Consider the following 144,179-nt stretch of genomic DNA (forward strand, 5'->3'; position numbering starts at 1 on the left):
TGTGTGTCAGTGTGTGTGCATGTGTGTGCAATCTGTGCATGTGTGCATGTGTATGCTTGCATGTGTGCATGTATGCACATGTGTTTGTGTGTCCATGTGTCTGTGCGTGTCCGTGTGTGTGTTTGTGTGTGCATGTGTGTGTTCTGGGTGGGGGATCATCATTAGAAGACATGCCCACTAACCTTATGCTCATGTCTTCTGCATTTGTAGGAAATCGGGAATAAATAAAGTAATGAGACGATTACTAGCCAACTTGAACCACCGTGGCAGAACAGGAGAAAGGCTTCCAGATTCTTTGTTAAGTGTGACACTGCCAAAATCAGCAGGCTGGCTTCCCCCAAAAACCCCCGGTTGACCCAGGCCTGCTCCCAGTCTTGTTCCTCTCTGCCCTTTCCCTGGACTGATTGGAGCCATTAAGAAACAAACCTCCTACAAATTAGCAGCAGAGAACCTTCTAGAGCAAAGAAGGGCCAGCAAATGCTGTGCGCTGTAACTCTGCCGAGGTCTGGATCTCCACCACCCGCGTTCTCGCCACTGTGGTCATCACTCTGTTGCTGTGGGCCGGGCCCTCCACTGCCTCTGTCTCTCCCAGTCTTTGTTCCTCTTTGTGGTGCCCTGGGAGGAGCTTGGCGGGGGCCCCTCATGGCACTTCATGGAAATGCAGGGTGCTGCTGAAGGTGGGGACTCTGGAGCACATGGATTGGAATCCCCAAGTCCCCACTGTGGCTCTGCCACTGCCTCTGTGCCCTCCATCTCTCTCAGCATCAGTCTACCCCTGGTGAGAATGCCTGCATCCTGGAGTTGTTCTGAGGCTCACATAAGCTACTTGGAACTCAAGTGAGGCAGTTCTGTCCCAGTGCTGGTTTGCCTGTTGGGCATCTCGGAGGGTGAGGTCCTGAGCCAGGTGGAACCTGGGAACCTCTTAGACCTTGCGTAGCATCTCAGGACATGAGTATCAGAGTTAAACCTGATTATTGAGATGAACAAATAGACCCAGTTTCTTTCCTCTGAATGTCTGTTGATTGATCCTCCACCTTGGAAAGGGTAATTTTATTTCAAGTAACAGCTTCATTCAGATCACGCCTAGCATCCTCATAGCCCTGTGACCAGAAGACGGAAGAATGACAAAGCCTCTCCCACCCACAGAACGTGTTTACACTTTCTTTTCCATTTCATACTCTGCCCTCTCAGTCATCCTAAATGTTTATTTAACGATGCTCCAAGACCTTTTAAGCTCCCTTGGTTGAATGTTTACTAAACACCCTGTCACTTCCACTTCTACTGATAATTTCCTGCTTGCTGCAGAGTGGCCCATGCTGACGCACGGTTTGGAAACTCTTAATAGAATGACTCAGGCTCAGTCCCTCCATGACGGGCTCCCCACAAGCATGTGGGCAGCCCATGAGGTCAGTGTGCTCTCTGGGGAATAGAAAATGAAGAAAATGAAGAGGGACCGTGATGTTGGGAAGTCACTTGAAATTCAGGAGCTTCTAAGAATTTTAGCCAAAACTTTCAGATAAATGGTGATGACTGTCAGAATCCCAGGCAACAGCAATGTGGGTCAACCCTCGGCTTGGCCCAAGGTCTTGCCCAGGGCTTCCTCATCATGGAGAGGGAGCGAGGGCATGACCAGATGCCAGGTGGTGGTTCAGCCTGGTTCCTGGCACTTGAGACAGAGAATGCCAGGGAGCATAGGCTGTCCCTTTCCAGGCCACAGGCTACATTTTCAACTGAACTCATCCTCTGTATGATCTCCTTTTGTTGCTGGGGGCCCTAGATAGACAGCTACACAAAGACGACTTCCAGGTATTGGACAGGACTGCTACGTGTGGTTGTGCAGGTTGCATACTGAGCAATCTAGGGGGTGACAGTCACTTGCAGTCTAAGTTATCCTGGGACACAGATTAGAAATAGACCCAGAAACAAGTTGGGTGGCTCAGTGTCATAGAACCAGAGCAAGACTGAAGGCAATATATACAAAGGTCATGAGCCTTCAAGCAGGAACGTTCACACTACACCAGCTCCCACCCTGCTCCACTCCATCCTGCCCCAGTGCAGCAATTCTGGAGTGGAAAGTTCAGACTCTTGGAGCACTAAGTCTGGAGTCTGTTATTCAGGGGTTTCTCCCCTTCAGTGCAAACGATCCAGTGGAAGTTATAAACCATGAATCCTGGGCTACATTAGGACTTGAAGTTCCTCTAATAAGGATAGCAAACAGCAAGAACAGAGTATTTCAGAGCAGAGGGGGAACAATGCCTGCTAGAGTGGTTAGGGAGCACTCTCAGAAGAGCTGGGTCTTTAGGTGCTGCCTGGAGAATGGGTTGGATTCAATGGGTGTAGGGGACAGGGGAGCAGCATTCGTGCATGTGGTGGATGGGGGTGAGGGCCAGAAGGACAGGGAGATGTGAGCACTGGCCTGGACTGGGAATGGACAGGGCTCAGGCAGTGTGCTCACCAAGGCTGTTTTCATACCAAGGGATGGGAGACACATTGAGGTAGTCCAGTGGGGCCAGATTTGAGAAGCTTTGATTGGGCTTGGGGGAGTTGGAATCTATTCTGCTGAAAAGCCACAGAAGCCTTTGTTTTCAGAGACAGGGTCTTGAAAATAAAGATTTGTGCCCAGACTGGATGCAGTGGTACAATCATAACTCACTGTAGTCTTGAACTCAGGGCTCAAGCGATTCTCCAGCCTTAGCCTCCCAAGTAGTTGGAACTATAGACACATGCCACCGTGTCTGGCTAATTTTTTTATTTTTTGTAGAGGCGAAGTCTCATTATATTGTCCAGGCTGTTCTTGATCTGTTCTCAAGCAATCCTCTTGCCTCGATCTCCCAAAGTGCTGGGAACATGAGCTGTCTTGCCTGGCCCTTCTGAATGAGATGCAGTTATGAACTGAGTTGTAGGGGAGTTGTAGGGGAGAACTAGCAATTCTCGGCTTTAGCCCCCTTATCTGCTCTTTCCTCCACCAAGCTCTTTTCCTTTTGGACCAGGATAGCTCCATCTTCAAGGACAGAGGTGGCTATAGCCCTCTGGGGGCACAGCCAAGTCTCCAGCAATGAACAGTGCTGGAGGTGAAAGAGGACAAATGACCTCTGCTGCCTCTCATTGCTGCTGGCTGGTTGCTTCAGAATGGCTGGCAAATCCTGGCCTTTCTTGTGCTCTGCAAAGGCCTTCCCTGACCACTGCACGGTGGGGAACCCAGGTAGGAAGAACCTAAGTGAACTCCAGGAGGAGGAGCCCAGGTAAACAAGGGCTGCTGCCACGCTGCCATCCCCCGGGGTGTCAGTGTCCAGGGGCATGGTCAGAAGTTGCCATTTGGGCCACATAGACCACAGAAATTAAGTATTAGAGGTGATGTTACATGAGATGGCTGCAGACATGTGTCACTTCAGCCTCAAAGACCTCTGCTAGTTTTTCTGGGCTCTTCTGGGAACTGACTGACCCTAGGGCTGCCTTCTGCTTTGAGCCTTGCTGTCAAGCTCTGATTCTCAATCTGAGAGCAGACTGATGATAGACAAGCATGATGAGCTGCTCCCATCAGCCTGTCAGGGAGCAAAGCCATCTGCTCTCTGTTAGGGCTCTGGAGGCTGAGCAGCAGATTGACAGGCTGACTTTCTAAGCCAATGGGAAAACCCCATTGATCTGTAACTTTCCTGGAAAACAATCGCTCATCACCAGATCAGCCTGGAGAACTCTTCAGGCTCCGCTGATCTTGGGTAGTGACTGTCATCTGGTGGACACAGATTCTGCAAAACCAGGGCAGAAAACGTGTTTCTACTCCAGCAGCTCCAATGACTTGGGAGGCTCATTCTAAAGCTAATGCAGGCCTGGTGCCGTGGCTCACAGCTATAATCCCAATAATTTGGGAGGCCAAGTTGGGAAGATGACTTGAGGCCATATATTAGTCTGCTCTCACACTTCTTTAAAGACATACCGGAGACTGGATAATTTATAAAGAAAACAGATTTAATCGGCTCATGGCTCTACAGGCCTTCCTAGGTAGGCCTCAGGAAACTTACAATCACAGTGGAAGGTGAAGGGGAATCAAGCACATATATTTATATGGCCAGCAGGAGATAGATGGGTGGGGGTGGGGGGGCAGGGAGAGAGAGAGAGAGAGAGATAGAGAGAGAGAGAGAGAGAGAGAAAGAAGCGGGAAGTGCTACACACTTCCAAACAAGCAGATTTCGTGAGAACGCTATTACGAGATTTGGATGGAGACACAGAGCCAAACCGTATCAGGCCAGGAGTTCCAGACCAGCCAGGGCAACATAGAAAAACCCTGTCTGTACAAAAAATAAAATAAAATAAATTAGCTGGGCATGGTGGTGCATACCTTTAGTCCCTGCTACTTGGGAGGCTGAGGCAGGAGGATCACTTGAGCCCAAGAGTTTGAGGCTACAGTGAGCTATGATCACACCAGTGTACTCCAGCCTTGTCTCTTAAACCTGACGAGGATCAGAACAATAGAGAGGCAGGCAAGCAGTGCCAATCACATTGTTTCATGTGCCTTTGCGTGCAGCAGGGGTCCTTGATGAAGCTGAGATGCAGTGCCATTTCAGGGCGAGGAAGGGAGCTCCAAGCTGCCAGAGTCTTATGATACCATCTATCAGGTGTGAGAGTGACTGAGCCCCTGTTGTGTGCAGAAGGTTCTAAAAGGGAGTCCTCTTGTCTCCTTGGCTTAGGAACCTCTAATCTTTTATGTTCCCTGGAGAATGGTATTTAAATTTCACCCTTGGTGAAACCCCACCAGATCATGGAGCAATTAGCAAATCTCCCTTTTTTCCACCCAAGGGGTTGAGTCACAGTTTGTATCAGTCATGGACTGTCAGAGCTGGAATGAATCTCGGATCACCTGCTGACTTACCCCCAGGGCCCTTACCTAAAGTCACTGAGGCCCAGGGATGGAGAGATGCGTTCAACGTCATGTCGCTGGTGAATGTGCAGCTAAACTTAGGACCCTTGTCTCCCGACTTCCTGCCCAGCCTTCTCTCCACTCCACCAACTGCCTTTCACTGTCTGGATGTTTCAGTCTCAATCAGGGCTGGTAGAGAGGTGGGGATTCCACCTCTGGCACTGGCAAAGACCTCCCCTGTACACACACACACATATGTGCACACACAATCATACACACAGCTAATTTTGATGGGAGATAGAAATGAAAACAGAAATTCTCTGGCAGAAACCCGGCTCCAGCCCTGGCCTATTAAATCAGAACATCTCCTAGTAGGGCCCGATTGCGTGTATGCTTTAAAAGCACCACTGGTGATTCTAAAGTGCAGCGAGCCTGGAGACCATGCTTGTGGGAAGGCTCTCCGAAGGCTACACAGAATGCAGTATTGATCTGGTGAGGGAAAGGGGCAATGGTGGCTTTTACAGCATGGCTCAAGAGGCAAGTCTCTGCTTTTCAATTCTTTTATGGGGGGACAGCAGATAATAGGGAAAGAGCAGGTGGGAGTAGGCCAGACGAGATGCCATGAGGATGCAAGCTTTCTGAGGACCAGAAGTCGCTCTAGGCCCAGTGCATTCTCAGCCTCTGTGACTGTTTATTTATTTATTCAATTTATTTTTTTTTGAGACAGGGTCTTGCTCTGTTGCCAGGCTGGAGCACAGTGGTGTGATCACTGCAGCCACAACCTCCTAGGGCTCAAGTGATCCTCTTGCCTCAGCCTCTCAGCATCTGTGACTATTTATTGAATGATTAGTGGTGCTGGAGCTGTGCCTGCTCTTCAGCCTGTTTTATGGATGATTCCCATTCAATCCCAATTGATTGAGGTGAATTCAACTGATGCCCGTGGAGCCTCTGCCAAATGCGGTACAGGTGTCCAGGCCCATGCCCACTCAGGGGAGCTGAGAGCCCTGGCTCAAATCCCCCCACTTTGGAAAGAAAAAGATCTTATACAGCCAGGGCTGTGGAAGATTAGAGAATCGGCTCCCAAAATGTGACAAAAGCAAACCCAAGTCTTAGCTGCTCCTCAAATGGTTTTCTTAGGAAGGAAACTTTCTTGTAGGTCTGATGTGGGTGCATGCGTGTGCATGTGTATGTGTCTGTGTGTGTGTATGTTTTTGGCAAAGTAGTATCTTAAGCAGTCTTGGAACTCTCATTCCCTTTTGTTGGCCTTGTACTGCTGATTAGTGTTTTCAGAGTGGTGATCTCATCATCGGAATCGCTCTGTGGAGCAAGAAGGTGACAGTGGCCAGAAATCAATCAACTGATCAATCAGTCAGTTCATTCAAGGCGACTCGCTCATATTTGCTTGAGGCAGAGAAAACAGGAAAGTACTTAAGTTCTCAGATAGTTGACTCATTGAAATGGAAGGAATTCACCACGAAAGAATGCAAGCCCCTGGGTTAGCGCAGCTTAGAAGGGAGGTAAGGAACACATCTAGACTTCACAATAACTGAGCTAAGAAATGTTAAGGAACTTTAGTAAAAATGATAAACCCCTTGGGCTCAGGGCAGTGGAAGGAGGGCTGACATGAAATTTGAGTACAGAGGAGTGAGAACGAAGTTCTGGGGGACCCCATGTCTATATCTGGGGTTAAAAAGTTTAGGCACAAGGGAGACTGAGAGCTGAAGAAGAAAATTGTCCTCTTTTTAAGAATTGTAATTAATTGCATTTTTAATTCAATAAATTGCATTTTTAAGAATTGTAAATAATTATGATTTTTAAAATAGGAAAAATTGCCCCTGCCTGAATTAACTACCTCCCTATGTGCCTAACTAGGTTAGTGTCTTTCCAAAAGGCCCAAAGTCCCACTGAGAGTCTGGGGAACCCCTTTGCAAGAACACCACTTTGGTGAGCCTTACAAATCTAGCCACAGGAAAGTCGTCTGGCCCAAGGTCGCAGGGTTCCTCTATGGGTGGATGCCTGCAAATGGTCTCGCCCTGCTTGGGAGCTGAAGCGCCTTCTCCCCATCAGACCTGCGGTATTCTCCCTGCAGGTGCGGGTCACACCTCTCCCTTCCATTTCGCAGCTGCCTGGCAGAGCACCAGCTCTGTGATGGCCATAATCAAATCGTCCCTGACATTTGTATAATCCCTTAATAGTTTACTAAGTGCTGATCCTGCACTATCTCTTTAGCTCCTCATAGCAGCCCTGAGCAAAAAGGCATGTGTTAATTATGCTGAGTCCTCAAACGTTTATGGAGATGTGGTTGCGTGTGTGCCAGGAACCCCCCCCCCCCAGACAGCATGATGAGTGATTTCTTTTGGGAACAAGGCAGTAAGCTCGAGGAGAGCAGGCCCTGATGGTTTGCTCCTGAGTATCTGCACAGCGCCCAGCATAGTGCCTGACATAGAGTAGGTGCTCAATGAATGCATGAGGGAAGGAGATCGGCCAGGCAAGTGTTTTTGTTTTCCTTGTTCAGATGAAGACCCAAGGACAGAGGTGTTCCTGGGGATGCAGGCTTGAGGGTCTTGCTTATGGGCAACCAGGACAGGGGGCCCAGGCCTTCCTGCCTTCATGCCCCAGTCCCTCCCCTCTCCTCCTGCTAGCAGCCCCTCAGAAGGATAAGCCTGGGTGGCGTGGCTACAGGAAGCACCACTGTCTCCTGGGAGCGGCTCCAGGGCAGTGGGACAGAGGCTGGTGTGTGCAGGGGCCAATGCAGAGTGTGCTCAGGTGGCTTCTGGGAACTCTGAGCCTATTCCCGGACCATCCTGGCTGAGGGAGCACATCCAGGCTAGGGCTTCCCGGAGGTAGTAGCTGTTTGGTTGGCCCAGAGTTGCCTGGACTTGCTTTCCCCTGATAAAGCAGCCTCAGTAGGGGTGGGGAAGGGGCTGGGCTGTCCACCCTACTGGCTCCCAGGGTTGGGGGCCACTAAGGAGAGAAGAGAGGAAGCGTCTTGGAAGCAGGCATCATCAGGGGACCATAAATTGACCGCGCATGAAGCTCTTTCCCATGGACATCCTTGTGGGGGCTCTTGGCCCCGGGGCTGGCTGCAGAGTTGCAGGGCCCAGCAGGCTGTCTGTGTGAAGCTCTGCAGAGCAGTCTTGCGGGGAGAGACTGTGGAGACTAATGGAGACGAGCCAGCAGATGGGTGGTGGGCCTGGCCCCAGCCGGGTTCCTTGCTGACACAACCCAGGCTGGAAGTGAGTGCTGGCTCCTCTGTGAGGGCAGTGTGGGCTTCTCTAAGGAAGGAGCTCTTGGGGTTCCTCTTGACTCACTCCAGGAGTAATGTCCAGGTGAGGACTGATTAGACAGGGAGTGGCAATTAAAGAAGGTCCAGGCACCCATCCCCTCCCGCTGGGATGGCTGGAGAAGACAGGCAGACAGGGCAGAGGATGGATGTGCTGAGCTGTGGGACAGACAACCAGTCCCTGGAGGGGCTACAGTGGGCCTCACCTGCACGGAAAAGAGCCATGCACCAGGAGGCAGAGGTAGAGGCAGAGGTTAGAATCCTCACTTTATTTATTTATTTATTTTTTGGGACAGGGTCTTGCTGTGTCACCCAGGCTGGAGTGCAGTGGTGCAATCACAGCTCACTACAGCCTCAACCTCCCAGGCTCAATTGATCCTCCTATCTCAACCTCCTGAGTAACGGGGACCACAGGTGCATGCCACCACACCTGGCTAATTTTAAAATTTTTAAGTATTTTTGAATAGAGGTGGGGTCTTGCTATGTTGCTGAGGCTGGTCTCGAACTTCTTGCCCCCAGGAATTCTCCCATCTTGGCCTCCCAAAGTGATGGGATTACAGTTGTGAGCCACTGTGCCTGGCAGAATCCTCACTCGTTAGCCAGGCATGGTGGTGCATGCCTGTAATTTTAGCTCCTCAGGAGACTAAGGCTGGAGGATTGCTTGCTACCAGGAGTTCAAGGCTGCAGTGAGCTATGATCACACCATTGCACTCCATCCTGGGTGACAGAGTGAGACCCCCCCTCTCTAAAAACATAGCATAAAAAATAAATGAAATCTTTGTCTCGTCACTCTTGGGCTGTTTAACATGAAGCAGGTTTCTGAATCCCTCTGTACTGCAGCTCTCCCACCCACGTGGAGGTTTCAGGAACTACCGTGACTTCCTACTTCATGGCCCTTTGGCTGTGAAGATCAAATGTGATAGTGCAAATACAAAGAACCTGACAAACTGAAAAATGTGGTGTGACCCTAAGTGTTTCTACCCAGAGCTGGCAGGCAGTGTGTGGGTCAGGGGTATTGCTCACTTTAGTACAGTCAAGGTCTGTGCTATCTGGGGCCTAGAATATGTCTTATGTCCTCTTAAGAGTTTTTCAGCACTTTGGGAGGCCGAGATGGGTGGATCACAAGGTCAGGAGATCAAGACCATCCTGGCTAACACGGTGAAACCCCGTCTCTATGAAAAAAATACAAAAAACTAGCCGGGCGAGGTGGCGGGCGCCTGTAGTCCCAGCTACTCGGGAGGCTGAGGCAGGAGAATGGTGTAAACCCGGGAGGCGGAGCTTGCAGTGAGCTGAGATCCAGCCACTGCACTCCAGCCTGGGCGACAGAGCGAGACTCCACTTCAAAAAAAAAAAAAAGAGTTTTTCCTGGTGATCACCTCCCTCCTCCCTCCCACATATCACACCCAACACCCTCATCTCTGTGGCTGCAGCTCTCCCCCAACCCCCATGCCACTCTGGGCTCCAGAGACAGTAGACCTGCCCCCACGAGTTCCTGGTGTATGACTTTAGAGTGCACTGACCCCTGCTGGCTTGGCTTCCTCTTCTCACAGTTAAGGACATTGATAATGCTGTCAGCTTGAGAGGATTTAAGTGAGATACTGTATGAGAAACTTACCATACAAAGGTAAGTTTTTAATCACTGCTCTTGACAATTACTCATCTTCAAAGCCAGCGTGATTGGCAGTGTGATCACTTCTTTGAGCCCCACTCCAGACTGTGGTGGAAGGTGATTTTCTCTCCCCGTCTATCTCTCGTGTTCCTTTCCCTTTATCCTAGGTGAGCCCAGGGGCACAGTATGATGACCTCGTGGTTTTAGAACTCAGAGTTAGGGCATGAGGTAGGGGGTTTCCCCTGGTTTCTGGGGCCCTCCAGCTCCTCGGGATTATCTTGCAATGCAGCCTCCAAGGTACGCACAGGAGCCCCAGCACTCAGCTGAGCTCAGTGGACTGACTCCTTAAAGAGGTCTGAATGACAGACACTTCCCAGAGAAAATGAGCCAAACCGGGAGGTTGCCCTTCTGCGACGTCCTGGGGTCTGAGAGAGTGAGCTTTTATGGAACTGTTTCCCGCTGTTCACTGACCTTTTTCCTAAAGGCCCCTAATGCTAAGGAAACTGTCCAAGGAAAACAAGGAACATTTCCATATGAGAAAGCCAGTGGTCTAAATTACGGATCTGTTTCTTGGAAACGATATGAACCTCTGGCAGGAGATATTCAGAGACAGGGAGGTATGCAGTGCTGTAAAAACACCTGTCGTTGTTGTGTCTATGGGTGATGATAGAGAAGTCTTGGGTATGAAATAATTAACCAAGCAGAGCATGTGTCCTAGCAGGAGGATGCAGAATTGCACAGCTCTTCCCACCTGCAGTGAAGGGGGATGGGCAGATTTTATAATAACAGATTGCACGTTTCTCTTTTGCCTTCCTGAAGAGACCTGTACACTAGTTCTGTGCTACCCAGAGTAGTAGCCACTAGCACATGTGGCTAATTTCATATAAGTTACCTGAATGAAATACATGAAAAAGTCCATTCCTCCAGCCGACAAGCCATGTTTCAAGTCCTCAGTGGACACATATAGCTAGCGTGGGGATGGCACAGAGGGTATTTACACCATTGCAGAAAGTTATTTTGGACAGCATTGCTTTCATCTGCCCCAAACATTCTTGTTTGCAAGTGGGAGAGAATGAGAAAAGTTATTTAAGAAATGCAAAGAGGAAGAACAGCTTCGTATTCAGCCCTTGACATTCAGAATTTGATTCTTCAGCAATAAGAGAGCTATGTACACCAGGCTATTGTCTTCAAAACCCATTTCCACATCTCTGTCCCTCCCCCTTTAACATTTCAGCATTGGAGCCTGGGTGACTCATCTCAAAGATTTCTTCCATAGCATAGAGGAGAGTCTCTTGGTTTGGCTGGAGCCCAGGAGAAAGAGGGAGTGAGGCAAGAGAAGCAAAGGACAAGTTGGAGCCCCTTTCAACCTAGGAAACATAAGGAGCAGGAAAGAGAGGGGCTTGGCTGGCAAGCGGCTGGGCCTGGGTCTGCTCTATTGTCCCTTCCAGGCTTAGGCTGGTGATATGGTTTGGCTGTGCCCCCACCCAAATCTCACCCAAGTGCTCTGATTGAATTACAGTTCCCATAATCCCGTGTGTCATGGGAGGGACCCGGCAGGAAGTGATGGGATCCTGGGGGCAGTTGCCCCATGCTTTTCTCATGATAGTGAATGACTTCTCACAAAATCTGATGGTTTTATAAGCATCTGTCATTTTCCCTGCTGGCACTTTTCTCTCCTGCCGGCTTGTGAAGAAGTACATGTTTGCTTCTCCTTTGGCCCTTCTGTTTCCTGAGACCTGCCTAGCCATGTGGAACTGTGAGTCAATTAAATATCTTTTCTTTATAAATTACCCAGTCTCAGGTATTTCCTTATAGCAGCATGAGAACACACTGGTGAGGGGCATGGGTGCAGGCAAAGTGAAGGACACATAGAAAGCAGAGTCTGCCACATACCAACCTGGGAATGGCCACATCAACCTGTGGCTCTAGGTGGGACCCTGGGAAGCCAGGGTCTTGCCTTCTCTAGCTGCCTTGGTCACCATGTTAGTTGGACATTGATCCGGCAGCCAGGGGCCTGTCAAGGTGTCCATCATGGCAGGTTAGAGGTGACCCATTGCAGAGGCTGGAACTTTCAGGGCAGTGAACTGGGTGGTGCATGGACGAAGACTAAGCATCCGTTGCTAGTGGCAGCCAGTTGAGGCCAAGGCAGTCTGAAGTGGACATGAGATTATCACCAAGACAACAAGAGCAGCCTGGGGGGAAACACACAGAGACCTCATATAGAGTGAGAACAAAGTAGGCTGGGTGCATTGGCTCATGCCTGTAATCTCAGCATTTCAGAAGGCTGAGGTGGGAGGATTGCTTGAGGCCAGGAGTTTGAGACCAGCCTGGGCAACAGAGCAAGATCCCAACTTTACAAAAATAATAATGCTAATAAAAATTATATAAAAAATAGAATGAGAGCAAAGCAAAAAATCTCCTTGGTGCTCAGAGAAACAGAGCCAGCTGAGTGGTCATGGTGATCGCATGGTAATCAAAATAGACTGGGTAATTAATAAAGACAAGAGGTTTAACCCAGTTGCTGGTACAGAATGATCTCCTGTGTCCTAGTGAGGAGGAACTGGCGCTCAGTGCCAGACCTGCTTGATGAGTCCCCGCGTCCTTCTTCGGTGGTTTTGTATGTGCCCTAAGAGTCTCTCTATTGCAAGTGACAGAAACTCCAACTCGAATTAGTAAAAAAAAAAAAAAAAGAGAGTTTACTCCTTCATGTAACTGAAAGTCCAATAATATATATATATATTTTCAGGTCCAGCTACAGCTAGATCCAGAGCTCAACTGATGTCATCAAGTCTCAGTTTGAGTGATTCTCTCAGCTCCACTGTTCTTCATCTTGACTTCATTCCAAAGTCATTCCACATTGGCGATATAGCTGCCAGCAGCTACACAAACCCAAAGGCAACAGCCCATGCCCTTCTCCCAGAAGTTCCATAAAGACTGACTGCTTTTCATTGGCTCTGATTGTGGCCGACGCATCCTTCATCCAATCACTGTGGCCAGGAGAATCCAGTGCTCTCATTGGTCAGGCATGGCTCCATGGCCACCTGAAGTCAGGAGTGGAGTTAACTCCACCTGCAACACATGGACTGATGGAGAAGGGAAAAAGATCTGGAAATCCAAAAAGCTTGGAGAGAAAATTGTATTTCGTTTCTATTACACAGTGCAGCAGATTTAATTATTCTTGAAAACATTTTTTGTCTTCAAAGGGACTCAAACTGAAGACCTCCTTTAAGTATGTTGTCGGCAGATACCTACCTCCAGCGGCTGGCTTGTGTTAGCCTCTTGGACAAGATGACGAATCTCAGAGTGGACTACAGCCCATGCTCTTTTCCAGAGCGTGTCAGAGGACAGGCTGTCACGAAGGGAGGCTTCGCAGTGCGGGTTTCCTGAGACCAGGGGAAATGTTGTGGCTGAAGGGGTCATTAATGTCTAACCTCGTGTGTTATTCTGGGTGCAGTTCTAATGCCCAGACCATTGGTGTCCCCTGGAATGTGCCCTTGGGTCACAGCAAACTTCAAGTTATTGTTAATGAGGTTGTGCATATTTGCATAAACTTTCAAGGTGAAATATTTCGGGGTTTTTCTTGTGGCTGGCGTTTGTTTTTCTTTCTCTATCTTTTCACTTACTATAATTGATTCAAACCCCTTAAGCCTGGAAAGGACATAGGAGCAAAGGGGGACCCCATAACTGGGAGGCATGCAATAATGGAGGCGTTGAGAGCAAGCCAGAGCTCTGGACAAAGATGGTCAGACAATGGTCCAGGTCCCTGTTATTATACTTCCCCAGGCTTCATTTGTGGGAGTGGTGGTGGGTTGAATATTGTACCCCCAGAATTCATATCTGCCTAGAACCTCAGAATGTGACCTGATTTGGAAATAGAGTCTTTGCAGCTATATTAGTTAAGATGAGATCATGCTAGATTAAGGGTGGGCCCTAAATCCAAAGGAGAGGGCACAGAGACACACACACAGGGGAAGAGGGCCTGTGAAGGTGGAGGCAGAGAACAGAGTGACGCAGCGACAAGCCAAGGGGCACCGAGGATGGCTAGAAGCCACCAGAGGCTGGAAGAGCAAGGGCAAAGTCTCCCCTGGAGCCTGCAGGGAGCCTGGTTCTGCCGACACCTTGACTTCCGAGTTGTAGCCTCCAGAACTGTGAGGGAATACACTGCTGTTGCTTTAAGCCATAGCATTTGTATTCGTTTGTTACAACAACCCTAGGAAACCAATCAGGGGCCCTTAAAGGAATCCAAGGCCTGAGGCAAAGCATGGGTCAGAGAATGGAAATGTGGACACAGAAGTCCCATTGGAAATGCCTTGACGGGACTTGTTTGAAGGATGAACTTCTATTCTTTATTAGGCCACTACATTGGCTCTGCAGTTTGCACTCCCAGGGGGAGAGAAGGGACTGGAAATCCTGTCTGTCTCTCTCCACTGAGCCAAGTGTGCTGGTGGTACAAAGCCTCATTCCTCTGGAGAAAAGGGTTTCCTTTTCTTGGCTTGAAGGTGCTAACTATCCTGTCTGTTCCTCAAGCTGTGTGCTGGGGGAGTGAGGCTGCGCAGAGGGGCTACCGCCATCTAGTTCACATGACGGGGCCAGACACAGTGATTCATGCCTGTAATCCCAGCACTTTGGGAGGCCGAGATGGGTGGATCACTTGTGGTCAGGAGTTCAGGACCAGCCTGGCCAACATGGTGAAACCCCGTCTCCACTAAAAATACAAAAGTTAGCCGGGTGTGGTGGCGTGTGCCTGTAATCCCAGCTACTCAGGAGGCCGAGGCAGGAGAATCACTTGAACCCAGGAGGTGGAGGTTGCAATGAGCTGACATCGTGCCACTACACTCCAGCCTGGGCACAGACAGAATGAGATCCTGTCTCAAAAAAAAAAAAAAAAAAAATTCACATGACAGTACCATAGAGACTAGTGGCCCTGATCTAGCTGTACACAGCCCTCACTCACATTGCCCAACCACAGAATCCCTCATTCTTTCCACAAGCACCCACACCCATTCCCCCACCCACACACACGCTTTCAATATTCAGTCTCTCTTCATTTTTCACTGGCTCCATATTTGCAAATTTGCCTAGTTGCTAAAATGTATCTCTACCCCCAAATCCATACTCAACGACATGCTCATGGTCATTTGCAGACATTTGCAGAGTGGCAAAAATTTGGGGTCTCCGAATGTGCATGTTTACAGCTGAGATCAAACAGGGCAATGCTCTGCCCTGCTCTCTTTTTTTGTTACTCTAAATAAGAGTCCTTTTCATAGTTTATGTAGTGCCATGTTTTTCGCATTTTTGTGCTTTTTGTTGGTGATTTTGTCATTTAAAATGGTCCCCAAGGGTAACACTGAAGTGCTATTAGTATTGCATAGCCCAGGAAGGATGTGATGTGCCTTCCAGAGAAAATATGTGCATTAGGTAAGCTCTGCTTAGGTATGTCACAGTGCAGGTGGCCATGAGTTCAGTGTACTAATGAATCAGCAACACATATCATAGGAAGTGTCCTTAAACAGAAACAGAAATAAAACTGTCAGAGGCATTCAAACTAGAGTGACTCCATCTTGAATAGGGGCTGGGTAAAATAAGGCTGATGCCTGCTGGGCTGCATTCCTGGGAGGTTAGGCATTCTTAGTCACAGGATGAAACAAGAGGTCAACAGGACTGATATCACAAGATACAGGTCACAAAGACCCTGCTGATAAAACAGGAGTCCGTAAAAAAGCCAATCAAAACCCATCAAAACCAAGATGGTGACAAAAGCGACCTCTGGTCATCCTCACTGCCTATTATATGCTAATTGTAATACATTAGCAGGCTGGATGCAACGGCTCACCTGTGTAATCCCAGCACTTTGGGAGGTTGAGGCAGGCAGATGGCTTGAGCCCAGGAGTTCAAGACTAGCTTGGACAACATGGAAAGACCCTGTCTCTACAAAAATTAGCTGGGTGTGGTAGCACATGCCTGCTGTCCCAGCTTTTAGGGAGGCTGAGATGGGAGGACAATTTGAGCCTGGGGGGCAGAGTTTGCAGTGAGCTGAAACTGCACCACTGCACTCTAACCTGGGTGACAGAGTGAGACCCTGTCTCAAATAATAATAAATAGTAATAATAATAATAATAATAATACATTAGCATGCTAAAAGTCGCTCTCACCAGTGGCATGACAGCTTACAAATGCCATGGCAAAGTCTGGAAGCTACCCTATGTGGTCTAAAAGGGTGAGGAACCCTCAGTTATGGGAACTCCTCTCCCATTCCTGGAAAACTCATGAATAATCCACCCCTTGTTTAGCGTATAATCAAAAAATAACCATAAGTTTACTTAGTCGAGCAGCCTCTGCCACTGCTCTGGCTGTGGAGTAGACATTCTTTTGTTTCTTTACTTCTCTAATAAACTTGCTTTTGTTTTACTCTGTGGACTGGCTCGAATTCTGTCTTGCATGAGATCCAAGAACCCTCTCTTGGGGTCTGGACTGGGACCTCTTTCTTGTAAAAAAAAAAAAACGAGGTTATGAATCAGTCAGCTGATGAAGATGTTGTGACCGGAGGCTCATAGGAGCATAACCCTCTATTTCCCCTAGGAGCAATGGTTCAGTATTCACCATTCCAGCATTCCCAGAAAGTTTATGGAACATCACTATCTCCAGTAATGAGAATTGCTTAAATTTTTTCACCCAGGCCTAGTGAGGAGAATGGTGATGAACGGATCGGTGTCCCTGCCCTCACCTGTCTCTCCCTATGTCACAAAATGAAGGATGTCCTGTAGAGAGGAGCTCTGGAAAACTCTAGGTCTACACCTGTGAAGATTACTTCTCCCCTTTAGCAAACATCTTTAGAACACCCATGACATTAGGGAGGGTTATGCCACTGTGGGGTAGGGTCTTCCCTGAGAATTGAGAGACCATGAGCTCCTTTTCTGCAGTGATTTATTCACTGGCTCCAAACAGTGTGAAAACAAAATAAAACAAATGAAAACACAAACAAAGAAACAGAAAACAATAAAAGCTAACCACTGCCTAATAACGGGCATCTCACAGGAAACAACAGTTGCTATTGGGCCAATTCAATGCCATCAATGTCGGTGGACATTTTGGGAGGAATGTCAGCATATAGGTAATAAAGCATTATGGATTAGACTAGGAAAAAAAAAGTAATAAAGCAGTCCATTCACTTCTCTCATAAATGTGTTTCTGTGTTACCTTCATCCTTTCAATCCTCATTAAAAACAAAACAGTGATAACAAAGAGAGAGAGAAAGACAAATGGTGTCCCTGTTCACTCTAGACTTCCCAGGTTCTGGGACTGGGAAGTCTAAGGGCTTCCCAGAACCAGTTAAAAAGTAGCTGTGCAAATTACCAGTCTTGAAAACACTGACACAGCTGAGCTGGTGTTAAGAAATACACAGTGAAACCTCATTCATTCACCCACCAGTAACTCAGAATTTAGGTAATTTGAAGAAGGTCAAGTCTGGTGTTTAACTTGGCAGTTACCTGAAGAAATTTAACCCAAAGACATTACTTACAATGCAAATTAATATTGGAAAATAATTTACTCAGAGGAAATGTTAAAAGTATGTAAGAGAACAAACTTTTAAAATTAGCCCCAGGCAACTAGGGGCCCATCAACACATATCTGTGGTACTTTAGTGCGTTTTCCCGCAAAGGATTCTGTATTTTCCCAAGTTAAAACTGATGTTTGCCACCGAATAACCTCGGGTGAATTGCATCCAACTCTCTTTGAGCTCTAGTTTTTTTTTTTTTCTAAAAATGTGTAAGTCACAAGGTCATCATGAAGGTCAAATGGCAATGTACTGGAAAGAGTGCCCTAAATTATAAGGGCCATGCAAATGGCGGTAGCCAGACCAGCTGACATTCCTCTTGCCTTGGCTCAGCTGTTCCCTTCCAGCTCTGTGCCCAAATTCTCCTCTTCTCTTTCTCCTTCCTTCCTTCCTTCCTTCCTTCCTTCCTTCCTTCCTTCCTTCCTTCCTTCCTTCCTTCTTTCCTTCCTTTCTTCTTTCTTTCTTCCTTTCTTTTCTTTCTCCCTCCTCCTCCTGCTCCTCCTCCCGCCACTGCTGCTGCTGCTGCTGTTGCAGCTGCTGCTGCTGCTGCTGCTGCTGCTTCTTCTTCTTCTTCTTCTTCTTCTTCTTCTTCTTCTTCTTCTTCTTCTTCTTCTTCTTCTTCTTCTTCTTCTTCTTCTTCTTCTTCTTTTTCTTCTTCTTCTTCTCTCTCCCTCTTTTTTTCTCTCTCTCTCCCCCTGTCTCTCTCTCTCTCTTTCTCTCCTTCTCTCTTTCTTTCTTTCTTTGATGGAGTTTCACTCTTGTTGCCCAGGCTGGAGTGCAATGTGGTGGTCCCGGCTCACTGCAACCTCCATCTTCTGGGTTCAAGCGATTCTCCTGTCTCAGCCTCCTGAGTAGCTGGGATTACAGGCATGCAAAACACGCCCAGCTAATTTTTGTAATTTTACTAGAGACGGGGTTTCACCATGTTGGCCAGGCTGGTCTCAAACTCCTGACCTCAGGTGATCCGCCCACCTCTGCCTCCCAAAGTGCTGGGATTACAGGCGTGAGCCACCGCACCTGGGCAAATTCTACTTTTCCCTTGAGAAAAGCAAAGAACATTTAACCGAGGAATGCAAGTCCTGTTAAATGATCAGATCCAGAGAGACATTGAAGTGAACCAGCCCTGGTGTCCTCCTTCACCCCCAGCTGCACGTTCATCTATTGAAGCTGCCTGCTGCTGCCACAAGTGTCTAGAAACTAACCAGTAACACTGCAGGGGACACGCTAACCCACACTGAGAGCTTCACAGTGTACAGCCAATCACTAATCAGTACTACTTCTATTAACCAATGAGAATTCTCGACAGATAACTTTCTACCAGCCACTCCCTGTCCCTTGTCTTTAAAAACCTGCTTGTAACAAAGGCCAAATAGAGCTCATATCCAAGGTTACTTGGGTCTGAGTCTTCCGGGCAGTTGTCCTAACTTTAGTTCAAGGACTAGCTTTAGCTCAAGGAAACTTTTTTTTTTGGGGGGAACAGAGCCTTGCTCTCTCTCCCAGGTTAGAGTGTAATGGTGCAATCTCAGCTCACTGCAACCTCTGCCTCCCAGGGTCAGACGATTCTCCTGGCCTCAGCCTCCTGAGTAAATGGGACACTACAGTTATGTGCTACCACTCCAGGCTAATTTTTGTAATTTTCGCAGAGACAGGGTATTACTATGTTGCCCAGGTTGGTCTTGAACTGGGCTGAAGCGATCCTCCCACCTCAGGCTCCCAAAGTGTTGGGATTATAGGCATAAGCCACTGTGCCTGGCCAAGGAAATGCTTTAAATCACATTTTGTCCCTCAGTTTCTTCCTTTTAGGTCAACACCCCCACCACTCAACTCATATCTTACTGCTTTTATGAAACCTTCCTTGATTCCTCCAACGGGATGATTCCTCTCTCAGTATCTTCCGTGGTATGTTGGTATGTTACTGTTACATATTCTGTCATGTGTCACGTTATATTCTATATGGCAGCCACTTTGTGTGAGAGTTTCATATTCTCTGCTTGTTTGTTGGCTTCTTGAAATTCAGTACTGTAACTTACGGATCCCACTCTCCCACCCATTACTTAGCTCAGTGTGTCCGTGAGAAACAACGCTTCTCTGAGTGCACAACACGCCTTCCAGGCCGCTCAACCCAGCCAGCCTCCTTGGCACAGGGACCAACTTTCAAGGGTTCTTTGGAAACTCGGGAACTCAATGCTGCCACCAGGGTCTCATTCGAGAGTGTTTCAGGAAGGCTAATAGAGCGTCAGGGTGCAGGTTGGAGCCAGAATGGGCTGATGACAATTGCAGGACAGTAGCCACCATGGATTTGGGTTAAGTGTCAGAATCATTGCAATAGAATACCTCAAGGAAGAACTTAACGTGATAATCTTCGAGAGAAAGGAATTGTCTAGAATTGGGTTTTTATAGTTGTAGCAGTTATCAGGAATTCTTGATTGACTGCAGGCATCACAGGTAACACCTGTTCTCCTCGATCCACCTCCACCCACATTTGTTTTGTGTTTGAGAGAGGAGTGAGGAAGTTATGGAGGGGGAAGCAATTCCTTTTACCCTCTCCCAGAAAAAGCAGAAGATGAGTGGGTGTTAAGGAGTCTCCTTCCCTTGAGCCTATGGAGTCAGGATGATCTTTATAGACAGGGGCCTGGAGGTTGATACTATTGCTAATAGAAACATTGCGAAAAGACTCTGATACTCTGTGTCCAGGCAGAGTTGCTTAAGGCTGGGGAGATAAATGCAGCCTACAGCAGGGTTGCTCCCTCTTCTACTGCCCTGCCAGGAACCAGGCTTCCAGGGAAAGGAAATGTTGGGAGCATTTGAAGACCACTGTAGCAGAGGCAACTGATAGGGCTGTAGTGAGGCTATTCCAAGAGACCTTCATGAGGGTAACATGAGCAGGTGGTGGTGTGAATGAGAGCCCAATGAAGAGGCAGAGGTTGCACAGATACAGACTGGATTGGGGGCATCTAAGAAGCTCCCTTTAGAGCTCCCAGAACCTGCAGGGCCACGTTGGGGCACAGAAGCTCTGTTTCTGCTTGGGTGGTAACTGTGGAGCTGACAAATGCCTGGGTGCCATCTGATTTCCAAAAGAAATTTGATGAGGCTCAGTGGCACAAGAAAAATACCACTTACTGCCAATAATTGGGACACTCGATTAGAATGTTTTATTTATTTTGATGATCAAAATTGAAAGGGAACAAAGGGTAGACAGTGAAAAGTCTGCACCTAATCCCTCCTTCCTAGACATTGTTTCCTCTCTACAGGCAATCAGGGTTACATTTTCTATGTATCTTTGGAGATATTCTATCCACGTAAAAGTATATGTATGTGGCTGGGTGTGGTGGCTCACACCTGTCATCCCAGTGCTTTGGAAGGTAGAGTGGGGAAGAATGCTTGAGGCCAGGAGCTCAAGACCAGCCTGGGAAACATAGTGAGACTCTGTCTCTACAAAAAAAATTTTTTTAAATTAGTTGGGCATGGTGGTGTGTGCCTGTAGTCCCAGCTACTCTGAGGCAAGAGGGTCACTTGAGCTCAGGAAGGCGAGGCTGCAGTTAGCTATGATCATACCACTGCACTCCAGCGTGAGTGAGGGTGCAAGAACCTGTCTCTAAGGACCAAAAATAGTATATTTACATTTAGATATTCTCTTCTCCCCTGACCTTTCTAGTACAGATGACAACATGGAATGCATGCTGTCCTGCACTTTGCTTTTTCACTTTACAATATATCCTTAACAGTCTGCATCAAATCCATCCATCCCAGACTATCCCATCCCTCCACTTTATTTTTTAATTTTTATTTATTTATTTTTGAGACAGAGTCTCACTCTGTCGCCAGGCTGGAGGGCAGTGGTGCGATCTCAGCTCACTGCAACCTCCACCTCCCTGGTTCAAGCAATTCTCCAGCCTCAGCCTCCCAAGTAGCTGGGCTACAGGCGTGTGCCACCACACCCAGCTAATTTTTGTATTTTTAGTAGAGATGGGGTTTCACCATGTTGGCCAAGATGATCTCGATCTCTTGACCTTGTGATCCACCCACTTTGGCCTCCCAAAGTGCTGGGATTACAGGCATAAGCCACCGTGCCTGGCCCACCACTTTATTCTTTACAGTTGCATAGTATTCCATTTTATGGATGTCCCATGACTTGTTTAAGCAGTATCCCCTATTAGTAAACATTTAGGTGTTTCCCCATACCTTGCTATTGTAAATAATGCTACCATGAACAACTTCGTATGTATATTATCCACATATATGTGAGAATGCATTTGTTTGGCAATTTCTTGCAAGTAGGATTGCTGGGTCAAAGGTGTGTACTGTTGCAGTTTGTATGAATATTGCCAAATTACACTTTAGAGAAGTTGCATTAATTAATCTTTACCTATCTTAAAGGTGAAAAACTGTAGATAATATAATTTTAAGTTAGCTTTTCTCTTATTATGAATAAGGTTGAGTACAATGGCCTATGTTGTAATCCATTTTTAACTTCATTTCTGTGAGCTGTCTTGTTTATGTCCTTTCCCATTTTTCTGTTGGTGTTTGATCTCTTAATTTTGCAGTGCTATTTGTATGCTAGGGAAATCTGAATTGCACATTTTTTCAATTTATTGTTTTCATAGGTCATTTTGAATAACTTAGTGCAACATAGTATTGACTGAGTTTAGATGCTTTGTTTACTTAAAAAGTATAAAATCATATATTGAAAAAGAATGCTGTGCAAATTAAAGGTTTACTATTACTGAATCTTCTGTCTTCAGATGCAGAGCATCCTAATGAATAAGAACTGAAATAGTCAGGAAACACTGAACACAGCCTTTGGTGCTGTGAGTAACACAAACAAGTATATTTGAAAATCTATCACTGAGTAAGTCAGAAGTGATGGAGGCCTGGCTCATGCCTGTAATCCCAGCACTTTGGAAGGCTGAGGCAGGAGGATCACTTAACTCCAGGAGTTCTAGACTAGCCTGGGCAACATAACAAGACCTCATCTTTACAAAAATAATTTTAAGAAAATTAGTGAGGTGTGGGGTGCCCACCTGTAGTCCTAGCTACTTGGGAAGCTAAAGTGGAAGGATGGCTTGGGCCCAGGAGTTTGAGGCTGCAGTTAGCTGTGACCACACTACTGCCCTTTAGCCTGAGCCAGTGAGACATTGTCTTTAAAAAAAAAAAAAAGTGATGGATCAATAAAATGATGGAAAGTGGAGAAAGGGTGTGGGCACATGTGTTTGGACAGAGTGAGGATGGGAGTGGGAACCCCTTTGCCTGCAGGAGAATGCTGCATGAAGCAGGCATGTTCAGGAGTCCTATGGGGAAAAAGAAAAGAGGCAGTGCAGCGACCTAAGAAGTGTGCAGGCCACCAGGCAAAGGCTTAGAGAGGTCAAGTCAGCAAGTACAAGCCCAGTGCTATCAAAGGAGTCAAGGCCTAGATGAGCTGGCCTTCTCACCAATAAACTCCCATAGCCTCTTCTGTGGCTAGGGTCATAAATACATCTGTGACTTCTCTTGCTATCCCATGTCCAACCCATTGCCCAGGGCACCTGAATGAGGCTTCCAGCACCCTTGAACGAGCACCAAAGACATAGGTCTAAGTCAGCCTAGAGGGAGGTGGTGCAACTTCAGGTCACCCCATCTCCCTCTTCAGTTCCTGCTTAGAGCTCCATTTTTCTGTTACAAATGCCAGAAAAGAGAGGAAAGAAAACCAAACAAATTTGTTTTCCCTTAACGAACAAGACTAGCTGGCGAAGCTCAGGCCTGCTGGGCATGGTGGGATAAGATACTGATAGAGTTATCAAGGAAACCAATGCCAAAGACAACGCCAAGATGCATTATCTATGGCAGCTGCAGTCAACCAGCAATTTTTGATAGCTATTAACATTGTAATACACTTTTTTGTTGATTAGATTGGTTAGGCCATTTGACCTATTCTAGCCCTGCAGAATTTCTGCAGCCAGACATAAAATGCTGGAAATCTGCTCTCTTGTAAGGTCTAGGCATGCATCCTTGCCAATTCCTTTCTGTATTTCCTAGGCTTCTTGTCCAGTTTTCACAAACTTGGATACACATAACAGATCGAATTCTAGCTTGGATGCATGGAGTATTGGAACAGTAAAAACCTCCAAGTGTGGTCTCAAGATCATTAACAAACAAGTTGTTTCCATAACATGATAGTAGCCCACTAATTGCCTCCTTATGCCATAAACTGTGCATATATGTTCTTTCTAAGTCTCTCAATTGTCCAAGGTAGGTATGACATTCTTTATATTTTTATAGATGAAGCAACCTGAACTCAGAAGGGTTAATTGCCTAAGGTCATACGGCTAGTATGCAATTAGCTAGAACTGGGATTTGAACCCAGTTCTGTGTAAACCCAAGGCCTGAACACTTACTACTTCCCCTTGCTACACTCTCCATTGCCATGGTGAGGCCAAGGTTTCTCTTCTAAACTACCAGATGTAGAGCTCCATAGCATCTCTGGATTGTGTCAACTCTCAAATCCCATAATACTAGGTATTGATCTAAATGATCAACACTGTTCTTAAGATTCTGATAACCGTACAGAAGTGAATAATTACCTGCTCAATGCAACTGGAGAGCAGTTACACACACACACACACACACACACACACACACACACACACTCTTATGATGAATTACTAGACCATGGATTAGAGATGATAAGGACATTTAAAGTACATGTAGTCACATGGTACAATAAGCCAAAATCACTGGGGAAGGCTTTCTGATGGAAAGAATTTATGTTTTAGATCTCATAAGGTGATTAGAATTTTGAGAGTACAAAAGAAAGAAGAGGCTGGCTTTGCCTTCTGGCCATGTGGTGGACTAGATATCCTAGAAAAACTCTCCACTCAATATGGCTAAATTTGCAGGATACAAAATTCATTTGAAATGCGTCATTGAGTTTGCAAAAAGGTGACAGTGTTTCCCAAGGGCTAAAAACGAAGAGAGTTCCTAGTGCTTTTGGTGGTCCTAGATGTCCAGAGCAAGGGTTGGCAATCATTTTCTTTGTAGGGCCAGATAGTAAATATTTTTGGCTTTACGAGCCCAGATGCTCTCTGTTCAAATGACTCATCTCTGCTTCTGTGGCATAAATGCAGCCACAGACAATGCATAAGCAAAAGGGCGTGGGAGGACTTGCCTAGCTGTGAGCTCAGTTTGGCCCATGAGTTATGCTTTGCTGATCTCTGGTCTAGGGTCTTGGGTTTTAATGCCTTTTATGGATCTTCTGATTTGGAGCCCACATAAGGTGAGAAGATTGAACTGAGACAACCCTCACATGCATAAAACAGGATTCCCAGGGCCAGTGTGGACTAGAGGAATGAGGCCCCTGGAAAGGGAAGACAGGTAGGGAAACTTGCTTTCTGAGGTTCGACTCCGGTGAAAAAAAGAAATTTGAATTTGTTACTATAGTTAGGCCTACTGCTATGGCTTGAATGTGTCCCCTCCAAAATTCAAATGTTGTCAATGTGATAGTGTTAAGCGATGGAACCTTTGAGAGGTGATTAAACAATTAGACCATGCGGGCTTCTGCCTCGTGAATGGGATCAAGGCTGTTTAAAATAAAAGCTTCATGTGGCATTTGGTTGACTAGTCCTCCAGCTCTTCTGCCATGTGAGGACAGTGTGCCAGCCTTCTGGAGGATGCAGCCTCACCAGACAATCAAACCAGCTGGCACCTGGATTTTGGACTTTCTAACCTCCAGAACTGTGAGGAATAATCATCTATTTGTTATACATCACCCAGTCTCAGATATTTGTTGTAGCAGCACAGACAAACCAAGACACTTACGCTCACACATGCTTGAGGTTTGGATGTGTACTAACTGCATTGTACAGGAAATTTCAAGCTATGAAATTAACTTAAAGAGGTTATTTAAGTGGTAGTGCCTCAGGGGACCTTAGCAAACATGAGTTCATAATCCAAAATCACATACCACAAAAGGTAATAAGCCACCAGGAGCAAGAGTCAGCATAAACAACAAATGGCAGAATTATTCTTTCAAGGATTGTGGGCATTGTAATGATTTGGTTACAAAAATGTTTAAAGAAATAAAAGGGAAAATGAAAAAGTTTAGAGGATATTTCAGGGAAGGGGAGGAAGAGATGCAAAGAGTCAATGATGGGGATGAGAACATGTTAAGGGGCAAGAATGAAGTAGTCCAAGATAGGAGCTATGTGATGGTATTAATAAATGAATGAACATTGATTAAACTCATAGTGCACACCAGCACTTGGCTAGGTAGTAATGGTAGAGATGGGTAAGAGTATAGGATAGCCCTCAAGGAAGTTCCAGTCTGGGAGAAGAATCAGATAATCAGGTAAATGAATAAATGCCGTAAACTGTAATGAGTTCTATAACTAAACGTAACAGAGGCAAAGGAAGAAGTTGCCCATTCTACTCAAGGAATTCAGGGCAGTTCCTTGGAGGATTTTATGCTTGAATCAAGTTTTGAAGGGTCTGGAGGAAAGTGAACTTTACAGTATGGGTTACAGGGAACTTGAATAGTTTTAAGAAGGGAAGTAAAATGATCAGACTTACAATTTAAAAAAAAAAATACGGATGGCTGCAGTACAGTGAGTAAAAAGGAGAATAAAACAATGGGAGACCAGATATGACATTGTTTCAATAGTCATGAAAAGAAGCCACGAAGCCCTCCTATAAGACAGAAGTGTAGGTGCGTTTGAGAGGTATTTTAGAATTTTGTTCATTTGGGGATTACAAAAAGTAACAATGCACATTTACTGGCTGTAGCTCTACTTCTAGTGCTGTGTGATGGCTAATTTTAGGTGTCAGTTTGACTGGATTAAGGAATACCTAGAGAGCTGGTAAAGCAGCACTTCTGAGTGTATCTGTGGGGTGTTTCCAGAGGAGGCTGGTGTGTGAGGTGGCGGACTGAGTGCTTATCAGCTGGGGGCCTCAAGAGCGCAAAAAAAGACAGAAAAAGATTTCCTCCCTCTCTCCTGGAACTGGACACTCTCCTCCTCCTGCTCTTGAACATCAGAACTCCAGGTTCTCCATGAGTTGCACCAGCAGTTCTGTGGCCTGTCAGGCCTTTGTTCTCAGACAGAGTGACACCATCAGCTTCTCTTGGCTCTGAAGCTTTAGATTTGGACTGAACCATGCTCCCAGCATCTCAGGGTCTCCAGCTTGCAGATGGTCTGTCATGGGACTTCTCAGCCTCCATAAATTCAAAAGCCAATTCTCCTAATAAATCCCCATTCATGTATGTATGTATGTATGTATGTATGTATGTATGTATGTATCTACCATCTCTTGATAGATCTATCATCTATTATTGATCTATCATCTATCTGTGTATTATCTATTGATCTATTACATATCCATCACTTATCTCTCTCCTATTGGTTCTGTCTCTCTGGAGAACCCTGACTAATACACTGTGTAACCTTGTACCTCCCCCTCCCAGGTGTTCCCAGGAGTCTCAGGGTTGTCTTGAAAATGCTCGTGAGTGAGGTCAGGAGATCGAGACCATCCTGGCTAACACGGTGAAACCCTGTCTCTACTAAAAATACAAAAAAAATAGCTGGGTGTGGTGGCGGGAACCTGTAGTCCCAGCTATTCGGGAGGCGGAAGCAGGAGAATGGGGTGAACCCGGGAGGCGGAGCTTGCACTGAGCGGAGATTGCGCCACTGTATTCCAGCCTGGGCGAGAAAGCGAGACTCCGTCTCAAAAAAAGAAAAACTTGGCCGGGCGCGGTGGCTCAAGCCTGTAATCCCAGCACTTTGGGAGGCCGAGATGGGCGGATCACGAGGTCAGGAGATCGAGACCATCCTGGCTAACATGGTGAAACCCCGTCTCTACTAAAAAATACAAAAAACTAGCCGGGCGAGGTGGCGGGTGCCTGTAGTCCCAGCTGCTCGGGAGGCTGAGGCAGGAGAATGGCGTCAACCCGGGAGGCGGAGCTTGCAGTGAGCTGAGATCGCCACTGCACTCCAGCCTGGGCGACAGAGCGAGACTCCGTCTCAAAAAAAAAAAAAAAAAAAAAAAAAAAAAGCTTGTGACTGGGTGCCCACCTCCCACCTTGTTCCCCCATGTCCTGCCGGGTAGTTCTACCACCCCCAGCTGTTGTGCTGCGGCCAAGACAGAGTGGAGGGTGAAAGTCTTTTCCTTCTCTTTGGTGTTAAGTGTGCTGAAGGAGTTCTGCTTGTTCCCTAATGATTACCAAGCTTACCAACCATCAAATGGTTCTTTGTGTTGTCCCTTATTGACTCCCTACCCTCCACGAGATCAGGAATCCAGTGGGGAAGAAGTCCAGTTGCCTGTGCCCCTCACTTCTGACAGCCCAGCTCATGGTGCTGGTTCCTTCTAACCTCAGGACAGCCTGTGGGACCCATAGCAGGGGTGAGAGGGAGGGACAGGTTTGGCTCTCCCAGGATGTTCCTTAGCTTCTGGCAAAGGTCTCACTAATTTGCTGGAAACACCTGCCCTGAGACCCAAGGGGGCCATCCGTGCAAAGGTGAGACCCAGAGCTGTGAGTCACCAATGGGAGATAGAATGGGGGCCAGGAGGAGGTGGGAAGATTTACAGGCGTAACAGGGAAGATCACGGAACAGATCAGGCAAGGCCTTCAGTGCTTCCCTATTGAGTCTGTTCTTCCCTGCAAACCAGTGTTTCTCCAAGAGTGGACTAGTATATATCAGCCTCTGAGTCATATGAGAGCTGGCTCAAAATTTCGATTTTAACACCTATCTGAATCAGGACCCCTGATGAGTGGGTTCGGGAGACTTGCATTTTTAACTGGTGATCCCTAGGTGGTAGTTGAAGAATCTACACACATTTCCATAATAATTAGGTCCATATGTCATCTCTTTAGGTAAAATGAAGGCCCCTGAGTGTAGGTGCTGCCTCTAAAGCCTCTCTTATCTCTCCTACAAGTGCAAGCACACAGTCCGTACAGGGTGTCTATTTATGGAAGCTGAGCAAAAGAGGAAATGCTGAAAACAGAATGATTGTGGTTAAAACTGCTCCTTCCAACAGTGAAACATTTAGATACTTATTCGTTTCTTTATTTCTTTTTTGAGACAGGGTCCCATTCTGTCTCTCAGGCTGGAGTGCAGTGGTGTGATCACAGCTCACGCAGCCTCAATCTCCTGGGTTCAAGCCCTCCTCTCACATCGACCTCCATGGTAGTTGGGACTATAGGTGCATGCCACCATCTATGGTTAATTTAAAAATAGTTTTTTGGATTGGGCACAATGACTCACGCCTGTAATCCCAGCAATGTGGGAGGCTGAGGCAAGTAGATCACCTGAGGTCAGACGTTGGAGACCAGCCTGGGCAACATGGCGAAACCCCTTCTCTACTAAAAATACAAAAATTAGAGAGGCGTGGTGGTGCATGCCTGTAATCCCAGCTACACAGGAGGCAAAGGCAGGAGGATTGGTTGAACCCGGGAGGTGGAGATTGCAGTGAGCTGAGATCATGCCATTACACTCCAGCCTGGGTGGCAAAGCAAAATTCCATCTAAAAAAAGAAAAATTTTTTTTTGTAGAGACGGTGATATAGTTTGGATATTTGTCCCTGCCTAAATCTCATGTTGAACTGTAATCTCCAGTGCTGGAGGTGGGGTCTGGTGGGAGGTGTTTGGGTCGTGGGGTTGGATCCCTCCTGGCTTGGCACTGTCTTCGTGATAGCAAGCTCTTTTGAGATCTGGTCGTTTAAAAGTGTGTGGCAGCTCACCTCACACCACTTTCTCTCACATGCTCCTGATTTTTTTTTTTTTTAAGTGGAGTCTTGCTCTGTAGCCCAGGCTGGAGTGCAGTGGCACGATCTCTGCTTACTGCAACCTCTGCCTCCCGGCTTCAAGCAATTCTCCTGCCTCAGCCTCTCGAGTAGCTGGGATTACAGGCACCTGCCAGCATGTCCAGCTAATTTTTGTAGTTTTAGTAGAGACAGGGTTTCACCATATAGGCCAGGCTGGTCTCGAACTCCTGACCTCGTGATCCATCCGCCTCGGTCTCCCAAAGTGTTGGGATTACAGGTGTGAGCCACCGTGCCCGGCCTGCTCCTGCTTTTGTCACGTAACATGCCTGCTCCCACTTCACCTTCTGCCACTAGCAAAAGCTTCCTGAGGTCTCCCGAGAAGCAGATGCTGGCACTATGTCTCCTGGGTAGCCTGCAGAACCCTGAGCCACTAGACCTTTTTTCTTATAAATTACCCACTCTCAGGTATTTCTCGATAGCAATTTAAGAACTGCCTAATATAGACGGGATTTCACTGTGTTGCCCAGGCTGATCTTGAACTCCTGGGCTCAAGCGATCCTCCCACCTCGGCCTCCCAAAGCACTGGGATTACAGGCATGAGACACCAAACCTAGCCTTTATTTCATTTATATTCTATAAATACTTAGTGCCATTTCCAGGCAGGCACTGTGCTGGGTGTTGAATCGCAAGAGACTTGCAGTGAGAGAGGCTGCGGCGCCTGGGGTGGAGAAGGGTGCCAAGGGTACCATGTGAGTGAGGTGGGGTGTGGCCAACGAGGCTTCACAGAAGAAAACGCCGTCTGTAGAGCAGTGAAAGTGAACAGCTCTGAGAGGTTTTCCTTGGGATGAATTATAATTTGTACATTGTTTTCTTTTCCCAGATGAAGAAAGACATCTCAATTCCCCTCTGAATCTCCAGCTTCAGGGCATGGCGGGCAATTTGAAGACTTCTGGAGTCAAGAGATAAAGGAAAGCATTAGTTCTATTGGGTCCCGTTTGATCTTTGTACCATCAACAAGGGGCTCAGAGCTTCCCTGCTTCCCTTTCACTCCTCAAGGTCGCCAGAAGGACGTGGGCTCTTTGATGTTCAAAGAAAGTCTGAATGCCTCGCCTGGTCTTCTGAGCCGGAGCGTGCTGTTGGCAGGCTCTTCTGAATCAAGTTGGGACAGAGGAGGATTCCTCATCTCTTTCTGAGGCAGATCCCACAGTCATTAGGAGCTGGATGAGCACGTTCTTTAATAGATTTCCTTTTTATTTTTCTGGGTCTCATCTGAAATTTCTGACCCTTGCATGTCTCCATTCTCTCAACCTTCTTTCTGACCAGAAAATTCCTTCTGTAATTTTGGCTACACAAGAGCAGCAAGGAATGCTTAGGGGGCAAACAGAGTACTTCGAGAACAGTCATGCTGATTCAGGCCAAGCTCCCAAGGCCATGCTGGGCATACCTCTCTGCAGCTTACAGCTTCAGGGAGCTGAGAGGAACAGAGGTCCTCAATCTCAGAAAGAAACAAAAGCAGATCAGGGAATCACCCCTCCCTTTTCCCTTAATGAAATATTTTAATTAGTTGTGAGACTGTGTGTAGGAAATGCCAGGGGTCTGCATCTCAGCTGTTGTCAGTAGAGGTCTTCTCTTGAGTGCTGGTGAGGACTGAGGACTAGTTGGCTTCAGGAGAGCTGCTTCAGCTGCCTTTTCCGCCAGACACACAGTGGGAGCAAGAAACAACTTTGGCTGGGCGTGGTGGCTCATGCCTGTAATATCAGCACTTTCGGAGGCCGAGCCAGGAGGATCAGGAGGTCAGGAGTTCAAGACCAGCCTGGCCAACATAGCGAAACCCCCATCTCTACTAAAAATACAAAAAATTACAGGGCGTGGTGGCTGGCGCCTGTAATCTCAGCTACTCGGGAGCCTGAGGCAGAAGAATCACTTGAACCTGAGAGGCGGAGGTTGTAGTAAGCCCAGATCACACCACTGCACTCCAACCTGGATGATAGCGTGAAACTCCATCTCAACAAAAAAGAAGGAAAGAAAGAAAGAGAAACAACTTTGCAGTTGTCCACACCGAGAGAAGCAAGAGGTAAAAGAGAGAGGGGGCCTGTGTTAGTTTGCCTCCTGTTACTCAGTGACTTGGAGGAATGGAGATTTAGATCAAGGATACATGTCCAAAAAGGGAACAAGATGTCACAGTATCCTCAAAAAGAGCCATGGAGCTGAGCTCAGAGATGTGGGAGCGTAGCTTGGGAACTTAAAGACACAACTCAAGTCACTAGGTTCTCTGACTCCCTCTGCCCCAGCCTCGGGATTTATTGGTCCCTTACAATTATGGTGATTCAGAATGTCTCAGTTTCTACTTCTGGCACTCAGGACACAACCTGCTGGTGATCTCATTCTCCATCCTTTGCATATGTTTTGTTCTGTTGCTATGATCTTTGGCTTACTCATGGAGTCTACCTACTTTTGGGCCTTCATGGTTGCTCTTCCTTCTGTGTGATTTTCAGTACTGTTTGGCTCCCACTCCCAAAATTAGCTGTTGACTCTTTTTTCCTGTATCTTCTGTTTAAGTTCAATAGAAAGAGAATTTGATTGGTTGGGGTGAATCATCACTAGGTTTTCTGCCCTTTGGCCATGTGGTACTTCATAGGTTGAACCTACAGGGTTGCCCCAACCTTGGGGCAGGAGCTCACCCTAACTCCAGCCAGCTTGGCCAGAGGCACCAACACACTGGTCAAAGTAGGACAGCACATAGAAGATTTGGGAAATGATCTGCTTAGTGCAGTGGGTTTTAGGGGATGACAGTTCTTTCACTTTGTAACTGTGTGACCTTGGGTAAGTTCTTTAATTTTTCTGAGCTTATTTCTTTGCCTGTAAAACTGTGGATGAAGACACTATCTTGCAGTGATGTGTGGATTAGAGGCAAATTATCTAAAATATCTAATAAACAGTGGGTGCTCAGGTACTTCATAAATACTTTTTATTATGATGTTGCTGCATTGGTCTGCCTGAGTCTGGATTTTACATGTTGCTCTGATATAATTTTGGTAGCAGGAACCCATATTTTGACTCAAATCCCATGATTCCAACAACACCGTCTTTGGTGGTAAAAATAAGAATCAAGTAAGTGCAGAGGGCATCACTAAGAAACACTGAGGATATAGTCCTGATTATGTTTTGAGGTCACCGCAAAGTCTGGCTGGAAATAAAAGTCAAGATTTGGGATGCTTCCTCTTCAGTCATTGAACAAGCATGACTCCAGTTAAATCTGAAATGAGACAGCAGTAAATGTTTCTTGGCTCATCTCTTTCAACAATTCATTTAAGAATATCTGCAGTACTTCTGAAGTAAGACTATTTGAGTAAGACTTTTAAGAAACAATGGTGACAATTTAGAGATACGTGAATGAGCTAAATGCATATTCACCTTGAGAAACCCTGATGTCTGGTTATCAATGATTTGCAATTAATGGACACAGCAGGAGTTGTAATCAATGCTGATCAGAGCCATCTGGAGAAGAGGCAGAACAAAACTAGGATATTCTTCCCCAGCTATGACCCCTGAGAGAGAAATTAGTGATTGCCCCCAGGCTTCTCGATCGATCACTTCCCTTGGCTCGCTTAGCATATGCTCCACTCTTCTACCTCCTTCTGGATTTCAGGATTAATTCCCAGCCACCAGACAGAGCTTCTAGCCAACTCTTCCATGTGAAGGATTCCGAGGTAAGCTACATACAGCAGAGCCAAGCCTTCTTAATATCAACGTGATTCTTCAGAGAGTCCTTTGTAGCCAGACAACTGATGTTGATCACTTATGAATGGCTTCTTTTGGATTTATTTCTTCAAGTATGCTTTCTACCCCTTCCTCTCTCTCCTTCTAGGATTCCCATGATATGTATGTTGGTACACTTGATGGTGTCCCACAGATATGAGACTCTGTTAATTTGTCTTCATTCTTTTCTCTTATTATTCCTCAGAGTGGATTCTCTCCACTGACTTATCTTCAAGTTAGCTGATTCTTTCTTCTGCCAGATCAAATCTGCTGTTGAACCCCTGTAATGAATTTTCCATTTCAGTTATGCCGTTATTTTACTTTTTGACGTCGGAAATTCTATTTGGTTCTTTCAAAAATTTCCATCTCTTTATTGATGATCTCTGAGATCAATGAGAATTGATCATTCTCATACTTTCTTTTAATTTTTATTTTTTTTGAGATGGAGTCTCGCTCTGTCACTCAGGCTGGAGTGCAGTGGTGCGATCTCCACTCATTGCAACCTCCACCTCCTAGGTTCACACCACTCTCCTGCCTCAGCCTCCTGAGTAGCTGGGACTACAGACACATGCCACTACGCCGGCTAATTTTTGTATTTTTAGTAGAAATGGGGTTTTACCATGTTAGCCAGGATGGTCTTGAACTCCTGACCTTGTGATCGGTCCGCCTCAGCTTCCCAAAGTGCTGGTCCTTTAATTCTTTAGACACTGTTTCCTTTAGTTCTTTGGACATATTTATAATGTCTGATTTAAAGCCTTGGACTTTTCTTTTTGAGATGGAGTCTTGCTCTGTCGCCTAGACTGGAGTACAGTTGCATAATCTCAGCTCACTGCAACTTCCACCTTCCAAGTTCAAGCTATTCTCGTGCTTAACCTCCCGAGTACCTGGGATTACACATGTGTGCCACTGTGACCGGCTAGTTTTTTTTTGTATTTTTAGTAGAGACAAGGTTTCATCATGTTGACCAGACTGGTCTCGAACTCCTGACCTCAAATGACCTGCCCGCTTCAGTTTCCCAAAATGCTGGGATTACAGCCGTGAGCCACTGCACCCAGCCTAAAGTCTTTGACTAATAAGTGCCATTTCTGATGTTCCTCAGGAACAGAACAGTTTCTTTCTTTCTCTCTTTTTGGAGACAGAGTCTCACTCTTGTCGCCCAGGCTGGAGTGCAGTGGTATGATCTCGGCTCACTGTAAACTCCTCCTCCCGGGTTCAAGCAATTCTCCTGTCTCAGCTTCCCGAGCAGTAGGGATTACAGGCGTACCACCACGCCCGGCTAATTTTTGTATTTTTAGTGGAGACAGGGTTTCACCATGTTGGCCAGGCTGATCTCGAACTCCTGACCTCACATGATCCACCCGCCTCAGCCTCCCAAAGTGCTGGGATGACAGGTGTGAGCCACTGCGCCCAGCCAGGAACAGTTTTCTATTGACTGCTTTCTTTCCTTTGTGTATGGGTCATATTTTCGTATTTATTTGCATCTTTTGTACTTTGTTATTGAGAACTGGGTATTTTAAATAATATAATGTGGTGACTGTGGAAATCAAACTCACTCCCCTTCTAACATTTAGCTGCTGCTGTTGTTTGTTATTGTTGTTCGTTTAGTGACTCTTTGGGTTAATTGTGTAAAGTCTATGTATTAGTCTTGGTTCTCTAGAGAAACAGAATCAATAGGGGACATTTGTTCTGCATGTACCCCAAAGGGAATACTTTACGAGTTAATTTCTGTTTCTCTGGTTCATTCATTCTCCCTAATAATCACTTACTAGAAGCTTCTGTATCCCATCGAGAGGTTGGGGGTAACTACTCTGTGTTTCTCTCCTGTACACGTTAATAAATTTGTATACCAGCCAGTGCAGTGCCTGTAATCCTAGCACGTTGGGAGGCTGAGGCAGTGGGATTGCTTGAGCCCAGGAGTTCGAGACCAGCTTGATAACACAGGAACACACTGTCTCTACAGATAATTTAAAAATTAGTTGGGTGTGGTGGCACATGCCTGAGGTGCCGGCTACTCGGGAAGCTGAGGTGGGAGGATTGCTTGAGCCCAGGAGTTTGAGGCTGCAGTGAGCTATAATCTCACTCACAGAGCAAGACTCTCTTTAAAAAAGAAAAAAGTTATATGCCTTCTTTCTTACTAATCTCCTTTTTGTCAGTTGATTTTTCATTGAAACTTCAGAGCACAAAGGGAAAGTTTTCCCTTGACCCTGTTGACCTAAAGGAAAACATCGAGACAAGCTTAGTATGTGTAGCAAATTTATTTGGGTGAGGTTTGAGGACTGCAACTCAGGAGTGTAGATTCAAGTTGCCCTGAATGTATGTTCCCATCAGCAGCAGTTATAAGTAGGTTTTTATAGGAAAAGAAGAGGCAGTTCCTAAGTCATTTACCAAGAATTTACATTAAAATAAAATAAGCTATTGGCTGGCCGTATATTGTTCTTTGTATCACAAATTTCAAGAATATGAAGATAATGGATGAGACAGCCAGTCAGGAACAAAATGCCTTTGAACAGTTGCTTCTGTCTGGCCACGAGTGCAGTAATGGGGGCTAGGGTATACCTGCAGTCCCTCTGGACTCGTCTTTCTGGGCCTGATATATTTTGCCAGCCTCGTATATTTTGGCAAAATATATTTTGTCAGCTCATACAGCTGTGAGCTGTTTTTCTTTTCTGAGCCCCTACAATACCAAAACAAGATAACAATATAAGAAAGAAAATTGTGGCCAACCTCACTTGGCAATATAGATGTAAAACTTCTAAGTAAAATGTATTAAAAAATATGTCTTAAATGACTTGTCTGTCCTAGGGTGCAGGGATGGATGAACATTTTCAAATCTCTTAGTGTAATTTACATGAACAGATGAAATAAGCAAAGTTATGTGCTCAGGCTGCAACACAAAAGACCACAGACTGGATGGCATCAGCAACAGAAATTTATTTCCTCACAGTTCTGGAGTCTGGAGGCTTAAGGGGAAGGTGTCAGCAGATTTGTCTTCTCTTAAGGACTCTCTTCTTGGCCTGCAAACGGCCGCCTTCTCACAGCCTCTTCACATAAGCATCCTTGTGTGCACGTACGCCCCCACTGTCCCCTGCAAATCCTGATTGCTTTTTCTTATAACGATACCATCCAGGGTGGGTTAAAACCCATCCTAATGACCTGCTTTCAATTCAGGCATCTCTTTAAAGGCCCCGTCTCCATGTACAGCCACATCCTGGAGTATCGGGAGTTAGGGCTTCACCCTGGGAATTTTGGGGGAACATAATTCAGTCCATATGAATATCTCGATAGATAAAAAAATCCTTGGTTAAATGCAATACTTAATTATTATTTAAAAGACAGATAAAAGTATTTTGTAAACTAGCAACAGAATGAACTTTCTTAACCTGATAAAGGATATCTGCCAGAAACTTACTGGGAAAATGCCTTTTAAAATTAGACAAGGATGCCAACTATAGCCACTTCGGTTTGTCACTAGTCTATGCTTACTGCAGGTCCAAGCCAGCAGAGAAGACAAGAAAAACACATTTTTCTTAAAAATATGACTAGCAAAGGAAGAAAAAAATAGTCCTTTTCCACTAAAAATATGATTTTCTAGATAGGAAACTCAGAATTTACAGATTATCAGAATTAATAAGAGAAGATTATTCTATATAAAATCAACTGCATCTCTGTATATCAGTAACAAACAGTAGGAAATTATCATTAAAAATTTATTTGAGGCTGGGTGTGTTGGCTCACACCTGTACTCTCAGCACTTGGGAGGCCAAGATGGGAAGACTGCTTGAGCCCAAGAGTTCAAAACCAGCCTGGGCTAGACAGTAAGATCCAATCTCTGCAAAAAAAAAAAATTTAAAAATTAAAATGAACCAGGCACGGTGTATACCTGTAGTTCCAACTAGTTGGGAGGTTGAGACAGGAAACTCTCTTGAGCCCAGGAGTTTGAAGATGCAGTGTGCAATTACTTTGCCATTGCATTCCAGCCTGAGTGACAAAGCAAGACCCTGTCTCTAAAAAAAAGAAATAAAGAAACATTTTTTTGATTAAAAATCAAAACACCTCAGCTGGATGCAGTGGCACCTGCCTGTCTGCCTGTAGTCCCAGCTACTCGGGAGGCTGAGGTAGGAGGATCACTTGAGCCTAGAAGTTCAAGGTCAGCCCAAGCAACATAGAGAGACGCTCATTTCTTAAAAAAATAAATAAATAAATAAATAAATAAATAAAATAAAAATCAGGCCAGGTGCGGTAGCTCATGCCTGTAATCCCAGCACTTTGGGAGGCTGAGGCAGGTGGATCATCTGAGGTCAGGAGTTTGAGACCAGCGTGGCCAACATGGTGAAACCCTGTCTCTACTAAAAATACAAAAATTAGCTAGGCACAGTGGCGGGCACCTGTAATCCCAGCTACTCAGGAGGCTGAGACAGGCGAATTGCTTGAACTGGGGAGGTGGAGGTTGCAGGGAGCTGAGATAATGCCATTGCACTCCAACCTGGGTGACGAGAGTGAAACTCCATCTGAAAAAAAAGAAAAAAAGGCATCACTTTGTACCCCATAAATACTTGTTATATGTGCTTGTAATTTGTCAGTTAAAAAGTCAACTAATTTGGCTGGGCACAGTGGCTCACGCCTGTAATCCTAGCACTTTGGGAGACAGAAGCAGGCAGATCACGAGGTCAGGAGATTGAGACCATCTTGGCCAACATGGTGAAACCTGATTTCTACTAAAAATACAAAAATTAGCTGGGCGTGGTGGTGGGCACCTGTAGTCCCAGCTACTCAGGAGGCTGAGGTAGAAGGATTGCTTGAACCAGGGAGTTGGAGGTTGCAGTGAGCTGAGATCGTGCCACAGCACTCCAGGCTGGTGACAGAGCAAGACTCCTTCCAAAAAAAAAAAAAAAAAAAAAAAAAAGTCAACTAATTTAAGAATCAGAGCCAAAAATAAGGTACCTTGGTATAACTCCAACAAAAAATAGCCAAGACTCATATGGAAAAAATTTTGAAATAACAAATCCTTCGATGGGGCTCCTAGAGAAATGAGGTAGATAATAACCCACTTTTTGAGACTTTCTAGATACGTGAGGCTGTGGTGCTGACGAGATGAATGGAACAGAGTCTGTCTTTACAGAACGCAGAATTACCTTCACATGTGAAAGAGTGAAGAAAGAAGGAGTGTGTGAATGAGGTGGTGCCAAGAGCACACTAGCACCTCTGGTGGGGATGAACTCCTACACTGCTTGCACCTCCTCACCCTCTGCAGCCAACAGGAGAAACCCTGGCTTCGGGCGCATTGCACGGGAAGTCATTTGGTGGAAGAGGGCTTTGTAACATTATCCAAGATCAGGAAGGGAAATGGATGCGCTGTCAGCATAACAATGTCCAAGTCACAGGGAAGATTGGAATTTGTGTGCAGACCTAATGAAAGCTTTTAGTGGGAATCTAAGCCTTGCAGTGAAAGGTGGCTTTGATTGCTTTTAGATATTTTGTTGGGGGGGGGGGGAAGAAAAGAAAGAAGGAAGGAAAGAAAGAAAGAGAAACAAGGAAAGAAAGAAAGAAGGAAAGAAAGAAGAAAGAAAGGAAGGAAGGAAGGAAGAAAAAGAAAGAAAGAAAGAAAAGAAAGAAAGAAAGAAGAAAGAAAAGAAAAGAAAGAGAAAAAGATCTAACTGTAATGCAGAGATGAGGTTTTTTCTAATGTGCTTCCTCCATCGAGCCTCTGCTATACTCAGGAATCAGTTCACCTCTCTTTTCTATGCAGGGGTGGAACTGGGCAGGTGGAGCTAATAACTTGGGACTTGCTCAATTTTGAGGAATGAGTAGCCTGAGAAACTGGAGAGGAACTTAAAAGAACATTAAGAAAAGAAGGTGGCCAGGCGCAGTGGCTCATGCCTGTAATCTCAGCATTTTGGGAGACCCAGGCAGGCAGATCACTTGAGGTCAGGAATTCGAGACCAGCCTGGCCAACATGGCGAAACCCCATCTCTACTGAAAATACAAAAAGTAGCTGGGTGTGGTGGCGGGTACCTGTAATCCCAGCTACTCAGGAGGCTGAGGCATGAGAATTGCTGGGAGGTGGAGGTTGCAGTGAGCCGAGATCATGCCACTGCACTCCAGCCTGGGCAATAGAGTGAAACTCCATCTCAAAAACAAACAAACAAAAGAAAAGAAAAGAAGAAGGCATTTAGGGGAGTAAAAGAGAGAATACACCTATGGGGCAACCCAGACATTTGGGCAGTGACAGTGAAATCTTGCATCACTGCGTGGGACAGGAAGCTGGGCTGACTAGACTAGAGGGCACAACTCCAGATTTTTTCATCAGCCCTGAGTTGTGTGGTTATGGGTTTCCCACTGAAGTTGGCCTGTGTAGTAGCCAGCTTCAGGGCAGTACTATTCCCCTCACTTCCCAAGTGAATGGAGGGCACTGGACACCTTGTGAGAGTGGGCCAGGAGTGCAGCTGCAGACCAGTCCAACTGGAGAAAGAGGAGATGGGTCCCCTTGACTGTTGTCCTTGTCTGAAGGTTAGGCACAGGCCAAGTGACAGAGTGTCTATGTCTTGGGCTACAGTGCCATTGGTGGTGGAGTTCCCATGGAGGGAGGCTCAGGACCCTACCCTTTTTGTTGGGTGAAACAAAAAGGCCTTGGTCAAGCTGGGCATGGTGGCTCATGCCTGTAATCCCAGCACTTTGGGAGCCAAAGCAGATGGATCACCTGAGGTCAGGAGTTCGATACCAGCCTGGCAAACATAGTGAAACCCTCTCTCTACTAAAAATACAAAAGATTAGCTGGGTATGGTGGTGGGTGCCTGTAATCCCAGCTACTTTGGAGGCTGAGCCAGGAGAATCACTTGAACCCGGGAGGTAGAGGTTGCAGTGAGTCGAGATCGCACCGTTGCACTCCAGACTGGGCAACAAGAGCGAGGCTCTGTCTCAAAAATAAACAGAGAAACACAAACAAGCAAACAAAAAACAGAAAAGAAAGTAAAGACCTTGGTCACTCTGGAGGTTGGCGGGAACTTCCTTGGGGCAGGGGACAAAATGACCAGTTTGGAACTTGTTTTCTGACTATATGAAGGGACACTGAGTCCCACCTGTCCTTTCTGGCAGCTTTCATCAATGTGAAGCTCATCTAATCAGCCTGTTCTTGATGGCAGAGTTCTTGCATGGCTCTTACACAGGAATGGAGCAAAAGAGGAAGGATTTTCCCACCATGATGATGCTGTTCTAGCTCACCTGGAATGCCTCTTCTCTTCCTTTCCAGTCATCCAGAGCTCAACTCAAACCTCATCCTTTCCAGGTTACCCTGGACCACGGTGATCTCACCTTCCTCCCCAAAGTGCTTGGAGGTTTCTCGTCTGCATTATTCCTTTACCATTTCTGTAAATATGTATGCTGCCCGTGTCATGTCTTGTGTTGTTAATTGCACTTGTTATAAGTGTAGGTTTTCTGTTTTCATTAGATAGTACTTTTTTTCAGATCCTTTTATAGTCTTTATATTGTCCAAAGTATGTGTTTATAGTAGTTGCTTAATTAATACTGATTGAATATACTTGTGTGTAAATTTATAAATGAACAAATGAGGCTGGGCATGGTGGCTAACACCTGTAATCCCAGCACTTTGGGAGGCCAAGAAAGGTGGATCACCTGAGGTCAGGAGTTTGAGCCCAGCCTAGCCAACATAGTGAAACCCTGTCTCTACTAAAAATACAAAAAATTAGCCTGGCACAGTGGCAGGCACCTGTAATCCCAGCTACATGGGAGGTTGAGGCAGGCGAATCGCTTGAACCTGGGAGGCAGAGGTTGCAGTGAGCTGAGATGGCACCATTTCATTCCAGCCTGGGTGATAGAGTGAGACTCTGTCTCAAAATAAATAATTAAATAAATAAGTGAATGACTGAATAGCAAAAGGACTGAACACATCCTACCTTTGAGTGCTTCTTTGTGATGACTTGGTGTTAGAGGCAGGCAGAGATCATTACAACCTCGTGGATGAGATTTCTGCACCACCTTCCCTCTAGGGTTTGTTTTAGTAAAGAACTGTCATGTTGTTAACTCCAAATCCTTTCCAAATATACATGTTTCCTCAGACGACCAGGGTCCTCACGACCCCTGGTGTAGTTACTGAGCACAACTTTGTGTTTATTCACATCCTGTCTCCAAGTAGCCAGTAGTAAGATGCTGGTTAATAACTCTTACTGTATATTGCAAGGGTACTTAATCACTTCCACATGCCCCTCGACTTCACGTTATATTGTTTCAGCTGCTAATTTTTGAAATCCCCCAAACAAGACCTCTGCTCTGAAACATGTGCTTCAGAGCTGTTTCTTTCTGCCCTGTTCTTCTAGAAAACTTACATGTGGTTTATTTCAACAGCAGGAGTGACAGGGAAACATGTTCATAACTTTTCTCCCTCTTTTCCTCCTTTGAGTCTCTTTTCTGCCAAAGCTCTTGGCTGGGATCCAGAAATGGCACATTCAATAATACCCAGTGTGTTTGAGTAATATTTTATAATTACATTGTTGCTGGGAAAATGGTTGCCTTGAGAATAATTCCTTTGCATAAACAAAGTCTGGGACCCCTGTGCCCCTTCACACCCCCCTTGCTGTGGGGAGAGGGAGGCAAGAAAGAAGAAGGAAAGAAAGGAAGGAAAAAAAAGGAAGGAGAGAGGAATGTAACATTTTCCTGCTTGGCTTTAGAAAGGGAACACGTCAGAGAAGATTTATAAATTGGTGAAGGATGAGTACTAACAGCTTTTAGGAACCCTGCCAATTCTATGCTTGGAACTGATGTTCATCAGAAGGTAAACAGGAAAGCCGTGTCCAGGTGTCTAGGAGGTGGAGGGTGGACAGCACTGTGGACTGGAAACTGAGGATCTGGTCGACTCTCCTGCCCTCCCCATTCATATTCTCCCACCTGGCTCCTTCAGGCAGCTACTCTTTCCAGCCTCACCTGAAGCTGGTTTCTGGATTCAAGGGGGATGCATATTAGAAGGTCTAGAGGAAAGACTTCTGGTGGGTGAAGGGAAGGAGGGCTGTTGCTAACGGTGGCTTTAATTGAGAGGTCTTCTTAGCTGTAACCTCAAGAGCCTACATAGGGCAGGGCTGTCTCTGAAGCAGCTGTTTGCCAGGTTGGCTAGAAAACCTGGGGATGAGTATTCATGTGGGCTTCAGTTGCCACAACTTATGAGGACTTGACTGTACTTTATTAACTACAGCATTTTGGAAGGGGCTCTGTGCAGACCTTCCCTCCCAGTTGCTTCCATTCTAGATCTGAATTCTGGGTGTGAGGTGCTAGGATGCAGCTCCAACCCCAGGAAAATGTCATCACTCACAAGAAGAGACATCTATCTAGGATGGTCACTCAAAAGTAAACGCCCCACAGGGGCCACTGCAGAGCCTGGCAAGTAAGAGATCAAGGCATGTGGTCTGCAGCATCAGAGGTCACTTGCGGGTTACTCTTGCACTCTGGCTTGAATGGGTGACAGCAGCTTGTATGCTCATCGTCTTCCTGACATTTCCAAACAATTCAGGATAGATCATTAGAGTAGTTTCAGCCAAAAGGAGCTTTTAGTTAGAGTCCAAGATGTCATTTATTAAGGACGAAACAAGTAAAAATCACATTTCAAAGAACTAAACCCCCAGACCCTATTTTCAGATGCCAATCCTCCAAAATAACATAAAAAGTCAAACCCTCAAACAAAATGAAGTACCATGCACCAGTTCCAAGTCTCCTGGGACTCCCTGAGGCTCTACTGTACCCTCCTTTCCAACCTCTTTGTTCGTTCTGGCTGCTGTAACAAAATATCATACTGGGTGGCTTATAAACAACAGAAATGTATTTTTTACAGTTCTGGAGCCTGGGAAGCCCAAGATTAAGGCAATGGTAGACTTGATGAGTCTTCTCAGTGATGAGACCAGCCTTCTCAATGATGAGACCAGCCTTTTCAATGATGAGACCAGCCTTCTCAATGATGGCATCTTCTTGTGTCCTCACATGGTGGAAGACTCAAACAAGCTTCCTTGCCAGGTTGAGTATTTACTCTGTTCTTTGTGTATGTAACTTGCCACTGAGTCTGTGTATGGGTGGGAATGGTCTGGTTCCTGCTCGAGTTTGGGAATACTACTACATTTTAATGTGATTTACCTTCACTGATCTGAGCTGTTTCACATGATTGCTAGGGGAACAGGCATTAAGTGATTCTCAGTCACCTAGCTCCTTCTGGGGTGCATGGAAGAAATGACTTGTATTTATTGTGATAACGTGTTTACATTTAAATACAATTTGAAGCTATTTTCTCTCCACAGTCTTCTCTTGGGTCACAGCCATGGAACAAGCACTGTTGCCACTAATTTTTGAATTCTCAATTTCCATCATTTCTGCTCAGGGGAATCTTGGGTCTTCTTACAGGAGAACAGAGAACCTGACTAGCCCCCCTCCCAGGAGAGTGAGGGGAGGCTGGAGCTTCACTAATACAAGCCAGAGGGGAGATTTTGATTGATCCAATTTATAAAACACAAGGCTAGAGCTTTCAGCAGCTCCTTCTTGCATCCAGCCAAAAGCAAAGTCACCAAAACGTGCTTGTTGAGATTCTGCCTCATTTTAAGCCTTGGTAAAACGCATTTCTCTCTATGTCTTCTCTTTAATTCTCTCTTGTCACACCCTAACATCAGGAGCCTGCAGAGTCCCTTAGGGTGCTGAGGGAACAGAGACTTAAGACCACGTCACAGCAAGGGGCTTCTCAGGTGGCTAAAATGCCAACATGACTTAGTTTATATGAACTTGGGAGGCCCCCAATCAAACAAATCCACTCCCTTTCATTGACCTGCCTGGAATTTTCACCACAGAGATTACAAAACTGGGAGCAATTAGCTGGAGATATTAATAGGTTCTGTCATGTAAAGTATTTGTAACAAAGCCTTCGGTTGAATTCCAGACTGAGAAGTTTTACTCCTGGAGCCAAAGAAGGCTTTGTTCTGGTTGACATCATGAAACTATTTTTAGGGTCCAAGTCTGCTCTGGCAAGGGGACTGAGGATTCACTGTCCCCTCCTCCTGCCTCCAGACCTCTTGTGCCAATGCCACCGCCATCCCTTTTCTTTCCCAGAGCTGGGTGCGTGGCTGGACGTGACCAGGAAAGGATGAAGGTTTCAAGAGAATCAGCCCCCGGTGGGCTGCTGTCTCTGCGTGGCTTCGAGGGGTGGGACAAGGAACATCACCTGACCCAAACTAGGGTAGGCAAATTCTTTTCCAGCTCCTGGAGACTGTGGTTGGGAGTTTGGAAAGACTGAGGAAGGTCATGTGTCCTCTTCTGACATAGGAGACATTTCGTTCTGTATCAAAAAATGTTTCTATGATGTCCTGACTTCCTTATGGACTCCTACACTCTATGTTTGTTCAGGGTCTGATACAGGAGCACAGATCTGATTTGAAAGAGAAGGAAAGGTCCCCTGCATATGGCAGTACTCCCACTCCTCTCTATTTTGTATTTGTGGAGTTCTTTGTGCTTTTCCTATCAGTTTTATCCTTTGATTTAATGTGATCCTCTAACCAACCTATGCAGGATCTGGTATCCTGGTGATGGGGAAACCAAGGACCAGAGAAGATAAATCATTTTCACAAGGTGATTTAAAGGAATAACAATCCATGTTTCTCAACTCCTGTTGCATTTTTTTCCAGTAGGCTGAGCATGTTTCCCCAGCTGGAGGAGAGGGTTTCCAGGAAGAGCCTGTCCCAAGGAAGAATTTTTTTGCTTCGGCCTGGCATGACCTACCACAGAGGTAAGCTGAGCTGGGTCACATCCCTCAAGCATGCTGGGTGATCTTCCACTCTGTCACATGGCTGGGCAATGGTTCCCAGTGTGGGGCAGGCCACTTCCCATTTTCTCCCTTCATCATGGTAATCCTGGGCTAAATGTGAATCTCACAGGACAGAGTGGTACTTCCAAGTTGTACTGATGCCTGAGGGGCATGCAGATTTATAGGTACAAGGCCACCCCTAGGCCATGTGGTGCCTTTGCATGAATTAGCAAAAGGTGCCTCTTCCAAGTCAACAGGTTCACAGCAGGACACAGGACTTGGGAGAGGAGCCCTGATCAGCCCCACTTGGTCAGGAACCCACGTTCAGCCTCCACTTGGTCAGGTACCTTTATGCAGAGAATCTAGGAAAGAGAATAGAGCCTGGATCCTGGGCTTCCTCCTCCCTGATCATTACACAGGAGTCTGGGAAATTATCATCCACACAACGGATGGGTTCAGTTGCTTGGTGGGTGTCAACCCAATGACCACAACCAAGGAAGATTTAGCAAGGGGATGTTATTACTTGTAACAAGTAAGGAGAACCCCAGGTATGGTTCCCAAAGCAGTGTCTCTCCAGTTGAGGGCTGGGTCAGGTTTTATAAGCATAGGGTAATGAGGTGTGATCTGATTGGATCTTGCAATGAGGTGATGCCAGGAGGCCTGATCTGACTAGATCCTGCCATGGGGTGACACCAGAGTTCAATCTGATTGGATCCTGGATCCTGCCATGTTGGATTCACGCCTCAATTCAGTCCCCATTCCCCAACTCCAGGACTTAGGTTCCCCGGGTGGCTGCCTGCTTGGTTCATCTGGGCACGCTCAGGTTAGGGTCCATGGAACTGAAAAAAAAACCAGCTCGGAACTTCGTTACATAGAAGTTGAACCATATTGGTCTGGTCCAGCTACGAAATCACTGACGGGGGTGAAGTTTGGCTGAGTGGCTCCCCCATACAGTAGATCCTGACTGAGGAATTCATTCTCTCTCGTTTTCCAAACTTTAAGCCTTCTGAAGGAATGAGCAGCATTTCTGACCTCCTCTCAAGGACAGCCAGGACTCTGTGTTCCAAGAGCTGGACTTCCCTTGCCCCAGGGGAGAAACAAGTATAGGCTTGTTTGGGGGAGGAGCTGGTTTATCCAAGAACTGGAGGACTTTCAGGTTGAAGGAGAAGGGAGATCCAACCTGAGAAAGAGTGAGATGCCTGCACAGGAGGCTGAAGTGGTGCCGGGCTCTTTGTGAGTGGAGATCTGTGTGTACTCTGGCTCTGTACAGTGGGCTGGAGGTTGCAGGACCTTGGATAGGATGAATGTGGAGATGTCTGTGGCTTGAACAGGAACCACTACCTCCCTTCTTGGCTTGGAAGGAGGATACTTGAAGCCGCAGAGTCTTCCCATTGAGCATCAAAGTAATGAGTACAAGGTACTGAAGAAAGGCGGCCCTTCCCCAAGTTTCCTGAATTGCGTAAACCCCAGGATATTTTTTATGACCCAAAAGAAATTAAAAGTGACTTAAGAGGCTGAGCCAGGTTTAAGCTCACTTAGAAAAACAAAGAAATGGGTTGTTTCTTGTGCCCCAGATTTATGGACTAAATTCATACTGTTTATCAAGTTCCACCAAAGGCTTAAAATTCACATCCAGTCAGCCCATAACCCCTCCCCGGCTGTCACCCCAAGACACGCACGTGGAAGACAACTTCTTGTCTTCATCTGTGATTCTCCCAAACATAACATTGGTTGGACTTTCCGTTTGGAAAATATTTCTTCTTCAAGGCAGCCAATTTAAAACTAAATTGTAGTCTGGCTTCACCTATAAAATGTTTGTGGTAGAGGTGGGGTTGTAGGCAGGAAAGCTCACTGTGGAATCTGCTTATATGTCTTGAGACCCATCTTTCTTTTTTTTAAAAATGGAGTCCCTCTTTGTCATCCAGGCTGGAGTGCAGTGTGGTGTGATCTCGGCACACTGCAACCTCCGCCTCCTGGGTTCAAGCAATTCTCCTGCTTCAGGCTCCCTAGTAGCTGGGACTACGGGCGTGCACCACCACGCCTGGCTAATTTTTGTATTTTTAATAGGGATGGGCCGGTCTTGAACTCCTGACCTTAAGTGATCCACGTGTCTGGGTGATCCATCCTCCCAAAGTGCTGGGATTACAGACGTGAGCCACTGTGCCCGGTCTTGAGATCCATCTTGACTTCTGGGAAACCTGGTAATATCTCTGATCCCCAAAGACATAGATTTGTGTCATGGGGCTTCTCCAGGGTGTTGAGGAGCCCTGGAATCAGTGAGAAAAGTTAAAAGTTCTATAATATTGGAAAATGGAACTTGCCTAACTCTGAGTGTCTGAGGCGCAGAGCCTGGGAAGGTAGCCCGTCTGAGAACTGTGCTTCTAAATGTCCTTCTTGTCCCCAAGCCTTTCTCCCTAAGTCCCAGTCCTTCTGGGCAATTTGCAGCTGGGTCCTTCTATTCCCTCACATGTCAGCTGGAGGAGGGTGAGATTTCTGCCTCTCCTTTTTCTTGAGTACAGAGGAGGTTCTACGATGACCTCGATTCTCATCAGCTCTTAAGAGCACTTTAAATGAAAGGCACTGTAAGAGAAGAGCTTATTCTTTCTGCGAAGATAAAACCTGCATTCAATCCAGATTACTGCTGTCCTGCCTCTCTCCTTCCCCTGCTAAACCTGGAACTGATTCTGTGGGTGGTTTGATATTTGAAAGAGGGAGCAGTAATTTCAATTCTATGTCCTGATGTAAACTGTTACAATCATTTCTTCTTGGACTGAGCAAAACTCAAACCAGGGTGACTTTAGATTCAGTCCACCCATCATTATTATTCATTTTGAGCCTCTGATACAGAGAAAAAGGAGATTCCCTCTGCAGCCCCTTTTCTGTTTTTGCTCTAATCTCCCCCTTACCTCACCTGGAAAAGGTGGATGGTCAGCAGCAAATGTTGCCGGGCAAAGATTCACACCAACAGCTACCTCTGTGGAGTCCACAAGGCTGGCCGGGTCTCTCCAGCCCTCTCTCCACCAAAAGGCAGCTCGCCAAGCCCTGCACAGGGGGTCCTGTGGTTCTGACCTACTCTGTGCCCCTGTGGCTGGCTGTGCTCTTCACCCACATCACCCACACTCTAGAGATGAATGTCAGAGCTCCTCCTCTCTGCTCCATCTGCTCACCAGAGGCTGCGGCCTTCTCATTAGGTCTCGCTGATGGAATCTCATTTTCCTTTTCCAAAGCGCACTCTTGAGGACCCATCAGTCTGGAGTTTCTGGCTTTCTAGAGCTGCGTAGCCAGCTGGCTGTACCCACTTCCTTGGCTACCATCGCTTGCGGCTCAGGGAATTTGTCAGCCATGGCCCCTGGGGAAGGAGCTCCTGCCAAGCTCTGCTCTTTTTCAGTCTTCTCCTTGGCTCCCTCCCTCTTCCCTTAGCCCTGCACACTTTGTTTTCTCTCTTCTTCCATCCAGGCAAGGTTCCTGTTCTTTAGACAATGAGAGTCTTCATGAGAAACCAAAATCCAGAATAAGGAATAGGAGAAGGTCGCTCAAGGGTCAGGGCAGTGCACTGCAGGACCACAGTCAAGGGCATTGTCAGTGCTGGCTGATGTTTTGGCCAGAGGAGGCTGGACCATGGTAAAGAGTGCACAGAGGATGTGGTCAGCAGAGAGAAACATCGGCAAGAAAACTGGGACATGAAGAGCTTGCCATGGTCATTTTCAGGTGAAATACTGGTGTCGAAATTTCGCTCTAGACCGAGGAAGCAGTAATGGGGCAATAGTTTGTCTACTGAAAATCAAGCCTTGTGGATATTGATTTGCCTTAATCTCTTTCAGCTTCTGAAAGTAGTGGTAAATGATATAGGGGGCTGCTCCCCCAGCCTTGGTTCTGTCCACCAGGGTGGGGCACTCTATGGTACAGGAACCTCAGGGAAATTTATCTGGGCATTACCAATAAATGCCACCTATGTGTCTCCTCTTTCAGAAAGATTACTGGGAGAAAAAATCTGAAAATAACCCAGGAGATTCCAAGATTCAACTAATAACCAGGAATAGTAGCAAGGAAGAGACTAAGTGAAGGCATCTAAGAATCAACAGAACTGCCTGCAAAGACCGCTAATAAGTTCAGATTTTAAGAGTGATCCTGTAAAAGATGGAAGCTAAGGCCAGCTCATGTGGATGAGGTCAGGGAGACTCAGGGCCACAGTGAGCTGTGGATTGTGAAATGTGTCAAACAAGAAAATGGACTATTTGGAAAAAGGAAGTGACAACAGAATAAAGCCAATGCTGGGGAAAGATTGTGTAATTGCTGAAGAACCTAGCCTTTTTTGTCTTATGAGCCAAAAGAACTTTCAAGATCATGTTGTCAGTGGTAGAGTCGCTCCCCATATTTATTTTTCTCTTTTCTTGTTTACTAATAGAGCTCTCTTCCCCCTTGCCCCATTCCCAGCTTTAGGTGGATACATGACTGCTCAATTACAAACTGAATTTTCCCGCCTTTTTTCGCAGTTGGTGGCAACGTGGCAATGACACCGGCCAGTGGGATATGAGCAGAGTGATGTGTACATTTCTAGTTAAAGTAGAAATCCCTGGACCTTCCTTCTCCCTGTTTCTGCTGCCTTGGATCCAGAGGCAAAAGTCACATGTTGACCCCCTAGCCTGGCTCCCTGGACCTTTTTGAGTAGAGCTAACCCACCATCCCTGAACCACTTTTAATGGCAAAAATCACAGTTACTTTTGCACCAACCGAATACTTGAAAGTTTGGTGAAAAAGAGGCATAAACTTCTTATTTAAGCCACTGTACTTTGGCTTGTCTTTGTTACAACACTGTAGCCTGTAAACCTTAATCAGCACACAATCTAAAGGTCTCATTTTGCAGAACAGAGAAAGATACCCACAGGCGTTTAAAACTCTGATAAGTTATTGATGAAGTGGCACCAGAACCCATGTCAACTGTTGTGAGTATAATGACTCTTTCTATTCTACCTTCTGACTCAGAGAACACAGAGCCCATCAAATCCTAGTTACCATGTCTTTTCCACTAAAAAGAATAATCTTCAGCCTGGAAATGGTGGAACAAATATTGACCAGAAGGAAATGAAGCCAAAGGAAGGAAATAGAGTTTCATTTCGAATCAGTTGAGGACTCCAGATTGTTGTGGGTTTGATCAGAAGCTCAGGTAAATCATTGCCCTTTCTGAAAACTGCAGCCTGGGGAAAGGTCTTGCTTCTACAAGCCTTTGGTACATTTCTATTAGGGCCAGGTCCTTCCAGCTGTAAGGTTGAGTGTATTCCTCTGTGGCTCAGGGGCAGCCACAGCCTCAGGGGGCCAGCTGGAGACCGCTGGGAGGAAGACACCCCTTCCCCAAGCTTGTTCTCTGTCAATGAGTGTGCCACGGTGCCAATTATATGCCTAGATATTATTTATTTAGATCATCAGGGCTTTTCTGTCTTCCAGAACTCTTTTCCTTCATAAAGCTTTAGTTTGCATATGCAGAGAAAAGCTGATGATAGGAGATCCAGCAGGTTGGCCCCCAGTAAACTTCACCCGTGTCCAGTGTGCTTAGCTCAACCCAGTGGTCGGAACCTCTGATTTTTGTTTGCCTTGATGGCAGTACAAACAGACTGGACAGGGCGAGACTTGTGATGGTGATGACCTGCCCATCATGCTCAGTCCTTGACCTGGGATGTGACTCACAAAGCCAGTCATTCACCTTACACATTTCATGCATTCCACACCCTGACTCACCACAGGTTCAGAAGGTCACTGTATTAGCATTCTCCAGAAATGCAGAAGCAATGGTGTGTGTGTGGGGGTGTGTGTTTGTGTGTGGAGAGAGAGGAAAAAAAAAGAGAAGAGAGAGAGAGAGAGATTTCTTATAAAGAATCAGGCCAGGCACAGTGGCTCACGCCTGTAATCCCAGCACTTTGGGAGGGTGAAGTGGGTGGATCACCTGAGGTCAGGAATTTGAGACCAACCTGGCCAACATGGTGAAACTCCATTTCTGCTAAAAATACAAAAAATTAGCCAGCTGTGGTGGCAGGCACCTATAATCCCAGTTACTCGGGGGGCTGAGGCAGGAGAATTGCTTGAACCCAGGAGGCAGAGGTTGCAGTGAGCCAAGATTGTGCCATTGCACTCCAACCTGGGTGACGAGGTGAAACTCCATCTCAAAAAAAAAAAAAAAAAAATTTGGCTTACATGATTATGGAGGCTGGCAAGTCCCAAAATCTGCAGGAGGCCAGCTGGAGATCCAGGAGAGCTGATGGTTTAACTCCAGTAAGTCCTAAGGCCTGAGAACTAGAACAGCCAGTGGTGTAGTTCCAGTTCAAAGGCTGGTAGGCAGGAAGAATTCTCTCTTACTCAAGGGTCAGTAATTTTGTTCTATTCAGGTTTTCAACTGATTGAATAATGCCCCCATCACTCACATTAGGGAGAGCAATCTGCTTTACTCAGTCTCCTGATGTAAACATTAATCTCAAAACACCTTAGCAGAAACACCCAGAATAATGTTTGACCAAATATCAGGGGACCCTATGGCTCTATCAAGTGGACACGTAAAACTAACCACTACAGTGGATTGTCTGATTCTCTTGGGAGGGTGTCAGGAAAGGGCATGGGGTATGTGGAAGTGGGGGGTGGAAAAGTGCATAGTTTTTGAGTGTAACATCCACATTTTGTGCAAAACACTGAACATAAATTAGAATGTAAAATTAAGAGACTCAGAGGAATAGAGCTCTGTATTTTCAAATATGTGTGAATTAAACTCCTATTATTCTATCTAACTCTTTGTCTCAACAGATAGACAGACAGACAGACACACAATCCCCAAGATTTAAATGAAACAGATGGCTTTCCTATTCCATTAGGTCACCACAGATCCATTCCAGGTGTCCCTGCTCATATTTGGCATTTCCATCTTCAGGTCCATCAAAAGACAGACACATTTAAGACAAAAAGATGTCTTTCTCTTTCTGGAAATATATTTTCCATTCATTCTTTCAATCACTCACTCATTTAAACATATTATTTGAGTGCTTGCTCTATGCTGATAGGGAAGGTATTTTGTTCTTTCTCCCATTGTCTTTAAAAGAGTTTGGTGCTCTGGGAAGCATATAAAGTGTGGGAAGTGGGCCTGGAAGTGAGGAGAAGACAGAGAGAAGAGGAATAGTGGTGGCATGAATGAAACAGAGGAAGAGAATGAGAGATAAAATAAGACAATGTGGGGCTGGGTGCAATGGCTCACGCCTGTAATCCCAGCACTTTGGGAGGCTGAGGTGGGTAGACCACCTGAGGTCAGGAGTTCAAGACCAGCCTGGCCAACATGGTGAGACCCTGTCTCTACTAAAAATTCAAAAATTAGTCAGGTATGGTGGCAGGCACCTGTAATCCCAGCTACTTGGGAGGCTGAGGCAGGAGAATTGCTTGAACCCGGGAGGCAGAGGTTGCAGTGAGCTGAGATCATACCAGTGCACTCCAGCCTGGGTGACAGAACGAGACTCTGTCTCAAAAAAATAAAAATAAAAAAAATAAAGATAAGACAATGTGGTGGAGTTAAAACTTAGGAAGCACTGGGACTGTGGGAATGAAGACCTGATGTGAGAGGGAGGGACTGAGCAGAAAAGTGGGCTGAGAAGGTAGCTGAGATAATGGAAGAATTTTAGAGTCAGAGTTGAAAGACCTAGACCTAAGTCCTATTCCACTATCATCATTTGTGTTTTTTCATTCATTAATCCTTTCAACAAATATTTACTGAGCACAAACTATCTTTGTGGTATTGTGTAAAGCATAGAAATACTGAAATACCAGGACAGATGAAGTCCATCTCTTTCTATCATCACAGTGTGTAGGCAGAACTCTAAGGTGGTCCCCATTATCTCCACTCCCTGATGTTACAACCTGTGTAGTACCAGCTTCATGAATATAGGTGGGATCTCTGAATTGCTTTTAGTTGTAAGAATATGGGAGAGGTGATGGGATATCACTCCTGAGATTACTCTGGGAAGACTTGATCTGGCTCTCTTGGTGGCCTTGAAGGAGCAAACAGCCATGTGGTGAACAATCCAAGGAAAGGGTTGTGTGCTAATGAGATGAGAGCAGCCCTGAGCCAACAGCCAGCAAGAAGACAGGACCCTCAGTCCTGCAGAAACATGATGAATTCTGCCAACAACCTAAGGGAGCTTTCAAGTGGCTCTCTTCCCACTTACACCTTCAGATGAGAACACAATCCAGTCAACACACTGATTGCAGCATTATGAGATTGTGAACCAAAAATCCAGCTAAGCCATGATTGAATTCCTGACTCATGGAAACTGTGAGATAATAAACACCTGTTATTCAGGTCACTAAATTTGTGGTAATTTGTTATGCACTTTAGAAAACTATGTATTCGGCTGGGCGCGGTGGCTCAAGCCTGTAATCCCAGCACTTTGGGAGGCCGAGACGGGCGGATCACGAGGTCAGGAGATCGAGACCATCCTGGCTGACACGGTGAAACCCCGTCTCTACTTTAAAAATACAAAAAACTAGCCGGGTGGCGGCGCCTGTAAGCTACTCGGGAGTGGCGTGAACCTGGGAGGCGGAGCTTGCAGTGAGCTGAATCCGGCCACTGCACTCCAGCCTGGGTGGCAGAGCGAGACTCCGTCTCAAAAAAAAAAAAAAAAAAAAAAAAGAAAAAAACTATGTATTCATAGATTTTACAATTTAAATGAAAAAATGGAGTTCAACACAGTTCAATAAGTACTGGGGTAGATTGCATTCTTTGTCCTAATATTTCACGTCCTTTCTCTGTCCTTGTTCTTTGCAATGTGACTTTAGAGTTTGTCCTGCTAAAGGAATGGAGCATATTTTTCCTACCCTTTTACTTTGGTTTTAGCCAATGGAATGGTGCAGACATGACCATGTGCCTATTCCAAGCCTAGACTTTGCACACGTCTATTTGCCCTCTTCTGCCCCTACCATCACCATGAGAAGAACCCGCTGCAGTCAGCTGGCCTGAAGAGAGTGAGAGATGTGTGGAGCAGAGGCTGGTCCCAATGGCTCACCAACCTCAGTGAGAGGCAGAGTGGCCACCCAGCCACTGCATCCTGAAGTGAAGCCACCATCCGAGCCTGAACTAGACCTGTCATGTCCAGCTGACCTGCAGCCCATGAGAACCTGAGAATATGGTTTCAAGTCACTGGATTTTGAAGCAGTTTGGAATGCAGTATTTTTGTGCCCACAGCCAATTGTTACAATCACGTAAATAATTAATTACAATTGTGACACCTGTCATGAAGGAGAAATAAGAAGATATGAGAGTATAGAACTGAGTAACTCAACCTTTTTGTGGGGACAAAAGAAGGTTTTTCTGAAGAAATGACATTGAAGTTGAGACCCTGAGTAAGAATTTAACTAAGCAAAACGAGGTTGGAGTGAAAGAAAGAATATTCCAGGCAGAGGGAATAGCAGGTACAAGGTCTTGAGGCAGGAAGTGTTTAGCACATTTGAAGAGCTAAAGAAAGGCTAATGTGGCTGGAGCTCAGGGGGATGGGGGGAAGAGTTAGGTGTGATGAAGGTAAAGATAAAGACATAGACAGGGATTGACCATGAAGTGCTTGAGAGTCATGTTAAGTATTTTCTTCGTCTTCCACCTCCTCCTCCCTCTCTTCTTCTTCTAGAAATAATGGGGACCTCGCATGAGTTTTAACTTAAGAAATGAAATGGGCAGATTTTCAATTCTGAAACAACACTCAGCATGGTATGAGAATGGCACAAATATGGCAACAGTAGTGTTGGAAGACCAGAGAAGAGGCTGCCTTTTTGGCCCTGGGGAGGCATCACAGTGAGGGAGGCAACAGTCTCGTGTGGAGATGGAAAGACATATTTAGGAGAAAAAAATGATGGAATTTGGTAACTGCTGAGAGGAAGTTCAGAGAAGATGCAGTGTCAAAAGTGTCTGTCTCTCAGGTTTCTGGCATGAATCATTGGGTAGTTGGTGAATTTGATCATTAACATGGAGAGAATTGGAGGAAGAGCTTATCTGGAGTTTTTTTTTTTTTTTTTTTTTTGAGATGGAGTTTTTGTTCTTGTTGACCAGGCTGGGGTGCAATGGTGTGATCTTGGTTCTGAAACCTTTGGCTACTGGGTTCAAGCGATTCTCCTGCCTCAGCCTCCCAAGAGTAGCTGGAGGCATGTGCCACCACACTTGGCTAATTTTTGTATTTTTAGTAGAGATGGGGTTTCACCATGTTGGTCAGGTTGGTCTTGATCTCCTGGCCTCAGATGATCCGCCTACCTTGGCCTCCCAAAGTGCTGGGATTATAGGTGCCACTGCGCCCTGCCTGGGCTCAGTTTTTATGGCCTTGGGCAAGTGAAAGCTTCTGAGCTTCAGGTTTTTATCTGTGAAATGGGAAAAAACACCTCTACCTTAGTACTGTTAAGAAGACCAAATGAGATTGTGCATGTGAGGGAGCTTTGTAAATCAGAATGTACTGTTCAAGGTAGGATTTTATTACTGCAGAGAGTTAGGAGAGGTAGACGAGAGAAATAGATGATTGCTGAGCTGAGGGGTAAGAGAACACGCTGACCTGGAACCAAATCCATCTGGTCTGTCTGGGAGAAATCAGTGGAGAGAAAAAGAGCCAAACCTTGAGACCTCATCAGAGATGGTTTTTTTCTAACCAGCTGCAGACCCTGGGCCCTGGGTGGCCCTGCCCTTTGTAATTGCTTCAGGCTGGGTTCAGGGAACAGTTCCCACTCCTGACTACCACTATGGACACACTGTCTCCATTGTCCCAAATCAGGACAAGTCTTCTGTGCACCATGGGAAATCCTGAGGTGGACGTCTGGAGCTGGGAGGGCACAAGAGCTGAAGGACTGATGAAACTCTGCTGTTTAGAGTTATGCAGTTCTAACTTGCTTCAACCATCACAGTCTGGGCTGCTTGTTGCCCTCCACAAACTGCAGTTTCTTGTAAGGCAGATCCATACTCAATAAAGCATTCCTTGAGCTACTCCTGCCCATTTTCTGCCTGAGCACACCAGGGGCTCTGAGAGTGGGTAGCCATCGAGCTCTCTTGAGAGAGTTAACCCCTTCCAGTCACAAAGGGTTGTTTTTAGCTTTGTCCTGGAAGAGGATTTACATCCACGAAGTCACCTAATCATTTTGATGCTTCTCACCGCCTCCTCGATGCAGCCGATGTTTACTCATCTTCCTCCCAGTCCATCTCGCACATGGATTCCAGACGCTCTTCCAGAAGCTACTGCTTCCATCATGTCACCGCTCTACCTGCAGGTCCCTCCTGGTACTGCTGTCTTGTCCCTATCAGATGGGAAGGGCACTGGGCTTTGAGTTGGAGGCATCGACTTAGAATCACAGCTCTCCATGTGCCTGGGCGGTACCTTGGGCAAGCTAGGTCACCTCCAGGAGTCCCCTTCGCCTTATCTGCAGGAAACACAAGGATGCCTAAATCACCTGGTCATGGTGGAGGTACTCTACACAATGCGTCTGGCGCACAGTATCCTCATGAGAGAGGGAGCCCCTTATGTCAGCACGTTCAGGCTCTGAGCTTCTTGAGGTTCTGGAGAGCAGGGATCCAGGTTCTCACCTGTCAGAATGGCTGGCCGGTCCTGCAGGCTGTGGTCCCACATCCTGCTGTGAGGAGTCCCTTAAAGGAACAGAGCACCTCTAGCAGATCTGAGAAAGGGCTGAGTGAGCCCCCAAGTACAGGCGCAGTGAGAGGAGGGGATGGGACAGAGATGTATCTGGGGGCAGAGGGGGCTCACTGGGTGTTGGGGAGCTTAGAAGACAGTGTGAAATAAATAAATAAGGAGGAATTGGACGCTTCTCAAGAGCCATGGGAGTGCAAAGGGCAGCCTAAGTAGCTTCAAAGAGCAAGCAAAAACAGCACTAAGTTCTGGATAAGACAGCTTGGTACCTGCCCTGACCCTTTCCGAGTGAGGGTAGTCATAGCTCTGCAAAAAAAAGCCCTGTCTATTGTTTCCTGATTCCCTTTGGAGGGTCTGAGGGAGCCAGAATGTCCCCCAGAAGTGCCAAAACATAAGAGACGAATGGAGTTGGGGATGAGGAGTGGCTGGTTACACAGTCACAGCCTGTGAGAGAGAAGCTTCTGGATCTGCTCAGAACTTCTGAGCTAGCTCTGTCCTTCCACAAATATTATTTTTGAGCAGGAAAGCCTTGGGCAAACACTAGTTTCCAGTTCAAATTCTGCTGGAAGCAGGGGCTAAGGCTTTGGTCAGGATGTGCTAAGCTTCAAACAAGTATCAAGGTCAGGAACAAACTCTCGAAGTAGGATGGGCGAGTCCCACTAGATATGTGCCTGTCTGGGAAGATTCGTTCTTATTCGGCAGTAGTCATAGTCGAAATTGTGTGTGGGGCAATGTTTATCTCAGAAATTCCTAGGTCCCTGGACTCTCTCCCCTACACCTTCCCCTCTCCTGCCCAGCTCCCTATCCTACCCTCCTGGTTTTTCTCTGGGCTCACATCTGTCCTCAGCAAATTATTTGAAGCTCAGGCTCCCGGGGGTATAAACCACTGATAACAATTTACTGCATGAGACTTGATTTCAATGAGGGCCGGAGCCCTAGGTGAAAGAAATGAAGGCGGCAGCGGTGGTGCTTTAATCAGACTCTAATACGCAGGGCCCAGTCTTTTCAAAGGTGGCAAGGTGAGGTGCTGGAGGTGTTTTGGTCTCTGTGTGGTCACGCAGTTCTGTGTTGTTAGGTCTGGAAGAGAGTTACTGATTATTGTGTCTTGGGGTTCTCAAAGTTAGTAGAATCACCCAGTCAGCTTGAGTGGGCCAGAAATCCACACCATTACCATGGACGTTGGTCATTTGAAACAGATGGTCCAGGCAGCAGACTTTGAGGAAAGTGCTCATCTAGTCCCTCACAGGACAGGGAAGGAGCAAGGATGGGAGAAGCCCTCCCAGGGTGATCTCATGCCTCTCACTTCCACTCCAGTACAGCTCCCAGAGACCCTTGAAAGTTTCGATTCTGTGATTCCTGTTAAAAGGATGGCACTGAGGGGAGGACACAGCACAAGCCATCTGCTAGAAAGCCTGAGGAGAACAAGTGTGGGCCCCAGGTTGGTCACTACTGATCCCACCTATGGGGCACAGAAGGGACCACGTGCCCTCCCTTGGCACAATTGTGTGCTCTGATCACCTCGGGGGTCTGCCTCTCTGGGGCCCCTGACCTGGACCCACAAACACTTGGAAGGTGTCCTTAAACAGTGGGTTTCCTCTGCACAGCCCTTGCCATGAATCTTCCTCAAGGGCTTTGAGTCTTTCTTGCTTAGCAAGAGTTCTATTCTCAGTTGGGTACCAAATATGCCCCCAGCCTTCACATTCATGTCCAGGTCTGGAGGGCAATTCCTTCTTAGGTCAGAGGGCAATCAACCACTGAAAGACTGACACATCTTCCTATAATTTCACAAAATGGCAACCAGTCAAAGGTGGCATTAACTTATGACTTGAAACAAGGGCCTGGCCCGTTTGTGACTCTGGTTCCCTGTTCTTTGCATGACATCCCTCTGAAGGAAGACGCTGGTCAGGGAGAGAGAGGATGCTGACACTCCCACTTTAGGGGAAGGCTGTGCTTGGCAGTTGGTTAATTTTGTTTCCTCCTCATGATGTACATGATGTCAGGAAATCAGTGAATCTAACTCTTGCCTTCCTGTCCCTGTCCTGTCTCTGCAGTCTTATGCCTTCTTGTAGTGGAAGGCTCATGTTTCTGCAAGCAAGGGGCCTGGATTCATATGAAGAACTGCTCCTATGTCACATGCAAATGTTTTCTTATTTAATTCTTCAACAATCTTTTGAGAGAAGTGATATGATGTCCATTCTACAGACTAGGAGATTAAGGCTAGGGCAGTTCACCAACATTCCCAAGGTCACCTGGCAGGTAAGCAGTAGAGCCAGAATTTGAACCCAAGTCTGCAAACCTCAATGCTCATCTCCTTCAGATAAGACTGCAGCCTTGCAGTAGTTCTTGAGAATGAAATATCTCTGCATCATGGTTCCCTCTTTTGTGAGAAGAAAACGGTGATATGCCTATTTAATTTTTGCAGGTCAGTGAAGCTACCATCATCACTATTACTATTAGAGACACAGTCTCGCTGTGCCACCCAGGCTGGAGTGCAGAGGCGTGATCACAGCTCACTGCAATCTTGACCTCCAAGGCTCATGCGATTCTTCCACATAAGCCTCCCAAGTAGCTGTGACTACCAGCGCACCACTATGCCTAGCTAATTTTTTCTTTTTTTTTTTTTTTTTGTAGAGATGGCATCTCATTTTCTTACTCAGCCTGGTCTCAATTTCATGGCTTCAAGTGATTCTCCCACCTTGGCCTCCCAAGGTGCTGAGATTACAGGCATGATCTACTGCACTTGGCCCAGTGAAATTATTTAGATGGATAAGTTAAGAAAGAAAAGAGTGAAGAACAATCAAAAGAACCAAAAAAAAAAAAAAAAAAAAGAGTGGAGTGGAGGCAGAGATGCCCAATTCAGGGCACATAGTAAGTGCTTAATAAGTACAGGTGGGCTGGATGGATGAAACTCAAAGCAAATATGACCAAAGCCTACTAAACTGATGAGTGGGAATAGCTGGAGGGAGCTTTTCCAGAACACCTAGTTCAGGAACACTCCTCACAGCCTGAAAGAAGTACAATGTAGAATAAACAAAAGGAAGTACTGTTGTTTCCAAGGTAGTAAATTTAGAGAGCGCAAGAGTCAGTCCAGATTAAAAATATAAATCTCTGCGGAAACAAGTAAATTGTGCATGATGAATCCATAAAAAATAACCAGGGGCGACATCTCCTGCCTTTGAGGCCAAGGTCAAGTGGGCCCTCCCCAGAATACCCGTGGGCTGAGTGAGCAGCGTGCTAAATCTTGGGTTCTGAATCCGGTGTTAAGTTTAGAAGGTTTTCATCCCCTCCTTCTTCAGCTCTTTGGCATATTCATGCTCTGTATTATGGTTTTAGGGAGTTACCAGCTTGATAAACTACAGGAAACCCACATGCATTTTACATCCAATTTATAGAGCCCTGACTCTTAACAGTGCCTAAATAATCCACGGTGAAGGCTGCTCAATGGGCCATGTAATCCATTTGGAGATGGTGTGCCCCGCTTGGAGACTGGCTGTGTGTCTGGCTTCCTTTTCCAAGGTTTCTCTGTTTGTGCTAGGGAAGGGACAAGGGATGCAGTTTTGGTACCCTGCTTGCCTGCAATCAAAACATTGATTTCTTCCCAGACAACCCACCAAGAGAGAAGGGCCCTCTTCCTGAGGCCAGGCAGCTGTTTCTTTCGAGTTTCTTCAGCCTCTGGCTCTTGTCCTAGGGCCTTGGATCTGGCCCCAAAGGCACGGCAGGACTTGTGAGTGGTGCCAGGCTCTGAATCTGACCCCACATCCTCTTGGGAAGAACTGCAACCTTTGCTGGTTGTTCTACCAGTGTTCAGATTAACTGGAAGACTGTCATGAACGCTGGGGGCTCTTTTTAGAGCACCACCGACATGTATCCCATAATCATAATCCTGATTAATTTCCGCATTTGGCTCTGTGGTGACAGCTGGCCAGTGGGGGCGACACTTTCCCCATTTGGATTGCAGGTGTCCCTGGCACTCTCTCAGAACCTGGACTGATGTCCTGAGCTTCTCCCTCTTGCTAAAGTTGGGGCAGAGGATTTGAAGCGGCCACTCCCCACCCCCACCACACCACTGTCCTCTCTGCCTCCAGATGTGGCCTCTTCATCCCCTTCTTCTAGCCTCTTCAGACCCTGTCCTCTGGGCCTGATGCAGCATCCCCTCTTCAACCTGCCAGGAGATGGTCCGTTCCCCACAGACCTCCAGTTGTGAACATTCCTCTTCCATGTGCTGTACCTGATCAGCCAGTGTCTCTGCGGGAAATAGTTGGCACACTGGAACCCGGCGATTTGAGAAGGTGTTTAACACAAGGCCTTTTTACAAAGGTGTGGGAAAAGTATAGGCTGGCCACGAAGTATAGTGAAGAACGCGGGACCGGCACTGGGGAGCTCTTACCCCCCACTGGGCTTAAGGAACTAGGGCTGGGGACAGTATCAGAACCAGCCCAGCAGGACTCACAGCCAGCTTGTAGCTGTCCCCCATGGGAGGGGCGTAAGGAAGTAGATTTCCCCATCTTTCATGGGCTGAACTCAACAGGAAGCCAGAAGTTACGTGGGCTTGCTGTTGTGCACATGTCCAGTCTCCAGGGGCTCATGGCAGAGAGGAAGATAGAAATTCCATCTAGAGGGCAAAGCAGAAGAGATCCAGCAGAGCATGTGCATCAAACCGTGTACACTGGCTGGGCACGGTGTCTCACACCTGTAATCCCAGCACTTTGAGAGGCTGAGGTAGGAGAGTCGCTCGAGCCCAGGAATTTGAGACCAGCCTGGGAAACATAGTGAGGTCCTGTCTCTACAAAAAATAAGCAAAATTTAGCCAGGTGTGGTGATGTGCACTTGTAGTCCCAGCTACTCAGGAGGCTGAGGCAGGAGGATCTCTTGAGTTCAAGAAGTCAAGGCTGCAGTGAGCTGTGATTGTGCCACTGCACTCCAGCCTGGACAACAAAGTGAGACCCTGTCTCTAAATAAAATATAATAATTTTTTAAAAAGCTTACATTGTGTTTTCAGAGGAGGTTTTCAGAGGCCTTTCCTATTGTAGGTAACTCGCCTCCCCTCCACGAACGAGACAGGCTGTGGCGCAGTGCTGTGGTTCAGATGCTTGTGTCGTTTGGATGTTTGTCCCCTCACACCTCTGTTGAAATTTAATCCCCATGTTGAAGGTGGGGCCTAGTGCAAAGCATTTTGGTCAGGGGGCAGATCACTCATGAATAGATTAATCCCCTTCCTGGGGGATGAGTGCGTTTTTGTTCTAGTTCCTGCAAGAGCTGTTTGTTAGGAAGAACTGGGCCCCCTCTCCTCTCCTGCTTCCTCTCTTGCCCTGTGATCTCTGCATGTGCCAGCTCCCCTCCCCCTTCCACCAGGAGTGGAAGCAGCCTGAGGCCCTCCCCAGGTGCCCAGTCTTCCAGCCAGCATCATCATGAGCAAATAAACCTTCTGCCTTTTTGAATTACCCAACTTCAGTTATTTCTTTATAGCAACAAAAAGAAACAGAGAGCCTGCCCTGTGCGGCTCTCACTCCCCAGGGTTTGGGATAGCAAGATGTAAGTTTTGGTTGGCTCCATTGGTTGAAACAGCAATTTGAAACCAGGAAAGAGTCCTGAGTCCTTTCAGACTGAAACCCTACCCATGTAAAACCTGAACTGACTCAAGCAAGGCCATCTCAGAAGCATGCTCAGCATTAATCACAGGGCTCTCGGGATATTGTTAAGATAAAAATTTGAAATTTACTTCCAGTGATTCCAGAGGAGGAAAAAGAGATGGTGCCCCTTGCCTTGTCCTGTGCTGTCCTACTCCCCCCATGCACAGACACGCTGAGCTCAGGTGCCCAGGTCAACCTTTCCTGCTACCCTGCACAAGGAACAGAGTGAATGGCAGCACATCCTGGTTGGCGTCTCCAAGACTTGCAATGTTGGGAGGGTATGCAACCACTGGATAGAGGCCAGAAATAAGTGAGCATGACAAAGACCTCGTGTATGTGTGTGTGTGTGTGTGTGTGTGTGTGTGTGTGAGAGAGAGAGAGAGAGAAAGAGAGAGAGAGAGAGAACTAGGCAGGAGTTTTAGGCAGGGTAGAAGCAGGGAACACATGGAATCACATCCTCCTTGTGGTCAGGGAGAGCAACCCATTGTTGGTGGAGTGCCTGCTATCGAGTTGGCCTGGTAACAGGCTCCCGGAGATCGTGTGATTTCACATTTATTGCACAACAAACCCATGAGGCATGCAGTGTTACCGAGTCTGAAAAAAGAAGACTGGGGGAATCAGGGCAGTTAGGTCATTTGCTCAGTGTTAAACAGCAAACACAAGGAAAAGTATGGGTTCAGACCCTGCTCTCCTGACTCTACAAAGTCATTTACATTAGAGTTAATTTCACTCGGTCTGAGGAGAACACTCTGTTCCGTTCTGTATTCCTTTCTGTTTGGTTCCTCTACTGATGCATGTGCATGCATGCACATGTGTGTGTATGTGTGTGTGTGTGTCTGTGTATGTGTTGGGTGCACAGTGTCAGAAAAAAAGAGGACAAGAAAGTAAGCGTACTATTCCTAATTATTTCTTTGTCCTGACCATAAATGCTTGGCTAGAATTCTGAAAGAACCTTTCAGTAATATATGTTGTAAGAGAGAAGTGGTGGGTCTCACATGTGTTGTGAACCTGGCTTTATACACAGCATCACTGGCATAGATGAATCCCTGGTGGCCTTCTGAGTTTTCTGAAAACTTTCATAGGTCAATACCAGGTTGATTTTCACTTAGAACTCCTGACCTCAAGTGACCTGCCCACTTTGGCCTCCCAAAGTGCTGGGATTTTAACTTAGAAGAGGCAGAAAATGGGCACAGGGGAGGCAGAAAGGGATTCAGGTGGAATAAGAGGTCTGGGCCAGGGAGTATCTCTGCAGATGGCAAGATCTGGGAGATCCAAAATGCACAGCCTCTAAAGCAGGGGCTCCTGCACACTCCTCTGACTGTCCAACCTCTGTATGTCCAGGAGGTCAGTGCAGGGTTGGTAGGGGTCAAAGAAAAGCCCCTACTGGGAGAAGACTGGATGGGGATGAGTGTGGCAGAGTGGAAAGTGCTCTGGACTGGAAGTCAGACTTGATTTGATACTCCCAGCTCTGACACCACTGCAAAGTCCCGAGCCATGACCCTGAGAAGCTCTGTGGGTCTCAATTTTCTTCATGCTAAAATAAAAAGAGTTGTCTAATAAGGGGTCAGCAAACTATGGTCTTGGGGCCAAATCCAACACCTCACCCTGTTTTTGTAAATAAACTTTGATTGGAGTTGCTCAATGTTTTACATCTTGTCTGTGGCTACTTTCATACTACGATGGCAGAGTTGGTTTTCCCAGCAGAGGCCAGACCATCCATGAAACTTAAAATATTTACTCTCTGGCCCTTTGCAGAAAATCTTTGCCGACCTCTGGCCTACATGATTTCTAGGGCCCTCCTGGTTGTGGGATCTGAGATCAGGCATTATGCCTTATCAGGCTTCACATTTCACATGCTCCAGGAGAGTGGCAGAAGGAAAGTCTGTAGATGCCCTTAGACCTAACTTGGAGGCGGCCTTGCAGACAGTTTCCACATACCCCAGCTTCCCTCATGGCCCCTCTGTTTTGGGATGCCACAGCTAAGGAACCACAGCAGCCCTCCAGTGATACAGGACAAAAGCTGGCGAGTAACTGACCCCGCTGCCTCACTCTCCATGGGACAAATCTGAGATTTGCCCAGTTGGATAAAGCCCCCTTGGCCCACCCAGAAAACTGCCCATTAGCTCCACCTTGGGGGCTTTCTTCCCTCCCCTGTCTCCCTTCCCCATTCCCTCCTTTGCTTCCTGAGTTCACCTCCCCATCGATTTGTCTCTGAGTGTGCTCTGGGGAAACCCCAATGAAGCCATGACATGCAGCTAATAAGCACATGTTGTGCTTGTCAGCAATCATCTGCCTGTGTTACTAACCATACTCTGCTACAACAAGCAACGTAGGAAAATTTAGCAAATTAAAAAAAAAAAAAACTTGCAACAAAGATAAAGGAATATGGTTCTAGGAGATGGGACTGAATTATAATTTTTGCTTGGTGAACTTGGGTAACATATGGACCTCAGTGCCTTTGTCTATAAAATTAGAGGGCCAGATTGCATAAGTCCCTAGATACCTACCAGTTCCAAAATGCTGTAAAATTGGATCAAGGGCATCTTGCTAATCTGTTGGCAACAAGTAAAAGCAGATATGTATTCACAATATTAACCACCGAGGTTTTTTTCTGTGATAACAGCTTATGTTTTGTCTTTTTCTAATATGACAGTGGGAGGTGAGAAGGTAATCAATATTAAGGAAGGCCCAAGCTCTGAATCACCCAGTAACCTTCACCTCTTACTTGAGCAAACCCTCCTGTTCCCTTGTTATTCCCCACCCCACTCCTCACCCCTGACCTCACCTCTCCATTCTTCTGAGCACCCAGTTGAGAAAATCATGGCTAGCATATAGCCGAAAAACAGTAGGTCTAATCCTATGTGACTTGGCTTCTGCAAGTAGGAAAGTTTGGGGAAGTCTGCCCAGAAAGTCTTAAAAAACTTGGCAATCTGGGACATTTACAAACTCTATGTTTGTCAATTGTACCCTTTATCCAAAAACTCAAGGATTTTGAGGAAACTTGTGTTCATTTAATCATAATAAATATTAAAGGTAAATATTTATTAAGCACTGATTGTGTGCCAGACACAGCTGCGAACTGGGAATACGATGGTAAGAAGGCAGTTATTGACTAAGCCATGGAGTAAATAATCTCTCAAATAAATGTCGCATTGCAAACCGTGATAATATTCTGTGGAAAGAGTCCAGGGAGGTGGGAGGTGTGTGATGGGGCCCAAGGCCAGCTGGGGAGGTGAGTGATGGGGAGGAGATGCTGGGGTTGAGATATGGAAGGAGTGGGCATTAGAGAGTTGGAGGGACCTTAGGGGTGTGAGGAACCTGAGGACAGAAAGGTGATTAGAGGAACAAAAAGTAGACCAGATGTAATCCCAGCCCTTTGGGAGGCCGAAATCGGTAGATCACAAGGTCAGGAGTTCAAGACCAGCCTGGCCAAGATGTTAAAACTCCGTCTCCACTAAAAATACAAAAATTAGCTGGGCATGGTGGCGGGTGCCTCTAGTCCCAGCTACTTGGTAGGCTGAGGCAGAGAATTGCTTGAACCCTGGAGGCAGATGTTGCAGTGAGCCAACATCGCACCACTGCATTCCAGCCTGGGCGACAGAGTGTGACTCTGTCTCTAAAAGAAAAAGAAGACCAGAGTGGCCCAGGCACATGAGGGCGAGAGAGGAGTGGGAGCTGGAGAAGCAGAGGCAGGGGAGCAACCCTCCGTTCTTTCATCTGTTCATCTGTTCGTTCGTTTGTTCGTTCATTCCTTCATTCAGAAAACATTGACTGAATTCCTGTTGCACTCTGGGCTCTCCTCCATGCTTGCAGCTATAGCAGCAAGTGAGGCAGTCTTTGCCCTCAAGCAGCTCACATTCTAGTGGAGAAGACAGAGCACAATCAGGTAAACGAACAAATACCTCATATGATTCAGGTGGAGGCGAGTACAGTGAAATACAAAACAGTAGAGGAAGGGTTGGCAGGAGGCTGGAGTGAGATGGGGAGGAGGAGAAATTTTAGAGGGAATGGTCAGGGGTTATAGAGTGGAAACCACTGTGGTGACCTGACTTGCGAAGGTTGTTTCGATTCCATGAAAAGCATGAGCAGTGCTGGCCTCCTTATCTCCTTAGTAAGCCAAGAGGGGCAGAGAGCAAGAATTCCTTACTCATTCTGGCTAATCGAAATTAACTGGGAAGTGCAAGATTTTTAAGTCCTCTGATTAAAAAAAAAATTTTTGTTCAACCTTTTAAGTTCAGGGATATGTGTGTAGGGATGTGCAGGTTTGTTACATAGGTAGGCGTGTGCCATGGTGGTTTGCTGCACAGATCAACCCATCAGCAAGGTATTAAGCCCAGCATGCATTAGCTATTTTTCCTAATGCTCTCCCTCCTCCTCACCCACCCCCAATAGGCCCCAGTGTGTGTTGTTCCCCTCCTTGTGTCCATGTGTTCTCATCATTTAGCTCCTACTTATAAATGAGAATATGCAGTGTTTGGTTTTCTGTTCCTGCATTAGCTTGCCAAGGATAATGGCTTCCAGCTCCATGCATGTGCCTGCAAAGGACATGATCTTGTTCCTTTTTATGGCTGTATAGTATTCCATGATGTATATGTACCACATTTTCTTTATCCAGTCTATCATTGATGGGCATTTAGGTTGATTCCATGTCTTTGCTATTGTGAATAGTGCTGTAGTGAACATATGCATGCATGTGTTTTTATAATAGAATGATTTATATTCCTTTGGGTATATACCCAGTAAAGGGATTGCTGGGTCAAATGGTATTTCTGCCTCTAGACTTTGAGGAATCACCACAATGTCTCCCACAATGGTTGAACTAATTTACACTTCCACCAATAGTGTAAAAGTATTCATTTTTCTCTGCAGACTTGTCAGCATCTGTTGTTTTCTGACTTTTAAATAATAGCTATTTTGACCTGCATGAGAAGGTATCGTATCTTGTTGTGGTTTTGATTTGCATTTCTCTAATTGTCACTGATGTTGAACTTTTCTTCATATATTTGTCAGCTACTTGTATGTATTCCTTTGAGAAGTGTCTGCTCATGTGCTTTGCCCACTTTTTAATGGGGTTGTTTGCTTTATTCTTGTAAATTTGTTTAAGTTCCTTGTACACTCTGGATATTAGACCCTTGCTGATGGATAGATTTCAGAAATTTTCTCCCATTCTGGGTTGCTTGTGTTCTGATGCTAGTTTCTTTTGCTGTGCAGAAGCTCTTTAGTTTACTTAGATCCCATTTGTCAAATTTGGTTTCTGTTGCAATTGCTTTTGCTGTTTTCATCATTAAATCTTTGCCCATGCCTATGTCCTGAATGGTATTGCCTAGATTTTCTTCTAGGGTTTTTATAGTTTGGGGTTTACATTTAAGTCTGTAATCCATCGTGAGTTAATTTTTGTATAAGGTGTAAGGAAGAGGTCCAGTTTCAATTTTCCGCATACGGCTAGCCAGTTCTCCCAGGACCATTTATTAATTAGGGAATCCTGGTCCCAGCACAGTGGTTCATGCTTGTAATCCCAGCACTTAGGGAGGCCAAGGTGGGTGGATCACGAGGTCAGGAGTTCAAGACCAGCCTGGCCAAGAGACCAGCATGGCCAATATGGTAAAACACCATCTCTACTAAAAATACAAAAATTAGCTGGGTGTGGTGACAGGCACCAGTAATCCCAGCTACTCGGGAGGCTAAGGCAGGAGAATTGCTTGAACTTGGGAGACAGAAGTTGCAATTAGCTGAGATCATGCCATTGCACTCCAGCCTGGGTGACAGTGAGATTCTGACTACTACTACTACTACTACCACTACTACTACTACTACTACTACTACTAATAATAATAATAATAATAGGGAATCCTTTCCCCACTGCTTGTTTTTGTCAGGTTTTTTGAAGATCAGATGGTTGTAGGTGTGCAGTCTTATTTCTGAGTTCTCTATTGGTTCCATTGGTCTATGTTTCTGTTCTTGTACCAGTACTATGCTGTTTTGGTTACTGTAGCCTTGTAGTATAGTTTGAAGTTGGGTAGTGGGATGACTCCAGCTTTGTTCTTTTTGCTTAGGATTGTCTTGGCTATTTAGGCTCTTTTTTGGTTCCGTATGAATTTTAAAATAGTTTTTTTCTAATTCTGTGAAGAATTTCAGTGGTAGTTTAATGGAATAACATTTAATATATTAATTACTTTGGGCAATATGGCCATTTTCACAATATTGATTGATCCCATCCATGAGCATAGAATATTTCTCCATTTGTTTGTGTCCTGTTTGACTTTTTTGAGCAGTGGTTTGTAGTTCTCCTTGAAGAGGTCCTTCACTTCCCTTGTTGACTATATTCCTAGGTATTTTATTCTGTTTGTAGCAATTGTGAAAGGGAGTTCATTCATGATTTGGCTCTCTGCTTGCCTTTTGTTGGTGTATAGAAATGCTAGCAATTTTTGCACACTGATTTTGTATCCTGAGACTGCTGACATTGCTTATCAGCTGAAGAAGCTTTTGGGCTAAGATGATGGAGTTTTCTAGATATAGGATTATGTCATCTGCAAACAAAGATAATTTGACTTCCTTCTTCCTATTTGAATGTGCTTTATTTCTTTCTCTTGCCTGATTGCCCTGACCAGAACTTCCAATACTACGTTCAATAGGAGTGGTGAGAGAGGGCATTCTTGTCTTGTGCCGGTTTTCAATGGGAATATTTCCAGCTTTTGCCCATTCAGTATGATGTTGACTGTGGGTTTGTCATATATGACTCTTATTATTTTGAGGTAAGTTCCTTCAATACCTAGCTTATTGAGAATTTTTAACATGAAGGGATGTTGACTTTAATGAAAAGGCCTTTTCTGCATCTATTGAGATAATCATGTGGTTTTTGTCTTTAGTTCTGTTTATGTGATGAATCATATTTATTGTTTGGCATATGTTGAACCAAACTTGCGTCCCAGGGATGAAGCCAATGTGATGGTGATCAATAAGCTTTTTGATGTGCTGCTGGATTCAGTTTGACAGTATTTTTTTGAGGATTTTTGCATCAATGTGCATCAATGATATTGGCCTGAAATTTTTGTTGTTGTATCTCTGCCAGGTTTTGGTATCATAATGATGCTGACCTTATAGAATGAGTTAGGGAGGAGTCCCTCCTTTTCAATTTTTTGGAATAGTTTCAGTAGAAATTGTACCAGCTCTTCTTTTGATCTCTGATGGAATTCAGGTATGAATCTCTGTGGTCCTGGGCTATTTTTTGTTGGTAGGCTATTTACTGCCTGAATTTCAGAACTCACTATTGGTCTGTTTGGGGATTCAATTTCTTTCTGGTTCAGTCTTGGGAGGGTGTATGTGTCCAATAATTTATATATTTCTTCTAGATTTTCTAGTTTATGTGCATAGAGGTGTTTACAGCATTCTCTGATGGTTGTTTGTATTTCTATGGGGTCAGTTGTGATATCCTCCTTATCATTTCTGATTGTGTTTATTTGATTCTTTTCTATTTTCTTCTTTATTCATCTAGCTAGAGGTCTATATATTTTATTAATTTTTCAAAACAACAGCTTCTGGATTTCATTCATTTTTTGATGGGTTTTTCATGTCTTTATCTTCTTCAGTTCAGCTCTGATCTTGGTTATTTCTTGTCTTCTGCTAGCTTTGGGGTTTGTTTGCTCTTGATTCTCTAGTTCTTTTAGTTATGATGTTAGGTTGTTAACTTGGGATCTTTCCAGCTTTTTGATGTGGGCATTTAGTGTTATAAATTTCCCTCTTAACATTGCTTTAACTGCATCCCAGAGATTCTGGTACATTATCTCTTTGTTCTCATTAGTTTCAAATAGCTTCTTGATTTCTGCCTTAATTTAGTTATTTACCCAAGAGTCATTCAGAAGCAGGTTATTCAATTCCCATATGGTTGTGTGGTTTTGAGTTAATTTCTTAATCTTGAGTTCTAATTTGATTGTGCTGTGGTCTGAAAGACTGTTATGAGTTCAGTTCTTTTGCATTTGCTGAGGAGAGTTTTACTTTCAATTATGTGATCAATTTTAGAGTAAGTGTCATGTGGTGATGAGAAGAACGTATATTCTATTGTTTTTGGATGGAGAGTTCTGTAGATATCTATCAGGTCCACTTGATCCAGAGCTGAGTTCAGGTCCTGAATATCTTTGTTAATTTTCCATCTCAGTAATCTATCTAATATTGTTGGTGAGGTGTTAAAGTCTCCTACTATTATTGTGGGAGGGAGCTCAAGTCTCTCTGTAGATCTCTAAGCACTTGTTTTATGAAACTGGGTGCTCTTGTATTGGGTGCACATATATTTAAGATAGTTAGCTCTTCTTGTTGAATTGAACCCTTTACTGTCATGGCAATGCCCTTTGTTGCGTTTTTTGATTTTTGTTGATTTAAAGTCTGGTTTGTCAGAAACTAGGATTGCAACCCTTGCTTTTTTCTGTTTTCCATTTGTTTGTTAAATTTTTTTCCATCCCTTTATTTTGAGCCTATGTGTGTCTTTGTACATGAGATGGGTATCTTGAAGACAGCATACTGATGGGTCTTGACTCTACCTAGTTTGCCATTCCATGTCTTTTAATTGGGGCATTTAGCCCATTTACATGTAGGGTTAGTATTGTTACATGTGAATTTGATCTTGTCATCATGATGCTAGCTTCTTTACATAGTTGCTTCATAGTCTCACTGGTTTGTATACTTCACTGTGTTTTTGTAGTGGCTAGTAACGATTTTTCCTTTCCACATTTAGTGCATCCTTCAGGAGCTCTTGCAAGGCAGGCCTGGTGGTGACGAATTCCCTCAGCATTTGCTTGCCTAAAAAGAACCTTATTTCTCCTTCGTTTAAGATGTTCAGTTTGGCTGAATATGAAATTCTGGGCTGGAAATCGTTTTCTTTAAGAATGTTAAATATTGGCCTTCTATCTCTTCTGGCTTGTAGGGTTTCTGCTGAGAGGTCTGTTGTTAGTCTGATGGGCTTCCCTTTGTAGGTGACCTGGCCTTTCCTTCTGACTGCCCTTAACTTTTTTTTTTCATTTCAACCTTGGAGAATCTGAAGGTTGTGTGTCCTGGGATTGATCTTCTTGTAGAGTACCTTACTGAGGTTCTCTGCATTTCCCAAATTTGAATGTTGGTCTGTCTTCTTAGATTGGGCAAGTTCTCCCGGGTGATATCCTGAAATGTGTTTTCCAACTTGGTTCCATTCTCCCTGTCTCTTTCAGGTACCCTAATCAGTTGTAGGTTCAGTCTCTTTACATAATCCCATATTTCTTGGAGACTTTGTTCGTTCTTTTTCTTTCTTTTTTCTGTATTCTTGGTTGCCTGTCTTATTTCAGAAAGATAGTCTTTAAGCTCAGAGATTCTTTCCTCTGCTTGGTCTATTCTGCTATTGATACCTGAGAAGTTCTTATGTTGTGTTTTTCAGTGCCATCAGGTAGGTTATGTTCCTCTCTAAATGGGCTATTCTGGCTATCAGTTCCTGTATTGTTTTATCATGATTCTCAGCTTCTTTGCATTTTATTACAACATGCTCCTTTAACTCAGCGAAGTATGTTATTATCCACCTTCTGTAGCCTACTTCTGTCAAGTCAGCCATCTCAGCCTCAGCTCAGTTCTGTGTCCTTGCTGGAGATGTGTTGTAGTCATTTGGAATAGAAGAGACTTTCTAGCTTTTTGGGTTTTCAGCATTTTTGCGCTGATTTTTTCTCATCTTTGTGGGCTTATCTACCTTTGATCTTTGAGGCTGCTGATCTTTGAATGAGGTTTTTGTGGGATCTCTTTTGTTAATGTTGTTGTTGTTGTTTTCTGTTTATTTGTTTTTCTTTTAACAGTCAGGCCACTGTTCTGTAGGACTGTTGCAGTTTGCTGGGGGTCCACTCCAGACCCTAGTTGCCTTGGAGTTTTTTGTACCCAGAGGTATCACCAGTGAAGTCTGCAAAATAGCAAAGATGACAGCTTGCTCCTTCCCCTGGAAACTCCATCCCAAGGGGATACTGACTTGTTGTCTGCCCAAGCGCGCCTATAGGAGGTGACTGGAGATCCCCATTGGGAGGTCTCACCCAGACAGGAGGAACAGGATTGGGGATGTACTTAAAGAAGCAGTCTGGCTGTTTTTTGGTAGAGCAGATGTGCTGCATTATGAGGAACCCTTCCTCATCCAGACCATTTGGATTCTCCAAAGCTGGCAGGCTGGAATGGCTGAGTCAACCAAACCACAGAGATTGCAGCCACTCCTGTCCCTGGGAGCTCCATTCCAGGGAGAGATAAGAGTTCTATCTGTAGAACCCTGGCTGGAGTGGCTGAAGCCTCTGCAGGGAGGTCTCACCCAGTAAGAAGGAATGGATGGGGTCCCACTTAAAGAAGCAGTCTGGCCATGACCTGGCAAGGCAGCTGTGATGCCCTGGAGGACCCTTCCTTGTCCAGACCATTTGGGTTCTCCAAAGCTGGCATGCTGGAATGGCTGAGTCTATTGAACTGCAGAGATGGTGGCCGCCTCTCCCTCTAGGAACTTGGTCCCATCTCAGGCAGACTCCAGCCTACTGCCATTGGCTAACAGAAATTCCAAGCCATGGGTCTTAACTTGTGAGGTGCCATGGAAGTGGGGCCCATGGAACAATGCTGCTTGCCTCTCTGGATTCGGCCCCCTTTCTGGGGATATGTATGGATACATCTGCCACCTTGATGGAGATCCTAGAACCGGAGTGTGTAAAACTCCTGGTTCTCTATGTGTGCCTGAGCGGCTGCTCTGCCAAGACTCCACACAGCTCTGTGTATCAGACCCAGGCCATGGTGGTGTGGGCTCATGAGGGGATCTCGTGAGGGGTTGTAAAGATCTGTGGGAGAAGTATGATTTCCCAGGTGGAGTAACACAATCATTCACTACTTCCCTTGGTGGGGCCTGGTTCCCACCCTGCTTTTCTTCATTCTCAGAGGGTCGAGTTGTATACCTAGTCACTCTCAATGTGAGAACCTGGGTATTTCAGTTAAAGGTGCTGAATTCACTCGCCCCTTTCATCTCTGTGAGTGCCACAGACTGCAGCTGCTTCTAATTGACCATCTTGGCCCCTCCGGAATTTCTGTACCAATTTTCAAATTTTTATGAATTTATTATTATTTACTTTTCAGGATTGTTTTGGTAGAGATGGGGTCTCACTATGTTGCCCAGGCTGGTCTCAAACTCCTGGGCTCAAGCAATCCCCCTGCCTCAACCTCCCAAAGTGCTGGCATTACAGGTGTGAACCACACATGGCCTGTATTTATTTTTTAATCCCAGAAAATGTAGGACCTTGGTCGAGAGAGGAAACCCCAAGGGAGTAGGCTATGGATACGGAGCTCAAAGACAGAAGTGAGTTGGAAGCATCTCTGTGCCATGTCTCTGGTTGCCCTTGGACGGAGAGATGAACTTGAGCCGCGCTCCTCAGCTGAGGCTGAGCAGACATAAGCCAGGAGATGAAGGGGCTGAGGTTGAGGCCCTGACAAGTTCAGCAGCTTCCCTGCAGCTATTCTGGGAGTGGGAGGCAGCTAGAAAAAGGCATCAGTCTCAGGGGCTGTCACAAGTGGAAGATCTAGCACCAGAGGGAAGAGAGGTTTTATGGTTCCTTTTTGGAGTCAGTTTTTCTACGGATTCAATGTTCTGTGGTGGTGTCTGTGCCTGACCATGAGCACCAACCCGCAGGTATCAACTTTAAGCCTAAGCAGTTGGGATGCCAACATCTACCTAAGCCTCTTTCTCTAGAGTCTGGTATTAGGAAAAACATTCCATGAGTCTCCGGAGAGGGCTTCTGACCCCAGTAGCTCTCCTGAAGATTTCCCTTAGTGTCTAGTTTCTAGGTTAAAGGGTGGGCTGGTGAGAGAGACAGAGACAGAGGGAGGGAGAAAGGAAAGAAAAGAGAGTATAGGGACAGACGGAGAGAGGGAGACAGGGGTGTGGGAGTGCGTATACACACACACACACACACACACACACACACACACACACACAAAACTAAAATTCACAGTCTGTCTTGGAGTTGGTTTTTTTTTTTTTTTGAGACAGAATCTCTCTCTGTTGCCCAGGCTGGCATACAATGGCATGATCTCGGCTCACTGCAACCTCCGCCTCCCAGGGTCAAGTGATTCTTATGCCTCAGCCTCCCAAGTAACAGGATTACAGGACTGCGCCATCACACCCAGCTACTTTTTGTATTTTTAGTACAGATGGGGTTTCACCATGTTGGCTGGGCTGGTCTCGAATGCCTGATCTCAAGTGATTTGCCCGCCTTGGCCTCCCAAAGTGCTGGAATTACAGGTGTGAGCCATCGTGCCCAGCCTGTCTTGGGGATTACATGGACTCAAAATAAGGCTCAACTTACAGATCAACCCCTGTGTGAGTAGAAAAAACAACCAAAGTGCTTTTTCTATTCTCTTACCCCACAGAAATCAACACAGAGGACTTCTGGGATCAAATGTGGGGGTTTCTCCCCATCAGCAAGTAAGCAATCAGCTGTGCAGTGAACACCAGCTGGGCATCCTCCAATCCAATTCACTTCTGATGCTATCTACCTGGAGAGAGTGTCAGCCCCTACTCTTGATGCCAATCACAGGCCCCAGGTTGTTTTAACCTGTGCTTGACTGACCAGGTATAAATCAGGGTTCCCACAACCCCCTCTTTGGGTCTAATTAATTTGCTAGAGTGGTTCACAGAACTTAGGGAATCACATTTACAGGTTTATAAAGGATAGTACAAAGAACACTGATGAAGAGATGCACAGGGCAAGGTGTAGGGGAAAGGCACAGATGCCTCCTGGGACACCACCCTCCAGGAACCTCCAGGTATTCAGTTACCTAAGATCTCTCAGAACTCTGACCTTTGGGGTTTTTATGGAGGCTTCATTACATAGCCATGATTGATTAAACCACTGGCCATTGGCGATCAGTTTAACCTTCAGCCTCTCTTCTCTTCCAAGAGGCTGCGGGTGGGGCTTAAACTCCCAACCCTCTAATCCTGCCTTCTTCTTTCTAGTGTCGGGCTACCCAGGGGCCCCCAGCCACCAGTTCATTGGCATACAAGAAGACATCACTCTGGGGACTCTAAGGATTTCAGAAGTTGTATGCCAGGAAACAGGGGTCAAAGAACAAAAATGTATTTTACAATAGCACATTCTGTCTGCTCTGTATTTTTATGTGATTGTTGGCAGGCAGTTCACATATACTAGATTGACCATGTGGCTTTTAAGGTAAAATATTAGTATCTTTTAAGCTATTAGCAAATTGTTTAAGGTTGTGTTCCTTTGTTCTTTTTTCTCACCATTAGAAGCCCTGCAGGTTGTTTATAGCCCTAGAATTATATAACAAGGAATGTACACAGAGACCCATGGCCAAGGTCAAATGCAACAGATACTCATGTCATAGGACAAGTCTTGGGGTGTTGTGACAATAGCCCTGGGTGCACTAGTTTGAAATCAAGATTATTTAATATCATCCAATTTTTATGCCTTTAGGAGAGAAAGGCCAATTGGCAAAATACATTTATTGGGAAAATACATGTTAGAATGGTGTCTTTGTTGAGCGTTACTAGAAAGGCTTGCTAATCGAACTGGCCTTAGGAAGAAAATGCTCTAGGATTTGGGGAATGTGGCTTCCTGGGCAAGGAGTCCTCCAGGCACATTCTCCTCTTTGTCTACCATGACCCTCATTAGGGAATACTCAGCAGGGGTTTGGACCTCCTGCTCAAATCAGGAAAGCTGGAGTGGGGGTGGGGCGGATGGGGAGGAAGGAAGCCTGGATCGGGACTCAGGAACCTTCCTTAAAGCCAGTGTTTCAGTGACAAAGTCAGACTCCTCTGCTATCCTCCTCGACCTCCCTAGTTGAGAGCCACTGGGGGTCCCACTAAGTCCCTGCCCCACTGCTTCAGGGCCCTCAGCACACAGAAGGGGGCTGGGCCCTCATGTGCCCGGCTGCTGGCAGGGCCAGCCCAGCTCCAGCCCACAGGGTATAGCTGGCTCTGGGAATGCCACCCACGCAAGGAGGGGCAGCAGCAGGGTGGTGAGCGCCCCTTCCAAAAAACCTGGCCGACTGTCCTGGGTGACCTGTGGAATAGTGGTGCCATCTGATGGCCGAGACAGGGAACAAACTGGGGACACACAGAGGGACAGCATGGACGAACAGATAAGCCCGGCAGTCCCCAGCTCGGGTCCAGCTCTGTGGCTTTGTCAGAGACCTGTGAACCACAGCAACTCCATCTTAAACAGGAGCTGGGTAAAATGAGACCTACTGGGCTGTATTCCCAGATGGTTAAGGCACTCTAAGTCACAGGATGAGATAGGAAGTCAGCACAAAATACAGGTCATAAAGTCCTTGCTGATAAAACAGGTTGCAGTAAGGAAGCCAGCTAAATCCCACCAAAATCAAGATGGCAATGAGAGTGACCTCTGGTCGTCCTCGCTGCTCCACTGCCACCAGCGCCATGACAGTTTACAGATGCCATGGCAATGTCAGGAAGTTACCATATATGGTCTAAACGGGGAAGCATGAATAATCCACCCCTCGTTTAGTATATTATCAAGAAATAACCATAAAATTGGGTGACCAGCGGCCCTCGGGGCTGCTCTGTGGGGTAGCTATTCTTTTATTCCTCTACTTTCTTAATAAACTAGCTTTCACTTTGCACTGCGGACTCCCCAGAATTCTTTCTTGCGTGAGATCCAAGAACCTGCTCTTGGGGTCTGGATTGGCATCCCTGTCCTGTAACAGATTGGCAGGTTTAACCTCAGCCCCGCAGCTCTGATGAGGCTGCTCTGAAAGCATTGGCTGCTGGGCTGGAGTCCATGGGGTGCAGTGTGGAGAAAGAGGGACATGGAATCCTCCAGAAAATATCTGAGGGGGCCCACTATCTGCTCACTTAGGTAGAGGTGGAGGGGCAAGGAGTGTTGCGGGGGCCGGTGATCAGAGAACAGAATAGAACTCTCGACCCCAGTGAATCTGCACTCCACTTGAGATTCGCTGTGAATCTGCCCTCTTGAACCTGGGCAAGCAGTTCAAGATTAATTCATGGAAAATGGCACCAAGGTGATGTCATAAATGTAGTGTGTGCTGCTGCAGCCTGACGCACCATGGGTGTTCCTGGAGAGGGGACAAGAGGATAAGCCAGCCAGGAGTGCATGGAGGAGACGTGAGCCTGGGCAGGGCCGCGTGGAGGAGAGGAGTTGGGGCCTGCACCACTGGAGTCTGGCTGAACCCTCTGAAAAAGCCAGCGGTGTTTGATAAACTTCTCTCTGGGTCTCCTGGTCTTGCTTTTTTTCCATGTATTTTCTTCCTAGCCTTAATGATTGTCACACCACCTAAGACAGGGGTGTTCAATCTTTCAACTTCCTTGGGCCACATTGGAAGAATTGTCTTGGGCTGTACATAAAATACACTAACACTAACGACAGCTGATGAACTAAAAACAAACAAACAAACAAAACCCAAAAATCTCATAATGTTTTAAGAAAATTTATGAATTTTTGTTGGGCCACATTCAAAGCCGCCCTGGGCCGCAGGCAGCCCATGGGCCGCAGGTTGGACAAGCTTACCTTAGGAAGTGATGACTTTGAAGAACATACTCAGGGGAAGCAGTTGCTCCCCGGGCCGGTCATGGCTCTGATTCCAGAGCAGCCTTGGAGAGCAGATGAGGTCTGCAGAGATGGGACTGAAGTGGGAAGTGGGGGCAGAAGGTGTTCTAAGTCAGACGACTTGAGGGGTGGCTCTGAGCCCAGAGGGCTCTGGAGCCCATGACTCAGGGAAGACAGGGCCTGTGTGGCTACAAGTGGGTGGCGTGGGAATAGGTAACTGACATCTTGAAGGCAGGGGAGGATGTCCTCCCTGTTCTGAGGCCCCTTCTCCTTTTTCCCTCCTGTCCTCCTTGCTCTCTTCCTTTTCTTTTCAAATCTTCTTTCTCCCTTTTTCTGTTGTTTGCTGTAAAATCCCTGTCTTGGCTAAGTCCTTGACTGGGGAAAAAGTAAAGTTCAAATTCCTTAAAACTAGCCAGACTTTCAAATTTTTTTGGCAACAGTTACTCCCTGCAAGAAAAATATACCAGTGTCTATCACCCGTAGGACCTTTTGGGCCATTTTGTGCAGGGTTTCCTCATAGCAGGGTATAGCCAGGGGGGCCGTGAATCTGCCTTCTTAGACCAAGCGAGCAGTTTCTTCTCAGAATGACTCTTGGCTGGGTGTGGTGGCTCATGCCAGTAATCCCAGCACTTTGGGAGGCCGAGGCAGGTGGATCATCTGAGGTCAGGAGTTCGAGACCAGCCTGGCCAACATGGCAAACCTCATCTCTATTAAAAATACAAAAATTATCAGGGCATGGTGGTGGGTGCCTATAATCCTAGCTACTTTGGAGGCTGAGGCAGGAGAATCACTTGAACCTGGGGGGCAGCGGTTACAGTGAGCTGAGATGGCACCATTTCACTCCAGCCTGGGCGAAAGAGTGAAAGTCTGTCTCAAAAAAAAAAAAAAAAGACTCTTATTGTCTTTAGAGCCACTGGATGTGGGGTCCAGGGCAGCAGGAGAGGAAGGGAGTCACCCCAAGACAGCACTTGTTCTATGATGTGGAACTCAGGGCTCTGAGGCCTTGGGGGATCAAGTCATTGAATTTGCTCAGGAAACTTCACTGCTTGAAGGAAAGTTTAGGTGGATCTTATTACAGAAGAAATAGTACTATCCTGTCATTCAGCTGTTGTATCATTGTGGATTCTGAATTTACCTAAGGCCAGCCACACCTATATGATCTGTATTCTAGAATGAGTATTGAGGCACTTGCAGATTGGCTTCAGGTATGACTCATTTCTGTCCCCTGGACAATGCTGAATAACTGTTTACGGGAAAGTATTTTTCTTCTACTGGAGCCGAATGACAGTCAAAGAGCAGAGTGACCCATCAGGAATGGTTGAATCCCATATTGCAGAGCAGGGCAGATGTTTCTTCCTCCTCAAAGGCCAACTTGATGCGATGTAGGGAAGAGACAGCGAGGGTGTGGGCTTGAACCTGGCCTCCCCCTGCTGCCTGGTGAGTGACGTCAGGCATGTGGCATCACTATCTGACCCTCACTTTTCTCATCTATAAAATGGGCTGAAAACCCCATTGGAAAGTTGAAAAGGTTCAGTTTGATAGGTAACATATGTAAAAGCTGTAAGGACAGGCTATTAAAATTCAAATTTTGACCCAGATGTGAAATATTAGATGCTCAATTGAGTGTGAGAACACATCACTCAGGAGAAATCTTTAAAATGCCAACTTGAAAACACAGACTCTGGAACCCTTTCCCCAGGATGAGAAAATAAAGGGATCAGGGGTATGTTGGGGAGAGAGAGGCAAGGATGAGGGGATTTCTGCAGTTGCCATCTGTGGGGTCCCCACTCTGCCCTCCGAAAGTCAAGGGTTGTTGGTGCTGTCTCTTTCACTCAAGATGGGCACAGTAGCTCATACCTGTAATCCCAGCACTTTGGGAGGCGTAGAAGTATTCCTGGAGGACAGAAGGTTCAGACCAGCCTGGGCAACACAGTGAGACTCAATCTCTACCAAAACAAAACAAAACAAAAAATGAGAGTGACAGAGGAGAAGGACAGGGAGAGAGAACTCCCTCAGCAAGACGGCCTGCACAGGTAGGGATGTGTTTGCTGTAGCTGGGCACTCCAGGCTTGGGGCTTGGCTTGCTGCTAGGACATTAAGTGATCTCTGTGGGAGAGAGGAGCAGAAGTTGCGTGAAGAAGGAATTCTCTATCCAAAGGTGGAGCAAAGGCTCTGTAACTTTCCCCTATGAATGACATGTAGGTCACTTGGACCTGTTTTGAGTCCTGTCCAAGAGGACCTCCTAGGTGTAGCGTGGTCTGCTGAAGGAGAGCCTCATTCACATCTGAGTAGTAGGATGCTCAGATCTGGGGAACCCCAGCTTGGGAATCCCCAAAGGACCCACGGAGATGCCCATCAGAGTCCACTTTCACCAGCTGCCTGCAGGAAAGCAGGGATGCATCCACCCAGGTGAGAACTGTCCTATTCTTCACCTCTCCCCTTTAATCCCCACCCTGTCCACCTCCTTCAAACCTTGGCAGGCTCCCAAATAGCAGCTAGTGAATGGGGGAGGAGACTGGTGGAGAAAGAGACTGGAAGTGGCTATTGCCTCCCCAAAGGCTGGCTGCCCACCTGTAGGCTTTATCAAGGAGGATAATGGAGAGTGAAGTGTGGGTTAGTGTTTTGGGTAGGATACTTTTCAAACTCAGGAAACATGCTCTGTGACTCAGTGAATACAAGACTATCTCTAAGCTAAAAGTGAACAAAGACAAGTCATTGACTTGATGAGTTTTCATCTGGGGCAGAGGAAAAGCCTCCCCTGCTCAATAAGCTTTAACGAGTTAGTGGGAGAAAAAAATAGAGGTGTGCTTTGATCCTATTCCACCAGTGGAGCTTGTCCAACATGCCAGTCCTACAGGAATAAGGCTGGCTTTTGGCTTAAGGGGCTGGCAGTGATGTGGAGCGGGAGGAGACTTAGTATCTGCTTTATTTGCAACCACAGGTTAAAGATAGAAAAATTATTCTCAAAGCATTAATAGATCTATGAATCTATTAGCTGTTCCTCTTAAGAGAGGGGGCAGAGCAGTAGAGTTGGGGAAGGGGGATGTTGTCAGATCCCCTGGGTCATTGCAGGTGGATGGAGTACTGGAGAGCATGTGAAGTAGTTGGCTTGTATCTTCCCTTTCTGTAGCTTTTCCTCATCCAGTTTTTATTTAACAAAACCAATTGAACACCTATCACCTTTAATGTGTTATACTATTTCCATCCACAGGGCTCTCAGCATCTTAGTGCTGGACAGAACTCCTGTTCTTAGAAAACAGCCTCCATTAAAATGCATTCATACTAAGGGGTGAAAGAATTCAGTGTTGATATTCTGAAGCATGTGTGTAGTATATTTTTATATATTATATAGTGAATGTATATCATATATATGCACAGAAATACACATACAGTTGCAAAAACTGTAGGAGTTGAATGTCTAAAACAATTAGACATCACAGAAAAGCATCAAAAGCAGAGGAAGGGCAGGCGTGGTGGCTCACGCCTGTAATCCCAGCACTTTGGGAGGCTGAGGTAGGCGGATCACTTGAAGTCAGGAGTTCAAAACCAGCCTGGCCAACATGGCGAAACCCCGTCTCTACTAAAAATACAAAAATCAACTGGACATGGTGGTACATCCCTATAATCCTACTTTCTTGAGGCTGAGGCATGAGAATTGCTTGAACCTAGGAGGCAGAAGTTGCAGTGAGCTGAGATTGTGCCACTGCACTCCAGCCTGGGTGACAGAACAAGACTCTGTCTCAAAAAAAAAAAAAAAAAAAAAAAAAAAAAAAAAAAAATGCAGGGAAATCTATGATAACACAGAGTTTCCCACTTTCCTTAGGGGGCCTCCCCTGCTCCACTGTCAGTCATTGCACTTTGCCCATGTAGCCAAAGGAGTAGGCACATGATTCAGATGGACCAAATGATTTTTTCTGCCAGGAATGGGAATCTGTAGTGACGATATCAAGAATAAAATCAGGCGAAGATGAGTCATTTAGACATCAGCAACACAGTGGAGCTGTTCACAGCTCCATCTCCTGAAATTCTCCAAACCTGCCCTTGCGTCTGTCCTTCCAAAAACCCTGTTGATCAGCATTTTTTTTTTCGATTCAGTTCAGCCAACTCTTCTTGTTTAAAGTAGACTGTTAGGGCTTACAACCAACAGCTCTAAAATGGACACATCACTGTTACGTTTTAGCCAGTTTCCTTCTAGTCTTTTTTTCTATTGTTTGCATTCTTTGGTGGGTTATGGGAGAGAGCTTAAACCAAAGGCTTCGGAGGCATGCAGCCTCTGTGAGCAGAGGCAGACCTGGCAACTGTCATTCTGGAGCAGGAATGGCCTGAGGGTCACCCTATCTTCTGTCGTCACTTGACAGCAGACGAGACTGAAGGCCACTGGAAGGGCTGTGACTCACCCTGCACACCTTGCTTGCTGTGCAGTGAGATTTTTGTTGCTAATGCCGAGTGCTCTCCAGTGTACACAAGCTGGAGGCATTTAGCTGTGCAAGCGAGGCGCTTCATGTACTTACTGTATGCTTAACGTTTTAATAGACACTGGGCGTTATTGAAGGACACCATAAGATACTGTATTTACTTCCTGACTCATTTCATCAAAGGGAAATATAGAAGAGATAAGGGTGCCTAATATGTCAAGGAAGAAAAAAAATTTTTTTAGAAAAATAATCTTTCCAAGCCTGGTGCAGTAGCTCATGCCTGTAATCCCAGTAGTTTGGGAGGCTGAGGCAGGAAGATTGTGTGAGTTCAGGAGTTCGAGACTAGTCTGGGCAACATGGTGGGACCCCCCATCTCTACAAACAAAAACAAAAACAAAAACAAAAACAAAAAACCAACCAACCAAACAACCAAACAAAAAACCGGCTGGGCTTCCCAGCTACTAGGGCGGATTGCTTGAGCCTGGGAGGCAGAGGTTGCAATGAGCTGAGAACATGCGACTATACTCCAGCCTGAGTGACGGAGCCAGACCCTATCTCAATAATAATAATACTAATCATCATCATCATCATCATCGTCATCATCATCATCATCATCATCATCATCTTCTCAGTGTTACTGATGTGAAAGTGAGGAGATGGGGATGCGGTGAGTGAGTACATGAGGGTGGAAGTGGGAAAGGGAGACGGGATCACTTTAGTACAAAGGACTCAGAAAACCCCTCCACAAATTCCCCTTCCAATCTTGGTGTCTCAATAAGCAATGGAAAGTGATTAGGTTTAATGAGGCTGTTATTGTCTCCGCATCCTCCCTTTTCCAGCTACCCTCTCTGGCTGCCCTGATACCACCCTTGTTCTTGCTGTGCATTCAGAATATGCTTTCAGAGAGATTTTAATGGCCAGTTTACAAGGACCATCTCTTTTGAGACAGCATGGCTGGGATTAAGTTTAAACCATCTGCTTTTAAATAGAAGGAGAGTGAGGACAGACTAAGAACATTTCAAATGCATAATTTATGACTCAAGGAGCCTTGAACTGCCCCATGTAAGGAGGCCATGGTCCCCTTTCCATCATGAGGCACAGGCCTGGGCCCCAGCCTGGAAGAAACAGTCCCTGTTTGAGAAGAGGCCTGTCTTGGTCTTCAGGTTTCAGACATCCGTGTCCCTGGAGTGCCATTTCCTGTCTGTAAATGTAAGTTTTAAGCTCTTGGTGTGTTTTTTTGCACTCCAAAGTAAACAGAGCACCTGGATTTAATCAGTCAGACGGTAACAGAGTCACGCTGTCAGCCCCTTCATAAGTCCCCACCCCCAGGTAACGGCCGGGAGGTGGGGCGAGCAGTGAGGCAGCCTAACAGTCCTGGTGGATTTGCTTCCCCGTGGACTTGTTATTAATGAGTGTCTTGCAGCCTCGTGGGCTCGAGGGTCTCTTCACAGTATTCATGGACTGTTCATTAGAACCTTGTCTGACTTGAGAGAGAGGGGCTGCTTGCTGGGCAGGCCTGGAGCACTTCACATGCCAGACAAGAGCTGCAAGTTCCATTGGTATGTTTCACGAACCACATTTGAACCTCAAATCTGAAAACATTTTGGTACTTTCTTTGCATTTAAAAAATGTTTCAGGGCCAGGAGCGATGGCTCACACCTGTAATCCCAGCACTTTGGGATGCCGAGGCGGTGGATCACCTGAGGTCAGGAGTTCGAGACCAGCCTGGCCAGCATGGTGAAATCCTGTCTCTACTGAAAATACAAAATTAGGCAGTCTTGGCGGTGCATGGTTTTAATCCTAGATACTTGGGAGGCTGAGGCAGGAGAATTGCTTGAACCCAGGAGGCGGAGGTTGCAGTGAGTCAAGATCGTGCCATTGCACTCCAGCCTGGGCAACAACAGTGAAATTCCGTCTCAAAAAGAAAAAAAAAAGTTTCATGAAAAATTTATTTTCTTCCAAATGAAGGTTTTTTGCTTTTGGATGCCTGCTCCTTTGTTAAGGTCCTGAAAGTGAGGTCATGGGTTCTGATTTAATGAAGGACTGGCCACACCAGGCAGCAATTGCTGGGCTCTGCGTGAGTTCGTGAATGCTGAAGATGGCCCGGTTGGTCGCAGCTTCCAGAAAGAAGGGATCCTTTCCGGATGCAATCGGCAGTGAACTTCACACCTACCCTTGGTATTGGTAAGATTCTGAAACAAGTTGCTTTTCTAAGCATCTGGAGAGGGGCCTGGGGATGACTATTTAAGCAGTTGGTATAGATTGGGCTTCTGTCTGTTCTGAAACTGGCATCACGGAATACTTTGCGGGGCATGGGGGCATGGGACCTCTGAGATTCAGCAGACCCTCTTGCCAGTGCTGCCTCTTCATTTCTTTGCAGGCAGGCTGGTGAAACTGACTGAGAGTCTAGAAGGAAGCTAACGTGTCTCAATGGGTCACTGTGACCTTGTAGACAGCACCTCAGCCTGAGCAGAAGCCACGCATCTCTGTCCTCAGCAACACCCTCTTCCCCCGGTTCATTAATTATTTTGGGGGCAGGCATTGCTTTTCTTTTAGTTTCAATTGGATAAAGCAAATTCATAATTTTTAAAATAGTTTTTCAAGCTTGGAACGAGAGCTATGGAGAAGGCATGAGTTATCTCCTTTATGTTTTTCTTCTCCTTCTTTCCCTCTCTGGGTTATTTTCCTGACAAATATAAACTAAATATTTTTTTAAAGTCCAGCAACTCCTTACTTTGATTTTTTAAGATCTACAAATTTGGAAATATCATTTCAAAAAGTTGGATTTTGGATGCTGGAAACATGCCCAGTTCATAATAGATCAAGGTAACAATGGTGATTTTGGGATTATTTTTGTGCATTGGGATCATCTGCCAAAAGCAAGAAACAAACCCTCAACTAAGCAAAAAATGCCTGAACACAGTTTGTAACAAAAAGCTACTAGTTCCAGTTCATCCTGGGGTATCTGTGCTCGACAGGAACAGAACAGTCGTGTTTTCTGTGATAGTTGCTCAGACCTGAAGGATGCTGTGACCTCAAAGAGTAACTGGAGTTTTTCCTTTCTTCAAAATACTTATCAAGCCCTGAGTTTCTGACAGTTTTTGGAATATATGCAAACAAAAGACAAACATCCTATTTATTAAAACACACCAGATGGCAGGAAGAAAACAATACAAATTTTTTTAGGGAAAAAAGAAATCCAATTTATAGGCTGGATGTGGTGCCCTTGACTGTAATCCCAGTACTTCGAGAGGCAGAGATGGAAGGATTGCTGGAGCCCAGGGGTTCAAGACCAGCCTGGGCAACATAGCAAGACTCTGTTTCTACAAAAAAAAAAAAAAAAAAAGCCAGGTCTAGTGGCATGTGCCTGTAGTCCCAGCTACTTGGGAGGCTGAGGCAGGAGGATAGGAGGCTAGAAAGTTGAGGCTGCGGTGAGCTATGATTGTGCCACTTTGCTTTAGCCTGGGTGACACAGTGACCTTGTCTCAAAAAAAGAAAAGAAAAGAAAAGAAAAGAAAAGAAAAGAAAAATCCAGTTTATGTGGTTGAAGTAAGCAAGGAAACTCTTCCTCTCCACTTCCTTTATTAGGAAGGGCTTAAAGAGGAAAAAGGGAAATTTAAAAATTCAAAAATAAAAGGATATGTACATAAAATGTTAGAGTATGCAAGGGTGATGCTGCTGAATTTGTAGTCTATTAGAGATCAGGGTTATAGTCCCAGACATCCACGGTTGGAATTCCCAGTGCCACAGGAGCTAGGACTTGTGTTGTGGTTGGAGCCCTGTGGAACTGTGCTGACTTTGTTTTCTCTGATATTTCTTGATAGGTGGGCCCCCTTGTATTACCACAAATTGCTAAGGATGCCAAGCTAGAAGGCAGGAAGAAGGCTCAAAATGATCTCAGAAGTTTAGAGCAATAGACTCAGCTAGCCATGATGACATTTAATGTGACCTCTGGTTTAAAAGACCACCTTCCCTCATGGGGTGGCATTAGTAGGGGTCCTGTGCAGAACGGGAGAATTACCACCCTGCTTAAAACCCGCTGGTGGCAAGTCAAAGGCCTTAACTCACTTTTAAGACCCTGTGAGGCTCTGCCTACCTCTCTAGAGCCTCACCATGCTGCACTCTTCCCCCTCATTCTCTGTGGCTCAGCTACAGTGGGCTCCGTTCAGTCTTAAACGCAACTTGATATCTCTTTCCTCAGGGCTTTGCTCTACCTGTTTCTCCCGCATAGAATCCTTCGCCTGCACAGGTCTCCATTTAAACATCACTTCATTGTTCAGGCACAGTGTACTGAACTTGTACTCTATGCCAGCCACTAGATGCTGGAGACATGAGGGGAAACAAAGACCAAAAAACCTCACACCTGCCTTCGCAGTGCAAGAGATACAATCAGACACAAACCATGTGCTGAAAGGTATGAGAGAGAGCCAAATGGTGCTCCAAGAACATGAGCTGGGACTGAGTTGAGATCTGGAGAAAGAGCAGGAGTAGGGATTAGAGGGAATGGGGTATGCAAAGGCTCTGTGGTAGAGGGATCATAGAGCATTTAAGGAACTCAGTGAGGGCCAGTGTGCCTGGAATGCAAAGAACATGGAGTAGGCTGGCATGATGGCTCATGTCTGTCATCCCAGCACTTTGGGACACTGAGGCGGGAGGATAGCTTGAAGCCAGGAGTTCAAGACCGGTCTGGGCAACATAGTAAGAGACTCATTTTTACAAAAAATTGTTTAAACTAGCTGGGCATGGTGGCATGCACCTGTAGTTCCAGCTACTCAAGAGGCTGAGGTGGGAGAATCCCTTGAACCCAGGAGGTTGAGGCTGCAGTGAGCTGTATTTGTGCCACTGCACTCCAGCCTGGGCAACTGAGTGAGACCCTGTCTCAAAAATCAAACCAAAACAAAACAAACCCAATCAACAGAGAATGTGCAGTAGAATGGGCATGGTATGGGATGAACATAGAAGGGTTTGCCTCTTTCTTTTTTTTTTTTTTTTGGAGCAAGGTCTGACTCTGTTGCCCAGGCAGGCATGCAGCGTTGCCATCACTGCTCACTGTAGCCTTGACCTCCCAGGTTTAAGTGATCCTCCCATCTTAACTGGTGCATGCTATATCATATCTGGCTAATTTTTAACTTTTTTTTTTTTTGTGTGGAGACAGGGTCTCGCTTTGTTTTCCAGGCTGGTCTCTAACTCCCAGGCTTAAGCAGTCATCCTGCCTTGGCCTCCCAAATGGCTGGGATTAAAGGCGTGAGCCACTGCATCCAGCCTTTGCCTCTTCATTTGCTGGATTTTCTGTTGTTGGTACTGCGTTTGAAGAGGCTGAATTAGAACTAACAGATCTGTTCGACAAGCAATTTACACATGAGATAGAAGCTTTAGCTGGAGTCAATGTTTACTCATTGGGCAGTTATACTGTGCTGAGCAGTGTGTTGGCTGCTGGGGGCACCTATGGGAGGACACAAGGCAGCTACGGTCCCAAACCTCCTGAGGCCACACCGACAAATAAGTAAGCAACACAACACAAGCTGAGTGCCCTCACAGAGTAAGCAATATTGGAGCACCTGGGGGTGGGCAAAGGAGCCTAGACTGGGGAGCTCAGGAATAGCTTCCTGGAGGAAGTGACTGGCTGAGATGAGAAGGACCAGTAAGAGTCTTCTCAGTGAAAGGCCAGGAACAATGTTCCATGCTGCCTGAACACCACAGACTGCGTGTACTGAGCCCCAAGCTCAACTGGGAGTGTGCATTCACCCATCTCTTGCATTAGGGGTATTTTAGTCCTACCAAAGTTTAAGAAGCTTTGAGCGGAACCCAGGCTTTGACAAATGAGCTGGTATTCCAACTCCATCACTGCACAGCAGTGTAACCACAGACAAGCGCCTGTTCTCAGCCTCATCTACACAATGCGATAATAACACTGAGCATATTGAGTTATCAGGATGATCCAATGAAGTAGAATGGATACCCAGCAAAGGTCCATACTTCTTCCCTTTCCTGAAGCACTCTCTTTTATTATTTTATGTATCTGTCCCAAGTAGTCCACTCTGGAGCAGATAGATGGGTTGAAGCGCGGAGGCAGAGATGAGAGTAGTTTCAGATCCGTTGTTTGGCAGAGGATCTGAATCTCAGGAGAATATGTGAGAAGACACTGATTTCTCATGCCAGAGAAGAGAAGTCAAACCACAGGGCCTGGAGCCCCGGGAATAGCTGTGTGGGGAAGTGGTATAAGTGGCACTGCTGTTCTCAGGGAAGTGGCATAGTGGCACTGCCATCTTCATGGCACCTTGTAAATCTAGATTGCTTATTTTAAACCTGAACTTGATCTGACTTCTTCAGGAGAACTGCAGCTGTTGGGGGAGAGACAATGTGTGTGAGGGCTCTTCTGCTGGTGCAGACGGTGACACCACAAACAGACCCCTCCCTGGCTATTTATGCTTATTCAGTCAAATAAGGGTAGTATTCCCTTGGACAAATAAAACAAATTACTTTAGCGTCTTACTGAGGTGCCTGCAGACCCTCTGTTCTTTAAGAATGAGACAAGACAGCTGTGCCTGAACTGCTGGGGCAGGGATGCGTTCTCTCCTTGGGGAAGTGTGGCATTGGCAGGGGTAACGTTCACCCCAGGGAGGTGTGAGCATCTTGGACTGTCCTATGTTGGCCTTCTTTGCAAATCTCTTTCCCCTGTTGAGACTTGGGGTCCTCATCTAGAAAAGGAGAGGCTGGATCAGAAGCTGACAAGGGTGATGCTCATCCCACCTGCGTGACCTCACATAGCCTCATAATAACTCTCTGAACTTGGAGGCCAAGTATCCATCCCATTGTCAGATGACACAACTGAGTTAGAGAACTCAGTCACGTGACCGAGAAGTGATATGGCCAGGCCTATTGACTCCAAGTGCAAGCTCGATTGGAACCAACAGGACTTTCCAAAAGAAATCATCACTTATCAAAACTCTCAGGACCAAGTGAGAGTAATATACGGATAGGTATATGCTGGCTAGTTGGCTTATTTTGAATTTATTTTTTATTTTTGAGACAAGGTCTCCCTCTGTTCCCCAGGCTGGAGTGCAATGGTATGATCACAGGTCACTGCAGCTTCATTCTTGGGCTCAAGGGATCCTCCTGCCTCAGCCTCCCCAGTAGCTGGGATGCCCAGCTAATTTTTTAATTTTTTGTAGAGATGAGGTCTTGCTATATTGCTCAGCCTGGTCTCGAGCTCATGGCTCAAGAGATTCTCCTGCCTCGCTTGGTCACCAATTGGTTTTTTGATTGCAAGGAACAGAGACTCTTCAGTGAGCCATGCAACAGGGTATTGCCACAAAGTTTCTACTGTCCTGGACTCACACGTGGCTCCCACAGCCTTTTGGAATATGCAAATGCTGTCTTGTAGGGGGTCTCCCATCATTTTCTCCTGCTGTTAATCAACAAACCAGACAACAACCAACCAAGCAATTAACTACAGTCCATTCTCACATTTTGTGGAATTCATATTTGCAAATTCTTCTACTCACCGAAATTTACTTGTACTACCCCAGATAAATACCTGTAGCATGTTTGCAGTCATTCTTTGACATGTGAAAAATGATGAAAAATTTGAGTTGCCTGATGCATGGTCCCCAGCTGATGCAGTGCAAGGTGAGGCTCTGCCTTCTTGATTCGGCTGTCAGGCTGTGGACGTGCCTTCTTTTCACCGTCTATTTAGTGCCATGCTTTTTGCGTTTCTCTCTCTTTTTATTGGCAATTTTTCTGTTTAAAATACCCCTAAAGCTGGGCGCGGTGGCTTGAGCCTGTAATCCCAGAACTTTGGGAGGCTGAGACAGGCAGATCACTTGAGGTCAGGACTTTGAGACAAACTTGGCCAACATGATGAAAGCCCATCTCTACTAAAAATACAAAAAATTAGCTGGGCATGGTGGCGGGCACCTGCAATCCCAGCTATTTGGGAGGCTTAGGCAGGAGAATTGTTTGAACCCAGGAGGCGGTGGTTGCAGTGAACCGAGATTGTGCCACTACACCCCAGCCTGGGCGACGGAGCAAGACTGTCTCAAAATAAATAAATAATAAAATAAAATAAAATAAAACAAAATAAAATGCCCCCAAGGGTAGCACTGAAGTGCTGTCTAGTGTTTTTAAGGCCAAGAAGGCTGGGATGAGCCTTATGGAGAAGATACGTGTTAGATAAGCTTTGTTCAGAGGTGAGCTGTAGTGCCATTGCCTGTGAGTTCAATGTTAATGAATCAACCTTATATGTTAAATAAGGTGTCTTGAAAGAGAAACACATATAAAACAAGGTTATGTATTAATTGATTGACAAAAATGTACTGGAGGCTTGCAGGAAAGTAACCACAAATTTCCCCTAGGAACAATGGTTTGGTATTGGTTAATTCAGTGCCCTTAGCAACTTCATAGAACATAACTATCTCAACTAATAAGACTCGACTGAATGTCCTGATCACATGGTTTATGCAAGAGGCCCTGACTCTGTTGTTCCCTCTCTGTTTTTGGCCAGAGCAAATATTTTCAGGTTGACCACCCTGAGGTCAAGCACTGTATTAATCCATTTTCATGCTGTTGATAAAGACATACCTGAGACTGGGTAATTTATAGAGAAAAAAGGGTTTAATGGACTTACAGTTCCATGTGACTGGGGAGGCCTCACAATCCTGGCAGAAGACAAGGAGGAGCAAATCACATCTTACATGGATGGCAGCAAGCAAAGAGAGAGAGCTTGTGCAGGGAAACTCCCATTTTTAAAACCATCAGATCTCATGAGACTGATTCACTATCACAAGAACAGCGCGGAAAAGACTTGCTCCCATGATTCATTTATCTCCCACCGGATCCCTCCCACAACACATGGGAATTATGAGAGCTAGAAGATGAGATTTGGGTGGGGACACAGAGTCAACCCATATCAAGCGCCCACCTAGAGGAGTGAGGGATCACGTGGTACCAGCGTAGTGACAGGCAAAACAACCACATAGGGCTGCTTCCCGGGGAGGAGGCCTGGGTTAGAAGCAGGGGCAGTTTCCTTCAGAATGGGGTTGTGAACCAGGCAGGGACCCAAAGCAGATGTCACTCATGTTATCACAGGGTCTAAATGCCTCCTCAGCAGTGGAGGCCCATGTTTGAAGTGAAGGGAAAAAAAAGGAAGTTTTAGAAGAAACAAAATCAGACAGGAGGATGAATTGAGGCAAACTGGACCGTTGTAAGAACAGCCTTTAATGCTTGAATTGACCAGAGATGAGAGAGCTGGAAGGGGCTAGAAAGAAGGAAGCAGACATTGAATATAATTTCCCTAGTTATACGGAAAGGGCCTGGGATGCAATGCTTAAGAAAGAGGTTCTGATTGGAATCTAGGGAAGGCAGGCCAGGGCTTGGGGGTCTGTAGTCTGCAGAGAGACAGCTCAGATCCGGATTTGAAGGTGGATCTGGGCCCAGCCAGGGGTGCCAGATGTCTCCAGAGCCAGGGCTGCAGGACTGGGCTTCCCAGAGGGCCAAAGGAGAGCTGTTACGAACTGCACTATTTTGACAGGGGCGATAAGCTGGCTCTAGCAACAAGACTGGGTCAGTTTGACATTTCATTACCTTTGTATAAATTGGAACCTGAGATCCCTGTGGCTGGTAATAAAATAGTTTCTCTCTGCAATCAGTGGATTGAATGTGCAGGAGAGTCATGAAACAAGATAATGGAAGGGCTATAATTTATTCTCAAGCAAATAGTTCTGCCCTGGTTTCACGCTCCAGCCACTTGTTTGGTCAGCGTCTTACATGGATTGGAGGCCGCATGGTGCAGCCTCCTATGCACAGGGAAGATACGCCCTTCTTCAGCCAGGTCTCACTGCTGATCCTTTCCAATGAGGTTCTCTCAACTGTGTCACCTGCCAGGACAGAGAGAGAGGAGTGTGGCTCCTCTAAGAGGTGAATTAGAGAGTCAAATCCTGCTTGATTCACTCCTGTGACAGGAGAGGGGCTGAGGATGTGGCTTCCCAAACTGATCCCTCTCACTGTGCCTGGAAAACCAGAGAGCATCTGTTCATGCTCTGCAAATTATTCTCTTTGGGGCTGGAGGAGAAGATGTGCCAGGAGACTTTTCTCCCTAAATCCATCAATCAGCTCATGTCACTCTCTTAACCTTCCAGGGCACAGATGCAAAGGCTATTCAGGCATTTGGTTTTGAGCTTCCCCTACACGCCCTGCCAGCCTTCACCATAGACTCCATCCCCGACCCGCAGTCTCCCTTAGGGGAGTGTCCACTGAAGTCTTTACCAAGTCCCCAGACACCAATCTTGACGTATTTTGACGATTCACAAACACTACTGCAGATCAGTTAACGTCCCTCTTAACTAACTCATTAGAAACGATTCTGCCCGTTACAGGATGACAACACCACGGAAAGACAAAAGTGTGTCACGGGGCTTCTGTGCCCACCACCATGGGGATGTGCTGGGATTTCCTCTCTCCGCTCACATACATCAATATTCTGTGCACCTGAGCCAGCTCAGCGCCCTCAGAGCGTCTCCTGTTCCTCCACTGAGGCTAAAGATCTGAAAAAGAACTTGCCCTTATAAGGGGATGAACAGAAAATAGCTCCTCTCTACTTTTCACTTACAAGACAGAAATTTGTCTTGTAATTTCAGAGAAACGATCTGGGGGTAGCTCTGACACTCCAAACGGTTTTGTTCTTGGGTTATCCGGGGCTCTGTGGAGAGAAAACAGGCCAAGAAGGCAGACCCAGAACGACAGTGCTAGTAGAGTGAAGATTTTGGAAGAAGTTTAACTTTGTGAAGAGGAAGGACATGCATTCCTCAAGCTTCAGGCAGGGCTGAACTCAGTGGCCTTCGCAAGAAAATTAGGAGGTACATTAGTAGGATGGGCTATTCCTAAGCAACTGGAGAGAGAGCTGGTCACCACCATTGCCAATGGAGAAGACAAAACTGGAATTGAACCACGATGCACCATTTATGTCCTGGGCCCACCAGTTCCAACCCCTGGGTCTAGTGAAGGTTGTGTCTCGCCTCAGAGTCAGGGGAATCCTAAGCAGAGAAAAGTCCCAATAACATCTAGTAGATTCCCAAGGCTACAGGAATCGCCAGAAATAAGGAAAACCATGGGCCTGTGGCCTCATCAACCTGGCCAACCTCTCTGCTCCTGTGCTTCTGGAATCTGCTGCCCACCGCAGCTGGAGTGATAGTTGGCAGGTGCCAGCTGCTCACATCACTCCTCTATCCACAGTCCTTCAGTGGGCTCCCATAGATCTTAAAATACAAACCCAAAGCCAGACCCAAGTGCTTCCAAGGCCCTGTGGGACCTGGTCCTTCCTCTCTGTCCCCTTTCCCCTCTAACATATCATTCTTTGTTCTCAGGTGTGATCAGACAGGCCTCTTTCTGGTTCCCCAAATCCTTCCTCAGGGCGTCTGCCCACACGACCCTCTCTACCTGGATGAGTTTTCCCATTTCTTCCCACATACCTCTCTGCCTATGTGGGAAGATAGTGCCTATACCTAATTCTTACTTTGCTAATTTCAGTGGGTCTCAGGCGCACTGAGTTGGATGAACCACGATCTTTGCTTCATCACACACTTTCACTTTTGGCCCATGCATGAGTCTTTGTTATATAGTCATTTTTAATAATGTAAGAAGCACTCATATGCAAACCCTCCAAAATGAGAACCAGGGCTTTGAGGTAACCGCTATCCCAAATTCTGGGTTCATTGTTCCTTTTTCCTTTACACACGGTGTATATTTGCAGACTATACCTACATATATACACACACACACGTGTAGATATATGTATACATATGTGTACATAAAGATATACATATATATTGCCAGGTGGGCAGATGACCTGAGGTCAGGAGTTCGAGACCAGCCTGGCCAACATGGTGAAACTCCGTCTCTACTAAAAATGCAAAAAGTAGCTGGGTGTGGTAGCAAGCACCTGTAATAGCAGCTACTTTGGAGGCAGAGGCAGGAGAATTGCTTGAACGTGGGAGGTGGAAGTTGCAATGAGCCAAGACCACACCACTGCACTCCAGCCTAGGCAACAGAGCTAGACTAGATCTCAAAAAAAAAAAAAAAAGAAGATATACATATATATGTATACACGCACACACACATACACAAACATACATATATTTCATTACCTATGTGTAATTTGAAACCCGACTTTCTTGTGGCTGGTAATAAAATAGTCCTCTCTTTGCCATCAGTGTTTTGAAGGAAGACAGGCAAGGAGATGTATCAGAGCAACATATGTATATACATGAATCAGTAGTGTGTGCTCATGTCACAGAAAAGAAGTGCAAATAAAAATATAAGAGGAAAAAATATGTGTGTGTATAGTTTTTTTTTTTTTTTGGTTCCTTTAAACTTTAATCTACTAAAAAAGTCTCATTCTGCATATAGTCTTTGGGGACTTCCATCAAGCTAATATCACAGTGCTGAAATTCATCTATATCAGTGATCAGCAAATGGTGGCCTCAGCCCCAGATCTACCCCGCTGCCTGTTTTTTTACTGTCCACAAGCTGAAAATGGTTTCTACATTTTTAATTAATTAATTAATTAATATATTTTTGAGACGGAGTTTCACTCCTTTTTGCCCAGGCTGGAGTGCAAGGGTGCTATCTTGGCTCACCTCTGCCTCCCAGGTTCAAGCAATTCTCCTGCCTCAGCCTCCCAAGTAGCTGGGACTATAGACTATAGGCACGTGCCACCATGTCTGGCTAATTTTTGTATTTTTAGTAGAGACGGGGTTTCACCATGCTGGTAGGACTGGTCTTGAACTCCTGACCTCAGGTGATCTGCCCGCCTCAGCCTCCCAAAGTACTGGGATTACAGTTGTGAGCCACCACACCCAGCCAGTTTCTACATTTTTGAATGGTTGAAAAAACAATCAAAATATTTTTTGTGCTGTTTGAAATTCAACTTTTAGTGTTTAAATAGAGTTTGATTGAAATACAGCTGTGTCTGTTTTTCTATGGCTGCTTTCGCATGGTAGCAGTAGAGATGAGTAGTAGTGACAGAGACCTTTTGGTTCCCAAAGCCTAAGATACCTGCAGACCCCTGATCTACATCATCATATGTGATGTAACATTCCACTGTATATTCTTCCGCTTCTTCATCAATGAGCTTTTGGTTGTTTTTGGTAAAGAGTGTGTATTATTAACTTCTAGCCAAATTGTGTTGTATGCAGTGTCTGTATGACACTTACTTCTTGAAATTCATTGAGATTATTTTTATGGCATTGCTCCCGATCAGTTATTGGAAGCATAGCAGGTGTTCTTCAGGGGAAATGTGTGTGCTCTAATGTTGCACTGATTTTACATTCATTAGGCCAAGCTTGTTCATTGAGTTTTACAGATCTTCTGCATCCTTGATGATTTTTTCCCTTGTCTTATGGCTCATTCAAAAACAAAAACGTATATTGAAATATTCTATTATGATGGTGGACTTAGTATTTCTCCCTAAAGAGTGATTTTTAAGTTGTTTCTCATATTTTGAAGGGTTTTGTGTTTTTTTTGTATATATGTGTTTTTTCATTTTATTTCATTTTGTTTGGCTTGGTTTTTGAGACAGAATCTTGCTCTGTCAGATTCTCTCAGGCTGGAGTGCAGTGGCATGAACTCAGCTCACTGCAACCTCCACCTCCTGGGTTCAAGAGATTTTCCTGCCCCAGCCTCCTGAGTAGCTGGGACTACAGGCACACACCACCACCACGCCCAGCTAATTTTTGTATTTTTAATAGAGACGGCATTTGCCATGTTGGCCAGGCTGGTCTTGAACCCCTGACCTCAAGTAATCCACGTGCCTCGGCCTCCCAAAGTGCTGGAATTACAAGTGTGAGCCACCGCACCCAGCCTGGCATATATGTGTTTAAAATAACATCTTAGCAAATGGAATATTTTACCCTTAGGTACTGATCCTTGCTGTCACCAACAATGTCATCTATATTGCCATTGATAATATTAATTATGTAGATATACAGATTAATATAAACAAATGTGCATATACCAGCTTTCTGGTCCTGACAGCAGTGAGTTCTCAGATAGTTGTCCAGAGGAAGGATCTCCCGTCTGTCCCAGCAGGTTGACAGCGATGGCTGGATGTCTGGTAGCCTTATGTATGGCACTGCATTGTTCAGGACCCTCTTTAACAGATCTGCTGTGGGGAGTTCTGACTCTCCTCTGGAGTTACCAGCAAGCCAGGCCAGGGTGACAATGGGGTTATGTGAGGGGGTTCCCAAGTACAGAAACGACGGCCAGGGGCTGGCTACCTTGGCCACTATTCTTGACAAATCTACCAAAAATGCATAACAAAGGCAGCCGCCCCCCTATATTAAACATAGCAGAGGCACCCACATTCAAACTGCCATATTATAGTCAGGTTACATGGAGCACTTTTACATTCATCTAAAGCTCTGAGAACTTGAAGGGTTATCCAGTGACTAAAGGAAGTTTCATCTCAAACAGAGTCCTTGGACAGATAGGGACCCTTTTGACCAGTGGTCAGGTACCTCTGTATATGTGCTTATAATATCTGTACTTTTCCTTCACAGCATGTGTTACAATAGGTAATTATGTTTTCTGTGTTGTTGTGTAGTATCTATTTACCATCTTTTTCACTTAAACTGTAAACTCCTCTAGGGCAGGGGCTGTGTTTGTGTGCTCATGGTTCATGGCCGCTCACAGAACGCCCGGCCCAAAAATAGGTGCTCAATGAACATGTGTCCAGTGGAACAGGCTTGAATTGAATGCACCTCAATAATCTGTCAGCCTTTCTTCTGAACCCAATCCTTTTATCTCAGGCCCTAGGTACAGCCTGTATGTTCTGTTCTACATCACTTTAAAAAGCAGAACTAATGTCAAAACGTGGACATTTGAGAGCAGTAGATGTTGGTTCATAGCAAGAAAGAATGTTTTAGCAGATTCCCTTTTAACAGAGCAATGCAACAGACTTCCTTATAAGTAATGTTATTGGCTAGGGGTGGTAGCTCTCGCCTGTAATCCTGGCATTTTGTGGGGCCAATGTGGGAGGTTTGGTTGAGGCAAGGGATTTGAGACTAGCGAGATCCCCATCTCAAAGAAAAAAGAAAAACAAAACAAAACAAAACAAGAATGTTCTCTGACAACAGAACTAAGTCAGCTGTGAAGAGAAAATTCAATGTGTAGATGGGGCAGACCAGGAACTAAAGTTTCACCCCCAAGGTCCAAGCAAACGCTGAGTGTCCAATGATCAGGGATGTTGTGGGAGAGATTCCAGCTTTGGGCAGGCATTTGCACTGGGTTACTTTTGTGATGGCTTCTAATTCTACCATTGTGTGAGCTTCCCACAGGCCTGCCTCTCAAGAATTGTGCTGCTGAAGAAAGACTCTGTAGGGTTTTAGCAGAAAAGTTTAAAAAAAAAAAAAAAAAAAAGGAAAGAAGAAGAAGAAGCAGGCCGGGCGCGGTGGCTCAAGCCTGTAATCCCAGCACTTTGGGAGGCCGAGACGGGCGGATCACGAGGTCAGGAGATCGAGACCATCCTGGCTAACACGGTGAAACGCCGTCTCTACTAAAAAATACAAAAAACTAGCCAGGCGCGGTGGCAGGCGCCTGTAGTCCCAGCTACTCGGGAGGCTGAGGCAGGAGAATGGCGTGAACCCGGGAGGCGGAGCTTGCAGTGAGCTGAGATCCGGCCACTGCACTCCAGCCTGGGCGACAGAGCGAGACTTCGTCTCAAAAAAAAAAAAGAAGAAGAAGCAGCAGAAGCAGAAGAAAGCTAACTCTAGATTGTCAATGGGGTTAAGTCAGGTTGTGTTTACTGTGTTAATTTTCTATTGCTGTTGTAACAAATCACCACAAATGCAGTGATCCTGAAACAACACAAATGTATCCTCAAACGGTTCTGCAGGTCAGGATCCGCTAGGTCTGGCTGCACTAAAATCAAAGTGCCAGCAGGGTTGGATTCTTTTCTGAAGGCTCTAGGGGAGAATCCATTTCCTTGTCTCCACCACTTTCTAGAGGCCACCTGCATTCTTTAGGTTGTGGCCCCTCCTCTGTCCTCAGATCAGCAGCGTGCCTCTCCCTCTCTGAAGGCTGCCAGGAAGACTTCTCTGCATTTAAGTCCCAGTGATTGTACTGGGCTCATCAGGATATTCCTGGATGATCTCCTTCTACAAGGTGCTGGACTTCATTTGCATCTGCAAAGTCCCTTTTGCTATGGAAGGTAATACATTCTAGGGATTAGGACATGGACATTTCTGGGGTGGTGGTCATTATTCTGCCTACCACATTGACCAAGCCCTATCTATGACAGCCCAGGATTTCTTGGGGATCAGCAAAGGGTTTATAAATCTTCATTTTATAAAATGAAATACCCAGGACTTTTTCTTTTTAATAGGTAAGCTATTGTTCTGTCACCCAGGCTGGAGTTCTGTGGGTTGATCATGGCTCACTGGAACCTTGACCTGGGCTCAAGTGATCCTCCCACCTCAGCCTCTTGAGTAGCTGGGACTACAGGTGTGAGCCACCATATCCAGCTAATTTTTTTTTTTTTTTTTTTTTTTGGGATGTGGTCTCCCTACGTTGCCCAGGCTGGTCTCCAATGCCTGGACTCAAACGATCCTCCCCATTCAGCCTCCTAAAGTGCTGGGATTACAGGTGTAACCCACTTTGCCTGGCACATATGACTTTGAAAGAAAGATGTCATGTTAAAATCTTTGTATACCTCTTAAAATGTAATTGTACGTTTCTACTTACCAGAGTGACAAACATTTTTAAAACTATGAGTACCTGTAGAAACGATTTGCACTCACGGTGTATAATGGCATCATCCAAGGCCGGCCTGGTGGAAACCAGCTTTGCCTTGTCAGCCCAGACTTGCCTTTTATCAGTGCCAAGGGATGATCTAACTCATGAGGCAGAGTCCAGGTAATTAATTAATTAATTAATTAATTAAATTGGACATCAGATGGAGAGTGTCTAGTTAATTACACGCCTCAGTTCATGGCATGCTATAACCAGCCTTGCAGGACTCCTCTCTGACTTTAGTTTAGTTTCATTAATATTCTCCCTCTTTCCTCACCCCGATTCCCATCTTCTCTCCCCACATTCATCTGCTCTGACGTGTTTAACTTCCCTGCTTGGGTGTGTATGCTTTATTCCCTGTGGGCCTGGGACAGCTTTCTCAGGAGCACACCCCAGGAGAGGGTGTTCTACCCCATAGCCAGATGCGTTCCTGACATCATGAAGGACTGTAGGATCCTGTCTCAGAATGGGGTCCTTGTTCCACACCCACCAGTGCACTTGAGAGGACTGTTTAACTGCCCACTTTCTCCGCTCTGATGAGGGGAAGGTGGTAAGTGGCTTTAATTTGCGCACTTGTGAATGCCAGTGAAATTGAACACTATATATACTTGTTATAGTCACATAGGCTTTCCTTTCTGTCAGTTGCGAATTCCTACCTGTTGCTCACATTCTATGGGTTTCCATCTTTTCCTAGTTGATTGCTAAAGGTTCCTTGCATGTTCTATAATAGACGTGATCCCTTGTTGATTTTTAAAATTGTGAATGTCTTCCAGATTTGCCACCAATTTGTCAATTTCATCTATTGCGTTTTTAATGAACAGAAATCCTTAATTTTAAGAGATTTAAATCTATTGTTTCCCGCTTTTGTGGTTTATGCTTTCGAGGGGCTTATGTAAGAAATCCTTAGCTTCCTGACATCTTAGAGGTGACTCTCATCCATTGCACATTTCTCTTACTACACTGGTTTTGCCTTTCGCTCTTAGGCCTTTAATCCATCTGCAGTTTATCTTTGTGTAGGCATGAGCAAGAGATGAAACTTTATTTTTTATTTATTTATTTATTTTTTTTTTTTTTGAGACGGAGTCTCGCTCTGTCGCGCAGGCTGGAGTGCAGTGGCCAGATCTCAGCTCACTGCAAGCTCCGCCTCCCGGGTTTACGCCATTCTCCTGCCTCAGCCTCCCGAGTAGCTGGGACTACAGGCGCCCGCCACCGCGCCCGGCTAGTTTTTTATATTTTTAGTAGAGATGGGGTTTCACCGTGTTCGCCAGGATGGTCTCGATCTCCCGACCTCGTGATCCGCCCGTCTCGGCCTCCCAAAGTGCTGGGATTACAGGCTTGAGCCACCGCGCCTGGCGAGATGAAACTTTATTTTCCCCAGTGGACAGTCTCCTTGCCAAGTCAGCAGGGACTCACTTCCTGCGCTTGCGCTTTAGGTGTGCCTGCTGGCTTTGCAGCTTAACTCCTAAAGGGGAATCTACTTCCCTTGCTTATAGCACTACCTCAACAGCATCTCTTGTGCTTCTCCCATGCACTTACAACTTACAACAAACATGAAACTGAAATGTGGTGAGACAATTTGGAAAAGCATTTTATAATTTATATGTCAAGTGTTATTTGCTTTGACCCAGTGAATCTGTTCTTGGGAACTGAAAAAAACTCTTCTGAGTTAAGATGGTCACTTATTTTTGTTAGTAAGCAGTTAGAAACAATCTAAAAGTCCCAGAAATGTAGAACTCATTGTCATAATATCTTAGTCACTCAATGGCTAATTTGAAATAAGCACAAGTAATGATTATGAATGGTTTTTAGTAATAATATATAAAAATAACCATCACATAATGTTCAGTACAAAAAGAACAGAAAGCTGCACATACAATGAAAACTACATTAAAAAGTTAATAAATATCTTTACATGGCAAGATGATATGAGCATTCATTTCTTTTTCTGAATGTTCTGTATTTCCTAACTTTTATTATATGTTCATTTTATAATGGAAACAAACTGTATTTGTAAAAGTAAACTAACCATCAGGTTTACATGCTTTTTTTTCTTTCTTTCTTTTTAAGACAGGGTCATGCTCTGTCTGTTACCCAGGCTGGAGTGCAATGGTGTGATCATGGCTCACTGCAGCCTCAACCTCTCAGGTTCAAGTGATCCTCCCACCTCAGCCTCCTGAGTAGCTAGGACTACAGGCACACACCACCATGCCTGGCTAATTTTTGTATTTTTTGTAGACACAGGGTCTCATTATGTTGCCAAGGCTAGTCTCAAACTCCTAGGCTCAAGTGATCCTCCCACCCTAGCCTCCCAAACTGCTGAGATTGCAGGCATGAGCCTATAAACCTGAGGTCAGACACGGTGGCTCATGCCTGCAATCTCAGCAGTTTGGGAGGCTAGAGTTTGTATGCTTAACTCAATGACTCACACTTTACTCGAGCAACTCTCTGCCAGGGGTCATGGAGGCCGTGTCCCCTAGCATCATCACACGCCCACAGGTTGTGCACTGTGGTTACAGTTTCTGAACGTGAAGTATCTCTCATGGAGAAGTAGACTGACCATGTCCCAAAGCCCACAAAACCGAAGACTTCTCAGCTGTGAGGAAGAAATTCAACACTCGGGCCAGTTACTTGCTCCTTCTTGTTTCAGAAGAAATGCCGCTTCCATGGGGTCCTTGCTTAAATATTGGGCTGATGCGGGACTATTCTCTGAAGCGTGATCCTAATAACTGTCCCTTCCCTCTCACGCTCCTCAAAATCAGAGCTACCTTTCCTCTTTCCCAAATGAGCCCATATTTTTAATGTCTCAGGATATTATGGTCCTGATATAGTTTGGATCTGTGTCCCCATCCAAATCTCATGCTGAATTGTAATCCCCAGTGTTGGAGGTGGGGCCGGGTGGGAGGTGACTGGGTCATGGGAGTGGTTTCTCATGAATGGTTTAGCCCCATCCCACTTGGTCCTGTCCTAACAATTAGTGAGTTCTCTGCAGATGTGGCCATTTAAAAGTGTGCAGGGTTTGGGTGCAGTGGCTCACGCCTATAATCCCAGCACTTTGGGAGGCCGAGGCAAGTGGATCATGAGGTCAGGAGTTCGAGACCAGCCTAGCCAATATGGTGAAACTCCGTCTCTACTAAAAATACAAAAATTAGCATGGCATGGTGGTATGCACCTGTACTCCCAGCTACTCGGGAGGCTGAAGCAGGAGAATTGCTTGAACCCAGGAGGCTGAGGTTGCAGTGAGCTGAGACTGGGCCACTGCACTCCAGCCTGGGTGACAGAAAGAGACTCTGTCTCAAAAAATAAAATAAAATAAAATAAAATAAAAATAAAGTAAAATAAAATAAAAGTGTGCGGCACCTCCGCACGTTCCCCTCTTGCTCCTGCTCTGGCCATGTGATGAACCTACTTCCCCTTTGCTTTTCACTTTGATTGGAAGTTTCCTGAGGCCTCCACAGAAGCTCAGCAGATGCCAGCATCATGCTTCCTGCAAAGCCTGCAGAACCGTGAGCCAATGAAACCTCTTTCTTCATAAATTGAGATATTTCTTTATCATAATGCAAGCATGGACTAATACAGGCCTGGATTAGATTTTTGATGGAGACATTCTATTTGTTAGATTTTGTGATGCTGCCTTCTTTTCCACCATAGCCTTCCTGAAATGTACCTGCTTCATGGAACTGTATATACATGGCATCAGTGGTGGGAAGGTGGGCCTGTCCTGTCACCTTCTCCTCCTTAGCTGTACTGTGCCCTCCACTCACTTCCCTTTCTGCTCTCCCACAAGGTGAGAAGGTCTCCACATGGGTGAAAATTAAAGCCAACAGGAGAGCACTTCCAAGCCTCAGTTACTCAGGCTCCAGCACCAAAGACATGGCCTAATTATCAGCAATGAGGCCAGGCACAAGTTCTTTTTAGAAGAGTTGCCTACGAGGAAGAAACTGAACTGTTCTTTCACCATGGAGGCGAGGAAGAGCATGTCTGGAATGCAAGAGATCCCTTAGGGAGTATCTTGGTATTACCACAGCCTATGATTCAGGTCAATGGAAAACTACAATAACTACAATGGAAAACTACAATAAGTCAATCCAGGCAGGAAGGTGGGCCAGACCCTTTAGCAAAGAAGGCTTGGATCACCCCAAAGGTAAAAAACCACACCAGCTGAGTTGCTTGCTGAGGGTGAAGGGGATATAGCACGATTAGTAGAAGAGGTAGTTGTAACTACAAGCCATGACCTCATGACCAGCTACAAAAATATGGTTATAGAAACCCACAACAGAAATGAATATTTCTTATTTGTTGTGAATATCCGTGTGTACATATCTCTGTATCTATAGCAAGTATCTATAGTTTCTTCCCTCTCTTATCCTTCTATCATGTAACATAAGATGTGTTGACCTTATACTATTTAAGTATTGTTAACTTTACATCATAGTTGTTAAATTACAGAATATCAAGGAGAAGGGTAAACATCACCCAATAACTTTGCAACTTCTTCTGGGACAAGAATTAGTGTTTTTGATTTTATGTAGGATAGTTGTATCTTGTTAGGCAGAATGATGACCTTGTGACTGTTTTTCTCTTACTTTATTTTTTAAAAAGAGTTGGATTCTCACTCTGTCATCCAGGCTGAAGTGCAGTGGTGCAATCACGGCTCACTGCAGCCTGGGATTCCTGGTTCAAGGGTTCAAGTGATCCTCTTGCCCTCCTGAGTAGCTGGGACTACAGGTGTGTGCCACCATGCCTGGCTAATTAAAAAAAAAGTTTTTCTTGTAGAGATGAGGTCTTGCTATGTCGCCTAGGCTGGTTTTGACTCCTGGCCATAAGTGATCCTCCCACCTTGGTCTCCTAAAGTGCTTCTCTCAGGGATTAAGTATGGTGTCAGGAGGTGCCTGAGTGCCGAGGTGACAAGGTGAGGACTTGCGATGGTTAATTTTATGTGTCAGCCTGGCTAAGCCGTGGTGCCCAGATAGGTGCTCACACATTATTCAGGATGTTTCTGTGTGTTTTTGGATGAAATTAACCTATAAAGCAGATTGCCTTCCATAATGTGGGTGGGCCTTATCCAGTCAGTTGAAGACCTGACTAGAACAAAAGATTGACTGGCCTTGAGCAAAAAGGAATTTCCAACACACTGGCTTCAGGTTTGAATTGCAACTGGGTCTCCAGGCTAGTGGCCTTGGATTTGAATCTGGTTATAGGTCTGGAAACAAGCTGGTCCTGAGGAGAAACAACAGTGTCTCCCAAACCCACTGCCAAGGCGTGGCCATGACAGTGACTTCAAGAAATGCAGGAAAATCTCCTCTGAATTCTTCATGAACAGACTGCAGTTTTCTCTCCCTAACTCCCAACGTAGTAGGTGCTCAATAAACATTGTTTTAAAGAAAGAGCACAGGCCACGTGCAGTGGCTCTGGTCTGTTATCTCAGCACTTTGGGAGAACGAAGCAGGAGGACTGGTTGAGCCCAGGAGTTTGAGATCAATCTGTGCAACATATGAAGACCCCACTGCTGCACAAATTACAGAAATTAGCCGGGCATGGTGGCATGCACCTGTAGTTCCGGGTACTTGGGAGGCTGAACTGGGAGGATCACTTGAGCCCAGGTGTTTGAGGCTCCAGTGCAGTGAGTCATGATTGTGCCACTGCACTCTGGCCTGAGTGGATCACCTGAGGTCAGGAGTTCAAGACCAGCCTGACCAACATGGTGAAACCCCATCCCTACTAAAAACACAAAAAAATTAGTCGGGCATGGTGGCACGCGCCTGTAATCCCAGCTACTCAAGAGGCTGAGACACGAGACTTGCTTGAACCCGGGAGGTGGAGGTTGCAGTGAGCTGAGATCCCACCATTGCACTCCAGCCTGGGCAACAAGAGCGAAACTCTATCTCAAAAAAAAAACAAAACAACAACAACAAAAAAAAAAACCCAAAGAAAAAAGAAAATAAAAAGAAAAAATAAAGAAAGAGCAAGAGATGAGAAAGATGACTTAAAGAAAGTAAAGTGCTAGAAACTCCCTCACCAATCACTTCTTTTTCGGTCCACCACAACCAGCGCTAAGCAGGAATGATGATGAGTTCTTGCTCGTTGGAATCTGCCTAAGTTCACCTCTCCAGACCCTTTTCTGGGTTAATGAGGCTGAAGAGGAGTCGAGCTCAGCCCAGAGGCCTGCAGATCTCACCAGTCCAAGTCCAATGAGAAGTCACTGCCTTCAGTGTGGTCAGCAACAGACACCTTCACTGTTAGGCCTTGGGATGTGTTTCCTTTTCTTATCCTGATCCCTGCGCAGAAAAAGCCCTGAAGACAATGATGCTTTGTCTAACTCTGAAAGCCTGAGTGTGTCGCCTGCCCCACGGAGACAAGAATGAAGAGTGGGGATGGGGGTGACTCATCAGTACTTGGTGAGGCTCCAGGGGCTGCGAGCAGAAGTAGAGAGGAGACAGCTCCCACCTGCGTCTTTCTTTGGCTCTCAAATTTGTAGGTTCTTGGAAAAGGCTCCACAGGAGATCAGGTGGGAGTATGTGGCCGAAGGGAGCAGGCCTGGGGGGACGCTCATGTTTCTGAGCTCGTTTTAGGGACTTGTGCTCAGACTGTAAGTACAAATACATCATGGGGGACCCTACTCTTTGCCTGTGCTCCCCGACTCCTGTCTATGGGGGGAGTTGGATTATGAGGAATTCTGCCACTGTCAAGGTCACTCTTAAATTTTAGGAATCACAGATATTGAATTCCATTACAACCAGGAAGCATTATGGTGCCCTGGAGCCATCTGTGACAGGACTAGGAGGGTGGTTGCGCAGAGAAAGGGGCCCCTCTTTTTCGCCCTTCCTCGGGGACCATCAGAACCACAGGGCCTTTATGCCTGCCTGGCCACAAACACTCTCACTTGCTTTCAGCATTGCAAATAGACACTCCTAAAGGCATTGCAACTGGCACCGGGCTAAAGAGAGGTAAATGAAGCGAGCCCCACCACTTGCATTTGCCACCCAGCCTCCCTGGGAAAGGGCAGATGTAATCTTCCATCCGGTCTCCACTGGGGACTCACTGTTACCCTCACATGGCCCAAGAGCCACTGGAACTTCAGCACAGGGGCTTCCTCTTGCTGGAGGGTATAGGCAGCCTTCCTCCCTTGTGGGGCTGCCCTGCTGCGAACTCTCGCTGACACAGCAGCACGGTGTATCAGGAATCATAAGCAGTGATAATTAGAAGGAAGAAGGAAGATAAGGCTGGGCACAGTGGCTCACGCCTGTAATCCCAGCACTTTGGGAGGCTGAGGTGGGCGGATCACTTGAGGTCAGGGGTTCGAGACCAGCCTGGCCAACAAAGCGAAACTCTGTCTCTACTAAAAATACAAAAAAATTAGCCTTAGCCAGGTGTGGTAGTGGGCACCTGTAGTCCCAGCTACTCGGGAGGCTGAGGCAGGAGAATCGCTTGAACCCTGGAGGTGGAGGTTGCATTTCAGCCTGGGCGACACAGAGAGACTCCATCTCAAAAAAGAAAATAAATAAAAAGAAGGAAGAAGGAAGATTTAAAGTGCACATGTTGCTGCATTCACTGCAATGGAAAAAAGGATAATTAAGTAAATTCTTAAAGGCACATTAAATGGCCTTTTCTTTTTGAGAGCTAGCAAGTTAAACTTCACAAGGAGGTTCCTTCCTGGGAGCATCCCTGATTCCTATTAGCTCCTCCCCACCCAGGGCTTCCTTCTCTTCCCTTCCTCATGTAGATTTCCACTCTCCTTTGAGAAACTGCACCAGGAGAGAGAGAGAGAGGTTCGCTACCCCAAAATACTGCTTTCAGATGGCCACGCACATCCAGCAAGGGCCTGATTAACCGCTTAGCTGAGGCCCCTTGGACTCGGCTTTATGTAGAGGCTGAGCAGGGGGTGATCTAATTTGTTAACTTCAGCAACATTTTCTGTGGATGGACTCAACATCTGTGGTTCCAAAGATTTGAGAGTGACTCTGATGCTCTGTGACATTTATAAATTTGCGAAACACACATTGGAACCTCCATGGGAAGCTGGAACAGCAAAGAGCGTAGATTTTTGTGGCTCCCTGCTCTGCCTCTAGTGTGCCTGCAGGTGTCCTGGCTAGGGCTGAGGAGGGGGTTTGTCAGCTCCAAAGCTGGTGCTCTTCACCTCTGTGCCATCCCGTTTTGCATTGCTCACTTCCGGCCTGTCCCCACCACGGTAGCTGGCTGCACTTTAATTCAACAGTTACTGTGTGTGTGGCCCTGGAGCAAACAGGGAGAACACAGGCGTCATACACCCTCCATGTGTGCCAAGTCACCAGTGTCTCATCTGTCAAATTAAGGGCTTGGACTGGCTCAGTGGTTCCCAAACCCAGTGGGATATCAGAATGGGCAGGGGACATGTCCCTCCCCCTGCTCTCCCTCGCTCTCTGTCTCTCTCTCTCTCACACACACACACACACACACGCACTCTCTCTTTCTCTGTCTCTCTCACACACACATGCTCTCTCTGTCTCACACACACACACATGCACACGCACTCTTTCTCTCTCTCACACACACACATGCTCTCTCTCTCTCTGTCTCACACATGCACACACACACATGCTCTCTCTCTCTCTGTTTCTCTCTCACACTCGCACATGTGCTCTCTCCCTCTGTCTCTCTCTCTCACACACACACACCCTCCTCTAAGTTCCCTTCTCACTGATTCTGTTTTTGCTGTCTAGCAGATGACAGATTTCTAGCAGTGACCGTAATCCATCGATAGACATCAACATATGTGACCTGAAAAACGATGTTTTTCCTGATTAATGAAATAACTTATATGAAAAGTCCCACCAAGATATATAATTAAAAGATAGCTATATTACAGAAAAGGAGTCCCAATCCAGACCCCACGAGAGGTTTCTTGGATCTCGTGCAAGAAAGAATTCAGGGAGAGTCCATAGAGTAAAGTGAAAGCAAGTTTATTAGGAAAGTAAAGGAATAAAGAATGGCTACTCCATAGACAGAGCAGCCGGGAGAGCTGCTGGTTGCCCATTTTTATGGTTATTTGTTGATTATATACTAAACGAGGGGTGGATTATTTATGCCTCCCCCTTTTGGACCACATAGGGTAACTTCCTGATGTTGCCATGGCATTTGTACACTGTCATGGCGCTGGTGGGAGTGTAGCAGTGAGGACAGCTAGAGGTCACTCTCGTGGCCATCTTGGTTTTGGTGGGTTTTGACTGGCTTCTTTATTGCAACCTGTTTTATCAGCAAGGTCTTTATGACCTGTATCTTGTGCCAACCTCCTATCTCATCCTGTGACTTAGAATGCCTTAACCGTCTGGGAATGCAGCCCAGTAGGTCTCAGCCTCATTTTACCCAGCTCCTATTCAAGATGGAGTTGCTCTGGTTCACACACCTCTGACAGCTATAATGTGTCTTCTTGAAAAAAAAGTAAAAACGTAAGTCAAAAATATAAAATAAAAATAGTTCTTAACTTCGCGCTTGGATATGTGAAATCAGAACTGGCTCATAGATTCATTGCAGATAGAAGATAGTGTATAAATGGGTTCAGTACACACATGCAACAAAAGGAGTTTTTTTTTATAAGAGCCAAAGGCCTGTGTCTTAACTCTGGTAGGCCTCCCACCCCCGCCAAGGAACACAGCCCTCCTGGCGTGGGTCACACTGACCCATGTCTTGGTACCCCCTGCCTCCCACCTCCCAGAACGATTGCTGATAAAACTCAGTGGGATGTTTCTCACTGGACTGAGCCCTGATAGGACTGTACATTTTTCTTTTAATGTTACTAGAGAATGTGTGGAATGGTTCAAAATTGCTTTCAGGCTTATATTAGTGAAACTCCAACTGTTTCAATCCCTTCGTCTCTTCTTTCTTCTTTATTTCAACAGCAGCCACACTGGAAAGCTCTATGGGAGTAATAAATGAGTGCCCCATCTCTTACCCCTCTCCCCACTTCCATCCTACCTACAAAGCCCCTATGTGTAGATAATGGCATCAAAGCATTGGACTGGATTGGACTGGACTGGACTCGATGGGATTGGAAAATTTTGACTGGCTCAGATGATGTTCTTTTAACGTATCTGGCCACAAAATTAGAAACACAGTGTTTTAAATCTGAAATTGTTGTGTTCATTTGGAGATCAGTGGTCTCCATTGGACTGTAAGCCCTTGAGCCAGGCCTTGTCTGTTTTCTTGTCACGGTATCTCCAGGGTCTGATTCAGGGCCAGGCACTTAGTAACCAGCAAATACAGATGAGTGATATGTCAGTGCTTAACCAGGCTCTGTGGCCAGTGCCTTGTGTGCTCCATGTCCTCTAACCCTCCCACCAACTCAATGACATGGGTATTGTTATTATTCTCTTATTACAGACAGCGCAGAGAGGCGAAGCAACTTACCCAAAGTCACACAGCAGTAAGTTAGAGCCAGAATGCAAACACAGGCATGACTTAAATACTACGCACTATTGCCCCTTAGTGGTAGGCACTGAATCCCTACTTGTTGAATGAATGAATGAGTGAACTGCGAACATATTGTAAGAGAGGTGAGGTGGAGGAGGGATGGAAGGGATTTGCAAGAAAGCTATCAGGTTGGTGCAAAAGTAATTGCAGTGTTTGCCATTACTTTTAATAAAACCTAATAAAACTATATTCCACACATCTGAGCTTCCCGACTCAGTTCTAGTGCTGTGTGACCATGGGGGACCTCTTAGTATCTGTGGGCTCACATTCCTTTTGCTGAGAAACGGATTTGCTGAGTACATTTTGCTAGAGGGAGTTTGGTCAACAGGACCTAGAGAAGGGACCCAGATTCTCCAATGTTGTCAACAAAGATTTAACATACATTGGTTTAATTTAGGATTATTTTAAAAATGCATTTCTTGGCCAGCAGAAGTGGCTCACAACTGTAATCCAAGCACGTTGGGAGGCTGAGGCAGGAGAATTGCTTAAAGCCAGGAGTTTGAAACCAGCCTGGGCAACACAGTGAGACTCTGTCTCTACAGAAATAAAAATAATAAAAATTAACTGGGTATGGTGCTCGCACCTGTAGTTCCAGTTACTCTGGAGGATGATGCAGGAGGATTGCTTGAGCCCAGGAGTTTGAGGCTGTAGTAAGTTGTGATTACACCACTTTACTCCAGCCTGGAGCTTGTGTGATAGAATGAGACTCTGCCTCTCATTAAAAAATACAAAAACAAAAACAAACAACAAGAACAAAAAAATCCTTTCCTTTTGTTTGGGGAAAGGAGGCTGGAAGGCCCAGAATAACATCTACAGATTTTATGTTGTAGGCCGGGTGCAGTGGCTCATGCCTGTAATCCCAGCACTTTGGGAGGCTGAGGAGGGTAGATCACCTGAGGCCAGGAGTTCAAGACCAGCCTGGCCAACATGGCGAAACCCCCGTCTCTACTAAAAATACAAAAATTAGCTGGGTGTGGTGGCAGGCACCTGTAATCCCAGCTACTCAGGGGGCTGAAGCAGAAGAATCACTTGAACCTGGGAGGCAGAGGTTGCTTGAGCCGAGATCCCGCGGCTGCACTCCAGCCTGGGCGACAGAGCGAGACTCCATCTCAAAAGCAAGCAAGCAAACAAACAAACAAAAAAACTTTCCTTTTGGTTGGGGAAAGGAGGCTGGAACACCCAGAATAACATCTAGAGATTTTATGTTGTAATATCGAGGTCTCACAAGGGATCTGTTATGGGCTGGAGTGTGTCCTCTGAAAGGTAGGTTGAGGTTCTAACCCCTGTACCTGTGAATGGGACCTTATGTGGAAACAGGGTATTTGCAGATGTCATCAAGTTAAGATGAAGTCATTAGGGTGGCCCTGATCCAATAGGATTGGTGTCCTTATAAGAAGTGGATGAAAGAGCCACACAGAGAAAACTGCTCTCCTGCCCCCTGCAGACAGAAGCAGAGGTGGGCTTATGCTGCTCTAAGTCGAGGAATACCGGGGGCTATCCGAAGCTAGGAAAGGCAAGGAAGAGATTTTGGAGAGAAGGTGGTCCTGCCAACACGTTGATTTTGGACTTCTAGCCTCCAAAACTGTGAGAGAATAAATTTATGTTGTTGTAAGCCATCCAGCCTGTGGTACGTCATTGTGGCAGTCCTAGGAAACTAACACAGGTCCTAATATGATTTTCCATTTCAGCATCATCACAATTCCTGATGATGATTTCACCTCCGGTCCCCATGATTCTCCCCTGACTTGCTCCAAAGGATACATGCAAAGGTCAGAAGAAATGTCTCACCTGTTCACGCCATCTTGAACCAGTCAGTTGTGGCACTTTAGTTTGGAATCCTTGAAGGGGCTTTTCTGGGTTCTAATGCTGGCTTTAGTTCTGACTGGCTGTATGTTAAAAATCAGAAAAGGAGGACAGGCACAGTGGCTCACGTCTGTAATCCCAACACTTTGGGAGGCTAAGGTGGGAGGACCGCTTGAGCCCAGGAGTTTGAGACCAGCCTGGGCAACTTGGTGAGAGCCCCAGCTCTGGAAAAAAATTTAAGGATATTAGCTGGGCGTGGTCGTCCTGCTTGTAGTCCTAGCTTCTCCGAGGGCTGGGGTTGGGGGGCGGTGATCACTTGAGTCTGGGAGGTTGAGGCTGCAGTAAGCTGTGACTGTGCGTCTGCACTCCAGCCTGAATGACAGAGAAAAAGACCTTGTCTCAAAAGGAAAGAAAAAATTGAAAAATAAAAATGCTGACTGCGTGCGGTGGCTCACGCCTGTAATCCCAGCACTTTGGGAGGTAGAGGCAGGTGGATCACAAGGTCAAGAGATCGAGAGCATCCTGGCCAACATGAAGAAACCCCATCTCTACTAAAAATACAAAAATTAGCTGGGTGTGGTGGCACGTGCCTGTAGTCCCAGCTACTTGGGAGGCTGAGGCAGGAAGATTGCTTGAACTTGGAGGTGGAGGTTGCAGTGAGCTGAGATCACACCACTGCACGCCAGCCTGGCAACAGAGCGAGACTCCGTCTCAAAAAAAAAAAAAAAAAAAATGCTAATAACAGTAATAGCAGCATATATGGAGTACCTCCTACATGTGGGCTTCACAAGGATTTGTTCTAATCCTCTCCAACATCCTGTAAGTTAGTTAACATTAATTCAAATGTCAAAAAACAAAAACAAAAGCAAAAACAAAAAAACAAAGGAGAAAGAGACAGACTTGAGTTAGGCTATCTGACTTGCTCTGAAGCCAGTGTCCACAGCATGTGGCATCTCTGGGGAACAGAAAGAAGTGAGAGAAGAGCACAGGCCTGGCTCAGGGGAGGAAGTATTTTGGTAATGCTGCAGTGATGAGCTGAGTCCAGCTTGCCCTGGGTCTTAAGACCCAGTTGTTAAATTTTCGGGATTTTTGCAGATAAGCTGATGTCATGTTGATAGCTTGAAACTGGCCACAGTGGGAGTATTTATACCACCAAAATAGGCAGATGCTACAAATCAGAGCTCCCACCCCTCTCACCTTCTGGTTTACTGGAACTCCACTGGAAGTGGAGATAGAGAAGGGAAGCAAAGAAAAGATACCCCTGGGGCCTGGAGTCTGAGATTGGCTCAGAAGGGCTGATGTGGTCTAGGCAGGATTCTGAAGTATTCCGGGAATGAATCATATGTAACCAAAGTTACCCATTTCCACGGGTTTAGGAAGGGCCAGCCCCTCCCTGGGGATTTGAGAGCACTCAACTGAGACCTTCTGTGGAGAAATAAAGCCACCAAAGCTGCACCCCTGCTCTGCCAAACTACAGCTCTATGGCAGGGCAAAGAGGGCCAATGTCAGCAACCTAGTTAAATAAACACTCTTAATCTGTAAAATACAGAGATAATGGATCAGTGTGTCCCAAACCTACTTCATTGTAGAGATGTGTTGTGTGTGTAAAATACACACTGGATTTCAATGTCTAAATATGAAAAAAAGATTCAAAATATCTCATTGACAATTCCTTGATTCTATGTTAAAATGATCATATTTGAAATATTGAGTTAAATAAAATATATAATGGAAATCAATTTCTCTCATCTTTTTCCACTTTTTACAATGTGACTAGCAGAAAATGTAATATTGCACACACGGTTGGAGCTGTATGTCATTTGACAGCTCTGCTCTGAAGAAGGAGTCCTTGAAGTCCCCTTTGCTGGGGAGCTCCCATCCTCTGCAGGCCTGGGTTATTCAGCTGCGTTTTGCTTCCTGGAGTCACCCCACTTCTCTTTTCAGTTGATCCCAACCAAAATAGTTTGAATTGTTTATAATCAAAGACACTTTAACGAACAGATCAACCGAACCGGAGCCTCCTCGGGTGGTTGCACAGAACACTGGCAGCGCTGACAGCGGGTGACGCTCCAGCATGATCTGCCATGAGCCGCTCAGGATAGCATCATTTCTGCTTCCCCAGACCCTGCCCCTGCCTCTGTCCCTCAAGACATCTAGCTCTGGTCACCAGAACTGGATTTAAACCAAGGCGTCTGCCGGTCAGTGAGGCAAGTGAGCTCCTCAAGGTTCCGGTTCATGCTGAGGCTGTTGTTAGGAGCTGGGTTACATTATCAGAGTCTGGAATTTAGAGTAACTGTAGCTTTCTTGACTCCCCCTGAACCTAGAGGAAAGCAAGGTTTGAAGCAAAAGCAATTCCAAGAAGCAGGCATGATGTTTCTGCCTTCCCCCAGTTTCCCTTCCCTTTCCCATGGGGTAGGCCTGCCCGGGCTCAGGCACCATGATCATTATAGTCTGTGCACCCAGCCTGGGAACCCGGGCTTTGGAAATATGGATTTCCTAAGACGTTTCAGTTGTTCCAAGGTGTGAGGTGAAACTCCCACAAAAACCTGTCAAGGACTGGCTTTGGAGTTGAATTCTCAAGGTTAACTTGCTGGGGTGAACAAGAATTGTATGCCAGATTCCAAGTAATTATTCCTGCAGGAACTGCCCGCTCCAAGCACTTTAATGAAAAATGATAGAAAGAGTTATTGACCTTTGAGACATTCAATCCACCATGCAGCTAAGCATCTGCAGAGGATCAGGCCAGGGAAGATTACATCTGCCCCACCGCGGAGACATTGCAACAGTTCATCTTCAAACCAGGCAAGGAGAATGTGTCTAATGAATCCCTAAAGCACAGTATGTGCAGATGGGTTGGAAATGGTCTTTGGCAATTTTTCATCCTCATTGTAATGGGAATCCCTTGAAACAAGCTAGAGATCATATGTAAATTTGACGGGCTACACTTACAACATTCTTGGGGAGACTTAGGAGTAAGATGATAAATGAAGACGTTGTGAAGTTCATAATTTGGGAGAGAAACTCATGAAAATGTTAAAAATGAGCTGCATATGCCCTATTCATGGGAACTGCATGATGTAATAAAATGAAATAAGCCTCTAATATGCTCCATATGGCTCCGTGGTGAGCAGAAGACAAGCCTGAGACACAGCCCCTTCCCTCCGGATGCTTGCAGTTGAGTTGGTTGTTGAGACAAGGCTTAAACGTAGGACATTGAATCTCAAAGCCTGACAGCCCCAGCCAGAGGACAAAGAGCCATCTGATGGTTAAATGAGAGTGGAGGGAGTGGGCAGCAAGAACAGAAACCAATCTCCAGCGTGTTTCTGTTGCTGTCAATTTTTTTTTTTTGAGACCGAGTCTTGATCTATCACCCAGGCTGGAGTTCAAAGGTGCGATCTTGGCTCACTGCAACCTCTGCCTCCTGGGTTCAAGGGATTCTCCTGCCTCAGCCTCCCAAGTAGCTGGGATTACAGGTGTCTGCCACCACGCCTGGCTAATTTTTGTATTTTTAGTAGAGATGGGGTTTCACCATGTTGGCCAGGCTGGTCTCAAACTCCTGACCTCAAGTGATCCACCTGCCTCTACCTCCCAAAGTGTTAGGATCACAGGCGTGAGCCACCGTGCCTGGCTGCTGTCAATGTTTTAAAGGCAGTTAATAGCTTCATCCCCAAGCTTCACTCCTATCCCATCCCTTCGCCACATCCTCCCTTCACAGGGGTAATCGCTACACTGAGATTAGAGTGTTCTCTCTCAGGTCAATTTTTACAGTTTCATTACATATGTTTAAATAAAGAGTTAAAGCAAATGTGACAAAATGTGAACACTTGATAAATCTGGACAGTGGGCATTTGGTTTTATGTTTTATCATCTTTTCTGTATTTATGTATCCTTGAAATTTTTTTCTTTTTTGAGACAGAGGCTTGCACTATCGCCTGAGCTGGAGTGCAACGGCGCGATCTTGGCTCACTGCAACCTCTGCCTCCCAGGTTCAAGCGATTCTCCTGCCTCTCAGCCTCCTGAGTAGCTGGGATTACAGGTGCCCACCACCATGTCTGGCTAATTTTTTGTATTTTTAGTAAAGACAGAGTTTCACCATGTTGGTTGGCCAGGCTGGTCTCGAACTCCTGACCTCATGATTCACCTGCCTCAGCCTCCCAAAGTGCTGAGATTACAGGCGTGAGTCACTGCACCTGGCTGGAAATTTCTTAAAATCTTAAAGATTGTATGAGCTGCTATATAGTAGAAGCAGAAAAAATTTGTGAGTGAATATTATGGATGATGTGTAATAATAAAACTAGAAACCCAAAAGAAAGAAAGAAGAAGGAACAGAAGAAACAAAGAAAGAGAAAGAACTTGAGACCTCTAAGAATTCATAGGTCACTTTGCATGGACATAGTTTTGGCAAAGACTTGGCAAAGACTTTGCCAAGAGGAGGAAGTATGACCCAGGTGTTGAGAAATGGAGATGCGGGAGGAGGGCTTGAAGCAGGGAGTGGGGGGATCGCCATTTAGAGTAACTCTTATCTGTAACCTGAGGAGGTGAGACTGTGAGCTCTAAAATTCACATTCAAATCTCACAGCATATATCATGTTCATCGATTCGATCCACAAACAGTAGACAGTTACCACATGCAGTACATAACGCTAGACACTGTAGGAGATTCCAGGATGAGAACATGGCAGGTGGTCTCCCTCCAGGAATCACTGTTTTGATTTTCATCATCCTTAAGCAGGAAGAATTTAGTCACTTTTTCCCTGTCTGCCTGCCTGTCTGCCTGCCTTTCTATTGAGAGTCCTGTCTATTCTACTTCATTCTGAATTTCTTTCAAATGGGAGCTATTACTCATATCTATCTGCATCCACCAGTGTCAAGATAGGATTATACAATTAAGTGGGTATTCATTAAATACTCATTGAATAATTGATTAACTCGATTGTTTAAGTAGTAGTTGAGAGGCTGTTATGTTCTAAAGCACACAAGGGAACACTCTGGAGATCAAAGATAAAATAAAAGAAAGGGATATATTGGTTAACTGATTGCATTAAAAGACACATATACATGTGTCTTTTACAATACAGATCCTGGCCGCTGTTAAATATAATTCAAGCTGGGTTTGGTGGCTCCTGCCTGTAATCCCAGTACTTTTGGAGGCTGAGGTGGGAGAGGAGAACAAGAGCCCAGGGGTTCAAAATCGGCTCGGGTAACATAGTAAGACCTCATCTCTACAAAATATTAAAGAATTAGCTGAGTGTGGTGGCATGCACCTGTAGTTCCAGCTACTAGAGAGGCAGAGGTGGGAAGACTTGAGATGCTTGAGCCGGGGAGGCAGAGATTGCAGTGAGCTGAGATCGCACCACCGTACCCCAGTGTGGGTAACAGAGCAAGACTCTACCTCAAAAAAAAAAAAAAAAAAAAAAAAAATTCAGTATTCTATTTATAGAATACTTGGATATTGTGGGTTCAGTTCCAGACCACCATAATAAAGAGAATAACACAATAAAGTCAATCACATGAATTTTTTTGGTTTCCTAGTGCTTATAAAAGTTGTGTTCACACTACACTGCAGTCAATTAAGTGTGCAATAGCATTATGTCTAAAAAACAATGTATAATCCTTAATTTAAAAACATTTTGTTGCTAAGAAATGCTAGTGATCATCTGAACCTTCAGCGGGTTGAAATCTTTTTGCTGGTAGAGGGTCTTGCCTCAATGTTGATGGCTGCTGACTGATCAGGATGCTGATTGCTGACGTTTGGGGTGGTGGTGACAATTTCTTAAAATAAGACAGCAAAGAAGTTTATCACATTAATTGTCTCTTCCTTTCACAAAAGATTTCTCTGTAGCATTTGGTGTTATTTTATGGCATTTTACCAGCAGAACTTTTTCCAAAATTGGATTCAATTCTCTCAAACCCAGTTGCTGCATTATCAACTAAGTTTATGGAATATTCTAAATCCTTTGTTGTCATTTCAACAATGTCCACAGAATCTTTACTCCATGGAATCACCAGGAGTAGATTCTATCTCAAGAAACTACTTTCTGGCTGGGCGCAGTGGGCAGATCACCTGAAGTCAGGAGTTCGAGACCAACCTGGCCAACATGGTGAAACCCCATCTCTACTAAAAGTACAAAAATTAGCGGGGGCATGGTGGCGGGCGCCTGTAATTCTAGCTACTTAGGAGGCTGAGGCAGGAGAATTCTTTGAACCTGGGAGGTGGAGGTTGCAGTGGGTCGAGATTGTGCTACTGCATTCCATCCTCGCTGACAGAGTGAGATCCATCTCAAAAAAAAAAAAAAAGAAACCACTTTCTTTGCTCATCTATAAGAAGCAACTCCTCATTTGTTAAAGCTCTATCACGAGAGTGTTGCAATTCAGTCACATCTTCAGACTCCACTTCTAATTCCAGTTCTCTTACGATTTCTACCACATCCACAGTAACTTCTTCTACCGAAGTCTTAAACCCCTCAAAGTCATCCATGAGGGTTGGAATCAACCTCCCAAAAACTCCAGTTAATGTTGATATTTTGTTCTCATCTTATGAATTATGAGTGTTCTTAATGACATCTAGGATGATGAATCCATTCCATAAGGTTTTCAATTTACTTTGCCCAGATCCATCAGAGGAATAACTATCCATGGCAGCTATAGGCTTACAAAATGTATTTTTTGAATAATAAGACTTGGAAGTCAAAAATACTTACTGATTTATGTGGTTGCAGAATGGATGCTGTGTCAGAAGACAGGAAAATAATATTGGTCTCTGTACATGACTAGGTGCACTGACAATGATCAGTAATATTTTGAAAGGAATCTTTTTTTCTGAGCAGAAGGTCTCAACAGTGTGCTTAAAAATATTCAGTAAACCATGCTGTAAACAGAAGTGCTGACAGCCCAGCTTTGTTGTTCCTTTTTGAGAGCACAGGCAGAGTAGATTTAGCATCATTCTTAAGAGCCCTAGGATTTTCAGAATGGTAAATGAGCCTTACAAGAGAGTTGGCTGTCCTTTAAATGTAGACATTGGCTTCTCCTCTTTAACTATGAAAGTCTTAGACGGCATCTTCCAATAGAAAGCTCTTTCCTCTACACTGAAAATCTGTTGTTTAGTGCAGCAGCCTTCGTCAAGGATCTTAGCTAGATCTTCTGGACAACTTATTGCAGTTCTAAATTAGCACTTGCTGCTTCACCTTGCACTTTTATGTTATGGAGACAGCTTCTTTCCTTAAGTCTCATGAACAAGCCTCTGCTAGCTTCCAACTCTTCTTCTGCAGTTTCTCACTTCTCTCAGACTTTATAGAATTGAAGAGAATTAGGGCCTTGCTCTGGATTAGGCATAGCTTAGGGGAAGGTTGTGGCTAGTTTGATCTTCTAACGAGACCACTCAAACTTTCTCTGCAATAGCAATAAGGTTTTTTTGTTTTTGTTTTGTTTTGTTTTAAATCACTTATGTGTTTGCCAGAGCACAAGCACAAAAGTCCTACAAGAACTTTTCCTTTGTGTTCACAGCTTGGCTAACTTTGGCACAAGAGACCCAGCTTTCAGCCTATCTCAGCTCTCAACATGCCTTTCTCACTAAGCTTAATCATTTCTAGCTTTTGATTTAAAGTGAGAGATGTGGGATTCTTCCTTTCACTTTAACACTGTGAGGCCGTTGTAAATTATTAGTTGGTCTAAATGCGATATCATTGTGTCTCAGAGAATAGGGAGACCACAGGAGAGAGCGAGAGAGGGGGAAACAGCTAGCTGGTGAAGCAGTCAGAAATCACCCATTTAGGCCGGGCACGGTGGCTCACGCCTGTAATCCCCACACTTTGGGAGGCTGAGGCGCGTGGATCATGAGGTCAGGAGATCGAGACCATCCTGACTAACATGGTGAAACCCCGTCTCTACTAAAAATACAAAAAAAATTAGCCGGGCATGGTGGCAGGTACCTGTAGTCCCAGCTACTTGGGAGGCTGAGACAGGAGAATGACATGAACCCAGGAGGCAGAGCTTGCAGTGAGCGGAGATCACGCCACTGCGTTATAGCCTGAGCAACAGATCGAGACTCTGTCTCAAAAAAAAAAAAAAAAAAAAAGAAAGAAAGAAATTACCCATTTATAGATTAAGTTTACCATTTTACATGGATGAGATCCATGGTACCCCAGAACAATTACATAGCCAGTCATGGTGGCTCACACCTGTAATCCCAGTTACTCAGGAGCCTGAGGAGGGAGGAACTCTTGAGCCCAGGAGTTTGAGGCTGCAGTGAGCTATGGTCACACCACTACATTCCCGCCTGGGTGACAGAGTGACACCCCAAACTCAAAAAAAAAAAAAAAAAAAACCAAAACAACAAAAAATTATAATAGTAACATCAAAGATCACTGATCACAGAACTCCTTAACAGATATGGTAATAATAATAAAGTTTGAAATATCATGAGAATTACCAAAACATGACCCAGAGACAGGAAGTGAGTACATGCTGTTGGAAAAACGGTGCCAATAGACGTAATCGATGAAGGGTTGCCACAAACCTTTAATCTGTAAAAAAATGCAATATCTGCAAAGTGCAATAAAGCAAAGTACACTAAAACAAGATATGTCTCTAGTAGATAGAAGCTTTTGGGGGAGGGAGTGCTTAGAAAACACCAGATACCACTTTCTGATAAATGCTAACATCTGTCTTTCAAACTACTCCCTTCTTCCTATACTTCCATCATGTGTCATTTGAATTCAGTTTTAACATCAGAAAAACCAAAAGTAGAAACAGCCACCATCAATTTAAACTTTTTAAATGTTACTCCTTGGCCGGGCATGGTGGCTCATGCCTGTAATCCCAGCACTTTGGGAGGCTAAGGTGGGTGGATCGCTTGAGGTCAGGAGTTTGAGACCAGCCTGGCTAACATGGCGAAACCCCGTTTCTACCAAAAACTACAAAAATTAGTCAGGCATAGTGGCAGACACCTGTAGTTCCAGCTACTCCAGAGGCTGAGACAGGAGAATCACTTGAACTCGGAAGGCAGAGGTTGCAGTGAGCCAAGATCATGCCACTGCACTCCGGGCAACAGTGAGATCCTGTCTCAAAATAAACAAATAAACAAACAACAAACTAAATAAATAAATGCTACTCCTTGTTGTAAAATTGTAAGGTTAAAGAATAAAATAGAACCACAATTTTTTCAAGTTTGACATGATAGTAGTAACTTATTCTTAATAAACCAAATACTGACATCAGAATTAATCCTCAGTCATTTGAATGGCGTATTCTAACAACTGCAACTCTGACATGACATTCTAATAACTGAAAACGAGTCTGGTCTAATAGTTGTTTCTACCTCAAGAGGCTCCCCTGGTGGCAGTCACAGGGAAACTAAACCCAAGCAGAGCATACTTCTCATGACCGCTCTGTCATTGCAAACCGTTACCTGCGAGTCTCGTCAGAATGCCAGTGTAGGTCAGTGGGTGTAATAATGACAATAATAATGGGCAGTGTTAATTTGAAGTGCTTTTTTTTTTTTTTTTTTTTTTTTGAGATGTAGTTTCACTCTGCTGCCCAGGCTGGAGTGCAGTGGTGCCATTTGGGCTCACTGCAGCCCCTGCCTCCTGAGTCCAAGCGATTCTCGTGCCTCAGCCTCCCGAGTAGCTGGGATTACAGGCGCCTGCCACCACACCCGGTTAATTTTTTGTAGTTTTAATAGAGATGGGGTTTTTTCCATGTTGACCAGGCTGGTCTTGAACTTCTGACCTCAGGTGATCTGACTGCCTCAGCCTTCCAACGTGAAAGGCTTTTTATATGCTTGCAACCGTAAGCATGTGGCATGCATTCACTCCTTTATTCTAACCACTGCCATACACTGTAGATACTAATTTGAAAAGACAGAAAGGACCACAAATACCCACTTTTGTTTTCATGCTAATGTAGCATCATCATGGAGCACTTCATGTTTCTCTTTTGTAGGTGCCGAATCAGTTCACATGCACCGGAACCTGCATGTTCTTCATGTGTGTGCCTGCGTGGCACTGTTGGAGTTAAATGTATTTAAACACATGTATATCAACTTCCCTTGGAGAGAAACATCAAGGGTTCATTGGCTGTACCGGCAAATACCAAGAAAGGCATGAGATATGCCTTTGACAAATTATAGAAATGCACCCTTTGGTATTTGTGATATTCCTCTGGAACTTATCTTTCTATAAAACAATGCTTTGTAATAATTCTTTGCAAGAATTTTGAACTATTTTTGACTTAGAGTTTCATACTTAATATAGTTACAGTTGAGGGTTTTTTTTCTTTTACGTTTTTCTAATCTAAGCACTGTATTTGGAAACCATTCATGAACAAGAAAAAGATTTCTTTGGCTTTTTTGTCTTTCTTTCTTTTTTCTAGAGACCAGTTCTCATTCTGTTGTCCAGGCTGGAGCGCAGTGGTACAGTCATAGCTCACTGCAGCTTCAAACTCCTGGACGCAAATGATCCCCCTGCCTCAGCCTCCTAAGTGCTTGGGACTGCAGGAATGTGCCATCATGCCTGGCTAATTTTTATTTAGTTTTTGCAGAGATGGAATCTCATTATGTTGCCCAGACTGGTCTCCAACTCCTGGGCTTAAGGGATCCTCCCACTTCAACCTCCCAAAGTGCTGGGATTACAGGCATGAGCCACTGTACTGGGCCTCTTCGCTTTTTTTTTTTTGAGACTGAGTCTCACTCTGTTGCCCACGCTGGGGTGCAGTGGTGCAATCTCGGCTCACTGCAACCTCTGCCTCCCAGGTTCAAGTGATTATCTTGCCTCAGCCTCCCAAGTAGTTGGGATTACAGACACGTGCCACTGCGCCCAGCTGATTTTTGTATTTTTAGTAGAAACGGGGTTTCACCGTGTTGGTCAGGCTGGTCTCAAACTCCTGACCTCAGGTGATCCACCTGCCTCAGGCTCCCAAAGGATTAGGATTACAGGCGTGAGCCACGTGCCTGGCTTCTCTTTGCTTTTTGATCAAAGTGATATTTAAAAAAAAAAAAAAAGGGGTTGGCTTCCTGGGCAATACAAGGAGAATGCCCCTCTCTAACCTGGTCAACTTGTCTCTGAGTATCCTTGGTCAGTTTGTCTACATCTCTTTCTTTATGAAAGAAGATCTTCAAAGGAATGGTTCATTATGAATCCTTTATGGACTATTTAAACGTTGTTGTAAAATATATCTCCTTTTTGTTGATTCGTGGATTTGCACAAATCGTCACTTTCCAGTGCTTGCATTCTGAGTTTCTTTGGTCTAGAAAGTTTGTCAGAAGAGACAGCTCAGGTTTGAGAGTTAGACTTTCGACCTCAAACCATGACACTCTGGGTAGGCTACTAGTTCTTAAGCACCCCAGCCTCAGTTTTCTCATCTAGAAACCAGGAAAATGCTCATCTGGTAGGGAATGTGAGGAAACAAGGGATCAAGAGCTTGTGGTGAGCAGCAGGAGTTTAATGGTGCTCCTCTCCTTTTCTTTTCTTTACTTACTGTCTCAGCAAATGTAGTTCTTGGTGACATTTTATCTTTTTAAATCTCACTGCTCTGCTTACACAGGAAGCCAAATTAAATAAAGACTGTATCTCTTGACCTCTTCATGTTATCCTTCCAGTTGTTTCCAGTGACTTCCAAATAAGGGAAACACTGATTACAATGTCACAATTGTATTTTCCAGCAAGTAAGATAAATGTTTTCAGAAAACAGAGATTGGTGGTGAAAATTCGTTTTTGTTCCTAGAATTAGCATATTCCACAAATTGAGTTTTGTAAAACCTGCAGAGAGGTTAGGCTAACACAGGCTTTTGACAGTTGGCCAACCAGTTTTTCATGAGCTGAATGATGCTGGCAGAGTGACTCAGGTCCTCTGAGCCTCAGTTTCCTTATCTGTAAAATGAGGAAAAGTATCAACATTGTAAGGCTGCAGAGCAGAATAAGGAGAGAAAATGCTTGGCAGGATGCCCAGCACACGACGAAATGGATTTGAAGCTGTCATCAGCTTTTCTGAATACTGGACAGCAGTTGTCTTTCCATGTTTCTTCAAGAAGTCACTGGCATTATCTTAGACAAAGTATTTTTTTATATCGCCCAAATGCAGTCCAGTGCCCTGATCCCTAGACTTCCGGGTGGGAATCTGGGCTTGCCTTATGCTCACTAGCAACTTGACCTTGACCCCGACCCTGCTCAACCTCATTTTCCTCACTTGGAATTTGGATGTAATATTTTTACGGCCCACTTTGCAGTTTTGTAACTCTCAGAGGAGAAATAATTGATTTAAAGCACTTCTTAGGTCGGGCGTGGTGGTCACGCCTATAATCCCAGCACTCTGAGAGGCTGAGGTGGGTGGATCACCTGAGGTCAGGAGTTCCAGACCAGCCTGGCCAACACGGTGAAAACCGGTCTCTACTAAAAATACTGGGGGGGGGGGGGGCGGTGGTGCACGCCTGTAATCCCAACTACTCAGGAGGCTAAGGCAGGAGAATCACTTGAACCTGGGAGGCGGAAGTTGCAGTGAGCTGAGATCGCCCCATTGCACTCCAGCCTGAGTGATAAGAGCGAAACTCAGTCTCAATAAATAAACAAATAAATCACTTTGCAAATTATCAAGGACTGAATTAAATACTTAGAGAAAAATCTTCTCAGGCTCTGTTTTCCATTTGAAGAAGAGCTTGGGCTTTGGGGCCAGATGGACTGGAGTTTGATACCTGTTCCTCCACTTAGAGGTTGTGTGTTTCTGGGCAAATATTTTAGCCTCTTTGTGCCTTAGTTTACTCATATATAAAATAAGAATAATTATAGCATTTCATGAGGTTGCAATGTGAATTAATGACTTAACGTAGTGCGGACTAAACTCTGATTTTTCTCTGGCCCAAATTCCTATCAAAGTGGTCTGGGGAATCATGCCCTACAAATCATAAATTCTCATCAGATGGGTTTTATTTAGCCCTGTATACCATGACTTACTTTCCAACCTGGCTCTGGCATAACATTACAAGACAAGGAAGAAAAAATACTTTATCCCAAAACATGTTTCTTTGCCATATTTTGAAATGGCCCTGCAAAGCTGTTCTTTGTGGGGGAAAATTTGCATCTGTAAAGAATCTCTATTAACAAAGCTAGATCTTTTTCTTCCGGACCCTCCCAATCCTGAAGAGATTAACTAAGATCTGAATAGGAAACATTTGTCATCTATTGTCTCTAAGGGCAGCCACTTATAAGACTTCAAAGAACTTTGGTCCCCACAATCTTTATCTTAACCTGAACATTTCCTTTCTATCAATCTCAGGTCTTTAGACAAATTCAACCAATTATCAACCGGAAAATTTTAAATTCACCTATAACCTGGAACACCCCTCCCCCACCAACCCGCTTTGAGTTGCCCTGCCTTTCTGGATCAAACCGATGTATTTCTTAAATGTATTTGATTGATGTCCCATGCCTCTCTAAAATGTATGAAAACAAGCTGCGCCCCAACCACCTTGGGCACAGGACCTCCTGAGGGCTGTGTCACAGACCACGGTCACTCATATTTGGCTCAGAATAAATCTCTTCAAATATTTTAGAGTTCAATTATTTTCATTGACAGTAGTAAAGTACTTAGAATAGTGACCGATGTATGTAAGAGCTAAACAATGTTATTTATTCTCTTTTTAAAAATTTATTTTGCCTGTAATCCCAGCACTTTGGGAGGCCAAGCTGGGTGGATCACTTGGGGCCAGGAGTTCAAGACTAGCCTGGCCAACGTGGCAAAACTTTGTATCTACTAAAAATACAAAAATTAGCCAGACATGGTGATGCACACCTTTAGTCCCAACTACTGGAGGCGCTGAGGCATGAGAACGGCTTGAACTTGGGCAGCAAAGGTTACAGTGAGCCAAGCTTGTACCATTGCACTCTTACCTGGACAACAGAGTGAAATCCTGTCTCAAAAAAAATGTTTTTCCTTTATTATTTTTTCCATCTGTCTAACCAGATGAATTTTTTTTAAAATTTTCTTTCTTTCTTTTTTGGTTTTTGTTTTTGAGGAGACAGGGCCTTGTTTTGTTGCTTAGGCTGGTCTCACACTGGGATTATAGCTGTGAGCCACCTCCTGGCCTTCTATTTTGAAATGGAGGAGTTGAGCTATCTTATCTCTGTCATGCCTCCTAGTTTATATGTTCTTTGATATTTACATATGCATTTTCTAAAGCAAGAAGTATTTTATTTTTTATTTTTTTCATTTTTTGAGATGGAGTCTCACTCTGTTGCTTAGGCTGGAATGCAGTGGCACGATCTCAGCTCACTGCAACCTCTGCCTTCTGGGTTTAAGTGATTCTCCTGCCTCAGCTTCCCAAGTAGCTAGATTACAGACGTGCACCACCATGCCAGGCTGATTTTTGTATTTTTAGTAGAGACAGGGCTTCACCATGTTGGCCAGGCTGGTCTCGAACTCCTGATTTCAGGTGATCCACCCTCCTCGGCCTCCCAAAGTGCTGGGATTACAGGCATGAGCCACCGTGCCTGGCCACAAGAAGTACTTTAAATCCAGGAGTTTTTGCTGTAACAGTCTTCTACTGATGACATTAAAATTTAGATTTATAGATTTATGGAAATTCCTGATTACTTGGTATTAAGATGAAGTCCCCAAATTCTCATCATCTGTCACTTGATATGATCTATTTAACTTTCCAGAAACCGAAGTATGACCTCAGCTTTTTCTTGGAGTAGCTCTGCACCAACCTGAAAGAAAGAAGCTGAGGGAAAAATCAATGTAAGTAGAGGGTTTATTGGGCCAAGCTTGAGGATTGCAACCAGGGAGCACAGATTCCAGTTGCTCTGGATGTGCACTCCGTTCAGCAGCAGTTTCAAATGGATTGTTAAAAGGAAAGAAGAAGCAGTTCCTGAGTTGTTTACCAATAATTTACATTAAAGTAATGCAAGTTACTCATTGGCTATACATTGATAAGCTCTAGAATGTGTGTTATAGAGTTCAGTATGGCATTACTAGGTTAATTTATAATAGCCTGATAATGCTATTGTGATAATATCAAGCAGTTTCAGTAGATGAACACACAGCTTCAAATGGCGGGAAGGTAGGAGGTGACTGCTGTCTCATTTTAATGCCTCTCTGGGCCTGATAACTTAAAAGGACTCGAATGCCTCAGATAAAAGTTCTTTCTTTGTGAACCTATGGTTATAAGATTAAAAGAAAAAAAGTTCTTCCTAAACTATGTGCCAACCCATCTCAGGCATCACAATGAATTGGTAGGAGTGAGGTAGGTTGGATAAGGAGATCATAGTGACCCTTAAAGAGGAACAAACTTGCCAAATAGATGGAGAGAACAAACTGCCCATCAGTACACACAAGGCATCCTCAGCTCCTGGTGAGAAGATCCTGCAGCAAGGAGGTAAAGGAAAAGAAGCGAAAAACCCCAAACTTGTGCAAGCGCACAAACTCATGATTGGTTTCCTTGGGCTGACCTGCGCTCATTATAATAGTAAAAAACGTATCCTTGGGAGGAGAATTAAAATGCTAATGAGGCACATGATGTATGTACTAGCATGTACAGCCACTGTGCATGTGGGCCTAAGAAACCACCCACAGCATGGTTAACCATAACACCCCTTCCCGTCCTTTTATGAATAATCATGTAAATCTCTCATAAAGGTAGGTTCCTCAGAGCCAGCCAGCACGGGCTCATGCTTGAGCAGCCTGCTCTGACCCAGCTATCGAACTGTACTTGCACTTTGCAATAAACTTCTTTACTTCTTTTCACTTCAGACTTGCTCTCAAATTCTTCTGTGTGGTGGAGTTGTTCCCGGGGTCTTTGTTCTTAGAACTCTGAAGATGGTGGTGGGCAGCTCCCAAGATGGCGGCAAGCCCTTTGTTCTCTGACCTGGGGTTCTTGGCCTCATGGATTCCAAGGAATGGAACCGTGGGCCATGTGGTGAGTGTTATACTTCTATTAGAAGCCCCATCACGGAAGAGAATTGTGGAACCCAGCGACTAGTGTTCAGCTCAATTAGGGCCAACCGGGCAACTTAGCCATGCAGGAACAATGGCGGGCCTTTAGCCTAATTGGAGCAGCACCGGGCACCTTGCTGGATCAGGACCGCAGGGGACACCCTGCCAGATCCAGAGGGGTGGAAGTCAACTGCAGGTCTGTGACAGCAGTGAACAGCAGTGGTGGACAGTGAGCGAAATCTCAGCTCAAGCCGGAACAAACATGGACCAGAAGAGTGTGCAGTTGCGAGATTTAATAGAGTGAAAACAGAGCTCCCATACAAGGGGAGGGGACCCAAAGGGGGTTGCCCATTCCTGACTAGAATGCCTGGGGTTTATATCCCAATCACTGTCCCTCCCCCTGTGCTCTCAGATGATATATGATTTGACTATTTCTTTACCTCCTGCTTTTAGCCTAATTTGTATTTTAGTGAGCCCTCTTTACTACCTGATTGATCAGGTGTGAGCTAAGTTACAAGCCCCATGTTTAAAGGTGGGTGTGGTCACCTTCCCCAGCTAGCCTTAGGAATTCTTAGTCGGCCTAGGAAATCTAGCTAGTCCTGTATGTATGTCAAAGTCAAGAACCTTAACTGGCCCACTAGCAACAGGAGCACTGTGGGAAACTGTGAAATTTGGGAGAAACTTGACATCTGTCAGACACATCATGAGTTACCAGCTTGATTACACGAATTCATTTTGGTGGTATCATATCGTTGAAAGGTGTGTTTTCTGTTGCTGCAATAAAAAAGGACTATGTGAAAAATCAGTGGGAAACAGGAAATGAGGGTAAAGGTGTCCCATCCGATTCCAAGGTCTGAAAGCTGGTCAGTGTCAACTGCACATCCCAGGAGTATATAGCTGTAGTTAAGAATGAAATATTATCTTTCTTTCAACTTATGTGTGTTATTTTTTCAAATTGTGATTAAGTTATTAGAACATAAAGATGTATTGAGTGGTCTGGGAACCAACTACTTAAATAACCAAATTGTTAGGTACTTCTTTTGGTCTAAAATGCTGTAAAAAAAAATGACTGAGATGCCAAGGTACTGAGAACTAGAATATTTGTAAACTTCTGGGGGTAGATCCTTAAGTTTCTGGATTTTCTTTTAAAAAAGCACAAGTGTATGAAATCGGGCAGTGCCTACGGTTCAACAAAGCCAAGGAGGCTAACACAGCCCTGGGAAATTTGTGTGGAGGTGAAGCTGTGCAAACCCAGGTTTATCTTGTGCACAAATCCTTCAGTAGTCCAAAGAAAGGCATACATGTGGAGGAGGTGGGGAATTGCATTTTTCATAATTAACTAGAAGCTGCTTCTTCACTTTGAAGTATGTTCCCTCTTGGCTCCTTGAAAGTTTCTCTGCATTAACAATTTGTACAGATTTTAGTTACTGATGAACAACATTGTTTTGGTGAGTTCTGATTAGCACATGAATACCACACTAGGGCCTGAGGGAATGCAAAGCAGGCACATTTGCAATTGAATATGCACTTAACATTTGGGCTGGAGTTTGAAATCTTAATCAATTTCCACATCTACCGCATACTCTGCTGGGACACTTGCCCAGATGTGAGTCCCTTGGGATGTAAATATCTTGTGCTTAGAGTTTTATGGAACGTTCATTGAAGGAATGGGAATAGTGAGGAGCAAACTGTCAGATGAAATACAGTTATGCATTGCTTAATGGGGTACATCCTGAGAAATACATCATTAAGCGATTTTATCATTTTGTCTAGATGATATATAGCTTATTACACACCTAGACTATATGGTATAGCCTATTACTTCAGGGCTACAAACCTGTATTGCATGTTACTGCATTGAACACTGTGGGCAACTGGAACACAGTCATAAGTATTTGTGTATCTAAACTTATCTACACATAGAAAAGGTGCAGTAAAATGTGGTGTAAAAGATTTTTAGGTCAGGTGTGGTGGCTCACGCCTGTAATCCAAGCACTTTGGGAGGCTGGGGCAGGCAAATCACATGAGGCCAGGAGTTTGAGACCAGCTTGGGCAACAGGGCGAAACACTGTCTACTAAAAATACAAAACTTAGCCAAGTGTGGTGATGCACATCTGTAATCTTAGCTACTCAGGAGGCTGAGGCATGAGAATTGCTTGAAATCTGGAGGCAGAAGTTGCAGTGAGCCAAGATTGAACTCCTGCACTCCAGCCTGGGAAACACAGCAAGACTCTGTCTCAAAAAAAAAAAAAAAAAAAAAAAAAGATTTTTAAAAAAGTACATCTATGCAGGGCACTTACCATGAATGAAGCTTGCAGGAATGGAAGTTGCTCTGAGTGAGTCAGTGAGTGAGTGGTGAGTGAATGTGAGGGCCTAGGATTTTATACACTACTACAGATTTTATAAACACTGTACACTTAGGCTTCACTAAGTTTATAAAAGGTATCTTTCTTTCTTTTTTTTTTTTTTTTTTTGAGATGGAGTCTCGCTCTGTCGCCCAGGCTGGAGTGCAGTGGCCGGATCTCAGCTCACTGCAAGCTCCGCCTCCTGGGTTTGCGCCATTCTCCTGCCTCAGCCTCCCGAGTAGCTGGGACTACAGGCACCCGCCACCTCGCCCGGCTAGTTTTTTGTATTTTTTTAGTAGAGACGGGGTTTCACCGTGTTAGCCAGGATGGTCTCGATCTCCTGACCTCATGATCCGCCCGTCTCGGCCTCCCAAAGTGCTGGGATTACAGGCTTGAGCCACCGCGCCCGGCCTCTTTCTTTCTTCAATAAAAAATTAACCTTAGCTTACTGTAAGTTTTTAACTTAATAAACATTTTATTTTTTAAACATTATGACTTGTTTTGCAATAACACAAATACATTGTACCACTGTACAAAAATATTTTCTTTCTTTATATGCTTATTCTGTAAGGTTTTTTCTATTTATGAATTTTTAAAAACTTTGAAAGCTTTTTTGTACTAAGACAAACACACACATTAACCTAGGCCTATGCAGGGTCAAGATCATCAAGACATCAGTAGGCAATAGAATCATATTTGTGATTGATCACTGCCTGAAATGTCAGGTGACACATGACTCTATATGAAGATATGAACACCTTTTTCATGTACAGCTGCACATTTCCTCTTGTCACCTGAAGGTTCATGCAGTTGGAAACAAGAGCTTTATTTCTCTTAAAGGGTTGCAACCTGCAGGGTGGCCATTCTGACATACTGGGGAGGATGGCCTCCAGTCAGAAGCCAGAAACAGGCATTTCAAGGGAGGAGCAAAAGGAACAGGAATTTATGCTGAGCAGAGTGGCTGAACATACATATTCAATAAGCTATGGGAGGAGTCATGAATATTTATGAAAGGAGAAACACGCATAAGCACAATGGAGCTTCACACATCTCCACAGGACTCATGTTCCAAAAATGGTGATGTTAGCAGGACCTGAGGGTGGAGTTTTTGGCCCTCTGACATCAAAAGGAGAAGCAGAGGATGTGAAAACCCTCACTGCATTCTCTGTAGACTGGGCAGAACCACTTCATGGTTGGTGGTCTCTTTTCAAAAAGGAGTGCTGGTTGGTTGTTTTGTGGAAACTGCAAAAGGAAGGGGCAGTGTCAGGTGCTTGGTTGGTATCAGCAGTAGGGCTTTTGAAAAGTTAGTGAGGGGCTGGGCACTGTGGCTCACACCTGTAATCTCAGAACTTTGGGAGGCCGAGGCAGGCAGATCATGAGGTCAGGAGTTCGAGACCAGCCTGGCCAACATGGTGAAACCCATCTCTACTAAAAATACAAAAATTAGCTGGGCATGGTGGTGTGCACCTGTAATCCCAGCTACTTGGGAGGCTGAGGCAGGAGAATTGCTTGAATCCAGGAGGCAGAGGTTGCAGTGAGCTGAGATTGTACTATTGTACTCCATCCTGGGCAACAGAGCAAGACTCCATCTGGAAAAAAAGAAAAGAGAAGAAAAGAAAAGAAAAGTTAGTGAGGTAGAAGGTGTAACAAGTTGTGTCTGACCGACCTTCCATCCTGTCATGGCTGAGAACTCAGTTTTCAGCGTTCCTCTGGGATCCCCTAGGCCAAGAGGTGATTCATCCAGTCAGTTGAGGGGCTTAAAATTTTATTTTTAGTTTACATTCTGCATTTCACTCCTTTCATTTTCTTTTTATTAAAGTAATATGTGCATATCAAGAAATCAGATACTATGGAAGAGTTTATGATGAAAAACATGCAAACTGTCCCTCCTCTGTCTTCTCAAACCCCATTCCCATTTCCTCAAAAAAATCTCTTAAATATGTTTTTGAGGTCTTCTACTGGTTATCTTTATAACTATAGACAATATGCTTATGATATACCTCCCTATTTCTTTACTAGTCCCTTTTAGACAATAATTATTGATGTTGGGAAACAGGCTTTTCCTCTACCCACTTAGGTCTGACTAGTCAAGACTCACAATAGACAGATTAATAGGAGAAGATGTATTATGCATGTGGGAGTACTCAGTAATGAGTAACTCACTGAAGAGCCACAGATAAAAGTTTACATACTGGCTTAACAAAAAAGAAGGAAGGGGCTAGGGCTTTAGTGAGAAAGCATGAAAAGTTCTATTGGTCTTTTTCATGCTAATGAGCAGCTGAATTCACACTTCCCCCAGTCTTCTCCAAAAAGGGTCAATCTTCTCCCAAACAGGAAACTCCTTTGGGAGTGGGTGGTGGTCCATGGCAGCTGTATTTTCTGGAGGCTCTCTTTAAGTTTAGATAATGTTTTTATCCATAGCTGCTGATTGTTCAAATGTTTTCAGTTTATAGTAATTTTTATGCCACATTGGCAGGCTGCTAATCCCTGTATTTATAACACTTGAAACTTCCTAAGAAATTTCACAAACAAGAAGCTGGGCTGATTACTGTAGACAGAAGGCTTGGGCTGGAAGTTGGAGATAATCAATTGTCAATGAGAAAGAAGAACATAGAGAAAACAAAGAAAAAGATGAATGGATGAAAAAAAAGATGAAATTTCTGAGTCCAGAAATTAAACATTGGGTTTACAATATTTATAAACAGTGGAATGAGAATGGTAGTGGCAATCCGGTGGATTTTCCAGTTTGTAGTTTGAATGTCTTTGGTGATGACATCCCATATGTGATCTGCTGTGATGAGTCCTTTGAACTTTTTATCAAGCCAACCAGCTTCAGCTTGCAGGACTTTTACAGACGCTCTGTGGAAAGGGGCAGCTACAAGACATGCTAGGGTCCTAAATAAAGATCTGTATAGTCAGATCTCAGTATTTAGTGATGCCAAGTCAAGTGGGTAGGAGAATATTATGAAATGTTAATTTGGAAGGCAGTGACCAGAAATTGAAGGAAGACAAAAGAATGGAGAACTGGTGAGGTCTGACAAAGTGTGCAAAGGGCATGGGGCAGTCCAATACACAGTTAGATGATAGCACCTTAAAAATAACGAACAGGACTAGAATCTGATAACCCATAAGAATGTGTTACAGTTTTCTATGGCAGCATAAAATCTCTACACAGTCACCTCCTTCTCTGATCAGATCATTAAAGTAGTAGTATTCTTGTTTACAAAATAAGTCTTATCTCATTGTGGCCTGATTATTTACGTAAGTGCAGCAAGAATAGTAATTGACTACATAGGTCTATTAAAGTTTGTTTTGTAGCAACTGTTATAAGGAATCTCCCATTAGATTTTAAAAGCATCTTGAGGCCATGAAGTCAAACCAAGAACTCAACATCAGACTTCACCTGCTGTACCTATAGATTTGGGTGAATTCCTCGTTTCTCTTTTTTTTGTTGTTGTTTGTTTGTTTTTTTTGAGATGGAGTCTTGCTCTGTCACCTAGGCTGGAGTGTGATGGCTCAGTCTCTGCTCACTACAACATCTGCCTCCCAGGTTCAAGCAATTCTCTTGCCTTGGCCTCCTGAGTAGCTGGGACTACAGGTGCATGCCACCACGCCAGTTAATTTTTGTATTTTTAGTAGAGACAGGGTTTCACCATGTTGGCTGGGCTGGTTTCAAACTCCTGACCTCAGGTGATCCAATCGCCTTGGCTTCTCAAAGTGCTGGGATAACAGGTGTGAGCCACCGTGCCCAACCCCTCCATTTTCAAGATGCACAAAATATCTTAAGCTTCTTTATTTTTATTTTTCCCTTTTCTTTCTTTCTTTTTTTTTTTTTTTTTTTTTTGGTGAGATGGAGTTTCACTTTTGTCACCCAGACTGGAGTGTAATGGCGTGATTTCGGCTCACTGCAACCTCTGCCTCCCTAGTTCAAGCGGTTCTCCTGCCTCAGCTTCCTGAGTAGCTGGGATTATAGGTGCCCACCACCATGCCCAGCTAATTTTTGTATTTTTTAGTAGAGATGGGGTTTTGCCACGTTGACCAGGCTGGTCTTGAACTCCTGACTCCAGGTGATCCACCCGCCTCTGCCTCCCAAAGTGCTGGGATTATAGGCGTGAGCCACTGTGCCTGGCCTATTTTTATTTTTTCATACACCAAAAACCATGGGGTGGTTTTTGGCCTGCTAGGAAGTGGCCTTCCTTACTCACTTGAAATGCTGGGAAGGCTGCAAGGCACATACTATGCTGATATTTGCCAGAGAACTTCATGAATAGTGGCTCCATAAGTCAACCTTAGTTCTATAAAACTGGTCATACCTGATTCTATACACACTGTGAAATGTCTCAGATCTGAATAGGAAACATTTGTCACCTGTTGCCTCTAAGGGTAGCCACTATAAGACTTCAAAGGAACCTTCATCTCCACAAACTTTTATCTTAACCTGAACATTTCCTTTCTGTCAATCCCAGGTCTTTAGACAAATTCAAAAAATGGTCAATCAGAAAATGTTTAAATTTACCTGTAGCCTGCAGGCCTCCCCCGACCCCTGCTTCGAGTTGTCCTTCCTTTCTGGACCAAACCAGTGTATTTCTTAAATGTATTTGATTGATGTCGCATGCCTCCCTAAAATGTATGAAACCAAGCTGCACTCCAACCACCTCGGGCACATGTTCTCAGGACCTCCTGAGGGCTGTGTCATGGGCCATGGTCACTCATATTTGGCTCAGAATAAATATCTTCAAATATTTTACAGAGTTTGACTCTTTTTGCCAACAATTACATCATTATTTTCTACTCTCAGCCAAAGCAGCATTAAGAATTATCATGGGTGGCAAAAAATGTAATACATTTCTAGGTGTTTTATAACATTTCTGAAATATTTATATTAATAATGTTTTCTCATGCAAATATAACACAAGGAAGATTAAGTATCACTTCTATTTAACAAAGATTTTCATGTAACTTGACATATCAGAAAAACTAATGATTTTCGAACATTCCTCTTTTTAGAAGGTAAAAGAACAAATCCTTTGAGATTTTCCAGGAGCCCTCTGAGAAATCTAAGTCAGTTTGAATTACAGATTTCATTTAGGATTTGGTTTTGGGAAGGCAATACATCACAAGTTGTCAAAATGCCAAAAGGTTTAAACACTTATTTACATAGGATCATAGGTCACCATGAAATAATATCTAACCAAAGTGACAATAAAATATTTTAAAGGTAACTATAGAAGGTAACATGATTTAAAAACAAACAAAAAAAAGCTTAGATTTTTATTTTTATTTTTTATCTTTTTGACACAGAGTCTCTGTTGCCCGGGCTGGAGTGAAGTAGTGTGATTATGACTCACTGTAACCTCAAACTCCTGGCCTCAAGCAATCCTCCCACCTTATCCTCCCAAAATGCTGGGATTACGGTTGTGAGCTACTGTACCCAGCCCCAAAGCCTAGCTTGTAAAAGGGAGAAAACCCACTTCTCTTAAATAATTGAGGAGATGATAAAGATAACACAACAAATTATTCTGATAAAACACAGAATCTGTTTCCTAGATGGATTATTGAAAAAGTAAAGAAAAACCTACTATGACCTTTTATTAGAAGCAGACCAATAATTCAAAAATATGTTCTCTTTTTTTTTTTTTTTTTTGAGACATAGTTTCACTCTTGTTACCCACGCTGGAGTGCAGTGGCACAATCTTGGCTCACTGCAACCTCCGCCTCCCAGTTTCAAGTGATTCTCCTCCCTAAGCCTCCTGAATAGCTGGGATTACAGGCGCCCACCACCACGCCTGGCTAATTTTTTGTATTTTTAATAGAGACTGGGCTTCATCCTGTTGGCCAGGCTGGTCTCAAACTCCTGACCTCAGGTGATCCACCTGCCTTGGCCTCCTAAAGTGCTGGGATTACAGAATGAGCCAACATGCATGGCCCATGTTGTCATTTTTTTTTTTTTTTCTTTGAGACGGAGTCTCGCTCTGTCCTCCAGACTGGAGTGCAGTGGCGCAATCTTGGCTCACTGCAAGCTCCGCCCCCTGGGTTCACCCCATTCTCCTGCCTCAGCCTCTCAAGTAGCTGGTACTACAGGAGTCCGCCAGCATGCCCGGCTAATTTTTTGTATCTTTAGTAGAGACGGTGCTTCACCGTGTTCGCCAGGACGGTGTCTCGATCTCCTGACATCGTGATCGGCCCGCCTCAGCCTCCCAAAGTGCTGGGATTACAGGCGTGAGCCACTGCGCCCAGCCCATGTTGTCATTTTTAAGAGAGAGAAAACCAAACTAATATTGCATCAGTGCACTGTTGACATTAAGGCTCATTATAATACCTTATAAGTAAATCCATTTCATCTTGACAAGTTTGACCACATGAGATAAGATTCTCTTTCTCTTTTTCATGGATCTTTTACAGCTTGTTATATCCATTCAATTGTACACTTTTCTCTTTCTCATTCTAGAACAACCTTTAAATAACCACTACACAACCACGTTAGGAAAAAATACTCTTTTTCCCTTAACAAAAACCCATCTTACATCCCTTGTATCCTTTGCCTAACATACAAAGTTGTTTTGTTTGTTTGTTTGTTTTGTTTTTTTGAGATGGAGTTTTCTCTTGTTGCCCAGACTGGAGTGCAATGGGCGATCTTGGCTCACTGCAACCTCCGCCTCCTGGGTTCAAGCAATTCTCCTACCTTATCCTCCCAAGTAGCTGGGATTACAGGCATGGGTCACCATGCCTAGCTAATTTTGTATTTTTAGTAGAGTGGGGTTTCACCATATTGGTCAGGCTGGTCTCGAACTCCTGACCTCAGGTGATCTTGCCTCCTTGTCCTCCCAAAGTGCTGGGATTACAGGCTTGAGCCACTGACATGGAGTTTCACCATGGCCACTGAGCCTGGCCTCAAACTTGTTTCTCTTCACCCTTATTTCTAGTAGTTTCATTTACACATTATAATTTGTATCTATTTGTAACTTTTATTTTGCAGAGAAAACTAAGAAGTAGACAGTTGTGAATTGTTTGTCATATGCCGGCATTTTGTAGCAGATTAGCACATTTTATGAATATATCATCTCGTAATTTCTAGAGGTATATGCTTCTTTATAGTAAAAAGAAAAAAATTCCAAGGTGGCGAAATATTAATGACATGTTTATGAAGAGACCCAGGCCAGGCGTGGTGGCTCACACCTGTAATCCTGGCACTTCGGGAGGCCAACGCAGGAAGGTCACCTGAGGTCAGGAGTTCAAGACCAGCCTGGCCAACGTGGTGAAACCCTGTCTCTATGAAAAATACAAAAATTAGCCAGGCATGGTGGCATGTGCCTATAGTCCCAGCTACTTGGGAGGCTGAGGCAGGATAATCTCTTGAACCCTGGTGGGCGATGTGGAAGTAAGCTGAGATCACAACACTGCACTCCAGCCTGGGCAACAGAGTGAAACCATCTAAAAAAAAAAGAGAGAGAGAGAGAGAGACCCAGATATTTTTAGTATCTTTGTAAAAATAGGAAGCCAAAAGTATATACACTTAAATTATGTTTACTTATGAATAGATATTTCAGTAGTTTCTTACTTAGAAATTATTCAATTTTTTTTTGTGGGGACGGAGTTTTGTTCTTGTTGCCCAGGCTAGAGTGCAGTGGTGCAGTTTGGATCACTGCAACCTCTGCCTCCCTGGTTCAAGTGATTCTCCTGCCTCAGCCTCCTGAGTAGCTGGGACTACAGGCATGTGCCACCACGCCCAGCTAATTTTGTATTTTTAGTAGAGATGGGGTTTCTCCATGTTGGTCAGGCTGGTCTCGAACTCCGGACCTCAGGTGATCCATCCACCTTGGCCTCCCAAAGTGCTGAGATTACAGGCATGAGCCACAGCACCTGGCCTGAAATTATTTAGATTTTTAATGAATATATTTTACCTAGCATAACAGTAAGGCTCCAAGTCACCAAAAAGATTTTGGAAACTATCTATAGGCAGACATAAAGCATGATTAAAATTGTTTAAATGCAATTTTCTACAATAATGACTCCATTTGATTAAATTCAAATCTATAAGTTTTATTATGTTAAATATCTACTATATGTAATATTAGCATATTTGGTTTGCAAATACAGGTAGAATAAAAATATATAACTGTGTTATATTTAAGGCTGACAACCCTGAAGATATACTAGTTTTTAGTAAACCTAGAATAACAGACTATTCTTAGTTATCAAAATTACATGAACTTGAAAAGCATTTGGATTAGTTTCTACACTTCTGGGTGTTTTAGGAATATTTTATTTATATAAGTGCATATTTTCCTCTAAGTGAATTGGCATAGAGCTACATCATGGGATTTATAAATTAATTTGCCAATAGCATCTGCAGATAGGAAAATATCACATATATGTAACATACATGTGCACACATACATACATACAAAAAGATACAGACAAATGCAAATAGAGATTGTATGGCTTTCTTTCAAAAACTTTTAGCCATGAGGCTGGGCACAGTGGCTCATGCCTGTAATTCCAATGCTTTGGGAGGCCAAGGAGGGAAGACATCTGAGACCAGGAGCTCGAGACCAGCCTAGGCAACACAGCGAAATCCTGTTTCTACAAAAAATTTAAAATTAGTCAGTTGTGGTGATGCTCACCTGTAGGAGTCTGAGGTGGGAGGATCACCTGAACCTAGGAGTTTGAGGCAGTAGTGAGCTATGATTGCACCACTGCACTCCAGCCTGGGTGACAGAGCAAGACCTTGTCTCTAACAGAACAAGAAAAAAAGAAAAACTTTTCTTTAGGTCTGGCTGGTTGATGATCTGTGAATTAACTGAGAAGGGACAGATAAAAAGGAGAAAAGTCTATTATGCATTGTGGGAGTATTCAGTGGTGAATAACTCACTGAAGGGCCGGAGATAGAGCTTTACATACCAACCTAACAAAGAGGGGATGATTTAGGGCTTCAGTGGGAAAAGAAGGAAGGTTCCATTGGTCTTTGTGATGCTGGCAGGCAGATGAATTTGCACTTATCACTGCTAAGGGTCAGTCTTCTCCCAAACAGGAAATTCCTTTTGAGGGAGATCAACGGCATCTGTATTTTCAGGAGGCTCTGCTTAAGTATGGATCATGTATCTTTTGGGGGCTGCTGAGGGCTTAGATGTTTTTAGTTTGAAGTACTTTCATACCACTTTGGTGGGCTGTTAATCTCATTGGGATACACTGGGGGGTTTACCCTCCACCTATTTTTCTCCAGCTACTTTCTATTGTTTGATATTTGCGCTATTATTTTTAGTTCTTTTACTGATTAACTTTACAACTTTGAGTAAAGTACATCTTATTTTAGCAACTTTAAATACTATCTCTTTACTGCCCAGTTTCTATAAGGTATCAGGATTTCTACCCTTTCCTTGACTCATTTTGACTCCCAGTGCTGTCATTTGCACGTATTTTTACCACCTTCAGGTTGTTTACATTGACTTGCTCTCTTGCTACCACAGTTCAAGTTGATTCTAAAAGTTCAAAACCAATAAGCAGCTCTTAAATTTTTGTGACTAGGTGAAGGCTACTAAATTTAGGGCAAGTGATGTGTCTCCAGTGAATGACAAAGGGATCTTCAGGAAGGAGATATGCTCCTACCCACAGATTCCATTGTCATTCAAAAAAGAATGCTCCTAAAGCAATCCACGGTTTATTTTCCTTACACTTTACTGTTGTTTCATGTTATCTCATAATTTATTTTGTCTCTTTTATGGACGTTGTTTGTATTTAGATTTTTCTTCCAAAAGTTTCTAATTTTCCTTTCTTTCTTTTCGTTCTTTTGTTTCTTTCTTTCTCTTTCTTTCTTTCTTTCTTTCTTTCTCTCTTTCTTTCTTTCTTTCTTTCTTTCTTTCTTTCTTTCTTTCTTTCTTTCTTTTTGCTAGTTTCTAAGTTTTCTCTAAGTTCATGATAATATATTAACAATATATTCAATAAAATATATATTTTCAATAAAATTTTATTGAAATTTTATTTATATTGAATAAAATATATATATCAATTATATATATTGATAATATGTTCAATAAAATAGAAATTTTATTGAATCCCCATCCTCAGCCTCTTACCCTCCCTTCTTTTCTCCTGGAGACCTCCCAGAAGTTTGTAGGAAGGTGTGCATAGGATATAAATCTCCTGAGTCCTTGCACATCTCAAATCATCTTTATTGTCTTATTGCAATTGGTCACTTATTTCTTGGTTGATACAATTTTAGAATTGAAATGATTTCCATTAGAAATGGGAAGGCATTGTTCACATAGCTCCTGGCCACCAATGTTGCTGAAGAGAAAGTCTGATCCTAGTCTGATTTTTGTTTATTTGTATAAACAAATTTGTTTATTTGTAATTTCTTTTTCCTCAGTAAACGCCCTTAGGATGTTCTTTTTGTTCTTGATGTTCTATAATTTTAGGAGGATTGGGGTAGGTCTTTTTCATTTACTGAGTTTATCTTCAGTAGGTCTCTTCAATCTGAAGAATCTTTCTCTTCATCTGGAGAAGACGATTGATTGATTGATTGATTTTGAGACAGGGTATGGCTCTGTCACCCAGGCTGGAGTGCAGTGGCATGATCTCGGCTCACTGCAACCTCCGCCTCCCGAGTAGCGATTCTCCTGCCTTAGCCTCCCGAGTAGCTAGGACTATAGGCACATGCCACCATGCCAGGCTAATTTTTTGTATTTTTAGTAGAGATGGGGTTTCACCTTATTAGCCAGGATGGTCTCGATCTCCTGATCTTGTGATCCCCCACCTTGGCCTCCCAAAGTGCTGGGATCACAAGCTTGAGCCACTGTGCCCGGCCTATTTTGTTTTTTTTTGAGAAGGAGTCTTGCTCTGTCACCCTGGCTGGAGTGCAGTGGCGTGGTCTTGGCTCACTGCAACCTCTGCCTCCTGGATTCAAGTGATTCTCCTGCCTCAGCCTCCCAAGTAGCTGGGATTACAGGTGCCTACCATTATGCCTGGCTAATTTTTTGTATTTTTAATAGAGACAGGGTTTTACCATGTTGGCCAGTCTGGTTTTGAACTTCTGACCTCAGGTGATCCACCTGCCTCGGCCTCCCAAAGTGCTGGGATGATAGGTGTGAGCCACTGTGCCCGGCCTTATTTTATTTTTTGATGGTTTCTCAGACTCTTTCTGTCTATACTCTCTTTCTGGGACATTTGTTATATGGGTCTCTTGGATCAATCCCTATGTCCCTAGATTTTTTTTTTTCTCTATGTTTTAAGAAGTTTATTTTACTTTGGTCTCTGGTACCTGAAAGCATGCTATCAAACATACTTTGAATCTCTAAAGTGTCTTATTATCATATTATTTTTTGGAGATGGGGTTCTCACTATGTTGTCCAGGCTAGACTCAAACGCTAGGGTTCAAGCAATTCTTCTGCCTCAGCCTCACAAGTAGCTCGGATTATAGGCATGTGCCCCCACACCTGGCAATTTTTTATATTTTTAGTAGAGACAGGGTTTCTCCATGTTGGTCAGGCTGATCTCGAACTCCTGACCTCAGGTGATCCCCGCACCTTGGCCTCCCAAAGTGCTGGGATTACAGGCGTGAGCCACTGTGCCCAGCTGATATTTTCATCTTCATTTTCTTTTTTCTTTTTTTGAGATGGAGTTTCGCTCTTGTTGCCCAGGCTGGAGTGCAATGGCGCAATCTCAGCTCACCACAACCTCTGCCTCCTGGGTTCAAGTGACTCTCCTGCCTTAGCCTCCCGAGTAGCTGGGATTACAGACGTGTGCTGCCACGCCCAGCTAATTTAATTTTTTTAGTAGAGACGGGGTTTCTCCATGTTGGTCAGGCTGGTCTCAAACTCCTGACTTTAGGTGATCTGCCCGCCTCGGCCTCCCAAAGTGCTGGGAATATAAGCATGAGTCACCATGTCTTGCCAGATATTTTCATTTTCTTTGGTAACAAGTTTGTAGACTGAGTAGGATTTGCTAAAATTTAGGTTTGTACAGTTTGCCAATTATGCAGGTAGATGAGCAAAGTCTAGCTTTATTTGGGCAAGATTGTTGATCAAGATGATTTGACACTGCATTCTTAAATTCAAAGTACCTAAGAGTTAGGGGGAGTATTTTTTGTTGCTGAGATTCAGTGCTTCACTTGATATACCATAGAAAGCAGAATCTGATTCATAATCATTTTCTGAATCAGAAAATGTAACTTTATTAATTTACTCAATTTCACAGAGCAATCAGGTTAAGGACACAATAATGTGTGTTTGTGTGGAATACCCAAGGTAATTCAGCAGCCACTACTTCCAACTGAGCATTGGTGTCTTTTTGGGAAACAAAAACTTTTGATTGTCCAGTCATAGCGGTTCATGCCTGTAATCCCAGCACTTTGGGAGGCTGAAGCAGGAGGATTGCTTGAGCCCAGCCTAGACAACATGGCAAGACCCCATCTCTACAAAAAAAAAAATTTAAAATACTTTGCCAGGTGTGATGGTGGACACCTGTGCTCCTAGCTACTCAGGAGGCTGAGGTGAGAGGGTCGCTTGTGTAAGGGAGGCCGAGGCTGCAGTGAGCTGTGTCCATGCCATCGCACTCCAGCCTGGGCGATAGAGGGAGATGCTTTCTCCAAAAAAATCCAAAAACACAAAACAAGGAAACTTGGTTGATTGAGAAGTACTTGCCTGTCCCATCCCAGACTTTTGAGACTCGGTGTCCATAGGTGCTTCCACATCCACTTTTCTACTGTGTCCGATCCCAGATTCTTTCTGGCATATTGTACAGCATGCTTTGTGTTGATTATTTACCTTCCTAATCCAGCTACATGTATCCTTCCATCTGTCATTAACATAGTGCAGTTGTTTTGCCTTTTTGTCTGATGATATCTGGATCATGCTGGTGTTAGTGTTGTAGTCATTCTCATTTTGATGAACTGAACTCTTAAAAAGCATGTTCACAGTATTCACAATGTGAAAAACTAAAATAGCAGTATTTTAATACAAAGCACAACAGTTACTACACAGACAAAGAAAAAGTTACAGTGCACTTAACTTGCGCACTGAAGTCGCGTCACTCAGAGTGAGCTAACGATGAATGATCCAGTACTGTGAACTACAGATTACTGTTAGCAGCATCAGAGGTCAGGGGAGATGACAGTGATAGTGTCTTTGGAGGGTGAATAATACGGGCCATATCTGTTTGACACTAAAAGCAGTGTCACTTGCAGCTCCTATTTTTTGGGCTTCTGTACTTTTCTCTCAATTTTTCCACTCATGATTTAAAAAAAAAAAAAAAAAGGGACATTTTACATTCAGGAAAGATTTCTCAGGACATGGGAAATTCAGTGTTGAAACAAGACCGTCTTGGGCAAAGTTAGACAGTTGTTTATCCTAGAAAGGTGTACTCCTGTGCTCTGTGGGGAAAGGAGTAGGAGCAGAGACACAATTGTCCCCCATACTGACACACAGATTATCCCAGGCTTTCAGGTCCATTTCTCAGTGTCACCCTTTGTTATCTTAGTGGACTCAGCCTTCAAAGCTTCCAGGACTGTCAGACAGACTGCATCCTCCTCTGAGCATGGTCTAGGCCAGTGGCTCTCAAATGTTTTGGTCTCTGGACACTTTACCTTCCTTTTTTTCTTTCTTTTGAGGCAGAGTTTTCCTCTTTTGCCCAGGTTGCAGTGCAGTGGCACAATCCTGGCTCACTGCAACCTCCATCTCCCGGGTTCAAGTGATTCTCCTGCCTCACCCTCCTGAGAAGCTGAGATTACAGGTGCACACCACCATGCCAGGCTAATTTTTGTATTTTTAGTAGAGACGGGATTTTGTCATGTTGGCCAGGCTGGTCTCAAACTCTTGACCTCAGGTGATCCAACCGCCTTGGCCTCCCAAAGTGCTGGGATTACAGGTGTGAGCCACCATGCCTGGCAGCTTTACCTTCTTAAATATTTTTGAGGACCCCAATGAGATTTTATTTATCTGGGTTATATCTACCAATATTGACTACATCAGAAATTAAAACTGAGAAATTACAAAAAAGTTATATGTTCATTTAGTTTCAAGTAACAATAATAGAATCATTACGTGTTGGTTGGGAAAAAAGTAGTTTTTTTTTGTTGTTGTTTCTTTTCCCTGAAAAATAACTCCATTTTCCAAAACAAAACAATTTAGTGAGAAGAGCGGCATTGTTTTACATGTTGCAAATTCCTTTAACATCTGAGTTAATAAAAGACTTCTGGATTTTCATGTCTACTCCTGCAGTCAATCTTCAAAAATATGTTGTTTGGTTGGAGTATAGGGATAAAATTTGGCTTCACCCAGATATGTATCTGGGAAAGAGAGGTGTATTTCAATAGCCTTTTCTTGCTGTTGATTGTGAATATTCTTCTACACCAAAACATAAAGCTCAAATTAATGAAATTATTAATTTTACTGTTTCAACAAGTTTTTTTTTTTTTTTTTAAAGTATATATATATATTCTATGTATGTATGTATGTATTTATTGTTTTCAGACAGGTTCTGGCTCTATCACCCAGGCTTAAGTGCAGTGGTGCAATCTCAGCTCACTGCACTCTCTGCCTCCTGGGCTTAATCCATCCTCCTACCTCAGCCTCCCAAGTAGGTGGGACTATAGGTGCGTGCTACCACACCCAGCTAATTTTTGTATTTTTTATAGAGTCAGGGTTTTACCATGTTGCCCAGGCTGGTCTCAAACTCCTGAGCTCAAGCAATCCGCCTGCCTGGGCCTCCCAAAGTGCTGGGATTACATGCATGAACCACCACACCTGGCCCAATTTTATACTTCCAAATTTTTGTTACAGCGGAGTCCCACTGCATTTAGATAAAGCATTAGTGTGTCCACCATATTGAAGCATAAGCCCTCATCTCTTTTTAAAGTTTGCCTTAAGGTGAAAGACATTGTTTTGCTGCATATGCTTCTTTCTTTTCTCTCTTTCTCTTTCTTTCTTTCTCTTTCTTTCTTCCTTCCTTCCGTTCGTCCTTCCTTCCTTCCTTCCTTCCTTCCTTCCTTCCTTCCTTCCTTCCTTCCTTCCTTCCTTCCTTCCTTCCTTCCTTCTTTCTTTCCTCCCTTCCTCCCTCTCTCCTTCCCTCCCTTCTTTCTTTCT

General features: G+C 44.9%; 2 long non-coding RNA genes across 4 annotated transcripts; both read left to right on the forward strand.

The window, feature by feature from the left end:
- Positions 1–43,873: 43,873 nt before the first annotated feature.
- On the forward strand, positions 43,874–112,405 carry LOC126960790 (uncharacterized). 3 transcript variants are annotated; one of them, XR_007728105.1, is made up of 4 exons: positions 43,874–44,003; positions 44,449–44,549; positions 74,218–74,420; positions 110,722–112,405. It is a non-coding gene; the product is annotated as an uncharacterized LOC126960790 (long non-coding RNA). The 3 variants fall into 3 exon arrangements; XR_007728104.1 differs by lacking the exon at positions 110,722–112,405 and adding an exon at positions 74,804–76,937; XR_007728103.1 differs by lacking the exon at positions 110,722–112,405 and having other exon boundaries at positions 74,218–76,937.
- LOC126960796 (uncharacterized) lies at positions 81,241–93,887 on the forward strand. Its single transcript, XR_007728110.1, has 2 exons — positions 81,241–83,992; positions 84,189–93,887. It is a non-coding gene; the product is annotated as an uncharacterized LOC126960796 (long non-coding RNA).
- Positions 112,406–144,179: the final 31,774 nt, after the last annotated feature.

This window comes from Macaca thibetana, chromosome 8, assembly GCF_024542745.1.
Source record: "Macaca thibetana thibetana isolate TM-01 chromosome 8, ASM2454274v1, whole genome shotgun sequence".
In the NCBI taxonomy this organism is placed as follows: domain Eukaryota; kingdom Metazoa; phylum Chordata; class Mammalia; order Primates; family Cercopithecidae; genus Macaca; species Macaca thibetana.